Here is a 144,179-nt window from a genome sequence, read left to right on the forward strand (position 1 = left end):
GGAGATATATGGAAAATGTATAATATTGACTGTGCACACACTGCACAAAGGCAGAGTTAAGCAAATATTGTATTCCCATCATCATCGTATCATCAGTGACCATACTTCTGAGGTAACCAACATCCAGAATGCCATAAATTGCATACTAAATCTATGCAAACAGTGATAAGGTACACATAAGTGTGACTGAAGCATTTCTATCTAAGTCACTAAATCTGCTGTGTGTTTTGCAAGGTTCCAACTGTAGGGACAACTTGCACCGCAAGTAGATGAAAACATTAATATAGTAAACACTGGCAATTCTGAGGTGTTTCGTTGTATATGATTATAAAAATTCCACTCAAGAAGATCTTGCCTTTAGTAAATTACTTCCAACAAGAACAGCTGAAATCATTTTAGGCTAATTGACAAATTTATCATTGTAAACAATAATAACTTGGAAAATAAGTGTTGGACTGAACAATGTTTGGACTGAAGCAACAGCAGAGTCCTAGGCTATGTATGATTGTACTCTAGTATTAGCAGAGAAACACTATGGTAACTGTACCCTCTTTTGAATACCACTCTTCAAAATGTGTGTTTTATGAATCATATAAAATCTCATCTTTTACGTTCAATAATATGTACTGCTTTGGGCAAAGTATTATGATGTCATGAAGATTTCTTTTTACACTGAGAGGTGTGATAGCTATCTAAAAGAAAGATTTTGAAAGAACTTCGAAATGAAGAATTACGTCCTCCACGAATCAAAATATTTGACGTTTAAAGCCAGGTTTTGTGGTTTTAATTTAATTTTGTTAACATTTGTGGGTTATGTGACATACTCACTTTTTATGAGAGTTAAATCTGAAATTACAAAACACTTAATTTAATATGTTCAATGTTCATGGAAACGCTGAAACAACCACTTAAAAGCTTCATTTATGGACTCCTATTAACAATAATCAATAGAAATTTTAAATCATTATGCACTTTAACTAAATTCTATGAGTAATATGATGAAATAAGTACTTTGGTTGTGATCTCTGTAGCAAAGAACATCTTATTGCTAACATGAAACTTAAATTAATATTTTCCTCTGACCCATGCCCATAAATTATGGATTAACAACCACTATTGATGGAGAAAATCAAGTCAGTATTAATGTACTATAATTGAAGACATAAATTGATTCATTGATTGAATTTGACTATAATTCTACCTTAAAATGCATTTTGAGAAATTCTGTTTTCAAATTTTAAAATATTCATTTTACTGAAAAAGCAGTCAAATACTCCTTTTCTATACTCTACTCTACTCTACTCTACATGGATTATATTTATATATTTTTATCCTTTGTTTTTTTACTGCTAGAGTTCTAACTACCACAGATGTCATCTACAGTTAGTTTCTCTTTATGTGAATAATCTTTCAGTAAAGTTAACAAAAACAAGGAAGATGCCAAATATAAATAGGCAATGTTAGGTAATGCTAACATTGTCATACAAATAATTCCAAACAATGGAATGAGATCAAATGATAGGATTAGTCTATCATTTGACACTAGTTGGACCTCAGCTGCTTAGTGCAACTGTTTTGTAACACATTCAAACGATCTCACCTTTAAAAGCACTTATAAGCCCCATGCACAGTATAATTTCTGTATATATTCTGTAAGCCGCCTTGAGTTGCCATGGGTGAATAGGCAGCAAGATAAATTCAATAAATAAATAAATAAACTTTGTCTTGATTCTTGGAATAAGTGCAAGATCACTGTTTATTATCTGAAGGAAAGTGACTATAATTCCAAGCTCTCCTGATTTTCTGATCATTACCATAGAATCATAAGGTTGGAGGTTTTCTGTTCTTGGTAGATAACTAATTTCTTTTTCATCTCCCCACTTTTGAGTTTGACTAGGTTCACACAACATACAAAACCAAACTGCTTTGTTTGCAGCTTAGTGTAATGCATTAATCCAGCCAGAGTAATTTGTAAATCATGGACTATTGGATAGCATATTGAATCTAGCAATTATTTGGTAGATTCATTGTTATTTAAGCATGAGGATTACAATAATATTGACATTGCTAGCAAGAGGCTATCCTTCAGTTGTCACATCTTCATTCCCAAGATTGTGTCTTTATTACGTATGAATAGAAATACCTAGGAATATCCCAAGGGACTGAGTACCATTTACTACCAATGTCTTATGTTGTATTCATAACATTGATTTTGAAAAGTTATAAAATGACATTTACCTAGCCAAAACATGGCATCTTTCTTTAAATGCAGATAAGTGCAATTAATGTAATATGCAGCAGCTAAACAACAAAAAAATTAAAACTAAATAATAGGGAACTCAACAAGATATTTTTGATGGAAGTATACGAACGTTGAAAGCACACGAACAAATCATTATTTTATTCTGTTATTAAGAAATATTAACCTCAAACCTCCTCCAATGTGAATCTTAGTTATTTTGCCCTGAAGCAATTTCATATTTTTATAAAAGTTTAGCATTTTGGATCCAACCTCAGCCCTTCCAGTTGCATCACTCGGGACACTTTCAAACAAGGATATTTGTTCTGTATGAAGGATGGATTATTAGGAAAACCAATCGAGTGACAAACTACCCAACTAATACAAAGTAAGTAAAACTGATAGTTAAGATAGTTAGGCATAATGAAAAGGAAAATTTGCCCTATTTTTTTTATTTAAAACACTTGTTATTTTTAAACAGTTTTATTTAAAACACTCTTAATTTACAGTAACTGCAAGGTGACTTTATAAACAAATGTCTGTAAATTAATAATTAATTAAAAACAATTTATCATTGTCAAATATCAAATATGGATGTACACTACAGCCCCATAGTATTAATTTCCTAAAATCGTCCCTCTGCCCTTTAGATTAAGTTCCTAAACTGTTTTTAATGTTATTGTTAACAAAAGAACAAAACAAAATTAATTGAAACCACTGTGAAAGCAGATATATCATTTGTATAGATAGGTATTTGAGCACTCACAGATATGAATCCAGAAAGTCATCCTTCTGTATCATTTTCAATTAGAATAAACATTATTTTGTAGCAGTGTTGAGCCACAATCAGACATAAGTTTGCATATCTAGAATTTCTTCAAAGCAAAATGAAAATACTAGAACTAGGATTGCAAAGATCTGATCTAATGATACCAAGTCCTGTGTTTTATGATAAAAAAGCATTATTTCAGGAAAGGGCATGAAAATTTATCTTTAATATAACCAAGATCTTATTTTAGTATTTTTATTTAATGCTTCTAAATAATGCTTTCTTATAAGCTATTGGGCAACAGGTTGGACTATATGTAATAAAGGACTGTATGCACTAAATTGGGTGCAAAAAATAGATGTTTCAATCTCATAAATCAATTTGTTATTTTAGAAATTCTGCAAATTAGTTTTTGGACTATTGTAGAGAAGCTTTCATCTTCCTCTTGACAATGCCAAAATTTATGAGTTTTATTTAAAGATTAAAATGGAATGCTGATAACAACCTGAATTTGTACCCATATTGATGTATCTGCAATGCGTAAATATGAATTGTACAGAATTCTTAATAAAAGAACTAGTATATAAATGCAGCCTCTACTTGTTCTTAGGTACCATCTGTTATATTCATAAGCAATAAACAATCTGGACATTATGCTAAAAACTTTGATATAAAAATGTATGCAAAAGAATATAGATATATACAATGTATTTGAAATCTATCAGAAAAATGTATAGCGATAATAAAAATTGCTTATGAATTAATATTGAGAATTAACTTTTCAGAAATTGATATAAAGTTCCTAAACCACAATCCATTCTTGACTTTCTGTTTGGAATAAAACATCCCCTTCCAATGTATAAAAAACAGAACCAATGTAAGCTTCTGTTAAGAAAACGAAAGTAAAAAAAAATAACAATGATTAATGGACACTTTTGAAAGATTGGCAAATTTGTGAAGATGTGGAATTCTAAATAGAAACAAAAGGCTTTCCTCATGCAATTGTGAGCATCTAATGCATTTGGATGGATTTGGAAGCATCTCATTACATTTTCACTTTATAGGTAAATATCAATTCAAACAACAGAGAAGAAAATAAGCATTGCAGAAAACAAGGTTCTAAATTCAAAAAACCCACCTATCCCAAATCCAAAGTTTTATTAAATAACTTTTGTTCATTCAACATAGCATTATGTTCTATTTCCTTCCCCTTGTTCCACCACCCACCGGTCCCATTTACTCCACCATTATATATTTTGAAACATAAGGGGATTGTTTGGGGAAGGGGAGGGATACACCCCTCTTCCGTTGATATAAACCATTTGACAGCAAGAATAACTAACTGGATTTGATGTAAAATTTTCATTTAATCCTACTCATAAGAATAATGCCATAGTTTTATGGGAAAAAGACACTTTGTAAAAATGTGATGGGTCTCAAGTAATTACTCCAAAAGGAAAAGAACAAGTCTGTACAGACAGTTTTGCAGAAATCTATTTGTCCTTATTTGTTCTTATTTACATATTTGGATTAAGCATCATTCTTCATTGTAGCTTTATACATATATTCATACTTAAATTTTCACTGAAACTTACGAATATAAATGATTATCTCTTAAATATACATTTTAACTCATACAGTACTTTATGTTAAACATTCTTACACCATGAATTTACATATCAGGTTAGTGGTCAACCACTAAATATGGTCTGCAGAAAACGGAAAAATGTCCACAAACTCCTTAATGCTCATAGTTTGGAAAGAGTAACTCATAAATAAGAATTCAGAAGCATTTTGCACAAAAAAATAATGGCATTTATAGTTCTTGCAGAACTTTAAGAAAACTTTTTTCTACAACCAATTATGTTCAAGAATGGTGTGTGTATGAGAGAGAGAAAAAGAGAGAGAAACAGAGAGAGAGAGAGAGAGAGAGAGAGAGAGAGAGAGAGAGAGAGAGAGAGAGAGAGAGAATGAAGACAAAGCTAACTCCTCCTAATGTATATGTTCTATCTCAGCCAAGTATTACTCAGCCATCCAGAGATGACATTATGTGATCTTATTTTTAATATTTTATGCTCCCCAAATACACTTGATCAGTTGATTCATATTCGTTTATCATTTCTTTTGATCCAATTCCAATCACAAAAATATTCCAGAATGTTACTGTAATTGGATAATATGCAGTTCTTCCTTTAACAGAATTCTGCTCCAGATTAGATCAGAATCTGACTGAATTGGGATGTCACATGCAACAGAAAATAGTTCCTGCCTGATCATTTCAGGCCCTCTAAAGTGTGAGAGGGAATAGTTACAGTGGTATTTTACTAAATCAGATGGGTTTTGCAAACCATCTATTTCTATCACCATCGAGCTAGATTTATACATAAAGACACATTAAAATAACATGAACAGCAGATGCCTATTGAGGAAAAGGAAAGGGAAAAAAGTATGATTAGACTGACAGCAGTACATAGAAACTGGTGTTGCATAGTTGAAGAATTATGAATAAAAGGTTAAGATTGCCAATACTTTTTTATTTTTATCTGTACAATGGTTTAATTTTAGAGTTATTGAAAATTAACAACTTTTTACAAAAGGCCTCTTTGTGATCAATACAGTATAGTATGTTTAAAGTGCTTTCCTCTTCAATCCATCCAAGTCTATTGCTTTAATAGGTCTTTTAAGACTGCACCTGCACTAGCATCAGGTGCTACTGGCATTGGGGTGAAGGTGGGCAAGGCATCTGAAATGGATTTCATAAGCAGATGTCCAGATCCGCTAGTTCCAAGATTAGCTGGAGAGATGAGTGGGACTGCTGCTGATCGAGGTGCAAGGAATGGATTTATATCTGGTCTTCGACTGGTTCCTGAGCCTGTTGCATTTAATACAAAACAACGTAATACAGTTAATTATTCAATAACATACAAGACATTCTTCACAATAGTTTTGTTTTCAGTTTACAACTCCATATGCTGTTCTTTTATCCATTACACCACCAATTTAATCCTTTCTAAAGATTTAACATGCGGACATTAATAACATTATTATTTATTTAGTTTATATCTCACATTTCCATTTGAATATTAAGAATGGTATGCAAAATATAAAGAAATAAATCTACAATGATAACACATAAATTATAAATTTTACAGTAAATTAATTAAAAGCCTGGGAGAAAGAAAGAAAGAAGAAACACCTTTAAAGATTTTCCAAGCACTAAAAAAATATGATGGACAAAAACAATATGCATTTCATATACATATATTGTACAGGCAAATCATAATAAAGTAAATTTCCTTTTATTTTACAGCTATTTGAAGCATATAACTAAATGAAGTACAGAAAATAATGAATCATGAAAAAGTGAATTAACAACAAAAGTATCTTTAAAAATATAATCCTATAAAAATTTCACTATGAAAATGAATTGTAATTTTGTAATGCTGAGACCTGGTGAAAAATGTAGTTAATGTTAAATGCTTCTGGTTATTCTATCACTATGAAATCGATGAAAAATTGAATGTATAATGATGCTGATAGGTAACACGAGACTTACATTGGCCAACAATTTAATTTTGGACTTCTGTCTGAATCCTCGTTTGTCTAGACTTTTTGAAACTAATCATTTATGTTTCTGGAATCGGCATATTTTCATGTCAAAATTATTTATTACACAATGCCATTAAGAGATCCAAGACAATCAGAGGATTGTGTTGCATTCTCCCTGTCCATTTTCTGGCCCAAATGCCCTACCAATGAAACCAAGTCAGTTTCCAGTCTAAAAAGTGCAGCAACTTATTTATTGTCCCAAAGGTGCTTTTTGAAGAGGCAACTAGACTTTCCGGTTTTTCTTTGAAGACATTTCGCTTCTCATCCAAGAAGCTTATTCAGAGCTTCATATATTCGTACGTACCCAGGTTTACTACTGAGGCCTTTAGCTTTACTTTCTCTATAAAATCTGAACAAAAACTTTGTTTTCCTTAAAACAAACAGAATTCACAAACAGTCACAAATCTTTCATTCATAGAAATTGATATGAGAAATGTATTTGTGGCTGTCAATCTACTGTTATTATAAAAAGCAATCCAACAATTAAGGGATAGAGAGTATATGTCTGGTTCTATAAGGCAACAATCCAATTCCTAGAATAGAACTTGTCTTTTCAAAGATTTAGCCAGACAAGAAAACTGGGTGATCGCCAAGCAAAATAGGGCACTTTCACTATTGTACTAACAGCAACAAGAGAACAAAAGGAATATAAAACATAAATGACTGAAATACAAACTTTCAAGATAAGGTTTCAGACTGGAAATCTTTCACGTTTACTACAGTAATTTAAAGCCAACATTCACAAGTGCTAAACTTTAATAATTTAATAATTTTAATAATTTTATTTCTATACCGCCCTTCTCCCGAAGGACTCAGGGCGGTGTACAGCCTATTTAAAAACAGAATAAACATCAATTTAAAATAATTTAAAAGTATTAAATAAATTTGGCTTAATTTAAAACCCCAAAAATTTAAAACATCCAATTTAAAATTATGTTGCTAAACCAGCCTGGCGGAACAATAGGGTCTTGAGTGCGCAGCGAAATACCCGGAGGTCAGAAATCTTACGAATTTCCGGGGGCAGTTCATTCCACAGGGCTGGGGCTCCCACAGAGAAGGCCCTCCCCCTGGGTGTCGCCAGCCGACATGACTTGGCCGATGGCACCCTGAGGAGACCCTCTCTGTGGGAGCGGACTGGCCTGTGGGAGGCTATTGGTGGCAGAAGACGGTCTCGAAGGTACCCGGGTCCTATGCCATGGAGCGCTTTAAAGGTGGTGACCAACACCTTGAATCGCACCCGGAAGACCACTGGGAGCCAGTGCAGCTCGCGCAGGAGGGGTGTCAGATGGGCGCAATGGGTTGCACCCATAACCACCCGCGTGGCCGCATTCTGGACCAGTTGGAGCCTCCGAGTGCTCTTCAAGGGGAGCCCCATGTAGAGAGCATTGCAGTAGTCCAGCCGGGAGGTAACAAGGGCGTGAGTGACTGTGCGCAGGGCGTCCCGATCCAGAAAGGGCTGCAACTCTGCAGCAAGCAATGTTCTTTTTACAGGGACAAGCTTTTAATGTCACATTAAAAACCATATTCAATACCCCGTATATTATTTGGCTGCCTTTGAAATGCAGATCATAATTCATGATCCTGTAATACAAATAAAAATCAGAAAATTCATTTATAATCATTGATTTATTATGATGAGGTGATCACTGGTTCTATGAGCTGGTAACACACTAAGTGCAGGTAATAGAGCATTAAAAATTGCCATATTAGCATGTCTAAATCTACTCACCTTTCCCCTTATGCTCTGCAACCATTTAAATAAATACAGTCTTGAAAATCCAATATAATATTATAAAATTCAATGTAATATAGCATTTATGAAAATGGGAGACATTACCTGCCACATTGCTGGAAGGAGTAGTACTTCCTGTCATTCCTAAAGGCTTCATGTTATCAAGAGAAAGTTTTGGTGGGGGGAGAGTTGGGCGTGATTCTGTTTCAAGGAACTTCACAAAGAGTTCTGAGAAAGACTGAAAAGATGATCCCAATTAAAGTACTGCAAATCGTTCAGGAAAGACATGATGCGTTTCACTTATCAATTCAAGATGCGTTGATTAAGAATTTGACACCTTTATTAAAATTTTGACAACTTGGTAGCTAATTCCTAGGAATCAATCAAGTTCTTGGATCATATGAAGGCCAATGCCCAAAACAATATTCTTAATTTATCAAATTGTCTACCAGTATATTTACTTGAAAGGAAGGTAACTCGAGTTTATGATATTCGTCCTCTATTCAATACTTGATTCTGTTACCAGATTTTCAGTTAACCTATAAATGTCACCCCCTCTAAAAGTATATTATTATGGGAATAATATTTCAATTTAGTTCAGCATGATTCCAGAGCCTATGAACAGAAAATCAAAACCAGCTGAGATTCTTATTAATTACAATATCTTTGTCACTTCGTGTTTTTTTAAATAAAAATCAACAGACATGAAGAAGGAAGTTCTTGAGCAAAATCTTGAATGAATTGTATATAACAAAAAATTATCAACAATGTAAATATAAAATAAAAATATCAAAGTAAAGCTTCAACCCTTAAAGTCTGAGTAATGGCTCAAATATCAGCTTTTACGACATAAAATGTTCTACATTTTCTATAAAGGAATTACTTAACACACTTACCCTGTTGAAAATCGATTGTTGGCTTGGTCTGAGAGGTGTGTTGGGGACACTTTTGGATTCAGCAGCTCTTCCACCAAACCAACCAGTCACCCATTGTGTAACACCTTTGTGATCTTCAGTCAGTAACTACAAAGCAATTTAAATCAAAAGGAAAAGTTCAAATTGACTATTTTTCAAGTAAAGTATTAGACTTTTCTTTTTCATTACTGACAAGAAAAAACAATGCATGCTTAAAGAATGGAAATACATTGCTTTAGATTGCAAAATCTATTCTCCCATATGGAATACTTAGCTGTTGTTCTCCCATTCTTTATCAGGATCTACAGCTAGAAAGTAGAAGAACTTTTGTCTCAAAGGACTTTTTTTCTTCTCACTAATAATTAAATCAACGTGTGGCACCGGATTCATCAGGTTTAGCCCAGCATTTAAATAAGAATAATAATACATTATTGATATTTAAATAAATAAAACACAAAGAGAGATAAAAATTACCTGCTCCAGTTCATCCTTATTTATTCCTAGGATACTTCCCATTAGCTTTAGTACCTCATGACGCTTATTCTTTGGAGTATGGAAATGCCCAATAAAAAGATTTCTCATCAAGACTCTATTAAAATGAAGATAAAACAAATATAACTTAAAATGGCTTAAATCTGAGAAAAAAAGTTGGGGAAAGTATACAATATGTATTTTGCCATGATTGTGTATCTCTCCTAATGCTATTTTTAAATAACGAGGAATATAAATTATAATGTGGAGGAATCTTAAGAGGAGGGCAGGGAAGAGGAATGGAAAGGATTTCTAAATAAGAGATTAGAACGTGGATGTATCTGAAAGCAATTTTGACCCTGATAGGGAAACGAAGGATGAAGATTATGTGTTCTCCTATTCTGTGTCAAGCACAGAATGGAAGCAGTGCATATACTATTCTTGTATACTGTCGCCTATATGATGAATAGAATTCTTTATTGGCCAAGTGTGATTGGACACACAAGGAAATTGTCTTGGTGCATACGCACTTAGTGTACATAAAAGAAAAGATACATTCATCAAGAATGCACGTTATTTCAAAAGGAAATTGCTCATGTGCAATTGACTTTGTGATAGAAAAGCCTGCTTCATGTCATAAGATTATACTCTAACCCTAATTCATATTTTCTGTGCCACTGATAATATATTAGCCTGAGGAAAAATACATGAAGAAAAATGCAAGTTTATCCCACTTGCACAAAAATTAACGACTATCATGAAAAATATGAAGAACTTCCATGCACAGTTTTGCATATATTTACTTTTAACAAACCTCACATTTGCTATGAAAATTATGTAGGAACACAGCATCCTAGAAGTGATGATGTGTGCCCTGTGACTTCTCAATCATCTGAATACAGACGTCAGCACTGTGGTATTGCAGAATAACATGTAATCATGAGTACTAGTAATGACACCCAATTATTTTGCTGATTGATTTTTGTCAGTTGATCAAGTTTATGTAAAAGTAGTCATTACGGAAGAAAATAATGTATGTTCAAATAATCTGGTCCAGATTACAAAAAGTTAAACTAATATATTTAATGCTAAATAACTTTCCAAAAGAATGACCCTTAAAAGATCATGACAGGATCAGCATATGCCATTGATAAACCAGAAATCACAAAAGTTCTATTCTGAGCACCCACACAAGACTGCAGAAATAAAATACAGCTAATTTTAAAATCCTCTGTATTGATTAAAGCTGCAGTATTTTATTTCTTCTCAACTAATTAAACTATTTATAGTTAACTTTATTAAATTATTCTGTTAATAAAACATTACATTGAAGAAAAATGTCCTCTCTCTTCCTGTTTAAATTATTGTCATCCCTCCCATTAAGAGCACTTTAATTGGACATATTGAATAATGTATTTAATAGTGTATAATATTTAAAGACCATTTAAACATTAGTTCTGTTTTATTTTTACGAACTTGTGCTGGCTCTCAAATTAAAGAATTTATATTTACAAGTAAAATGTAATGTGGAAAAACAAATACTCACTTATCTACTTTTCCTTCAGTACTATTTATGAGGTTCATTAATTTATTTTGTGCATCCTCCAACATTTCTTGTTTGATTGCACCTAGAGAAATAAGTTACATTTATTGTATTAAGACATAATGAAAAAGAGATGCATTAGTTGAGTCTCCAGCAAGAAAAAGATCTTTAAAAATGAGGTATGCGCTAATAGGAATAAGTAAAAGCTATCATATACAAGCACATTTTACAATTTCTATTAATTGTTTTTATTATCTTAGATTTATTTTTGTGCTGTTTTTCACTGTTTAGAAACTGTCAGATTCTATCAAACAGCAGGATATACATTCAAGGTGTGAGATTGTGAAAACCATTCAGCTTTGGTTAAATTAACTAAAATTGAGAAAATTAAGTTCCCTCCATAAAAAAAATGTGATTCTGATTAAATACATTAGTGATGTTGAAATTGTCTTCTTTTCCATTCCATGTGCACTTCCAATCTCTTCCAGATGTTAACCAATGTCACAACTAGATATAACCCATTCCCTATCTAGTAGAGAATTGTCATTTGAGAAGATAGATTCAAAACACTGGCAAAGGTTGGCAGCATTAAATAAAACTGCATGAAACAAGAGCGAGGCTTTTTAACAATCTCATAAATTATAGAATAAAAAGTTCACAGATCTAACAAAGTCGTTAAAAAAAAATTGTAAAACCCATAACTATAAAGCTGATGTGGTCAAGGGTGACATACTGTATTTCATAAACAATATATTAAAATAGTGGCAAGAATGTGTCATTGGAAGACCAGGTTAAGGACAGGCTGCCATGGGGGAAAATCTATCCATGCCATTGCTAAAAGTCAAGTGACACATGATCAAAGAGATGAAGGGGATGTAGAGTCCCAACTGAGCTCCAAACAAGTCTAGTTGACAATACCGCTAGTGCAGCAGTATAAATAATGGATCTCTAGAGTAGTAATCACCCTGCCAACAAAAGTGCATATAATCAAGGCTATGTTTTCCCAGTTGCAATGTATGGCTGTGAAAGTTGGACTATAAGGAAGACTGAGAGCCAAAGAATTGAGGCCTTTGAACTATGGTGCTGGAGAAGACTTCTGCGAGTCCCTTGGATTGCAAGGCGATCAAACTGGTCAGTCCTAGAGGAGATCAATCCTGATTGCTCTTTAGAAGGCCAGATCCTGAAGATGAAACTCAAATACTTTGGCCACCTAATGAGAAAGAAGGACTCACTGGAGAAGAGCTGGGAACGATTGAGGGAAAAAGAAGAAGGGGACAACAGAGAATGAGATGGCTGGATAGTTTAAATGGACTCTGGGGATGGTAGAGGACAGGAAGCCCTGGAGGAACGTTGTCCATGGGGTCGCGATGGATTGGACACGACTTTGCGACTAACAACAACAAAGAGTAGTAAAATATTTAGATTTGTAGTTGACTCCTGTAAATTTTGGACAATACAATTCTATATATGCCATGTGCTTACCAGGTGAATTAATCTAATCAATAAGTATCTGCCTCCCTCAATTTATTCTATCACATGATGAAATTTAGAAATTGATACTTTATCAATGATGATAAACTAGACAGGACTAAATTTCAAAACTTCTGTTGACCCAGACACTTAAAATATTGTCTTTCAATTTGTTAACCATTTATGGAAATTCAAAAATCTAAATCTAGTATGTCTTTTGTTTTTCCACAATTGTAATATCTGGTGCCAAAAAAATCAATTTAAAAATCCTTCAGCAGTTCAGGCCAAGAAAACCTTGTCTAGGAATGTATCTGGCCACTATTCAACACGACATTATATGTTTTCTTGTGCAAATAATAGTCTTTGAATACAGTTTCCATTACTTGGGAAAAGAAAAAGAGTAGACTAGTTAAAGGTAAAATTTGATATATATTAACCTCCAATCATTGTCATGACCTTTAACTTGGCGAAACGGTGTGTCATAGGGTAACAATTTCTGAACCAAGTTACCTTAAAAGGGTTACAGAATATGTCCAAAATCCGGGACCCACAATTCCCAAAGGAATGAAATTTGGGAAAGTTGTGGCTGCTTCAGTGCTATTGGCTGTTGCTACGGTCATGAGATCTTCATTTTCAATGAATGATGGTACATATACCTGCCCTGGGATAATGTTGCAGGATCCAATATGAATTGGTCAGTGGGACCAAATATTTATTCTTCTAAACTCTGGGCTTGTGCTTGAGCTGATCATCAGGGAAATTCTCTCTCTCCAGAATATGTGCAAAGAGAACTGCCCTGTGCACATATTCTGGAGAGATAGAAGTTCCCTGATGATGGGCTCCAGCATGAGCCCGAAAGCTTGGAAGAATAAATATTTGGTCCTGGTGACCAACTGAGATTGGATCCTTCATTTCAATGTTCCTTGACAGTTTCCCAGCCAATCACCCAATCCCTTGCTCCCTCACTGCACAGTTTCTCGTGCAGTGGCTGTTGATCTCATGTGGCCATCCAGGAGCAGACACTTACCTGCCTGCTGGCAACTGTTTGTGTTAGGCTTAGGGAAGGGAAGGGAGATTTCTGATCATCCCTTCCAGATTCTCACAAAGAAACTCAATGGAGAAGTTGGCAGAAACCAGCAGTTTCTGCTCCCACTGTTTTTTGCCTGTTGTTGCTGACTATATCTCTGTTTAGGTAAGATAATATCTCTGAAACAATGCCCACTAGGGCATGGGTTCTCTAGTATATTTGAATAGCTGTGAAACTATCAACAAACAGGCTAGATGGAGTATTGTTCTTCCTTTGTCTATTACACAGTAATTTACTAAAGTATTTTTGCAAATTTCCTCCTCCTATACAATGCAAAGTTGTGGCATATCTCTGTGGGATAAGCTTGTCCTGTGCCCTGAATATTTGTGTATTCAAAAGGAGCTCTTGCCCTTTTCCTTAGACTTAAGGCCAATGACTTCCTTACAGAATAGAATAGCTCAACTGCATCGAGAACTGCCAGCCTCTGAGTTCAGGCACACGTTCTGCTTGCTGCTGCACGAAGTTGCTTCACTGACCATTTGCAGAAGACATAACATCATAATGTTACCTCCATTTCAATGTAATACTACTGTTGAGACAGGTCAAAGGTGCTTTAAACGTTCCTTCTTATTCCAACAAAAGGCAATATAAGATGTATGAAAGGGGAGCCTCATCACATCCATGTCAGTGAGCTGTTCATCTCCAACTGGCTTGGTAGGTCTGCTACAGAACTTTTCCTCCTGTCCAGCTGCTGGGCCATATATCTGTTCTGTGATATCGCTTTGAGAAGGAAATCCCAGCCACTTTATTTGCTTATTATATTGACATACTGATCTACAAATCTCAGAATAAGATTTGATACAGCAAAGAATATCCCATAACTTAAAATATATTGTGCGTGCCAATTACAAGAGGGCAATTCAAAGGTAAAACAATGGGTATGAAACACAGTGAAGCTTGGCTGCAGGATGTACTATGTGCTTTACGTGCTAATATCCCATTAAAGTACAAACTGAAAACACACAGCTGGAATTTAGGGCAATGTTTATGCAATTAAGCAATAAACATCACAGTTTCTCGGGCAGTGGCTGCTGATCTCATGTGGCCAAATCCCAAATTGCTCCACATCCCCAACTGCTTTACAGACCACAAACACTATTCTCACATCTAATGATCAAAGCAGCTGTGCATTATATGAGGGTAAGGTGAAATAGTATCTTGCTCGATATAATCCAGACATGGTTTTTACGCTTTGAACTGATTCTGATTACTATATAGCCCTCTGATTTTATTTACTTTTCTTAGTAGAGGTAATTGCCTTCTTTAAAGGACAATAAACAAACAAAACAGTTAATGTTTTTGAGAGCAAGTAATGATGAAAATACAGTCTTTTTATATTTCTCCTGAAAATATTCTCATTTTGGATTGACAGAATCGTCATTCAGGAAATGAGCATAATAATAAATGATTGCCATGAGAGGAGAGCTTTTAAGACATATTTATTTTATAAAAAATATTGCTATAAAGAGAATTTCGGTTACACTTTATTAAAATAGAAGTCCATATGAGTACATTTAAATTGTACTGTTAAGAAACAATCTCCATTTGACTTATGCAAAATAAGTTAGTCTGCACTGCTATTCTTACATATATATTTGCAATACTAAGATAAGCAGAATTGGCTTCATTATTAAAAAAAAAATGTTTCTCTTGGCAAATCTTTCTACCGTCTGGCCAAGATGTAAATAAAATATATTATGACAGCATTTATCAACACTTCAGTATATTTAGTCCAAAAATAAGAAGGCAAAGTTAAAGGCAAACGTGCAAGTGGATTCACTATATTTGTACAGCCGAGGGTCTGCTTGAAATGGTTGTATTTTAGTCTAGAACCGTGATGGCGAACCTATGTCACACGTGCCAGAGGTGGCACGCAGAACCCTCTCTGTGGGCACATGCACTGTCACCAGCTGCTCTTCCAGGTTCTGGTCTGTGCATGCACCCCGGCCAGCTGGTCCAGCATGCATGCACGCAGTGGCCAGCTGCTCTTCTGGGTTCCGGCGCACACATGCGCACCAGCCAGCTGGTCTTCGCTAATGTCTCATTCAATTAATAGGCCCCTTTCATTTACTTAACACTGGCAATAATGTGGAGGGCATCTTAGGGCATTGTGTGCACAAGAAGATGTGCCTGAATATAATTTAGACTTCAGTATTAATCAGCTTTCTAACTGACTAATGCTACAAGCTCTGAAATAACAGGCCTTAGCACGGTGGCCAGATGCTCTTCCCGGTTTCAGCGTGCACATGTGCGGCAGAACCCAGAAGAGAGCAGCTGTCCAGCGCGCATGCGCATGATGGAACCTAGTGGACATGCATGCAGCGGCCAGCTGCTCTCTTCTGGGTTCCGGCGCTGGCACTCCAGTTTTGGCACTCAGTACCGCAAAGTTTAGCCATGACTGGTCTAGAAGTATAGGTTTCTTCTTGTGGAAAGGAGATATTGATACATATTTCATTGTATCAATATAATACTTGTAATTGTTACTACATTTTAGCAACTGTGGACCACATTTGGCCCTACTCTCAGCTTCAAATCCAGTCGTTTAATGATGACAGATTCTGGAAAATAGAATTCAGAAACACATGGAAGGCAACATGCTGCCTACCCAACTCTAAATTAATGAAAGCACTTCATGTAGCAGGAGTCAATATTAATAGGGTCTTTTCAACTTCTGAAAAAGGTATGTATACCCTTTATGTATGTAGAATATATTTCCTGACAAGAGGAATCTAATGGGAGCAGGGATTATACAGCACTGTGGCACAAGTTTAATGAATCTCAACAAACCAAATGAACATATACCTGCAGCAATGTTCTTGGCTCTCATCTACCCAATGAAGAAATTAAATATTTGTATTTGGAGTAGATTAAAAAAAAAGTTGAAAACAGAGGCTTTACTTTTTGATGAAAGATTATTTATGAGAAATTGTTGGAATTTGATCAAATTATATTCCTCACAAAGCAAGTTTCCCATTCCCATTTTCTTACAAGGCAAAATGTCTTAATTTTAATGATCAATAGAATTTCTATGCAGTACAGAATTAAGAAAACTATTTTACCTTACTTGTTGTTTTGGAAGTTTTCTAATAAAAATTAACAACGTCCACAAAATATGTGTAATTTTCTAACGGTGTTCAGGGAAAAGTTAGCAATCAAAAAGAGTCTTTTAATTTTCTGTTAATGTATTCATCAAAATATATGGAAATAATTCAGTTGTACTTCCTCAAGATACATAAAGATCTTGACAGATTTGAACACTGGACCCTATCTAACAAAATGAAATTCAATGGTGAGAAAAGTAAGATTCTACATTTAGACAAGAAAAACCAAATACACAGAATAGGTGGTACTTGGCTCAATAATAATAACTGCAAGAGGAATCTTGGGAGTCCTAGAGAACAATCACTTAAATATGAGCCAGCAGTGTGCTGCACCTGTCAAAAAGGCCAACACAGCCTTAGGCTATATTAACAGAGGGATAGAATCAAGATCTTGAGAAGTGTTAATACCACTTTATAATGCCCTGGTAAGACTACACGTGGAATATTGTATCCAGTTTTGGTCGCCATGATATAAAAAAGATGTTGAGACTCTAGAACAAAGATGATTTGGGGACTGGAGCCTAAACCAATGAAGAATGGTTGCAGGAATTGGGTATGTCTAGTTAAATGAAAAGAAGGACTGGGTGACATAATAGCAGTATTCCAATATCTAAGGGGCTGCCACAGATGAGAGGGGGTCAACCTATTCTCCACAGTACTTGAAAGTAGAACAAGAAACAATGGAGGGAAAACTAATCAAGGAGAGAACTAAGGAGAATTTTCCTAACAGTGAGAACAATTAACCAGTGGAACAACTTGTCTTTAGAAGTTGTGGATGCTCCAACACTGGAGGTTTTTAAGAAGAGATTGGACAATCATTTGTCTGAAATGTTATAGGGTTTCCTGCTTCAGCAGGGGTTTCTATTAGAAGACCTCCAAAGTCCCTTCCAATTCTGTTGTTCTGTTAAGTTAAACTGTTAAAGTATGTCTTATTCTGATTCTAGAATTGCCTCACTGGAGTAAGAACAACATGGGGCATACTGTGGTCGTGATCAGTGAATCCACTACAATACCAATGAAGGAAGAAATAATTGTACAAACACAAAGGAGCTACTTGCTTACTTTTTCTTTTTCTTTTTACATTAATTGTAGAAATGACTTTTAAAGAGGAAGATTGAGTCACAGCTTTACACTGACATTTAATCTTAGTAAAATAGAAGATAATTTACATACTAGTGTTTTGCTTGCAAAATTTTTTAAATAATCTTGTTACCTTGTCTTTTAAATTCTTCAATTTGTTCTTCTTTCAGATCTAGTTGCTCTGTTAATCTTGATGCAGAACCTAGAGCTTCATTTGCTTCATCCAACCTTTCCTGTATGATGAGATGAATTGTTAAAGTAAGTTTACCACTGTTATCAGAGCAAACAAAAATATCTTTTATTTCCCTTGTGTGGATCACACATAAACACATATATTAATTTTATTAAAGTAAAACTTTTTATAGACAGTGAGTGCAAGAGAGCAGTGAGACATTTCTATCCTTCTCACAAATTCTTTCAGACACTTTTTACTCTTATCTTTCTAAATCTGTCATCTAGCATCTTGCTTCCTACAGTGATGCTTAAAAGTTTATGGGCCCTTTTGAATTGTCAATATTTCTGTATAAATACATAGATTAAAATAGAACTTTTTGGTTTGAATGAAAACTATTATGTTAACAAAAGGCAACACCACTTTCCAACATAATAAAGTTATTATGCTCATCTGTGAAGCATATTATATTTTGGGCCTAATTTCTGCCTCTGGACCAGGAAGCTTGCCACTATTAATGAAACTATGAATTCTGAATTGAACCAGCAAATTCTACAGGAAAATGTCAGAGTATTTGTCTGTGAACTGAAGCTCAAGAGAAAGTAGCTCATGCAGCAAGGGAACAACTCAAAACACGCAAACTGTATGATTCAAGAATGGCTAAAGCAGAAAAAAGTTAATATTTTGGAATGGCCACGTTAAAGCCCTAACCTTAATCCTATAGAAACGTTAGGGAAGGGCTCAAAGCAGACAGTTTATGCAAGGAAGCCCACCAACATCCCTGAGTTAAATTGCTCTGTAAGGAGAAATGGGCTCAAATTCCTTCAAACTGCTGTGCTGGACTGATCAACAGCTATTGGAAACATTTAGTTGCAGTTATTGCTGCCCAAGGGGGCCACAACAGTTACTGAAAGCAAAATCATACTTTTGCCACACACAAATATGTACATTTAGCTCATTTTCTTTCATAAATAAATGAACATGTATAATGCTTTTGGTTTATTTGTTTAATTGGGCTGACTTTATAAAGTGTTAAGACTTGTGTAGAGAACAGATCATGTTTTAGGTTGTATTTGTGCAGAAATATTGAAAATTCAAAAGGGCTCACTCATTTTAAGCACCACTGTACAACAACTGTTACTACTCCTTAAATTTTTTCTGGTTCTTTTTCTTTGCTGAGTCAGTTTGAATAAATAAGCTGGGCTAGAGAATCATCTCAACTTACTTGTAACAAAACCATTTTGTCTTGTAGCTGCTCTGCCTTCTTCTTCCATTCTGCAGTCTGCTTTTGGGCTTTTTGTAGCTCAGCTGAATACATGGCTTTCTCTTCTAAAGTTAAAATATGCTTATTTAGCTTTTTAAAACATTCATTATTAAAATCAGATATTGAGAGAACAGCTTGTTCAACAGATTTAGTGTCACCAGAATGGTATACAAGGCTTACCGTGAAGGCCCTTTTTTCCAGAATGAAGCCAGGGAAATCTGAAATAGGACATACCATAGCTGTCCTGGTGTGTGTGTGTGTGTGTGTGTGTGTGTGTGTGTGTGTGTGAGGGTGTGTGAGTGAGTGAGTGAGAGAGAGGGGGGGAAGGGACAGGGAAAGAGAAGGAAGGAAGGAAGGAAGGAAGGAAGGAAGGAAGGAAGGAAGGAAGGAAGGAAGGAAAAGAAAGAAAGAAAGAAAGGACTCTGAGGAGGAGGCTGGCTTTCTGCTGGAGTATTTTCTGAAGTACATTCCTAGCAAAAGATATTTTGGCCAAGAGTTAATCTTACATAGCTATATAAGGAATGGCACAAATACCAGATACCAATCCTACAAATGTTTCCAGGGAGAGTCAATAATGTCAAGGGGAGCCAAGCTGGCTGTGCCATCTTGTCAGCCAGAGATATGATTAAATCAAACAGATAATCCTAGCATCCTTACATTTTTTCACCATCAGCATGTATGAACTTTTTAGCCTTCCTAAACCAAGGAAGAATTTTGTAGCCAGCATGTCCAAGAGGGACCCTGTGGGAAAATAAGGTTGGTGTTTCAGGCCTAAGTTCTCACAGACTTCTCTGAGTGGAATGAGGTGTGTGGGTGGGGGTTAGGTGTTCTTGCCCCTATCAAGTGACATTTTCTTTCCTACAATCTTCACCCTCTACAGCAGGAGTCATGAGAAAGGTCCTAAAAGGTAAAGGACACACAGGAGGGAGTGGTATGATTTTTTTCCTTACTTCCTCTTTGCTTATTCCTCTGGCTACAGGGCCCAAGACTGGACATCCTGCTTTTCCAGTTTCTGTCAAGAGTGTGTGGATACAGGGCTGGACCTGCTCTGATATTAGGAACCTATTGTCTTCACTTCTTTACCTTCTCTTCTTTGGAGAAGAGAAAGTCATTGATGCTTCACAAGGGACTACAGGTAGTCCTCGACTTACAACTGGTAGCTTAGTGACCATTCAAGGTTATGATGGACCTCCCATGGCTATTTACAATCCAGATTTGAAGTTCCTCTAGCTGCCACACCCCCTGAGGTCATGTGATCGCATTTTGGGCAACTAGTCCTCATTTACAGGAAAACCTGGCCACATTTTTGCCAGCATTTACTTCCTTTTTCTGGCAAAAAAGCCTGTGACAGACAATGGATTCACTTAACAACCACTTAACCACTTAACAACCACAGTGGTTCATTTAATGCCTGCTGCAAAGAAGATAGCAAAACTGGTCATGTTCACATGATGCCTTGCTTAACAACTGGCATGACTTAAGACCATAATTCTGGTTTCAATTATGATAATAAGTCGTAGATTAATTGTATTGCCAGTTTGATGGCAAAGAGCCAGAAAGTTGTGGTGAAAAATTGGTGCCTTTGGCTTACATTTCCTCTGGTGCCAAAGCCATGAAACATTCCAGTACTGGTAAGAGGTACACATTTTTTTATTTATTTGACTATATGGTTCCCAAATCAGAAAGAGTCAAAGTAATTTGTAACATTTGATTTGGGAGCTTTGGTTTGATTGTATAGTTCTGAGGGAATCAGAGATAAGGGAATATGATGCTGCAAAACTTTAAGGAATTCCTGGACAGTGTATTTCTGCCTTTACTTTGTTAGTCATTGACCTGAAGTTACTCAAAAGGAAGCCCAGAATAAAGGAAATGGAAAAAACAAACAAAACAAAACAAGCAAAATCTGTAACGAAGGTGAACTGTCCAGATGGAGGTTTTGTAGAGTTCACAATGTGTCTAATCGCCCCTCACCCCCAAAAGAAAAAGGAAGGGTTGGAACTAGAGAAGATAGGTATCTCCTGCTACAGGAAGGAAGCTTCTCTAGTCCTACCCCCAGAGTGAATGGGGCGGAAACTTCCATTTTAAAATGCCCTTCAGAAAAAAATAGCAATAAAATAGTATTACATTTTTAGATTACAAGGAAAGACAATCATGGCTATGTATAGTTCAACTTACCCCGTTGAAATTGCTCTAGCACCATCTGCAGGTTTGTGAGGGATATGGCATACTGTTTAACTTGGTCTTGTGAAAGTGTTAGCTGAAGCATAGTCTCATCTCTTTGTGCGGTAACAAGGTTCAATTGTTCTTGCAGAGATTCCACCTGCATGCTTGCCTGATGGCTTCAAATAAAACATAAATACTTAAATACTAATTTTTATTTCCGATTTCTATTAACTTTTATTACACACATGGATTGTTAAAACTTTTGGGGAGGGGCCATTATACTCTGCCCAGAGTCGATTATGACTGGGCCAAGTAATATTTCTTGTATTCGTTACCGATACAAGAAACAGCAGTTACTGAGGAGACAAACTATTACCTGACATTTTCCGCTACAGTTGATGAAGACTGAAGCTTTTCCTCCAAATCACGGACTTTCTTTTTTAGCTTTGATTCCCGATCCTCAGCGGCTAAAGCTTCACGTGTGGAGGTATCTTCCCTTTCCAAAAGATGATTGCGTAACCTGTCTAGCTCTTGATTTAGTCGCTGCTCCTTCTCACGTAAATACTGCACCTGTATGTGGATTGAAGAAATATTCTTTCGGTTCCTTATGTTACTACCATCTATTCATCACTCACTACTTTCTTACATCCCTTATTTACCTCATTCTGTAGCGCGCTAGTCTCCATTTGTTTCTGTTTGAGGGCCAACATGACTTGGTCTCGCTCTTGCTGAAAGGCAACAGCTTTTTCATGCATTGACTTGGCTTCATTTAACAGCTGGTTTAATTCTCCTGTCTTTCCCTTTAACAAATAAAAATAACAAGCGGATTAAAGCTCTGGGATATCACGTCAAGACAAGCAGACTTTGTTTGTTTGAACATGCAGAAGATATAGTTCCAAAAAATGTGGCCACCCACCAATTTTATTTTCTGCTGTTGCCTATGAGGCTTATGTGGATTCCCAAAACATTCTTTTAAGTAAAATTGATTTGAGAGGCTGATGTTTTGCATTATGCCAGCTTCCAGTACATGTTAATTAATTAAAAGACCTTAAGAATATAAGCGTAGCCCTGTGAGGAGTTGTTGATCGTGATGATATTAAATAATATAGAGATAGTCCTCAACTTACAAGAGTTCATTTAGTGACTGTTCAAAGTTACAAAGGCACTGAAAACAGTGACTAATGACCATTTTTCACACTTATGACCGTTGCAGCATCCCCATGGTCATGTGATTTACATTTGGAGGCTTGATAGCTAGTTCATATTATTCATATGATGGTTGCAGTGCATGTGATCACTTTTTGCAACCTTCTGACAAGCAAAGACAATGGGGAAGCCAGATTCACTTAGCAACCATGTTACTAATTTAACAACTTCAGTGATTCACTTAACAAAATGCAGCAAGGAAAGTCGTAAAGTGGGGCAAAACTCACTTAACGAATTTCTCACTTAACAACATAAACGTTGGGCTCAATTGTGGTCATAAGTTGAGGACTACCTGTATTAAATTTATATGTTGCCTGACCATCAGATTCAATTAAGGCCCATCTAAATTTGCTATTTTGTTTCTATGGCCAGCCAGAAAATAATTGAAGTCAGGTGGCCATTCCGCTAGAGTTTATAGGCCTCATTTTCCTTACTTATGCTCTAATGGGGGAGAAAAAGCTGATTTCACTGTTCCAATTCAGCATAGGAAATGGGAATCGTACATCAGAGTTTAAATAACACGACATAATGGCAGTCACATTGCCTCTCCTATGATTTTGATGCAGAAGAATTCAAACTCATCGCATACCTGTTCTCTTTCTTTCAACATCTTTTCAAACGTAAGCGCTTTCTCCTTCATGGAATTATGTTCAAATTCCTTCTCCCTTAACATTATTGAAAACTGCATGTTAGTCTCTTGTAGTGCTCGGAATTCTGTTTCTTTTTCCTGGCTTTTTGCTGCTATTCTGTCATTTTCTTCCTTCAATTTACAAACATCCATTTCTAAGATCAGTGTTCTCTCTTTCAGGTTAGTGACGCTTTGCTTAAGCAACTCGTTTTCACTCTCTTTATTACTAAGATTTTCTCTTAGAGAAAGCAACTGGTCACCTTTTGATTTTATCAGCAGATCTTTTTCTTTGAGGGACATCTGTAAAATGTCAGATTTCTCCTTTAATTGCTTTAATTCCAAGCCAAATTCCTGTTGACACTTTCTTTCGACCTCTGACGATACAGCCATAGAATCAGACAGTCTCTGATTATTTTCTTGTAAAGTCTGGATTAGCAAATCCTTTTCCTGCAATGTTTTCTTCATGAATTCTAGTCCCTCATTTACTGATTTACACTCACTGTCAAACATCTGAGAAGAAGTATTACTGGGAACTTCTAATGGTTTTCCCTCAACAGAAGTTACCAATGATGGTGGTGTTACCATGTCAAGCTTTCCAAGAATTATATCCCGGGTATTATTAAGGTTTCCTATGCTCTGCTGAACTTGGGCTAATTCTTGAGTAAAGGTTTTTAACTTTTTCTCGTTTTGTTCATAGCCCTGTATTAAGCCACTGTACTCTACCTGCAGCTGGGAATTGTTTTCACTATCAACCGAAATTTGTATCTGAAGTTTTTGTAGTTCTTCTTGGAGATGGCCAGACTCATGTTGCATATTTTGAACAGTAGTCATTACTTGTTTCTTCCATTCTTCCATTTTCTTTACTTGCTGTTTCAGCGTGTCACGTTCCTGTAAAAGTTCCTCAAACTGATTACTATTAACTCCTTGTAACTCACTGCCTGAGTTTATATTGGAAGACTGGAGGACAGTTAATAAAGTTTGGCATTTCTGACTTAAAGCATCAATCTCAATATCTTTCTCTCGGATGATACGGGATAAGTTCTTTATAGTTTCTCGAGACATATCATGACTGCTATTTTCAAATTCGCTGGAGAGTTTTTGGTTTTCTTCTTGTAATTTTTTCATGGTTGATTCCTTAGCTGCAACAATATCCACTAATTTGTGATAGTCTGTTTTTAACTGACTGTTTTCTCTAGTTTTTTCACTAAGAACTGCTAACACTTGTTCCCTTTCCATGGCATAGGTCTGTAATTGCTGTTGAAGGAAAAGAACATCTTGCTTGTAAGATGGGGAGGAAACGGTTGCATGCAGTGCTTGTATTTCTAAGTTTTTTTCTTGAATGATCTGTGTAAGTTTGCCAACTTCATCTTTAGATAACTGGTCAATCTGTCTACTTAGCGAAACATTCTTTTCATTCAGAAGCTTGATTTCTCTTTCTCTCTCCTTAATGCCTTTTATCAGCCTTTCAATTTCAACTTTAGACAGGTCATGCTTCTCATTCCCATTTTCACCATTGAGTGTCTGAACTTTAGATTCCTGAAAAAGATCAGGAGGGTCTTGCTGAATTACCTTCCTCTGATTGTTTAATTGTGTCTTCATTTGTTCTACTGTTCTCTGTAGGCTTTTGATTTCTTCATCCTTCTCCATGCATACCTGCTTATGTACTATGTTCATTTGTTCATGCTGAAATTTGGATTCCTCGGTTTCCTTTTTGTATTCTTGTAGGGATAGCTGTAGTTGAGCCATTTTCAAGTTCTGATCCTCAAATGTCTTTTTGTTTAATTTCACCTGTTCTTCCAGACTATTTTTAAGTATAGTTACTTGTGTTATTTCTGCTTCAAGTTCTGTGATGATATCCAAGGTTTTGGGCTCAGCCAAAGGAGGGGACCTACTTTGTTGTTCTTTTAATCGCTCATTCTCTTCTTTCAAATGACTGGTCTCTTCTTTCATAGCTGAAAGACTTTTCTCCCTTTCCTCTAAATTCTGCTTCAGTGCCTCAATTCTTTTCATATTCTCAATATAATCTTCATGTTGCTGCTCTAACTCAAAAACTCTGATTTTAAAATTTTCAACAAATACTTCTTTCTCTTTTATGAGCTCTGTCAGTTGTTTTTGCCCAGCTAAGCTAGTGGTTAACAGCTCTTTAGTTTCTTCATGATCCATTTCCATCTGTTCAATGTTCCTTTTGAGATTTGCTATCTCAAAGTCTTTGCCTTGAGAAAGTTTTACTAATCGTTCATGTTCATATTGTAATGCAGTGGTATCCATGTTACGTGCATTTGATAAGTCCCCAATGGTCTGTTCATATTTATGAGCCTGCTCCAACAATCGTTTTTCAGACTGGTTTAATTCTCTTTCTAACTGTCCCTTCTCAAGTTTCAAAGCTTCCAGCATAGTATCTTTTTCAAAACCAATTTTACTCTTCTCACTATTAGCTATTTGCAGCTGCTGTTTAAGTTCCTCACATGCTAAATGAAGTCTTCCCTTTTCTGTTTGAAGATTCATGATTGATTTCTCTAAATCTGTATTTATTAGTTTATTTTTAGAAATTTGTTGCTTCAGGTCTGATATTTCTTCTTCTCTTTCAGTGACTGAATGATCTTGATAACTATCAGATTTCTGATGTATCTTGGTTAGTTCATTTTTGAGAAGAGAACATTCTTCTTCTCTTTCAGTTAGATTTTTCTTTAATTCTATAACTTCCTGTTCATTTTTGGAGCTATAATGTTGGGATGTTTTAAGCTGTTCTTTTAACTCTTTTATTTTATTTTCCTGGTGTTGGTTAGTCATGTGCAAATCATTAAGGGCAAGTGAGCATTGATTCAATGTTTCTTTCTGATTTTCCACCTCTTTGCTCATTTCCATTTTCTCTGCCTCCAACATAGATATTGTTTTTTCCCCAGATTTTACATCCAGTTTTAGTTGGCTGATAACTTCAGCAGCTTCTGCATTTTGTTTGGCTAGTTGTTCCTTCAACATAATCATATGCTAAAATAAAAAAAAATTTTTTTTTATTTATGACATACAAGTAAAGCTTTAAATCAAAATACTCTTATTTCACAATGTTTTCAAAGCATTGTATTTATGTTACTGTAAAGTACCAATATCAATACTCAAAGAAATATAATGTTTAATAAAATAAACTCTCTAGCAACACTGCATTTTACCATTTTTTTAAACCAGGAAAAATTGCCTCCTCACTAGCAGAAGACTGACCTTCAGGATTTCATTAATTCCCAATTCATGATACTGACATTTTGCTGGGTATCCATCTTGTTTGATCAGAGCAAGGGGAGGAAGCATTATTTCAAGAAAATCTGTTAGGGGTTATATGGTGGAGGAGACAAAGTCACAGCCAAAAATCGCTGGAGTTATCTTTTTGCTTTTCCACTTTCAAATGTATCTTTTCACCTTTTCCTTTTTTCTCTTTCCAGGGAAAAAGTAGATTATACCAGTTAAGAGATCTGAATTAGAGAGGGCTTTTGAAATATTTTTTTTAAAAAAAGTAGTTGACTGAGAAAGCCTAGAAACTCTTATAGTTTTGTTGCACAGATATTTAAACACAAAAGCACATCTTTTGTAAATTACACAATATTCCTGCCCCTCCCTTATATTTTTCACCTGGGTAGCTTCTTGGTTCTGCTTGTCCAGTTCTTCCAATTCCGCTATTAGAGTTTCTTTTTCAGCACTGCTTTCATTCAATTCATGCATGTGTTGTAGCTGATTTTCCAAGTTCTGTCCTTTCATAGTATTACCAGGTTGTAAACTTCCCATTTCTTTGTTAACTTCTCCCTTAATTTAGACACAAAAAAGATTTTAAATTTAATAGAATAAAATCAATTTGAACATAATTGTTTAGACTTAATTTTTTTCTGAAATAAAAAGAAAAGGGGTGATTACATTTTTAATTTTAGAAAGTTGCAAATGGACTCGGGTACAGATAAATTTGAAATAAGCTTTTGGAATTAATTATAAGAATCCTTTCTGCTGGAAAAACATGGTAGCAAGTGACTTTGAAGGTTAGACACTAGAGGGAAGTACAAGGAACAAAATATTATAATTAAAGGAGAAGAACATTCGATATACTGGAGAATATTTTTGAAAAATGGACCTTTAATGTTGGACATATTGAAGGTTATTTTTGAACAATAGATCCAGAAATGAATTCTAAGGGTGTCTGTAGAGATACGATGAGTTTAAAAGATGTTACAGAAGAGGAAAAAATTCTATTGGACAAGCCTGAAACTAATCTGAAAGTAGATTTAAAGATAACGAGCAACAAGAATGATATGAAAAAAGATACTACACAGAACACACAAAAGAAACTGGTTGATGTCTTAATAATTAAAAGGGATATTCAAATAACAAACCAAGAGAGTGACCTGATTAATTTTCCTATATTGGATTTACAAAAGAGAGATGTTAAAGTTTGAAGAATTTTGTGAGAAGAGATAAAGAGAAAAATGAAAAGATTTCAAATTTTAGACCATTATTTGAAAAGACTAAAGATCCAGATTGCTAAAAGTAAATGGAAGGAATATGAAGTTGGTTTATTTGGTTAAAATAGATATGTTATTATTTTTTGTAACCCTTAATGACTTTTGTTGATCAAGATTGAAATGATGAGGTTTTAAAGGATTTATTTATGGAATGGTAGTTTATGGAATGATGGAATATGGGAAGAAGATATCATTTGTTGCATTTTAAGAAAAGGTGATAGGTTACTAAAATTGTTTATATTTGTTCTGATGGAGAAAGTCTTTCTTTAGTTTCTTTTTTCTTCCATTTTACTTATTTTTTCTTTCTTTTCTATTTTTCTATTTTCTTTTTCTCTTTTGCACCTTCTTTTTTTTGTTATCATTATAGTTGTAATTTTTAATGAAATTACTATTAAAAAAAGAACTTTTGTGTGTTCTATAACTGATCATCTGAATTGCTTATCTTATTCCAAAACGAGTTAAGTTCAATTATTTGCCTGATGTTAGATTGGAAAAAAAAGTGTGTACCTTTGTGGAAAATGTAAGCCAATGACTTCTTAAATGATATGTGTATACTTAAAGGGGAAAAAAGGGGAGGGAAGAGGAAAAATATTGAGCTACAGAAACCAAGGTAAGGCACATCACTTGGAGTTGTTTATGTTTAATGATAGAACTAGCTCTGACATAAAATTGGGCTACATTTACTTTTGATATTTTTGTTATAATTGGTTGAACCATAATTGTCTTAATTTAATAAATCCTTTAAAAAGCTTATGTTGTTATAGTGTTTTATAAATTTTAGTATTATTTAAGTCCTTTTATAGAGCAGGGTTGTCAAACTCCTAGCCTGCGGGCTGGGTGTGTCATGTGCTGGCTACGTCCACGGTCGGTTTAGCAAAGGGAAAAAAAGTCTGGATACGTCACGTGACACAGTCGTGATGACGTGAATTTGAAACCCTTGCTTTATAGTGATCTAACTTCTCATAGCATTTACATTATTCATTGTAAAATTATTTGTAATTTTATAGGATTTTGATGTTTTTTAATTCCTGTACTCTGTAATTTTATATTAATAATATTCTTTTTATCTCATTTTAGTCTATCAATCTGGGAAAGATTGAGGGTAAAAGAAGAATGGGACGACAGAGAATGAGGTAGCTGGATAGAGTCATTGAAGCAGTAGGCATGAGCTTAAATGGACTCCAGAGGATGGTAGAGGATAGGAAAGTCTGGAGGAACATTGTCCATGGGGTCATGATGGGTCGGACATGACTTCGCAACTAACAACAAGTCTATCAATATGATTTTGTTTATTTCAGACTGAAGTGATTAGTTATATAGTTATATTATTAGTTTTGGAAGGCTACTGGCTCACAACTGTTGCTCTAACAATTATATAAGAACACTCTTTTTAGCTTTTCTAACATCTTAAAATATAACAAAAATCTAATTATACTTACAGCATAGCTTTTGCATGCTATATTCGACTATAGTCCATTTGCTGCTGAAATATTATACTTATTGGCAAACAACAAAATAAACATATAGTGCTTATTTTTATTTATCAAATGTATATAGCCACTCATCTCACATAAGGTGACGTTGGGCAGTGTACAATAAAACTAACAATTGAAATAAACTCTGTTAAAACAATTGAATTAATTAAACATAAATAACAACATGTTTGCATGGGAGTAGGACTTATAGTGTGGTCAAAGGGGTAATGCAAGAATTATAGACCAAAACTATAGATAATTAAAGCATGTATGTATATAGGTCTGTATGTGCATATGTATAGTTATTCATAAGAACAATAATAGGGTCAATTTTAAAAATATCTAGTATAAGATAGAAAACAACTGTCTTTATTCTAACCAAAACAGAACAGGGTTTCTTGATTTCAAAAACTTAATCTCATATAGCAAATATTTCTATGCAATAATAATACAATTTCAGGAACATTATTTGTTATTATTTTTATATTACCTTTTACATAGTTACCTGATTTAATGTTTTCAATTTTGTTATTTCACTTTCTGCATCTGTAAAAATGTAAGCAGGAAGTTCGTTGATAACAGAGAATTCAAGTTGTTAATATAAGATTTTTAAAGATTTTATTTATTTATGCCGCTCAACTGACTCTGAAAAGTGACTCTGAGCACCTTACAATTAAAATTATAAATATAACAGACATTATAAAGATTAACTACAAAGAGAAGAAGCAAAAAAATAAATAAAAGGAAGATCAATAAGGCAGTAGCATCTTCTCAGTTAATCCACTAGCCACTTCCAACTTGGAGCACTTCCATTAAGATCTCAGGATAACAAGCAGAGCCAGGTTTTATCTCCTTTCCAGAAAGCCAAAAGTATGGGAGCAGACTTCAACCCAGGCAGACCTCAAATATAAAGATATATTCATAAAGTGGAGGTTATGTACATCACTCTAGGAGCAGCTAAAAAAGGCCAGGCTGGTGGATTCTACACAAGCTATACCTTCCAAACACTCTTCATGGATAGCCCCACTTGCAGCGCCTTGCAATAATCCAAAAGACAGATGATTAAGGCATGAATGACTGAGTGCGGGTTCTCACGAACCAGGAAAAGGTGCAAGCAAGAGTCATAATTCCAGAAGGACTCCACAACTTTATCTAGAACGATAGATGATGAACTCCCAAATCCAAGAATCTCTACAGCCACTTTCTCTCTTACCAGGATTCAGCTGAAGCCCATTGTCTTCCACTCAGACCCCTACAAATTCCAGCACTATGAGGGCAACTACAGCATCACTTGGGTCACCCATGATGGAGATATACAGTTGAGCATAATCAGTGTATTGAAGATGGTGTCTGATGATCTCACCCAGTGCTTTCATGTAGATACTAAAAAGAAGCAGAGAGAGTGCCCATCCTGCAGCACCCCACAAAGGACAATCCCATGGACTAGACCTCTTACTCCCTATCAACACTGACTGGGACCAGCCTTGGAGGAAGGAGCTGGATCAGCACAAAACTGCACCCCTCAACTCCAAGTGCCGCAGCTGACCTAAAAGGATACTATGGTCAATGGTACTGAAAGCCACTCAAACATCAAGGAGATCCAGGATGGATGCACTACCCGTATCCCACTCTTGCTAGAGATAATCTATAATACAACCAATATTGTTTCTGTCCCAAACTAACCAAACTGGCCTGAAACCCGGCTGGAAGGGATCTAGATAATCCATTTCATCCAGGATCCTTTGGAGCTGCAATGTGACCACCTTTTCTACCACCTTCCCTAAAAAGGGAAGGTGAGAAACTAGATGAAAAATTGTCCAGATAGGTGGAGTCAAGTAATGGTTTCTTGAAATATACTGAGTAAAAGTACAGCAACAATTAAATATGACAAGTCCATTTATTATCATCTTTTGTATCATTTCAAAACAATTTGGGTTAGGAAGAAAGACAGCCAAAAGAACTGTTTTTCAATATTATAAGGTACAGTAATGCAAAGAGGCCAATGGGTTTGGTTTTTTTCTCCCCTTAAACTTCTTTTTCTAGAAAAGCTTGATTATCTCTTTTTAGGTATGAATGTTTTCCTCATATACAACACTTGGGCTAGGAATCAAAAAGCAGCATATGAATCAACCACTTTTCAGCTTTCTTCTTTGAGCAGCAACTTCTAATGAGAGGAAACCACGAAAGTAAAGTACCAAAATAAAACACTGCTAAATGAAGAAGCATTTTGTGCATAAATCTCCAATCTTTGTTTCATGGAAACAAAGTTCAGATGCTAAAATGCAATATATCATATGGTGAATTTGCAGTGTTTTCATACCAAGTAGTGCTTGTTGCAATCGTTCCACTTCAGCCTTCAACGATTCTTCTACAAAACTAGGGACTTCCTCTACTTTTACACCAGTCTGTTTTTCAGGAATAGATATTTGGGCTTTACTGCGTTCAGATTTTAGACTTTCGTATTCTTCTTTTACTTGATTTTTCTCTTTTTTTACAAATTCAAGTTCTTTCAAGAGAATGTCTTTCTCTTCTTCTGCTGAAGACAATTGTTGACTTAAACTTTCCACTTTATTTTGTAAGTTACTCAAGTTTGGTGATTTTGATCCATGTTGTAGATCTATTTCAGAAGATGCTTCAGTATTTCCACCAACTAAACAAGGAAACATAAATTTATATTAGAGCCCAGAAGCACTGTATAATAATGTTATAATTATTATATTGAGTACATAAATAAAAATAACAAAGTTAAAACATAAATAAAAATAATATTTTGTAAAATTAAATATTTCTTAATTTCGTCTGCATAAATATTAAAAATAAGTATTTTGCAAAGCTTTTTTGCAGCATTTCTACTGGTACTGTCAAATTTTATTTGTAGAAACTCATAGCCATGGTTTGGCTAAATTAGAATTTTCACTGCCAATGATAAGGAAGCCATGTACTTGATTGCTTACTGCACTGCAAAAATGTCTGGATTGTATATATTCTCATAGTTTTAAATTAAGTTTTATTTTTCATGACATATTGATTTAATGGATACTTTTCCATTAGTAGTTACAATGGATAGTAGTCATTATAAATACATCAGGCATTCTGTGTTTATGTAACATGAAGAGAGATGCGTTGCAAGGCCTTTCTGTCGGATTTGCAAATATTGCTAATACTTGAAACAGATATAATGTAACTATATGCCATGCATGCTTATCTTCATTACTTTTCATCTTTTGCATTGTAGAGAGAAACTATACAGAAAAATATATTGAATATCTTTAATAGTATAAAACTGAGAATACATGAATATGAAGAACTAGGAAGTACTAACATCATTAATGCCATAAGAAAACAATTACACCCTGAGGTTTAAGGAAGTTAGCTGAAGGGTCATCCAACTATTTTATCAATGTTTCACTTAATGTAAAAGTCTTATTTATGAATGAAATTTGTAAGGTTGCCAAACTTAAAAAAAAAGAGCAGGCATACAGTTTTTATATATCCAAGGATTTTAACTGGCCATACCATTTCACTAATTATAGCTAATGTTTCCTATTTCACAAATTTTATAGTTACAGTTTTTTTAAAAAGTATTGTACTGGTAAGCTAGAAGGGTTATGCCTACAAAGTATCATATTATCCATTATGGGTACTCAGCAATCCAGAATTTGTAAATTATATAAAGTACTGCTTGGAATATATTATACTTGAAATCTGGTACTCTTTTTACATGCTTAATATGGTAACAACTTTTTAAAAATCCTTTTGGAACTCTTAAGAACAAACAAAACCTTTCTGTAATTGATCCTCCAATTCTTCTATTCGTTCCTCATATTCACTTAGTTCTTCTCTATGACGTCGGCTTATCTCTGCTAATTTCTGATGGTGTGCATCTTGCAATACTGAAAGTTCATGCTGGTGCTCATCTATTTCTTGGCTCAACTTCTGTTTCAGTTCCTAAAATGTGTAATTAATGAAAAGCAAAGTTCATGACTTGACAGTTTAAAGTTCATTATGGTTTTTAATTTTAAATTTAAAGTTTAAAGTGCATTCTGGAGTACTTTATTCACTAACAATGCAAAATATCTGAAGACTGACTCACTTATAAAGGAAAACATGGAACTTTTAGAAAAAAATGTCCATGAATGATTCTGAGGTTATACCTTGTTTTCTTATTAAGGAGCCCTCAAAAGATACAATGCAAATAGTTGCTTTATTTCTAAGTATTTCAAGATGTATATTTATATTCATATTCAAGTGTTTTATTCAAAATAACTTCAAAAAGCATTCATAAATGTCTGTGCATTAGAGGATTATCCGAAATCTATACTAACTATAAGGAGTGATCTCACTTAGGAAAAGAGGTGGTGTTTTGTTTTGTTTTACCTTGATAATATTTTGCAGCTTGCAGATTTCATTTTGATCTGTATTATTTTCTCCTTGAGGCTTAGAAAACTAAATAAGATGGTGGAGAAAAAAGATTTAAAATGCTGAAAGTGGTTTAGGCTTTATAAATTTAAAAAATGGTGTGCAGCAGCAACATGGCAGGATCTTAAGAAAATTATTCTTGAACAGTGTTTAATAAATCAAAAGTTTCAAGCTATACAATGAGTGTGGCCTAGTGAACAGAACACCAGGACCCACCACAAGGATTAAACATGTGTTTTGTGTTACACAAATTGCATCTATGTTAGCTTCAATCAATAATTTAGGAGCTTCATAAGCTAAAGCTCAGCTCAATGTGCAGCAGTTTACAATTTGCCTTTTCTTCCCACCCTGCCCCATTAAACATACTGAAGCAATGCATTCCCAATGTAAACTTATGATTCATGTTTATACTGGAAAATGAAACTGTTACAGAAACATACACAGCTAACTATTCAGAATTCCTGATGTTAGGGAAAAAAAGCTGCAACATAGTTATCAATGTTGGTACAGGTAGTCCTCATCTTACAACCACAATTGAGCCCAAAATTTATGTCACTAAGTATGAAATTTGTTCAGTGAGTTTTGCCCCATATTACGACTTTTCTCACCACATTTGTTAAGTGAATCACTGCAGTTCTTAAATTAGTAATACAATTGTTAAGTGAACCAAGTTTTCCAGAAGGGGATCATATGACTCTGGGACACTGCAACCGTCATAAATGTGAGTCAGTTGTCAAGCAGCTGAATGTAAATCATGTGACCATGTGAATGCTGCTACTGTCATAAGTGTGAAAAATGGTCATGTCATTTTTTTTCAGTATCATTGTAACTTCAAATGGTCACTAAATCAACTGTTGTAAGTTGAGGACTACCTGTATATTTTTTATTCATTGCCACAAGGCCGTGGCCAGGGGGGCTTTTTATCAGGTTCGCCTGATACGCCAGTTGTGCCCCTTTCTGGATCGGGACTCCTTGTGCACAGTCACTCATGCCTTGGTTACGTCACGCCTGGACTACTGCAACGCTCTGGCCTCATTGTGGGCTGGATCCGGCCGCCGAGCCTTGAGTTTTATACCCAATATATGTAATCTATATTATGTTATTCAGAAAAGAGACGCACCTGTGCAATCTGCTTCCAGTGCTCAACTTCAGATTCGAGCCTAGAAATTTCACTGGACTGTCTGTTTATTTCTTGTTGAGACCAGATCACATCTCCAAAATCCATATCATCTCTATGAAAATCAGAAGAATGATGTCTAACAGGAACAAAAGAAGCTGATGTAGTGGCTGATGGAGAAACAACTGGTTTTAACTGTGATGACTGAGCAGCTGACTGCATTTTCTGTAGTTGCTCCTGTAAAGCATTCTGCCTGGTTTTAAGATGGCTGATTTCCACCTAGATCAAGACATGTACATTTCAGTAAAGAAAATGTTCAATCCAACATTAACTGCAACTTTTAATTTTAATTTCTTTTAAATATTGTTTAATTTAGCTAACAGCTACTAAAATTATCCTTATTTCATTAAGATATTTCATTAATTGTACCTTTTTCTCTTGTTTCATTGTATTAAGAAGAATCCCTTAAATTAAGCCCAACTTCTTTCAATTGCATGAACATGTCCTCATCATTTTTTGCCAACAACATAGCAGTGTTAGTCACTACACTCTTGAGACTTTTATTTCTGGCTTCCCAAGATAGGATTGGTTATCTACCATCTGAAAACTAACCAAGCCCACTTTAGCTTATCTTGTTCATAATAGAATAGAATAACAGTGTTGGAAGGGACCTTGTAGGTCTTCTAGTCCAACCCTCTGCTTAGGCAGGAAACCCTACACCACTTCAGAAAAATGGTTATCCAAACTCTTCTTAAAAACTTAAGAATATTGGAGCATTCACAACTTCTGGAGGCAAGTTGTTCCACTGATTAATTGTTCTAACTGTCATGAAATTTCTCCTTAGTTCTAGGCAGCTTTGGAAGCCATATTAAAAGTTTTTAACTGGAGTTGGGGCTTTCTGGAATGCTGGAACGCTGACGAGGTTGCTTCTCTCCTTAATTAGTTTCCACCCATTTCTTCTTGTCCTGCCCTCAGGTGCTTTGGAGAATAGCTTGACTCCCTCTTCTTTGTGGCAGCCCCTGAGATATTGGAAGACTGCTATCATGTCATCCCCAGACTTTCTTTTCATCAGACTAGACATACCCAGTTCCAGCAAACTTACAGCAATCTTATATGAATAAGATCAAGGCAAGGCTGCTGAATAGTACCACTTAAGTGATTATTTTTTATCAGAATCCTATAATAACCCCTCCATAAAATTAATTACCGTATTTTTCGGACTATAAGTCGCTCCGGACTATAAGACACACCTAGCTTTTGGGGAGGAAAACAAGGGGGAAAAAATCTGCCTCTGCCTCCCAGCAATTTGCTTCCTTGCAGCAAACAGCCTGGTCAGCTTCAGCACAGCCTGATTTAGCATGAGCAGCTGATTGGTGGTTGATCTGTCTCCCGGAATTCTGCCTATCAGCTGTTCCAGGCTGTGGGGATCACCACCGCCCATCCCTGCCATCGCCGCCTCCACGTGCTTCATTTTCGACCTCCACATGTTCCGTTTTTGGCCTGTTCCAGGTGGTAGGGATTGCCACCGCCTATCCCTGCCATCTGGAATGGGCCGAAAATGGGGTGTGCGGCGGCTGAAAACGGGATGCGAGGAGGCCAAAAATGGGGTACGTGGAGGCGGTGATAGGCAGTGGTGATGGGTGGTGACAGCGGCGATGGGCGGTGGAAATCCCCACAGCCTGGAACATATAGTATCTGTTCCCATTCATACCTTTCCAACAATGGTAAAAGCATTTATGTTCCTTTGACATAAGGAAACTTAAATTACATGTAATTATTTGTCAGAGAAGGAAAATTATTTTTTAATGTAATAAATGTATGTTTTAAAAATTTTACTAACTCAAGTGCTGAGTGTAAAATGCATACTTATGGGAATTTAGTATAATAGCATATCCAAACTGTTGGTATTTAAGACAAACATGGACAAAATACCTGTTTAATCATTCAAACACTTTGAACTTTTCAAGATAGAATGGATATCATTTGATCAAGGCTATGTAGCAGCAACTTGTCTTCTACTGGCCTCTTTTTTATTGTCATCTATTTTTTCAATCACCATGGTCTTCTCTAATGACTCTTGCCTTCACATTATATATTCACAATATTTAAGCTCTAGCTTTATTAAGCAGTCTGGTTTTACTTTACCAGCTACTGAATGATTTGTTCTTCCTGTGATCCAAGGAATTCTGCAAAAATCTCTCCAATACAATATCCTTCACAGGATAAAACAGACTCATACTCTTATGCATAGCGAAGCAGCACAGACTGATCTTAATTACATCTTTATGTTGTTGAACATATTCTATGTTGTACTGATTTCTACGTATCTATATACCATATTTCTAGGGTTCAATATCCAGAGAAATTTCAGCAATCTCCCTAAACTAATTCCAGACTTCATAAAGAACAGTAGCTATTCCTGTTTCAAAAAAAAAATCTATTACAAATGAACCATAAGCTTCCTTAAACATAAGTAGAGCAATATAAAGAATATCTTGTTATGCCAATTCTTAACGATTCAAGATAAAGTATGACTTGTCAAAAGGTTTGATGCCACATAACACACATCTAAAACAAACAGCCATGTTGCACGCCTGTCTTTACAAAATAGGTTGCCATCCTATTAAGTACATAAAGTCACAAATTAAATGTTGTTCAATTAGTTTGAGCCATTATTTACCTCTTTCTGCTGTAGCTGATTACGGTAATCTATAGATTTTTGCTTTATCTGAAGCTCTGCTACTTCGTTCTTTTCTTCAAGGTCATTACAAAACTTTTTCAACCTGTCGTTCTAGAGAAAAATGCATTGAAACATTAATAAACAAGAGCCTAAAATTAATTTAACCCAGAGTACATACTAGGTCTGACTCCCAAACACAAGAACAAAAATGTATTTTTTCCTATTTGCTTCTATTTGTTTTTCAGAAATAGCATCCTACCTCTGATCTCAGTGTGGAATGTAAGCTTTCTACATCTCTCAGACTATTGTCAGATACCGGAAAATCAACTGCAGCACCTGAAAAGAACAGGAAAGGAAAGAAGATGAAGATACTATATTCTCTCTCTCTTTCTCTCTCTCTCACACACACACATATGTACATACGTACATACGTATGTATATTCATACATACATTACAGCAACACAAGTACCAAACATGGGATTTCTATTTAATTCTAGGGAGATGAAAGTGCCTCACTTTGAATGATTTTTAATATCTTTTGTAGATAACGTTGATCAGATCTGCCTTTAGATTTCAACATTAAGCCAACAGTGGGATGTGGCTCCAAAAATGCAAATGCAAATGCACCAAAACAAATATAATTGTGGAATTCACAATAAGTAGTTATTCAACTGTATCTTTCTTTAATCAGATTCCCACCCTTGAGTCCTTCACTCTTTGAACAGAAATCAGAAAAAATGATAATAGGTTCAGACCAATCAATAAGAACGATTAGGGGACTAGAAACTAAGTTCTATGAAAAGATATTAAAAGAGATGAGCAAATTTAATCTAGACAAATATATCCAAATGGGGGATACAAATAGCACTGTTCAAATCCCAAAGATGTCATACATAAGGTCAAGAATTGTTCTTTCTCATTCCAAAGTTCCAACACAGAAACTTTACTATATATTACAAAATAACAGCCTAACAGTAAGAACAGTATGACAGTGGAACTAGATACTCAACAAAGTGCCAGGCTCCTCTTTCACAAATTCCTGTTCCTTTTGCTCCTTTTATTCAACAGAAGGCTAGACTGCAATCCATCTGGTATTCCTGCACTGAACAGATGTTAAGACTCAATAGCCTAAATGGCCCCTTCTAACTGTATGATTGAATGACTAAATCAGTCAGGGAAGACTGAACCCAAAAAATAATTAATATCTCCTTTAGATGAGGTGAAGTATATTCCATCCTGTTTTTAAAAAACAAATTATAAGTCTACTCTTGAAGAAACATTTCCTTACATCAGAAGATTGAGCAATTACCGTGTAAGTCAGTTTCAAGCATCCCATTTCACAAAAGCAACCAAGAATTTAGCAGCTTCACAACTTCAGGTGCATCTAGATAGTGTTTATCTGGACTAATGCAAATTGGGCTTTTAGCTGGCAAAACCACAGTGGCCAAAAATTGGAAGAGACCAGGTTACATACAATAGCAAAGAACTGAGATCTAACAGACTGTACAAACTATTGCATAATATCCATAATTTCACAGGCTCATCCAATGTAGATTTGAATCATCTATGTAAAGGGAAATATTAGACATTCAAGCTGGCTTTAGAAAAGACTGAGGAAGAAGATACATTATTGCCAAGGCATGCTGGATAAATGAGAAAGCCAAAAATCCTCCAAAGTAGTCAAAATATACTTCACTTACTACACAAAGGCTTTGAGTTGCATCAGCTCTGGGAATGTTCTTAAGAAATTCCAGAATATTATACTGTCTTCATGCCAAATCTATGTGCAGGATAGATAGCCACAAGCCAAATAGAACATGGCAAAACAGACTGGCTCTAGTTTGGTAAAGTGGTAAAGTAATAAGAAAGACTGTATACTCTCTCCTTATTTATTCAAGCTATATTCTGAATACAGGTAGTCCTTGTCTTAGGACCATTCAATTAGTGACTGTTCAAGTTACAACAACACTAAAAAAGGTGACTTATGACCAATCCTTGCACTTAAGATCATCACAGCATTGTAGTGGTCACCTGAACGTAATTTGGATGCTTAACAACCAGCAGGTATTTATGATGCTTGCAGTGTCCCAGGGTCACAAGATCACCATTTGCAACCTTCCCAGCTGGTTTCTGACAAGAAAAGTCAACAAGGAAGTTGCCAGGAGGTTGTAAGACACAGTCATGTGATGCCTTGCTTAGTGACCATGGCAAAAATGTTTATAAAATCAGATGCAATCATGTGATGCCTGACTTAATGACCGCCCTGCTTAACAACAAATGTTCTGGCCCCAATATTGGTCATATGGTGTGGACTACCTGTATAATGTATATTGAAGGGAGATGAACTGGAAAAAATGAGCATAGTTTTAAAACTGAAGAATAATCTGCTCCATGAGGTTAACATTTAGATAATTGCAAAGCCAACCAGTTATTGAGAGTTGGGTGGCATACAAGTTTAATTATTATTATTATTATTATTATTATTAACATGCAAATTATTTGCACGATCCAGTAATAAAATAGTGAAAAAATAGGACTGTGATTAATTAACAAGACCAAAGTAATGTCAATAGGTTCAGTAAACAGCCTTAGAACTGACAACAAAGACACAGAAATAGTGGATATTTTCTGTTTTAGGATCAGCTCTCTACAGTAAAGGAACCATCAGTCAAGGAATACACTATAAGCTAGCACTTAGCCGGGTATAAATGAAATGTATAGCATATGATTATATTTTCCAAATAAACTTTGGAAAAGATAATTAGATGCTATAACATGTCATTATCTATAAAGATTAGAATCATGCAAACAACGCCTTTTCTTTGATATTCCATGGATGTGAAAGATGGACCTTAGAAGAAGCAAAATAGAAAGAACACTGAACTTTGGTGTTGGAAAAAAACAAATAGCAATGAAAACAAACACATGGATCAGGGAATAAATCAGAATTCAGCTTTAAATGACCAAGTTCAAGCTGTAAGACTTTGGATGCATTATGCAAAGACCCACATCCCGATAAGTCCATAACATTGGGAAAAGAAGAAAGAAAGAGGCTAAAAGAGTAACCAGCAATAAGAAGGATGATTACAATAGCAATGAATACACCACTGAAAAACTTAAAAAGGCCAGACTAAAGACATGACCATCCTGAAGAAAGTCTATCTATATGTTTGCAAAGAGTGGAAACAAATTTAAGGTCACATAATCCATCAATTAATCATCAATTTAGCTACTGAGGTCCTTTCTACCCAATCTGCCAGATTAATTTCAAATCTGGAACTATAATGCCAATCATCTGGTCTGCTTCTTTGGTTTACAAATCTATCCAGACTGTTTTTCTTGTTCAACATTGTATTTGTGACACTCAAGAGTATAGAAAAACAACATCTGCCTACAGGGACAATTATAAAAATAAACCCAAAACTGGTAAGACTGAAGGCTATATAAGCCCTCCCAACCAACTTAATTTCTTCAGAAAATAAAGAACTTCTACATCAAATTATGATACTTTAGAGGTGACTTTATTAATACATGATTGTTGGGAAGGCCACTTCCATGCAAGAAAAGAATGAGTACTATACAAATAACGAGGTACAGGAAGAACCTCTTATTTTTTTAGTTTCAAGAAATTACTTTGCGATAATTTACTACTTTGTATACCTATGGCCTTTTCTTTGGATCCTAAAATAGAGAATAGAATCTATTTTATAACCTGTATACTATGTATATTAATTAGCAGCTTTTCTTAAAAGAAAGTAATCCATATGGAAGAAAACACTAATCTGTACAGGAATTATGGAATGCTGTTGTCTTGTATGAATGTAATACCGTAATAATATTTATAATACGGGTCTTGGACTTTGGCACTTTCTCTCTCTTCTATCCCATCTGTTGTTATACAGCTTGCTATCACTTCTAAATGAAGACAGTGCATTGCTTCTATCTTTGCATCATTAGCAATTAAATTATCTCCTAGAAACTCATCTACCACAGGTTTAATTTAAATCTGTACATCTCTTTATTCAAGCAACTCTCTGTATATTTGAATCAAAATTATTACACACTGTTAGTAGTTCTCTAAAACTACTTTGTGACATAATTTATGGAAAATTACAATCTAAAGAGCCTTTTGATACATTTCTCATGTTTTGTCCAGTACTGTCTTCTTACTCTATATTATAATGTTGCAAACCTTCCTCTCATAAGACATGCTTATTGTAACAGAATTATTCATAATAAGGATTTAAAGGACGAGCCTGAAGACATCTTAAATATTTTGATCAGCTGCACTATTTATTCCTTAGTTCAGATCAAATGAATGTTTTAGTACATGAACTAAATCTAAACTAAACTAAACTAAGTACATCTCCACCCCGGACCACCCCAATGATGCCCTTGAAGTGATGTCCCGGTGCCTGGAGGCCGTGCGGATCTGGATGGGGAGAAACAGACTCAGGCTCAACCCATCGAAGACCGAGTGGCTGTGGTTTCCGACATCCCGATATAGTCAGTTGGTGCCATCACTGACTATTGGGGGCGAGTCACTGGCCCCCACGGAGAGGGTTCACAACTTGGGTGTCTTCCTGGACTCACGGCTGTCTTTAGAAGAGCACATGACGGCCGTGGCCAGGGGGACTTTTTATCAGGTTCGCCTGATTCGCCAGTTGTGTCCCTTTCTGGATCGGGACTCGTTAAATATGGTCACTCATGCTCTCGTTACTTCCCGCTTGGACTACTGCAATGCTCTCTACATGGGGCTCCCCTTGAGGAGCACCCGGAGGCTCCAGCTGGTCCAGAATGCGGCCGCGTGGGTGGTTATGGGAGCGACGTGGCGCTCCCATGTGACCCCCCTCCTGCGCGAGCTGCACTGGCTCCCGGTGGTCTTCCGGGTGCGCTTCAAGGTTTTGGTTACCACCTTTAGAGCACTCCATGGCATCGGACCGGGGTATCTACGAGACCGCCTTCTGCTACCAATAGCCTCTCACCGACCAGTACGCTCCCATAGAGAGGGGCTCCTCAGGGTGCTGTCGGCCAAACAGTGTCGACTGGCGGCCCCCAGGGGGAGAGCCTTCTCTGTGGGGGCACCTACCATCTGGAACGAGCTCCCCCCAGAGATACGGAAGATCCCGGACCTGCGCACGTTTCGCCGTGCTCTCAAAACTTTTCTATTTCAGCAAGCTGGCCTGGCCTAACTCCCATTTTTTAAATTTTTTAAATTTTTTAATTTGTGATTTTATAAATTGGGTGTTTTAATCTGTGTTTCGTCCGAAATATTTAATAATTTTAAGGGATTTTTTAAATATTTGTATTATCTGTATTTTATCTTGGCTGTTCACCGCCCTGAGTCCTTCGGGAGTAGGGCGGTATAGAAATTTGATTAATAAATAAATAATAAATAAATAAATAAACTATAAAAATCTTTAATACGAATGTTATTAAAAAAAATTAGTTTCAAGAAACTACTTTGGGATAATTTACCATCTCATATACCTATAGCCTCTTCTTTGGATCCTAAAATAGAGAATAAAATATCTTACAAAAAGAAAGCCATCCATTTATAGTGCAAGCACACAAGACTTTTTTTAAAACAAGCTTCTCAAGATTCTATGATCCTTGAGCTCTGTATCCATGTTTTTTTAAAGGTAGCCTGCCCTAATCTGACATTTTCAGATAAATTAGGGCAGTAATTTTCAGAATTTCCAGTCAGCATGTAGGTGCTGGTCGAGTGCCTGCAGGCTATATGGCTCTGGATGGGAAGGAACTGGCCTTAGCTCAACTCTGGCAAGACAGAATGGCTCTGTCTGGGTTTTTGGCCCCCCAGGTCCAGATGATATTTCATCGCTGACTCTGGATGGGGTGGCATTGAATGGGTACGCAATTTGGGGGCCCTTCTAAACCCAACATTCTGCTCAAGGAGCAGGTGGCAACCGTGTGTGTATGTATGGGAAGGTTGTCTTTGTACAGATTCATCTGGTGTGCCAACTGCATCCTTTCCTGGACTGTGAGGCCTTGGCCACTTCCCATATGGATTACTACAACACCCTGTACATGTGGCTGCACTTGAAGACTACCCAGAAGCTACACCTGGTCTAGAAAATGGTGGTGTGAGGAGTGATCAGTGTCCATAGGTTTACCGATATGAGCCCTCTGTTGTGAGCTGCAATGACTCCCAGTTTCATTCCAGATTTAAAAGCTTATATGGCACAAGTTCAGGTTATCTGCAGGACTGCCATTTCCCTACCAGACCAGACAGGGTGTTCCTAGTCCCTTCCCTTGAATACTGCCATCTTATGGGTCTAGGAAGTATGCCTTTTCCATGGCAGTCTCTACCCTCCTAGCCTTCTTAAAGTACCTAAAACCGACTGCTGGGATATGATGAGGGGAATGAGAGGATTTATGGTTTTAATTCATATATGTATTATGTTGTTTTAATTATTGATCGGGAGACACCCAAAGTTTGATATAAGTCGAGTGGCTACAGTATATAAATATTTTAATTAAATAATGGAAGTTGCAGTTCCAAGTTCTTTGTAGTATACCAGGTGGGAGCTATTCTTTTGCTTGTTTGTTCACAAACATTCAGAGTTATTGGTTTAAGGGACAGAAGACAGAAAGGGTGAATTAAAGAAAAAACTTCCTAGGTTAAAAAAAAACCTGCCTTCCTCTCTTTCAGAAGTACCTAGTCCAAAAGATCTCCTCCTTGTTTTTCCCACGAGGGAAACATATGCCTCCATTCCCCACCTGGAGGACACAGGTTAATATTTACAGAGAGTATCTCCACAACCTCGTTGGAGAATTTTTTGGGGAAGAATCCCCGTCCCCAGTCCGAAAACCTGTCATATCCTGGCCTTCTGGGGCTTTGCCACTAACCCTAATACACACACACACACACACACACACACACACACACACACACACAATCCCCATCGCCGCCTTTTCTTACCTCCCACCTCTTCTGTCCCTTCTAACAGCATATCCTTGGTGAAGCTGGAGATATGCCCGGTCAGTGTCGACAAGCTGCCTCCGACCTGTCCCACCAGGGACTGGCCGAAACCCGCACCGAGGCCCCCAAGCCACGACGACATCCCAGTCAAGGCTCAACAACAGTCCTCGGGGAAAGAGAGAAAGCACGACAGTAACGATCAGCTGGGGTCTCCGACGCCGCTTTCCCCAACCCAAGTTCGGGTGCGTCCCTCGGTTTAGCCCCTTCAAGCAGAGCAGCAAACTACCGGGTGGTCTAAAAAAAGCTCTTATCGTAGGATTTCTACCGGCCTGCGATCCCGACCGGGGTTTCTCAATCAGCTGTAAGGCCTCCAGACCGAGCTGCCACCTCAACGGCCGCCATGACACCTCCAGCTCATCATAGAGCACGGCAGGGTAGAGCGTCCTGTTGGCGCTCGGGGGAATGCGTCTCAAGAAACAAAGGTCGACGGGACGCTGGAGGGTGGAAAGGTTGCGCGCTCTCAGCCTAAGGAAGACCGGAAAGGTAGCTTTAGTTTCACCTGGCTTTATCCCACTCCCCCCCCCAGTCCTTCCAAAAATGTGGGTGGCGCAGGACGCTTTTTGGAAATCCATTTTACCCGTGGCTAATTCCCAACTCGACATGCAACTGAATGCCTATTCTTTGAGGATAGATCTTAGACCTCCCCCCCCCCCGCCCCCGTAGACAGATATGAAATATTTCACAGGATTACGAGGTATCCAGAAATATTTGTGACTGCCCCTCCTTTGTGATTTCATCAGTATTTATGAACAGTAAGAGTACTTTTCATTCTGTTCCAGTACGATTAAAAAAAAAATACTGCTTAGTCTGTTTCCCAAATCTTTAGACGGTCATAAGTGCGAAGACCGATTGTAAGTCACTTTTTTCAGTGCCGTTATAAACTTTGAATGGTTGCTAAAACAATTGGAAAGTTATCCACGTCACTGGTTTGTTATTTGTGTACCCCTGGTAATTATTAAGATGTCAGTCAGTTTCATGTTTGTCCAATGTAGCATCTTTTTCTATATTGTTTTTGTAGCCTTGAACTTTGTAGTTTCAGTCTTGTCCAATAAAATTTGTTCCTCTTCCATCACATTTTAAAACAGTCTAGTTATAGAGGCAGACACACTTAATATTAACTTCTGGGTCCATTGTTCAAAAATATCCTTCAGTAGGTCCAATGTTAAAATAGTTTGCTCCATTCTTTATTAGTAAGTCAAATTTAAGTGTTTTTAGTTGTAATCTTTTTTTCAGGTTCCCTCTAGTGTCCAATATTCAAATCATATCATGTTTCTTTTCAAGAAACTTCAAAACAAAATAATTTTCTCACAGGAGTCTTATAATTAATTGAAAAAATCTTATTTCAAATCCAAAATCATAGTGCTAATCACCTTTTGCTGTTTATTTCAAAAGAATTTTCTTTAAAAAATAATTAAGCCCTTAAACTTGGATTTAAAATGTCTTTTGGTAAGAAATCTGGTGCTGTAGAACTTGTCGCTCCAAAGGTTCCTAATAGCTTAGTTAACAACCAATTTCTAAAAGTGGTTAGAAAAGCAAGCATGTGAACCCAGGGTCATTTGGAAAGCACCAACTTGGTTTGAGAGATGGCTATTCTCTCATTGCCAGAGCTCAAAACCTACTAGAGAGTACTGTCTTATGTTCTCCTCACAAGGAGCACTTCTGGGACTTCTTTTCGTCCAAAGAGGAATTATGAAGACCGTCTACTTGTTAGTTCTTCATTCTGCCATGGTTGTCAGTCTTCAGTTTGCCATTTCTTCCTTAGAAGTCCCCATTTGCATTTTTTTAAATTATGAAAATGCATAATTCAGCCAAGGTTCAAAAAGTTCAAATTTAAGGGAAACATTACTATTTGATTATTCAAACCAGATATGGTTAGAAACCTGATGAAGGTTCCTCTCTCAATTCTAGGTGGCTTACAATAAAAAGCAATCCATTTTTTTAAAAAAAACACCAAGCAATTGGTAATCGTAATAGGTGACTTGGCTCATATTTATACTTCCCTCCCCATGGAGCTGTGCTCTTCCTGGGCCAATGCCCAGGGGGATAACCAGGTTTCAAAATCCTTTCTGAAGCCAACAGGGTTAATTTATATAAGCTAATTTAGGCCATAATAATATAGTACATCATATTCCTGGGCCCTGTGGTCACAGTCCTTTTTGTTTGCTTGCTTGTTTGTTTTACATTGAGCTTGAATTTTTTTCTGTGTGATGCACTATTATTTTCAAAAAGTTCATAAAGGGGCCATTAGTTATCACAGAGCTGAAGGTAAGCTGGGCTTTGCTTTGCCCTCAGTGTATATCTTGTTCTTATTTATACAAAGGTAATTTTTGTATCTTACATATCACAACATATTTTCAATTTTATTATTACATTTTTATGCTGCTCATCTCCCCTATAAGGCAACTCTTGGCAGCTACAGATTATTAAGGGATTGGGACTATATCTGAAGCATGTATTTCCTCAAACACCAACGTTTGATGGAGAACAATGAACCAAACATTTTTGCCCTATGAAATATTATGCCCATCCCTCCCGGGGAGTGAGATTGACTCCATCTCTGATGTCCTTGCAGAAGTCCCCCAAAACCTGGCTGTGTCGATAAGCTTGGGGATCTTAAGGAAGTGGTGATTTAATGAGGTAGCTAAATTGCTTGTAACATCTAATCTTTTCTAGCAATTAAATATGTTATAATTATGAAATTAAAATATATTTTAATATTAATAATTAATAAATAAATAAATTCTAGAGCATTAATCTGGTTATAATGCCAAAGGAATAAAAAACCCTTAGAGGACATTATTAAAAAAGGCCTTGGCTATGAAGGAAATCCAGATTTCTTTCAGGTTTTCCACCAAAAGTGGATTCTATAACTTCAGTTTTAGGAATGTTCACCATTACAAATGGACAATTTTCAAGGCTGTCCATTAATGTAATCCCCAAGTAGAGAAATGTTCAAATTACTAAAAAACTCCCAAAATTTACTGCATTAACTTTATGTAAACTTTATGTAAATGTTTTACCACAAGTTGACACTTAAAGAAGGGTTCCACCTTTTTTAAGCACACACGTTAAATGGAAAAAATATATTTAAAATCTTTGCTTCATAATTGATATGGTATATATACTGTACATGTTTTGAAAAGATACTTTGCTTTGATGAAGAGATATATTTGAAAGAAATGGACCTAAATTCATCCAGATTCAACTTGTCCACAAGGACACAATTTATTGGAAAAGTACGAAAAAATAAAACTATGGTTTTTACAGACTAGTATGATTTCATTTCATGGCTTCTATACATCTTTTCATATATTTCTTTTCAAGTAGTAGCTTAAACACAATTAAAATGAATGCATGTAGCTTTATGTAACTAATGCTGTTTTTCACCCCAAAAGAACGTGCAGTAAATATGGTAATTTTTTGTTAATAAATAAATTAGGCAAATCTAAAATAGCTACCTTCAGTTTACTGACTGGCAAAGCTAGATACACTCTTATAGTATTTATCCTTGGACCAAATCGTAGTGCTTGTACTTCTGTAATAGTTTCACAGAAATCAACAGCATATGAAACATGAAAATAAGAGGCATTTGGCTTTCATATTTAACTCTCAAATAACTTTTGTAAACAGATATTATCAAAATCAATTTTAATATTGTGTTATTTTTATAGTACCATAATCTGTGTACATTTATTAATTATTCAGTAGCAAAGAATGACACATGAACATGGTGCAATATAATAATTTTAAAATAATTTGCAAAACCTAATCAATTTCACAAGATTGTTTTGTATATCTGGCAAGTATCCATAGATTTAATGAGTATATCATTTGTATCCAAAACTATAGCCTTAATATGTATATGTAAACAGAATGTGTGCTTAAAGCATTTTTTTAAAAAAAGAACTATTCTTAATACAAAATGCAAAATTCAGTCATCCTGCAATATTTGTTATGTAACATTTGACTGTCAGAATAAAGTAGCTTACAGAATTTGCTTCCCAGTTTCCCTTGAATAAACAGTAAGGTGCATGAATGAAGACCATTCATGAAAAGCTGCAAATCTGTTACAAGAAGACATTCATTAACATCTGATATAATACATACTCATACACATCCATTTATGTATATCCATTTTTTAACACATAAGTAACTGTGCAGGGTTCATTTCAGATGTTACTAATGCATATTAATAACGTGGCACGGAAATCATGGCATCAAAATCTTTTTTAACTTCCTCACTTCAAAATTAACATGGAATCTTGGAAAGGATATAGCTCAATGGCAGAGCACATGATACACATGTAGGAAATCCGGGTTTAATTCTAATTATCCTCCATTAAAAGCAATTCAGGTAGCAGATTCTTGCTTGAGACTGGAGAATCATTGCCAGAGTAGATAATTCTAACTTAAATGGACCAATAAGCTGATTCAGTACAATGTAATTTATGTCCAGCTTGATAGTATTAATACTTACAGAAATATCTAACAGAAGATAAAATATTAATACCAACTGAAATAAGAATTATAACAACATTTATCAACTATATCCAACACTTTTGACTTCAGTTAATTGGATTCTAGGTGTTGGCTGAATATATATACTAGATCAGTGCATCATAGCCAGTATTGGCCCAACATTTAGTAAAAAAATACTAAAGGCATTTTTAGAGCAAAACAAGGAAGAAATAAGTCTTGAGTCTGCAATTGGAGCGGGTTCCTCCTGTGTGCCCATCAAATCAGCTTTGGAAGATTGGAATGCGTGGAGGCAGATCTGGAGGAGCAGGAGAATAAAAGTAGGATGTTCCATTTTATGATGATGATTGTAATTCTCTAGCATTCTTCCAAAATAGGTTTGATGGTCAGCAAATCTCTTGCTATTCTTAAGTCAAAATGTTAACTGATTAAATTCTGGAATTAAGATGATGTACAGTAATGCATGTAATTCAAATATTTCTCAAAAGTGAAAGGTGATTTTTTTTTTATATTCAGTCCGTCAATCTGGAATCTTGGAAGTGCACTGTAAACATGATACTTAGAATGCCTTTGAGCATATATGTGAAACTACAAATTTTTAGATTTCACATAATCTTATTTAGCAAAATTCCAAGGCCTTGCTCTGCAATCAGGTGATGCTTGATCTTCCTGTTAAGAATACATCCTGCAAGAACAAGCCATCACAACTGAAAGAGCTGCTCCCCATTCAAAAATCTGCAGATCCCGTAAACTCAACCTGAACATCTATGGATCAGAAAAATATTGGATGAGATTTTATTGTATATTAATAACCCTTTTCTCACTGTTCTTCTGACTGAATAGAAATTACCCAGAAGGTCAACAGTCTAACCATAAACTAATGAGATTTTATTGTATAGTAACCAAATTGTTTTTTTTAATTCTGATCCTCAGTCTGAAATCTCACAACAGTATCTTGCTTTGGTACATCAATGAAATGAACCCTACCTTTATGCCACCCACACAGAATTAATACAAATGTATCGTTAAGATTAGAATAAATATAAGTATTTGTCATTTCTTTTCCTCTGTATTCAAGCTGTTTGTAACAGTTTCCAAGGACATATTCATAGCGGCTTGAAGCATATCATTTTCACTCATATTACCTCCTGAGAAGAAACAAGAAAATAAGATATATTAATTCTAGAAGATCAACAATTTAAAAAGACAGAAAAAGATCTAGTTCTGATGCTCATAGTTTACTAGTCCAAGACAGGACTGGGGAACTTCTTGCTGTCAGACAGGCCTATCCAGGAATTCGCAAAAGACCTATTAATCATTTTCTAATTGTGCAGTATAGGCAGTCAGATCCACTTTACCTATGTCTTTCTTTTTTTTTTAAAAAAAAAAAAATGAAGTTAAGAGTCAGAACATGATCTGACTGACTGATGTAAATTAATCCTCTGTGGTCTTCATTTACTTGGGAGCTAAATCTAGTTCTCCACTCTTGGTTTAGGAAATTGGTAAAGAGGATTGGCATCATTATTTACCACTCCCCCATCCCCAGTATTTATCCTTTTCCTTGGTAGATTCATAGAGAAGACTAGATTGCATTCAACTACAGATTCCTCTGAACAGGAAAACCTTTGGCTTAATATTAAAAATAAAAATAAATAAATTAGGAAGCCTTGAACCAAAGTTAACAGATGCCTATCTTTTTTTCCAGATATTTTGAGATGTGTCTGAATATTTAATTAACTTTTCCCAAATAGCATAACAGGTAGTCCTCAATTTACCACAATTGGGACTCAAACTTTCATCACTAAGTGAGGCAATTGTTAAGTGAATCACTGTAGACATTATATGAATTTGGCTTTCCCATTGACTTTGTCAGGATTGTTAAGTGAATCACTGAGAAGCTTATGTGAATCTGGAGTCCCCATTGACTTTGCTTGTCAGAAGCAAGCTTGAAAGGTCACAAATGGCAACCATGTGACCCTGGATGCTGTAACCCTTTTAAATATCTGCCAGTTGCTAAGCCTGAATTTTGATCATGTGATCATAGGGATACTGTGACAGCCATAAGTGAAAGGACCAGTCATAATTCACTATTTCCACACCATCATAACACTAACATTGATTCACTAACATTGACTGAATGGTTGTAAGTCAAGGACTACCTATAATATTTCAGTCATCATATGGACTGATACTGAATGTATCTGATTACCATACACTGAACTACCTATATAAGCATTGCACCAACTTGATGGCTTATAAATTTATTGGATGCAATACTATTATTTCTAAATACAATTTCCAATGGACATACTGGCTGGAAATGAAGACAGCTGTGGTTCAATAGACCAGAAGGACAGTAGCAAAATTGATGAAGGATGATTTAACAAGTAGAACTAGGTAGACCTCATGTAGATGATTTTACAAATACAATACAAGGGAAAAAGAAGAAATGTTTCATATCACTGTTTCAACTATTATAGCAAATACTACAGATAAGGAGACAAACATGGAGACAAATTTCATGTGTGTCTAATCACACTTGGCCAAATAAACTATTCTGTTTCTATTTCTATTCTACAGAGTTATAAGAAAAGGTTCCAAGTTAGAAAAATATAAAACCCTTAAACATTTAGCTTATACATTTACTGCAGAACTACCGTAAGGTTTCAGAAAAGTTGAAAACTAAACCAAACCAGAAAAAATAATAAAGCTGATATAAATTATGAAAGAAAAAGCAGCAAATATTTTATTTATTCTATTACATTTATAGTCTACCTTTCCTGTTGGGCTAAAAAAAACTAACCATATTACAATCAGTGAGAAATTGAATGAGGCTTTCTAGTCTGCCTTGTCATTTTAAGCACTACACCACAATGGCTCATGTTATTTATTTATTTCATTATTCATTCTTTGAATAAATACCAGAAAGCATTCTCCACACAAAATGTATTTGCTGCTTCTGGTAATTTGTTCCCAAGCCTTTTACACCTTTAAAGTTGAGTAAGAAGTGATGCTGAAAAAATGTTAGCCACTTCTGCATTTAACACAACATTGCAGTGATGATATTCAAGATGGCTAGTTCCAATGTGCATTCTGCACTAAGTGGAGTTCTCTAAAGTTAGTCTCATATATAATGCATTGTGAACTCCAGCCATAGATTTTCAACATATGGCAGATAAGTATCTATGGCATCCAAATAGGTTGGCTATTAAGGGTGAATTTTACCATGCCATTGAGACCATTAGACTTAGAACTGATTCTATGAGCACTCCCAAGTTACAAATGTAATCAAGAGGAGTGATCCAATTTAGAGTAGACTGAACAGATTCTTTTCCCAGTTTATTAGTCCTCATCTATTATCAAGTTCAAACATCAATTCAGAACAAGTACTACCATGCTTCTACTTGATGAAAAAGGACAGAACTGGGCATCATTCACACACTGGTACTTCATTGCTATTCTCTACATAACCTCTGTAAAGTAGATACTCAAACACAAAGAACAAAATGGAAGACATCCCCCCCCCGCCCCCCGGAACTGCCACAGGGCAGAGCAGCAGTGCTTTCTGAAACAAGTTGTCTAAATTTCAGAGAGCATTTCCCAAAGGATATGCTGACCAATGATACAGAAAGCTAATAAGATATTTGGTAAAATGTATTAAACAAAGTAAAATATATCCTTGGTTCATCATTTGAAAGAACAACTGGAAAAATGTGTTGAAATCTGGCAAATAAAAGCAGTACCTGTGTCATTAACTAGTGCGTGTGAATTTGTAGCTACTTCACCATGGAATTGTGGAATCTGAACTTGCTTTTGCAGCTGCTGCTGTCTAAAACAATCAAAGAGAGAAATATGCCACATTAATTTTTATTATATGTAGAAAAGCATTTAACTTTATTCCTTGCCTTTCTTCATCCAATTTAATTTTTCCTATTAAATAATGAATATTTGAAAAGTTCATAGTACAGGGAGCTGGATCGATGTATTTCAATTTTTGCACTACACACATTAACACACACGTATGTGTATGTATGTATCCATGCTTAAAATATTCAATTCTAAAAACTGATCAGATGGATGTAATATTTAAAGTATATCGATCCCAAAGAATTAGCCAATAAGCTTACTAACAATTGTTGACAAAACTCCACATTTTGGTCTTTTTTCCTAGATTCCATTTTTCTCCTAACACAGAATACACAACACAAAAATATTTTGGGATCAGACTATTGGGAATTACATCTAATTCCAAAGCCAGGAGATGACAAACCATCCTTGAAAAGGCTAAACCAGTGCATTCTCAGAGAAAAAAAAAAGAAAGAACAATGTTGCCAGGAGCACCTAAAAGTTCTCTGATCAGGATATGGAGTTTGGCACATTACTATGGTAGAATGTGCTTCTGGACAATAATTATAGTATAGTGATTATTATTAGAGGATATTAAGTTTGCCTGTTGGTGCATTTTCAGTTATTACCTTTCTTTGAATTAATTCAACATAAAAACTTTCTTCAAAATAAAAATGATAATCACAGATGCATGTACATAAAATAGATAAGGATTATAGGAGTACCAATTGCTAATGAATGTATTTTATCATTACATAATAAGAACAGGAGATGTATTTTGGTACCATATCCAAGTTAATTTTAGTCTAGAACAAGCCAAAAGAGAAATTGGATACAGTAATATGCTTGTGAAAGAAGCACTAAAAAGAATGATATCAAGAGGCAGGCAGTATAGCATTTTCAATTAAAAATAGTAACACTGCTGCCACTTTTGAGCAAGACGACATGAAGTTTGCCACTACTGCAGTAATCAATGAACACATAAATATGGCAATAGAGATCAATTATCAATTTGCTACTAGTTTATAATTTATACTGCCCTAAATAAAAAATACTTAAGTGATCATGATAAAACATCATACATTCATTTGCATTTCAAACTGGAACAATCATCTATATAACTGACCAATGAATTAGTTACGTAGGTAGCGTGATTTGCCCAAGTACGGAATCCTGCTATCTGCAGCCAGCATGGTGCCTCAGTCTTGCACTATAATATCAAGCCAAAAGAATCAAGATATTTGCAAAACTGAGTGAGTGGTTCAGGAGTTTAAGAACCAGTTAAACACTGGTATGAGTTAATTCAGGAAAAAACACACCTCTCAGCACTCGCCTAGTACTTTGGACTATAATTCTATGTTCTAACCAGCATAGTTGGTATTAGAAAAGATAGGAACTGTAATTCAAAATATCTGAAAAACATCAAGTAATAAAGTAATATCACTTAACAAAAGGCTTCTGGGGCTTGCCACCCACAAATTATGCTTTACACAGTTTACATTACTTTTCAAAATAGGCCTGTCTTCGACGCCGCAATTCTTCTGATGGGAGAGATTCAGTTTGACCTGTTGCAGATGAGTGTGGAATGTTCTGTGTGCAACAATCTGAGAAGCCACTTCGATGTTCTCCTAAAAGTCACACACACCCACTTATTGGGAAGGTTAAGTTAACCAGGATATTTACTATGTTTCGCATAAAATAACAAAAGCAATCTACAATACACATTTGTATAGTAATCATAGAAGAATTAAACAGTAATAACAAGAAACAATATAAAAATCTTTTTTTTAAAAAAAAAGCAACAAAAGCAAATGCCATCAATCATACTTTAAAACCTAGAACAAACCAAATCAAACCAAAAACATCCGCAGATTGGTTTCCTTCACAGCTGGCAATAAAAAGGCTGGTGCCAGTTAGACATGCTCAAGGGGGGACATTCCACAAACCAGGACAAAATCCTGGCTTTCATCCTGACTATAGAATAAATGGCAGCTCAAAAGGAACACTTTCACCTGTGATCTAATAATGCATGTACTAATAATCAGGTTTTTTTAATATTGCATTTCAAAACCAGGAGACTGAGAGGTCTAGTCCTGCCTTAGTAATGAAAGCCAACTGTGTAGTTTAATGCTGTCACTTTTAGTTCAACTCACTTATTTATAAAGATAAATTTTAAAAACAGTATTGGTATAATCCTACTTAGTAGCTGGACTACTAACTGAATGTTTCGTATCATCTTAAAGGAAGTCCTATTACATTGTAAATAGAAGTTGGATTTGGACATTATAACAGCATGGATAATAAATACCAATATATATATGTTAAATCTTGAGATTATCAATATATTTTACCTGATTATGATTAATATGAAATAGGGAAGGGCTGCTCAAAATTAAAATCAATAATAGCAGATTTGTATTTGCACAAACACATTTTCTAATTCAAAAATCCGATTTCCTTTGGGTGAGCAATAAAGCCAATTCTTACAAATCTAGTCTCAATGTGTTCATGTATGTTCTATCTTCTAAATGTATCTAGCTGCTAGTTCCATTTCAGCCAGACCAGTTCAATATGCAATGGATCCAGGCAGGCAGGACAATGCCACACAATGCCAATATATTGTGTATTTTTCTCCAGGTTGGATTCTGTATACTGGAGCAGAAAAATAATCTGGCAGAACAAAAACTATTCAGGTAAGGTACAGCAGTGAAACAGGTAGAGGCCTGACTTGGAAAGTGAGACTGAGAAACACCTTTGTTGAGTTTAGACAACATGAATCTAGAGTACTGTAGTGCATCAAGATTGTTAGGATTGCAAAAAACATTACAGTAGCCCTCCTTTAGTGACCACAATAAAGACCAGCAACTTAATTGTTAAGCAGTAGTTGCCAAGTTAAATTGTGACTGTGGTTGTGAAATTGCTTTAGTTTTGTTTGTTTTGCAGGCTTGTGAAGATCATAAATATAGCTAATGATCATCACCACTGTAACTTTGAACAGTTTGCTAAACAAGACGGCTTAGCAAACAAAGCAGTTGCTAAAAGATGACTACTTATATAATGATTATATTTCACAGTAAATGCCCTATAATTGGAATTTATAAGAAGGCAAGTCTAAAGCTAGGCCAGCAATTTTGGGAATTCTAGGCAATTAAAACTAAAGTGAAATAGTTGCACCTCTATCTTGGCATTTAGTATTTTTATTTGATATGCAATTATATCTAAGCATAGTACAAGGCCTGCTATCTGAGCAGTAACAATTCTGAGAAGTTGGCTGAGCTGAGTGTGTGTGTCTGGTCCAAATTTATCCAGTGTGCTTCCATAATTGAAACTGGATTAGAAACTAGCTCTCCCCATTTGTATATCAACACTTTAGTCACTCAATTCTCTTGGACTATACTATTTTAAACTGCCTTTATGCAGTAAAGAAAAGTGTCTGATGTTTTGGAGCGATGGATGGATGGATGAAAGAATTGAAGTGGTACTGTAGTTCTGAAAGACAGGTGCAACTATGGCTTAGCTCCTGAATTAATATGCCCTTAGGAAGACTTTTGCTAGGGTCAGGAATTTCAGCCTGCCATGAAGCAGATAAAGGCAGAGATAGTTAAATCTTTTAATAACTGCCTAAAACAGTCTTGAAATACTGTCACCTTGTAATAATATTAATGGGAGACACAATATTTTGAAATTATTATTCCTACCTTAGACTTCAAAATTTGGTTACTGAATTAAGAAAAAAAAGTAAGATTTTTTGTTTTTGCTCTGATGGGATGGAAAAAGCAAGAAGCTAATTTTGACACTTAACCACCCTTCTGCCACCAAAGCACTCTAATTGCAGAGATCTGAATTGTTCCTTATCATTCAACTTTCCTCATACTTTTCCATATGTTTGAAAGTAAAAAAGAAATACTTTCTTGCCAAATATTCTATTTGCTTTCTTCACCAACTTAGTATTAAATCATTCAAACTTGAGAATAAATCCTTGCATTTGGTCACTTCAGAAAAAATCCCACTCTGCTCTAAAGAATAAATTTCTTTGAAAAACTTAAATGACTCCAAAGCACCTCACTAGATGCAACACTGTTATTTATTAGAGTTGTGTAGTGTTTGAAAATGATTTGGAATAAATGCTTTTGACTTAGAGATTGTGCTAAGTCTAAATAAATTCTAACTCATTTTTAAAGTGTGCAAATCTTATCTATAAAGACATTTTAAAGGTATATAATGCTTCTGTGGGCAGAAAACTTGGTGTAAGGGTGACCTTGGCTCATTTTGGGCCAATTGCTGTCTCTCAGCAATAGAAAGTAAGTCATGGCAAACATGTCTAATGTCTGGCAGACAAAACTGCTGGTACTAGTCCTTGCATTCACCAGGAGTCAACACTGACTCAAAGGCACACACACAAAAAGCTTCAGTGTAGTTTTATTGGTTTGTTGTATTATGTTTGAATAAGATTAAGCATACAAAATATCAATTCATTTTTAAAATCAAAATATAATCTTTCACCTTGCATACTAAGTTGAATAGCCCTCCGGAGATCTGCTTCTTCATCCTCCATATCAATTTCCTGTCTGCTGAGTGCAAGTGCTTTTTGGAAATTTTCTTCATCTTCATCTAACATATTGCTATTATCAAAGGACTGGTTAACATCTAGTGCTTGTTCTAAGTCTGTTTTTTGCACCCTGGAAAAATTAAACAGAAAAAAACCATTCTTACTCTAAAGCCAAATTCTGCACTATGTCTAGATGAGTGGTAGAGAGAAGGATTTAGTTTTTAAAAGATACAGTGGGCAGAAAAAAGATGGCTATCAGTTTGTTCATGTTTGTTTGTTCGTGTCAGAAGTATCACAATTAAAATAAGGCATACCATATGACATAAAATTTAAAATATTAAATACAAGATTAATATATCTCCAAATTAAATAGATCTTATCCAAAAACTAGCAACATTAATTGCGTTGTTAAGCTACTGCCATGAGGTCCTCAAGTGTACATTGATCGGGACACAAAGGGCAGCTTTACATACTGTATGTGTTGTTGTCTCCATGTCACCACAATCACAAAGAATAGAAGCCAGAAGTCTCTGGATCTTGTACCCATGCAGAGTCTATTAATGAGGTCAGTGAATTTATATATAGCACCATTGACACTATCTTTATTTAAGATTCTGCTAATAGCTGCATTTGCACAGATAGCTATGAAGGTCTTTTTTAAAAGCCTTTTTTAAAAGACTTACTTTTAAAAAATTCCCAATTCTTAAGAAAATATACAGAAATGATGCAAAACTTATTTTGTATTTGGTATAACTCCTATTAGACATAGATAATATCTTTATTATAGGCAAAAACATATTTTGTAAACACAATAGTACCTTCTACCTTTTAGCTCCTATTTTCTTTGTTCATAATCAGGCCTCAAAAATACTTACACTGAATCCATTAAAATACAAGCGTTTATTTACCTTACCTCTGATCTCTTGATTGCAGTGTGTCTTCCCCAATTAATTTTGGCCTTTGCATTTGCTGCACCCGAATCATTTGCAGTAATTGATCAGCTTCACAATCAGGTAAGTCACCTTTTACAACAAATATTGAATAACCTGTGAAAGATAAAAGGATATGAACAGATTAGGAAGATAATCTAAAAATTAATATAAAATACAGGGGTTAGTGGCCAAGGCAGTAATGGAGAGAAAAATGTTCTTTATCAATAGTAGGCAATTTGGTTGTGCATTCTGCATTACTCAGTCAAACAACACAGGAAAAGTGTTTCCTTAGATGAATATTACAGCAATATTACAGCATTTAGCATCTGAAAATTAGCATTACCTTCCTGTTGTAGCTGAGCCAGAAAAAGTGCAAGGTAAGTATCAGATATTAGTTCTGGACCGGTCAAAAGAGAGTTCAAGTTGAACCACTGTTCAAAGAAAGAAAATTAACATGCAGTGTGATTATTAATAATATATTTTAATACATAGCAAAACATATACCTACTACCGGGATTAAAACAATTAAGTAAATATATGGTATATGCAATCAAAGATAAATAAAAGAACTATTTTGTATTACTACCCTGTTTCCCTGAAAATAAGACCTATACCGAAAATAAGCCCTAGCATGTTTTTCCATGTGCACCTAATTTAGGCCCTACCTCAAAATAAGCCCTACTTAAGAGCCTGCACAGTGGCCAGCCGCCCATTACAGCTGGTTGCTTGCAGTGCCGCGGCCACGAGATGAGGTGAAGGGTGGAGCTGCCCCACACACCTCGCACCAGCTTACTTCAGGGCCCCCGCAGCCAGGCCACCCTCATGGCCGCGGCACCAGCATGTCGCTTTGCCTCCTGCTCCTTTGTGGTCACGAGCAAGCAGAAGAAGTGGGCCTGCGGCCATGCAGGGTCCTGCTGGATGGGGCTGCTGGAGCTGCCATCGCGAGGCAAGGCAGGTATCTTGGCATGGGTGGCCTGGCTGTGCAGCCCTGAGGTAAGCCGGTGCAGAGCATATGGGGCAGCTCCATGCCCCCAGGTCTCACGATGGTGGCACTGGCACACTGTGCAGCCTTCTGCCCCGCCACAAGCAAGAAGAAGTAGTGGGCCTCTCATACATGGGGAAAAAAAATAAGATGCCCTCCAAAAATAAGTCCTAGTGTTTATTTTGCGGCCGAAAAGAAAATAAGACCTGGTCTTATTTTTGGGGAAACATGGATATGATATTATTTGTATAAATCTGATGGCCTGCAAACAGCTTGTCAGATACAAAACTCTTAGTGTCTTCTAGTCATTTTCAGATAGTATATACAAGTTAATGGATGCATTAACATTTAGTTATGGGGGAAAAAACAAGGCTGTAATCAAAGGAATGCCTTGAATACATAGCAGGAAACTTAATACATTGCAATTGCTGCTTTAGAAACATTTATTGTAATGCAAATGCCTGGTTTTAAATTAGAAAAACTGATGAATCAGAAACATCAAGGGAAAAAATCTGGCTACTCCTATCTAAACTACATATTGCTAAAACTTTCCTTTTTGTCTCTTTTAACCTTCAATTAGCAAAATGATGCGTCATAGGGCAACAATTTTTGAATCAAGGTATCTGAAATATGTTTTTAAATTAAAAAAATGTGTACAAAATCCAGGACCCATTACTCCCATGGATTTGAAATTTCAAATATCTTAAAATGCGGCTATTGCAGCAACACCACAGTCAGCTGCAGTCACGTGATTGTGATTTCCAATGCTCTCTGCCAGCTTCCCACAAAGACAGTGAGGAAACTGGCAGGAAGTTGGAAATCACTCTCGTTCCCACTGCTGTTCTGGCGACCCATGGTTGTTTTATATTTAGGTAAGTAAATATTCATAAAGGATGATCCAAAAGGTTGTAGGTTGTCTAATACACCTCTATTAGACATGAATGAACATGAACATTCACCTACAATACTGAATAGTAGGAACAAAGCAGCTCTGGGAAATAACATTTTGAATAGAGCCAAAATATTTCATCAATTGAATCTATCTACCTACCTACCTACCTACTTACAGTATCTATCTATCTATCTATCTATCATCTACCTACCTACCTACCTATGAATGCAGTGTTTGTCATTAGACAGGCACTAAATTTTGACAGAATTTATAGCAGATTCCAATGACAAACTTGACATCGATTTTAAAGAAGAAAAATAAAGAACTTTACCTGTTTCCCTAATTTTCGAACTGTAAACCAGTGCTCTTTATAATTACAAATAAAAGATCTTTCATTTCTGAAAATAAATCACAAAGTATTCAGAGAATTAAATATTTGAGCACAGAAATATTAATCAGTGTTACCATTTTTGCATTTAGAAACACCATACTGTAGTATTAAAGCTATCATTCGGATTATGTGAACTTTTCATCCACAGATAGTTCAGAATATTTAGTAATATTGTTTTGGAGATATATTTATCATTACATATGCTTGATAAATACAGACATACTGGTGATGTCATTAAGCAGATACCATTCAAAAGCAGCATTCTATAATGCTACGGATATTGAGATGTCATGAAGGCTCAGGGGACAAATGAACATGTAAGGCCTCAATAATATGAAACAGAAAATGCTGAGCGGATAAAACCAGAACTTGAAATAGTAATTTTCAAAAGGAGTTCTGAAGGAAAGTATAAGGGTTTTTTTTTTCCTTGCATAACCGTTACTATTTTTTAAATGGAAGCAGGGAGCTAAAAAATAAAGTCTTACATAGGTTCGATCCCGAGCCTCTGATACTCTGGGCTGTTGAAGAGGATTAGTTCTAAACCCCAAACTTTCAAGGCATTACTTATAACCTGTCAAAAAACAGCACTTTTCATGAGATAAATCAGTCAGTTATAAAATGTAAGCAATGCAACCATTTTAGAACTATAAAGACAAATATATTAACTAAATTCAGACACAGTCATACTCAGAACAGACCACTGAAATCAATGGAACTCCAGTAGTCAGGACTAAAATCACATTATTTTAATTGGTTTGCTCTGATTAAATCTGGACCCATCCTATTGTTTCCACTAAATTTGAGAGTGGGGGAACAACCATATTTCATTAAAAGAAAATCACTGGACTAAGTTAATTAAGAATTAACCTTCATGAATCTACATTGAGCAGGCCACATATAAAATACATTTAAGGGAGGATAACAAATATACAATTTGAAAACTAATTTGGTCTTTCAGAAAACCAAATGCATTTGCAGAGAAAATGATAGGAAGAAAAAAGAAACAATTTGATTTTTTCCCCCAAAAGTCACATTATACACCTGAGTTGTTATTATCAGCAGCTATATACAATCAATTTGCTCTGGAAGCATCAATTTTATTCTGACTGTCAGGTCATTATGTGTAGCTGGTAAGATATTTAAAACCTATTGGTCTAATTCTTTATATAGTGAAATCCCATTTTAGCTGACTATTTTAGGGAGGAAGTGTCCCTAATTCAGGAATATCTTTAAACACATAATACATTATTATACCGATAGGTGACATTTATGTGAATGCATGATTTATATCTTTACCCAAATTACGATGCAAATGCTGTAAATCACTGTAGAAATTTAGTTCTTTGTGAATGAGTCTGCTGTAATGAGATCTATAAACTATAGTTTTACTTAATACTATAAAATACATTTATTTTTTCAAGGACAAGATATTAACAACCATTTTAAAATGTCAGTAAAATAATTAAATATTGAGTAACTATCCCAAGGATGTTTTTTTCAAAAGGCAACTGGACTTTCTTTGTTCTTTCTTGAAGACATTTGACTTCTCATCCAAGAAGCTTCTTCAAGTTCTGACTGAATGGTGGAGAATGAAAGGATTTATATTCCTATAAATATTCTTGTATGATACCACTGATCTCCTGTTTACAACATAGTCCTATCAGCAATTCCAAGAAGGTTCCACATCCATTTGCACTATTAAGATCATCCTGAGGACACAGATAAACCTCCAAGTAGCCTCAACAACTCCTAGAGAAAGTGCTAACAACCAGATGATTGCAACGAATATAAATCCTTCCATTCTCCACCATTCACTCAGAACTAAAGAAGTTTCTTGGATAAGAAGTGAAACGTTTTCAAGGAAAAACAAAAGAAGTCCAGCTGCCTTTTGAAAAAGCACCTTTAGGACAACCATGACCCAGATGACTGAGAATCTCCATAGACATGTTGAGTGACTATTTTCATGAGAGGCATATTTCTGGACATCACTGAGTATGTCTCAGTATATTCTGCATATTTTGGACAAAGTAGTCCATTTGTTCTTAAATTTCTTGTTTGAAATACATTATTAATATAAAATTTGTTTGCCAACAATTGGGAAATTAAAGAGAGAAATTCACCCTGCTTCATATTTTGTAGAAGAGGAGAAAATAAACACAATCTATAGAAAAGTATAATGATAAATTGCAGATCAAGTCTGCCACCTTCAGTGATTTCAAACTTGAAACAAATATAGTCAACTTTGGATAAAGTTTACTTTGTTGTTACAAACTACTGTACTTTGCAGAGCATATATACTATGTAACGTACATGGCTCTGAAGTCTTTGTTCCTAGTTTACTTATTATTTACTTAGCCTAGTTATTACATACAACAATCTATCCCAAAGCAGCCTACTATAAGGACAAGATAAATACAGATATTCCTCAAAATATAACTATTTGTTTAGTGACCATTCAGTTATAATGGCAGTGAAAAAAGTGTCTTATAACTAGTGCTCACACTTACTGTGTTTCCCCGAAAATAAGACCCTGTTTTATATTTTTTGAACCATGAAATAAGCACTTGGCCTTACTGCCATGCACTCAAAAGCCTGATTGGGCTTATTATCAGGGTATGTCTTATTTTGTGGGAAACAGGGTACAACTGATGTAGTATCCTCATGTCACATGATCAAAATTTGGGCACTTGGCAACTGGCATATATTTAGGATGGCTGCAGTACCCTGGGGTTATGTGATCATCATATGTAACCTTCCCAGTCAATTTCTGACAAACTCAATGGGGGAAGCCAGACTTGCTTAATGAGTCACTTAACAACTGAAGTGATTTCTTTAACAAGGTAAAATTGGACATGACTCACTTAACAAATGCCTTGCTTGGCAATTGTCCCAATTGTGACTGTATGTTAAGGACAACCTGTAATTAATTATACAGGGATGTTGTAACAGTATGTGAGGATAAGCTTAGTTATGGGAGGGGGAAGAGATGCTGCCAAAGAGAAAGTAGAAGGTTTGTACTATTAGACTTACAAGATTCTGTTAATGTAATCTTACAATCAAGTAGAATTAGCTCATCTGGTCATGTTTCCTGTCCTGTTTATCTGGAAATGCTGACATCAATTTTGAGTAGAAACTGTGCATGTGTGTGTGAGCACATATTTGCACACAGAGAGAACTGGTTTTATCTAGAAAGCAAGTTTGCTGCAGTGATTAAGGCACCAGGTTAGAAACCAGAAGACTTAAGTTCTGATCCCACCGTAGGCTTGAAAGCCATCTGAGTGACTTTGGGCCAATCATTCTCTCTCAGCTCAACTCACTTTATAAGGTTCTTGTTATGAGGAAACTAAGAGAAGGGAGGAGTATTAAGTATGTTTGTTGCTTTGAGTTTTTCTATAAAAGTCATAAAGGCAGGATAAAAACTTCAATATCAATCTACCGCTGTCTATTTTACAGCTTGAGAAGTTGGTGAGGTTCCTTTCTGAGTGTCTCTCTCTCTGCCTATTATGCAGCTGCAAGCTATGCCCTCTCTTATTTGATCATACCCTAGCTGCATCTTTTCTCTCCATCTCCTGAAATTATTCCCACATGTTTATGTATGCAAACTTTTCACTTTGTAATGATTTATTTGGAAAATATAAATACTATACACATATACCTTATAAAAAGTACATTTCCACCATCCTTGATGTACAATACAGAGGAAGATTTTTATTAATTACATCATTATAGATAAATAAGCTCATCTGTTTGTCCAGAAAAAAACTTAATGCAAACTTTTTCTAAAATCCCAAAGGACAGCTTTACTGAGGCAGGGGGGAAAATCCAAATAATGTATTACCTTATCAGTTTGCCCTGGGAAAATCTGTCCCATCCTAACTTATGTAGAAAAATTATATAAATTATTAGAATGCTAATATTCTACTGAAAATCAGTGGGATGTAAAAGCATGGAAGCTATTTACAGAATTGCAATCACAATGTAGATTTGAAACATAAAGAACTCTCTGTAACCATGGATTTGCTCCTTGTACATTTTGGGATGCATTTACTTTAAGAAATGTATTCACTGAGCACAGCTGTTTCCTAAACAGCTTTAAAATAGGAGCCCAGGGTATTTCAATAAGCATTTTCAAATGTTGTATTCTAACAAAGTTTTCACAAATTATAGAGCAACTGCTTACTTGAATTGAGAAGAAACCACTATCATCCATGTTTCCTGAAGGTTGCTGTTCAACAAAGAATGCAAAGGAAAGAAGATTAATTTATGTGCTACAGAAACTTTTGGAAAATCATAGGTAGAGAATAAATTCAGTTAATCTTAGTAAATCTTAAACTTTATTCGCTCTAAAAATACTTTTAATGAACCATTCTGAAGGCATGAGAACAAAGGTAACATTCTTGGATTTACACGTTATGTCAATGAGAAACAGCAGATAAATTATGCAACACCAAGCAAATACAAGAATCTAGTGATTAGTACGGTAGCCTTTTTCATTTTGCTCTTTGTATTTAAAAGCAGCATGGGACAAAATAAATTCTGTACCTGAAGTTCTCCAGTTTTTAAAAAAATCTTTAAAAATGGTAAACAGAAGTTTCACTAAGAAATTGACTGTAATTCTAATACCGTGTTTCCCCAAAAATAAGACCCTGTCTTATATTTTTTTGAACTCCAAAATAAGTGCTTGGCCTTATTTTTGGGGAGGTCTTATTATTTTGGGGCGCATGGAGCAAGATGGGGCTCCTCTTACCGTCTTACCTGATTTCCAGCTCTGCATTGAAATATTTTCGGGAAGGGCTTATTTTCGGGGAGAGGCTTATTTTAGTGTATGCGCTCAAAAGCCCGATTGGGCTTATTATCAGGGGATGTCTTATTTTCGGGAAAACAAGGTACAGGTAGTTCTCATCTTACAACAGTTCGTTTAGTGACCATTCAAAGTTACAACGGCACTGAAAAAACTGACTTACATCTCAATAGTCATGTGACCAAAATTCAGATGCTTGGCAACTGACATATATATATATATATGATGGCTGCAATATCCTGGAGTCACTTGATCCACTTTTATGACCTTCTGACAAGAAAAGTCAATGGAGAAGCCAGATTCAGTCAACAATCGTGTTGCTAACTTAACAACTGTAATGATTCACTTAATAACAGTGGCAAGAAAGGTCGAAAATGGGACAAAACTTACTTAATAAATGTTTCACTTAGCAACAGAAATTTTGAACTTCATTGTGGTCATAAGTTACTACCTGTATATCTGGAAATGCTATTCTAGGAAGGAGAATAGATAACTTTACATTTCATCATTCTGAAATTCAGCTTCAATATAAGTTATTTCAGTAAGAAAATATGCAGAACAAAAACTGGCAAATAAATGTAAAACCACCTGAAGAGCTGTTACCTGTAAAAATGTTCTATATTCTTCGCTAGAAACTCCACCCTCTGCCATTCTTATTCTCTCTTCTTCATCTAACTGCTGTGCAATAGAAGACAGTTCCACAGGACTGAAATATTCCCCTTGCAGTAAGTTATTCAAACAATGCTGGGCACACAGAGAACCTTCTTGCTAAATTATGAAAAAAAAAAGGACAATATTGTATGATCTTTTCATGTTTATTGTTCAAAAACCAGAGCAAATATAATCCTTTTTTTTTAATTATTTTTTTTTATTTTTCAACATAATAATTCCATCTTCAATTAAACAGTGTGTCGTCCAGGGACAGATATCTTTGTAAAGTAATAATCAAAATTTACAGCAATATTCATTACTTTAAAATTAATTCTATAATATTAAAATGATAATATTAAACATAATCATAATATTTGTTTTTTTCTCTTAACATATCTTCATTTCACTAATCTTTTTCTTTTGTTTCCCTGTTTCTAACTTCTGATTTTATTATCTAACCATTGATTAAAATAAGTCCCATATCATATAATGTTCAGTTTGTTCTTTTTCCTTGATTGCTAGCATTAGTCTATTCATTTCTGCACATTCTAATATTTTCCTGATCACATTCTCATCTGTAGGCTCATTGTTTCCATTAAACTATTCAGCTAAAATTATGCCTATGCATGCATATGTACTTGTACACACAGTATTTATATATAAGTATGTACCCAAACAAGTCCAACTAGTTCTGCATGCAATTGCAGAAACACATTCATAATCTTTATCATTTAAGTTTCCTAAATTACATCTTTAATTTTCCAACATAGCTTTTTTATTGTTCCAGCACATTAAGCCATACATAATACTGACTATAACCTATTTTTATTACTTATTATCAAGAGAAAATATGCACATCAGTCAACTGTGATATATATCTGGTTTAGCACTAAATAACAATTCTAATGTAAAATTAATCATAAGAAAATCAAAAGCATGAATTTATAATATATAACATATATCTGTTTCTAAACATAAAAGTCGCATTTCTCCACGAGGACTGAAGTATAGGTATTAAGGTTGTACAAAGCAGAAGGACTTTAGTAGAAATCATGATCAACAACAGAATATTATTGACTATGATTTAAATTATTATAGTCTTTCTTTCTGATTAGTTTAAATCAATATGACTTAGACCAAACTTCTCCAGCATTAAATAACTCTTCAGTATCAATTGGTAAACAACATAGATGCCAAAGTGCTATTACACTCATATCCTGCTTGAAGGCATTTGGTAGCCCATTGAAGAAATGGGACTAAGCTTCTTAATACAGCTCTTTCTCGATTCTCCGACCTAAACATACCTAAAGAAAAGCATTTCTATACATTCCAGAGTAGCTAATTTTTTTTCCTTCATGCCAGAGGCACCCAACCCTCTGCGATGTTTTTAGGGACATACAGCTCTTGGGAGGGGCAAGCAATTAGCAAATTTATGTTATGCTTAAAAATGTTCTTCCTTAATAGCTAGATTAGTTGAATACCATTACTTAATGCTATTAAATCTCTGCCCTCTTTCCAAAACCTCAGAGAAAATCTGTTTGACAGGAAAATGACAATCCTATACCATTTCTGACAAGTGGCTGCCTTCAGAATCAATCTGAAATGTAACATTTTATCTTCCCCAAAAAATTTACATCTAGAGATGTCAATACTACACAAAACAAAGATTGAAAAGAAACCCAAACCATTCTCTTCCCCCAGCAGCAATTATTCAGGTTATACATAATGTTGATGTCAAGGAAAAAGGGATCATATTAATTAATGGCAGAGATGCCTGGGGCACACAGAGTTTCAAAACAACCAGTTCCATCAGTAAGGCAGGAAACAAAATCATGTACTGTGTATCATTCTGCGTGTATAAACACAAATAGCTGAAAGGAAACACCGAGTGTGTGTGTGTGTGTGTGTGTGTGTGTGTGTGTATGTATACACACACACAGGCAGCAGCAGCAGCTCATATAAAAGGTTAGTGTTTAGTAACACCAATTCATGTATTCTGGTCCTCCATGTTCAGCTCTCACTTCTTTGTCTTTTGCTCAATGATCCTGCCAGCATGGTTAAGGGGCGACGATGCTCCGAAAAGATTCACTAGTAAGCATGGGAGAGAAAACGCTTCCTTGCACCACCCAACTACAGGAATATACTTTACAAGCATCACCTTAAAGAGTAGGCGTCCGTTTTCAACAAACGTGACCGCTTCGACAGGCGACGGGAAAGGAAACAATGTTTCAAAAGCTCAGACCTTTATCGTAACAACCGTCACCACCACCACCATCCTCTCCTACCTATTTATTGGAAACCCTTCACCCGCCTTGCCTTTCTAGCTACCTCCGAATCACAAGAAATTGGGCTTTATTCTTATTCTTCCCCTCGGCAGCTTGAATACAAAAGTATAAAAGACTAAAAAGAGATTTTCGTAGCCTTTGAACGACCCAAGGAACCGAAACGGGAAAGTTTCGCTTGCCGGGCAAGTTCCCCGCGAGCCGCTTTTCTTTCCTCTCGCTTCGCCCTTTTTTTTAACCTCACACCCCACCTTCCGTAAGGGAAGGCAAGAGGCTCACTCACCCTCTCGTGAAAGATGGCCTCCATGTTTATGTGTCTCCCACCGCCACCATCGGCTCCACACCACATGATCCGACCCAGCCAATCAAACCACGCTCTGCTCCGTGACCTGCTGCAGCCAATCGCCGAGGCTACCTCTGCGTTCCGCCGAGCTCCCCTTGATGCGCCTCGATGAGCGCAACAAACGCCCCGTAGTAGTCCGTCGCAACGCTATGCGCGCCTCTTGCTGTCGTGCTCCGGCGTCGCCTGGGGTCGGGGAGAGGGGCAGCGGACAGCGCCGGGGGTGGGAGACCCCGCTCGGGCGGGCTCGCGTCGTACCAACAGCGGGGCATTTTCAAGAGGAAACGAGGATAGGAAGGGCAGCAATAGGAAAAGAACGCAGCTCTTATTTGCCTACTGCATTTGGGTCGGAATAATAACTGAGTTGGAAGGGACTTTGGAGGCCATCTAGTTCAACCCCCTGCACAAGCAGGAGATCCTATACCATTTCTGACAAGTGGCTGTCCGGTCTCTTCTTGAAAGCCTCCAGTGATGAAGCACCCATAACTTCTGAAGGCAAGCTGTTCCGTTGTTTGATTGTTGGAACCATCAACATTTGATCGCAATGGTTTGCTATCACTGCGATTTTATATTACCGGTTTTTCCGTTTTGATGTGCAGGGCTACCAAATCTGGGTTGCCAAATGTAGTTTTCTATTATTCTCTTTCAGTTTAACGGTCGCCAGAACTTTGGCAGCGAAGATATAGTAGCCCTAGATTTAAAGATCAAAATAATCTTTTTGTGAGGTGGTGCTCAGTTATAGTGTGATGAGTGCCCCTTTGGAAGACTTTAAAAGAACAGTTTAGAGGCAAATGAACAGACTACTTTTGGAAGAAAAGGACATCTGCCTAGCCAGCCAAATCAACTGTGACAATGAATGGAGTAATAGATGTCAGTTTGTCTGACATCCAAAACACACTTAAACTGTGATTTGTTTAGCTGATTTCAGTAATTATAATTGGTTGGATTTATAATGTGCCAAAGCCTAGCATGCTAAGTTTTCTATAAGCACATATTCAATATAGTATGTAAGTAACAGACACCAAATATTTTAAAGAACTAAATATTACAGTCACCATAAAATATAACACCCCCCTAAAGGTAGTATCAATAATATTTTGTAAAAAAAAATAATAATACGTGTTTTAAATCTATTTCAGGGTACTTTTATTTAAATGCACAAAAAGATCAATTGTCAAGGAAGAAATTCCAGAAGAATTTATGGAGAAAATATACATAATTATATCTGATCCCTACCAACTACAATCCTATAGTTTACAGGGTGTAACTATATCTTCTGAAGCTGACTGAAAGGTTCAAGCTCAGAGAGACTAACAGTTTCTCAGGAACACACTGTACCAACCTTAATACTATATCACCCTTACTTCAAATTGTATGTTTGAATGACGTTATGTAGTTGGGGCTACATACTTTTTTAGTAATCCTATGCTGAACAAAGGTAATACTAGATTCTATTTTCATTATGGAACAATCACTTATTCAAACTGTAGGGAAATCAACTCTCATTTGATGCATTATTTCCATATGACATCTTCACCAGGTTTTAATTCCCTATAAAAAAAAAATATTACAATTTTAAAAATAAAGTATGACAAATTGGAACATTATACATTTTAAAATAGGCTTAAATAATTAGCTTTAAAGATGGAAAGCAAAGATAGAGTGGACAGGTATTCTCTAAATACAATTATATGCATAATTAGCTTCTTGCAAATGTTTGTGAATAGTTTCTCCCATTTGGTATTTATTTTTTTAATCCCACTTTTATTATTTTTTTAAGGCAGAAAATATACCCAACACACCCTCTTTCTCCTATTTTCCACAACAAAAATTTTTGAGGTGGGTTGAGCTGAGACAGTGATTGGCCCAAAGACACCCAGCCAGTTTTCATGCCTAAAGACAGGACTAGAACTCAGTCTCTCAGTTTCTAGCCTGAGTTCCCCATGTTGTCTACATCCAGAAAAATGGATGTATACATCCAAAAAATGACTGTTTTGAATTTTCCTGCTGCAAAACTTATTTCACCCCCTTCCATCCACAGCTGCACATATGTGAAACAAAATGAGGATATAAATGGATAGGGAAAACTAAGTCTTCCTCCATTCAATGTACAGAGCTTTGCTTTCAGCTGGCTCACATTTCCCCCAAATTATAGCAATAGGAATAGCATTTAGATAGCCACCAAAAAGATGGATTGCAATGTATCCAAGATGCTACTGCTGATATAATTGGGGCAGCTGATTCTCTCAACTGTGTAACAGAGAGAACAAGTTAAGTCACCTATTATTTTTACTAACTGAGGGATGTTCTGTAAACATATTCCAAGGCTAAGCAAGGATTGAAGGGTAAGAGGAAGAAAAACGTTTAAAGCACTAAACAATCTGATATAAAAGTTGAAACTGTTAAGGAAATCTGCAGCATTTGCAAATAGGGTAAGAGGCGATGACACTTTATTTTAAATTCTAGAATTGGTGAAAAAATAAGGCAAATCTTTCTTTACAGATAAATTTAAAGTCAATAGGATAAAACAAGCAAAGGAAGTTACGGAAGCAATGGCAAAGGGAACATCCTAATAAGCTTTAGCACAGTAATCAAGAGGTGAAATAAGTCTATTAAACACAGATATTCACAATAGTTATTGAAATATAGGTACTCAACAAAAATTAGTAACAATGAAAAAGAAAGGAAGGAAAGTCAAGTATAGAAGAACAAGAAGAAAATGAGGTACAGTAAATTTGTCATTTTCTAAAGCCCAAGATAGCCATGAGTAAAACAAAGGGAATGAGAGAGGCATATTTTTGGAACTAAAGTAACATAAAATAACAAAATATAACAAAGAAAGATACTATATAGGAATATGACATTTTCAGAATCTTGTACTTGGTTCTAAACTTTTAGGATGAGGGTAAATATACCGCTCAAAAAAATAAAGGGAACACAAGCAGAAGACATCCGAGATCTGAATGAATGAAATAGCCTTATTAAATACTTTGTTCTTTACATACAGTTGTTTATACACTGCTCAAACAACTAAAGGGAACACAAAACTACTGTATGTAACAAACAAAGTATTTAATAAAGCTATTTCATTCATTCACATCTCGGATGTCTTCTGCTTGTGTTCCCTTTATTTTTTTGAGCAGTGTACTATTATTAGGCTTAGAAATAAAGCCATGATGCAGAGATTCATTTTCATAATCGTGGTATCAGTGCTCAGAAATACTACTCTACCGAATTCCAAGGGTGTCTTACTGCAACTATTGATAACAAACTTCTTTGTAAAGGTTGGAAATAAGTTTTTCCCACCAATCATCTTTCTACATGTATTTTAATTTAGTACTATTTTTTATTCTTTTAATTATATATTATGTATGTAACTGCTATTTCTATTATGAACTTTTTCATCTGCCTTGGTATAAATCAGTAAGGATAAATATTACTCAGGTATGTCTAGGAACACAATAACCATATTTGATATTACCGGTATGTATAGCTTCAAACCATATTTGGAGCAATACTATACATAACATATTACAATATAAATTCTTTAAAGGAAGAATTTAATAATTGTGATCTTTTACACGCATCAATAAAAATGCAGTAGCAGCTATATTTACCAATACTTTTCTCAAGTATACTTTTCAGAAGCAATTTCATCATCCAGAAAGAATAAGGTGCTTGTAAAAAATCAATTAAAATAATTAACCTTTGATATAATTTGCTCTTGTTTCTGAACATTGCCAGTTTCTCATCATTCCTCTTGTCAAAGTACCACCCCACCAAGAATCCTATTGGACACAATGCAATGGGCCAGTGATCTCGTACCAAGTGAATAATATTCATGGTAGTTACTATGAAGAAAAAGGACAAAGAAAGGATTACAAGTAACAACATATTTCCACATGAGCATCATTGCTTATAATAAAAAATGAGAACTATTTGGCTGCATGTTCATTGTTATTGTGAAACAAGTCCTATTGGATTGATGTGAATTATGGAGGAAACATAATATTTTATGTGGACAATATTTTATTTTAACTTAAAATTTTGCCTGTAGCATAGATGGTGGTATAGAAGTATCCACAAATGCTGGCATTTGTAAAATGATGAAACATGTATGGGGATGTCACAATGCAAGCTTTCCCCTTACATATGATACAAATACACAAGGAGCCAAGTTTGTATCAAATGTATCCATCATTTGCCAGGCTTGCCCCATACATACTTCCTTGTAATAGTGGAACAAGTCAAAGGAATTGCACTTGATAAAAAATTAATGTAATTGAAATGTGCAAATCCTGTGCACAAATCCCAAAACTTTGTAATCCCAAATACATAAATATTTTGATGTTGTTTACTATATTCCATTTTGTAAATTTACTGTCATTTACTATAGTATAATACAGATTATTGAAAAGCCCAAAACAGATGGTGATGATGATGATACCGTAATAACAACAACCACACTTTGTTGTGGCATTAAAAAGAATTGCCAACCTGCCCTTCAAACAGAACTGCAAACATTTCACTTAACAACTTGCCTCATCCAATTAAAAAAAAACTTCTAAAAAATCTGGGAGCTACAAAAACAAAAGGCCACTTTCCATCAGTTTTATTCAGTGTTTTGGTATTATGTTTTAACTGTATTCATCCAGAATTGTAGTTATATGGAGAGGGGGATTTGTGATGGGTGGGTATATAAATCTAATCAATCAGCTTTATTTCTAAGAATCTACAGGCTCCACATGTATTCTTAGAAAGTTTTTTTTTTTAAAGGATGGCTTGCAGCCTAATGCTTTGCTTGAAAGTGTGACATTGGCCAGGACAGGGCAATATATCTGATTTATTACTGGAATTCCTTTTCTATTGCAGAGTTGTATTGCATTCTGAAATGGGTATTTAATTTCCAGTCTGCTCCAGATGCAAGCAAGATGTCTTAACTCCTTTCTCACGGGAGAAACTTATACTAGGAAGAAGTCCCCTTCCCCAATGTATTTTGCCCAGAATATGATTGTACGCCCTGAGCAACCAACCCAGGAATGCATCTTATTTGGGCATAGATGATACTAAGCTACACATGCATCCAGTCTGAATTAGTGGTTGAAAAAATAATGTGATAGAAGCCCCAGATCTTGCACAGTGTGTATGGCTTCGTACATGACACGTCCACTATTGGCAAACCAATGTGGCCTCCAGTCTCCCCTCATCAATCCCTCTCTGACTCTTCCCCCTGCATTCACCACAACACTAATCTTACCGGTCCAGACGACCTAGGCCTCATCCAGGGTCAACTAAACCCAAAACGACCTCACAGTTTACCGATGAGGCTTCGGAAAGCTAGGTATCCGGGAGGAACCATTAAGACGAGCAGGAAAGGAAGGGCGGATAAAGCTATTTTACTTCACGCATCCCCTTGGGGGGGGTCAATGTATTTTTTTTTTGTTTCCTTAAAGCATGGTTAGAAATTCAATTCAGGTGGATGATATATTTATGCCTCACGATAGCATTCCCCCCCCCTCTTAACTGCGTAGGTAGTACAATCCAGATTTCTCTTTCCTCCCGGCGGCTCCACCTCTTCCAACGAACTTGCCGGTTTCTTACCCCAAAATGGCGGCGGCGGTGGTAGTCGGAGGCAGGGCTGGGGGTGACTGACTGGGCACGTGCGGGTTTTTCTTTTCTCCTTTCCCTTTCCCAATAAATGTGGGTGCCCGGAGGTAACCAGGGGTGCTAAACAGGTAAGAACGAAGTAAGTGTATCGGAGGGCAGCCGCTTAAGGGATACTTGGATTTCCCCTAGTGCGGCTCAGTCCTCAATGAACACGGCTCATGACTCCCCGCTTTCCTTCCCAAGAAGAATTAAGGCGACGGGTACAACAGCTGGACTCGAGCTTGTGAAAGGAAGACTTCCCTGCAATTTAAGACATCGAGAATTTCGGGCTGTTGGGCAGGATCCGTGAATCCTGCCTATCAGGATTTAGAGATCTAAATCTTTAGATTTAGATTTAGGCCTCCTCTCAAAAGACCAACAAGAGTGCCTGTAATAAAAGGCTGTATCTGTCAAACCAGTACCTGTCCTGAGTAAATGGAGTAGTTTCTCCTTTGTGTACAACCTCAGTTTAATGTAATTTTGCTCGAGCCACCCGGGTTTCAATGAATGAGTTTGTTAGTTTCTTTATTTTTTACTCCTTGAGATGGAATGGCTTCAATATAATTTCATTTTTAACTTTTGGTTGGTTATTTTGCATACCTTTGGCTGACTTCTCTAATGCCACTGCAATGGATGAAAGCCAATTTGATTTTGTAAAATTAGAGAGAGCTCCAAAGTATCAGCTACATGCTTTGGACGAACTTTATCTTCTGGTACAAAAATATAATGGATGATTTTGGGCCAGTCACATACACTCAACCCAACCCACCTTTGTAGGATGGTTGTTGGGAGGAGAGGGAATAGGAGGAAGGAGTTCTATGTATATTTGCTGCCTTGAGTTACTGTACTTAAAAAAAATAAAGATGAGATTAAAAAATCTAATAAGGTTAGCAGTTATAGCTATTAATAAATAAAAATGTAGATAGCTACCATAAATGTCAAAATTAAGTAAAAATATGTTTAACAAAATTATATGAGAGTAGAGAAACACATATAGTAATAGGTAGGGCAAGGCTGTCAAACTTGCAGCCTGGATGCGTCACAGCTGGCCACACCCACACCCGATTTAGCAAGGGGAAAAAAGTCACAGTACGTCACGTGACGACACAAGTTTGACACTCCTGGGGTAGGGTTATATTGAAACACTGAAAATTAGTTCTCAGGCTATATCAAAATGGAGCAGTGCAGACCCTGATAAATCTGAGCCTTGTTCATATGTTGAATCACACTTTATAGTTACAACCAGCAGTTAATACCTGGCAGTAAGTGCTGAATTCTTTGTTTTCTGAGGGGTGTGTGTGTGCGTGTGTGTGCCTTGCCCTTCTGGTAACCCTGTTTCTCATCTTGAGGAAAAGTGATACAATTGTTCTAAGAAAGAAAGCATTTGATTTTATCTCTAACCTCACAATTTAAACCAATCACATTGAAGTCTTGATTATCATAGATTGATTCATTGATTTTGGGAAATTTTCAGTTTGCTTGTGTTGATCATTGGGGCCTTATATCTATGAAACATGCTGAAATAATATAATATTAAGTATCTCTAAATATTCACAGCTGTATATGAAAACTGTAACAAAAAGGATTTTAAAACAGAATTTATTTCTTATAGTAACTATTTTGAGTGAGAACATTTGGGGAAGAAAAAAATGACATCAATTATCAAGCTAACAACCCTCTCAGGGGTTCAGGAAGAATCCGCTCTCTGCTACTTACTTCAGGTAGATGAGTTTCGCTTTTTGTTGGATTGTGGCTGGGATGAGAATTTTTCTATGGACATCATTGATTCCCTGAGGAAGTAAGTAGAATCTGACTCAGTTAAAGTGCTGAACCCTTGAAAAATGTACTGCAATGCTTTTTTGTTATAGCATATTTATATAACATAAAGCACTTTTGTTTAAATTATTAAAGTTTTGGTACAAAATTATTTGTATCAAGAATTTTTTTTCTTACTATATATTTGCTAAGCATAGGTAGAATAGTTCTACTTTATATTGACTTTTGAATTGCTTTACTTAATAACATAAAATGTTCATGAAGACAGGGACAACAATTGCAGAATCAATCTGCAAAGAATAGTCTGTGCTACTTTTTAGGTTGGAATTACATTTATTTTCTTATAAATGCAAGAAAAGTGTTGCGATGATGGAACAGTTTATTGTACTTCTCAAATACAGAAACAATGCCATTTGATCAGAGTTCCCAGTGTGGAGATTTTGCATGTATTTGATAAGGGTAGATCTACAGAGTAAGATTTTCATTAGCTTTGGTTTCTTGAATGTATACTCTAATAATGTAATACATGTAGACTTTGCATTTCTTTGCATAATCTTTAGTCTTGGATGACAGAATCAGCAAAATTTATTAAAAGATAAGTGTTTTGAACATTGTTCTCCAAATTCAATTTCATCACTACAACTACTAGAAGTTTTTTGCAGTAGTCCTTTTAAATGAAACATGGAAGCAAAAGCTTGATTTCTAAGTGTTTTTCTATGTTGACTGATTTCTTCAATTCACGAATGCTTTTAGTGCAGTTGAATATCCTGTTATAGACAGCTAGTGCAATTTTGCTGATATTCCCTTTTGTTTGAATATATTGTTCTCAGTCTAAAGCATATTGGGAGAGCAGGACATTAGAGACTACCAAGATAACATCTTTCTATTGAAAGCATTTTCCCATCTATTGAAGGGAGCATTTTCTGGAAGAGCTTTTTTCATTGGAAATTCCTCCTTAAAAATAGATACAAATTTTATTTTAGATTAAAAGTATCAGTTCTCAAATGATATACACTATACTGTCATTGAAGTAGGTGTTTTTTAAATAGTGAAATTGAGTGTTTTATCCCCTTGTTCTTGTTTTGTAGACATGTTCACCAGGTTGATGCAGTACTTCTTTCACATCCTGATCCTCTGCACTTGGGTGCTCTCCCATATGCAGTAGGAAAGATGGGGTTGAACTGTGCTATTTATGCAACTATTCCTGTATACAAAATGGGTCAGATGTTCATGTATGACCTCTATCAGGTAAAGCTCATGTCTCAGTTTTTTGAGAGGTATGATTTTAAACTTTTCCCCAATGCGGCTAATTTTAACTGAGAATATTTTCTTTTTCTTTTCTTTTGACTAGTCACGCCATAATACCGAAGATTTCACCTTGTTCACTTTGGATGATGTGGATGCAGCTTTTGATAAAATACAACAACTAAAATTTTCTCAGATTGTCAATTTGAAAGGTGAAAAAGAACACTCTTAAAGTCAGTGTTATGTCCTGTTGTTTGGGATTTCTGTTTCTTTTTTCTGAAATCTAAATTTTCCAGTTTTAAACTTAGCAAGTGGTTATACAATTGCATGATGTCAAGCTAACTGAAGTACATAATATTCCTTTTTTTAAAAAATTATCCTTTCCTTGTCTCTGATCCCAGATTTGATATTGATTTGTGACTACATAGTCCAAACCACTACTTAATCTAAAAATGCTAAAATCCTGAAATGTTTAGATATATAAAAAAAAATCAAGGGGAAAGGCCATAAGAGGTGCAGTCCAAAATCATGTTCCATGAATGCATGGAAGATCAACTAATAACAAGATGGGAGAGGGAGTAGCTATAACAACTCTTGATATAAGGCTGTGTGAGGCCTTAGAATCATTGGACATCAGGGGGTGAATCAGTGATGGGTAAGAGAAAACATACGGGAGTAAGGAATGAAGAATTGCTAGAATCCTGATCAGAAGTACCCCATGTGGCCACATTTTATTGCAGAATTTTATTTTATTTTCTTAATATCAGGAGACAGATTGTTCCATGAGCCTGTTCATTATTTTCATAATACTTGTATGAAAGGTTTTCCTTTCCATTTTTCTTTAGAAGTAGGTTCTGTTGTTATGAATTGCATTAGCAAAAAAATAAATTAGAAAAAATAATATTTTAATACATTGTATTAGTAGGAAGAATTGAAGCCAAGTTATGTCGTGGTGGGAGGGGGTGTTGCATTATCTATTATGTAATTAGAGTGTGTATATAAAATTATTTTTTTTCTTTAGGTAAAGGGCATGGTTTGTCAATCACTCCACTACCAGCAGGCCACATGATAGGAGGTACAATATGGAAAATAGTTAAAGATGGAGAAGAGGAAATTGTTTATGCAGTTGATTTCAACCACAAGAGGGAGATGTATGTACACAGATGTTATTACTTTCCTATTACAGCTTCTTAACATTTCTGGTGTCTAAAGACACTCGGTCCTGGATGGTTTTGTGAGTGAAAATAGTCTTTTAAAATCAAGATTGTATTTCTGGTGATTTAGTGAACATGCAAATAAAATTGTCTTGGCAGTAGTGTGAAAGTAGTTGGCATAGCTCGGGGAGAACTTCCCATGTTAGTTTGAGGCTGTGATATTTTTGGAACTTGCACACCTGGTTTGTCTTAGTTGCAAGTGGAAAAATCAATGAGTTGAAATCAGTACTACAGAGGACCCTTATTTACTTATTCTTCCATACTTCATAATCTTAAGAATCCTGTATATGTGCCAGGGTTTGCACATGCAGAAATTAAATTTGAGGGTAAGGAAATCTGAAGTAATTCCTGTTTTTAAAATTACTAGACAATGTTTAAAATGCATTAAGAAATGCATAATGTTCCTCAATCAAAGATATCCTCCTACATTCTGCAATGCCATTGTTCAGTTGTCAGTTTCAAAATAAATTCTGATCTGAAGGAGAAAAGATGCTTCACATGAGGAGTCTCCTGCAGGACCTGTCAACAAATTCATAAATCATCAAAGTGTTTTCCTAGCATTGTGTGGTGAACCTTACTTCCAGTATGATTCCATGAAAAGAAACGTGGTTTATCAAGTTTCTTATATGTGGTTTTTCCTTCTGAAACAGAAGTGCTGCACAGCTCTACTAAGTAATTAAAGATGGTTTCTTTAACTCTGCTTTTAAAATATGCTATCTAATTGGGAGAGGGAAAATAAGTTTCCTAATGTTTAATTTTAATTTTTAAAAAGGCAATAAATTTAGAAATGTGTTACAGTGACATCCATGTTCTAATTATAGAAGTGTTGTCTCTGCTTTAATTATAGAAGTAGATTCCATATTTTACCTACGGAGCTGTCTATAATGTCAACAGTGGTAGATCAGATTTTATTTATAGGATAATGCATTGTTTTATATTCATTTCTTTAGGATGTCATTACACCTTTATTTTGAGAATTGACAAATGTTACAAAAGTGAAACTAATTTGAAATCTGACATGGAAGAAAATGCTAAATTTAAATTATTCTTAATTATGACATGTTTTGAAATCTGTTTATAACATTTGTTCCTTTTTTAAGAATGAACTTTAAAACATTTTTCCCCCAATAAATTGGTTCTTCTATAGGCTTTTCCTTCTTTGCTTTGTTTTTTACATTATATTCTCATTGTTAAGGAAATACTCATGAGCTCAGATATTTGCAGCATATAGAATACCATTAGTTTTTACTTGCAGCACAGGATATGGTAAATAATACATCAACCAAACTAAAGCGACAAGAACCGTAGCCTTCTAGTGACTTTTTAGTAACTCTATTTCCTTGCACCAATCCACTTTACCTGTTTTTTTTCCATTTCCTTCCACTATTTTAATTCTGGCTGTACACCACCCTGAGTCCTTTGGAAGAATGGGCGGTATATAAATAAAATTATTATTATTTATTTATTTATTTTTAAATTGCAGCAGAGAAATTTGACTTTTTTATATCCGTAATTTTTATAGCACCATGTACATTTGTATATAAATGTATTTACATTTATAAATACAGTTAAATTTATGATTGCAATTAAATTGTGTTCTAAAAAAACTTATGTTTTTGAAAATTAGAGAATCTTTTATTTTCAGCAAGTTTCAATTGTCATATTTGTGTAATTATACACTGAAATTGATATCACTTCTTTTTCAGTCATTTAAATGGATGTTCCTTGGAAATGTTAAGTAGACCTTCTTTGCTCATCACTGATTCGTTCAATGCTACTTATGTACAGCCAAGGCGGAAACAAAGAGATGAGCAACTGCTAAGTATGTGTTTTGTGACACAAATGAAATAACAATTTAGTGTGGGATTCAGAATGGAATGGTTTTTGTTCTGGACAAGGATTTCATCCTCTCGTTTATATAATGTTCATGAATGTACAGGACGATCTTTGGATAAGATCAGTAATGACCTAGAAAATTGAAATAATTTCAGTTTTAATTTAAAAGGGGACTCTGTATGCATATTTTAAGTGAAACATGACTGATTTTATTTCATAAATTAATTTTAATGGAAATATATTTCTGATGGATACTCAGAATATATTTTTGTTTTTTGGGATGTTGTTACTTGAAAAGGTGCCTCTCCTCACATGAATATTACTTTAGCTATGAAAAGCCATTCTTTTCTTGGCATTAAAATAAAATTTTAAGTATGCTAAGGACTTTTCTTTGACAACCTTAATATTAAGTATGGAATCATGTAGTTTTGTGTCTTAAAGCTTCAGAAATCTATAAAACAAGACTGTTTCTCCAGAACCATAAAAAGAGTTTTTTTAGTAATTTAACTTGAGGTAAAGAGGGATGCAGTGGCTCAGTTGCTAAGACACTGAGCTTGCCAATCAGAAGGTCGGCAGTTCAGCGGTTCAGTGCTGCATAATGGGGTGAGCTCTTGTTACTTGTCCCAGCTTCTGCCAACCTAGCAGTTCGAAAGCATATAAAAAATGCAAGTAGAAAAATAGGGACCACCTTTGGTGGGAAGATAACAGCGTTCCGTGCGCTTTTGCGCCTTTGGCGTTTAGTCATGCCAGCCACATGATACATCTTCGGACAGCGCTGGCTCTTTGGCTTTGAAACGGAGATGAGCACTGCCCCTTAGAGTTGGGAACAACTAGCACATATGTGCAAGGGGAACCTTTACCTTTACCTTTAAAGTACTAAATGGTAACCTCAGTTATCATTTAGTTGACATGTGTTGTATGGGTAGTGATTTTTAGTTAGATACTGTCTGTTGCATGATTTTTTTCCATAAATTATTTTAAAAGGTTTTGTAGTTGGGTCATTTATGTTAAGGCACCAAATTGCTACTGATCACATGTGGATTAGAAGTTATTCTGTTTGGTTTTTCCTCTAATTATTAACATGAAAATTCTGTATATATAAGGGTTTCAATATTGTAATTTACTTGTTGTCTTTTTATTTCTAGCAAATATTTTGGAAACATTGAGGGGTGATGGAAATGTCCTAATAGCTGTGGACACTGCAGGGAGAGTTTTGGAACTTGCCCAACTGCTTGATCAAATATGGAGGACAAAAGACGCTGGTTTAGGCGTTTATTCCTTGGCACTTTTAAACAATGTCAGCTACAACGTTGTGGAGTTCTCAAAATCTCAGGTTTGTTTTGTCAGGTTATTTATAATGAAATTCACTGTTGTAAAGCAGTTATTTTAACCTTATGTATCAAGTGACATAACATCTAATAAGATTTTAGATATTATAAGGTATGGACCATATAAAGCATGCTTAGCAAAACGACCCAATTGTCCTTCCAAATCACTGTCTAAAATGTTGGTGGAAATTTGTTGTCACTTAGTATTAAAAAGGGCAACTGACCTGTACTACTCTCTCAATATACAGGTGGAATGGATGAGTGACAAGCTAATGAGGTGCTTTGAAGATAAGAGAAACAATCCTTTCCAGTTTCGTCATCTGTCTCTTTGTCATGGACTTGCAGATTTGGCTCGTGTTCCTAGTCCCAAAGTTGTTCTTGCTAGCCAGCCAGATCTGGACTGTGGATTTTCAAGGGATCTCTTTATACAATGGTGTCAGGATCCCAAAAACTCTATTATTTTGACATACAGAACAACTCCTGGAACACTAGCACGGTTTTTAATAGATAATGCTTCTGAAAAAGTTATAGACATAGAGGTAAGCAAATGCAGTACTTTTTAATAAAAATATTGCATCTTTAAGCTAATGTAAGAATAGCAACACAATGATCTTGCGCAAGGGTTTGCCTTGACTCAAAGCAGAGCAAAGCAATAAAAGAACTGCTAGATAGCCACCCCTAAATCCATGCAGGCATTACAGTATTTTGAATTTTGTTAGTGAACAATTAATTTTAAGAAATATGCACATTTGGGCCAGTGCATATGCAATGCAAATTTTTGTGCAGGGGTTTTTGGTGAATTATATAAATCATGTTCACACTTTGAAGAAAACAAAAATGATAAAGTTGCTGATCAGTTAGCTGTGAAGAGGCATAAGCATTTCATACTAACTGTGGCTATATAATATATATGTATTTGCTTGAGATTTAAAGTGTAGAAAAATAGTCACACATACATATAAAAATGCCTGAGTTTCTTGAAAAATTTTCCATTGATGTTAAGCGGTCTGTTTTGTGCAAAGCAAAATAATGCCAAAATAATTTTAGAAGTCATTGCATACTTTATTGCAGATAGAACTTTTATTCAATATGTACTATTGAATATTGCCGTTGTTTACCACCGTCGTTACTTAAGGATTCATTGTAAAATCTGAACATGTAAGGTAGGTGAATATAAGAGTTACTAATGTATACTTTTCCTTTAGCTCAGGAAACGTGTAAAACTTGAAGGAAAAGAACTTGAGGAATACCTGGAAAAAGAAAAAATCAAAAAGGAGGCAGCAAAAAAGTTAGAACAGTCAAAAGAGTGAGTATTTATCTGCCTTCAAGACTCCTATACATTAACATAGACCCTTGTTCATTAATGCACATTCTTAATGGATCCTCCAAAACATCCAGTTTGGAATACTTGTTTCAGGATTACTTAAGATTTGCTTGTGCTTTTCTGACTTCCAAGTCAGTGTTAACTCCTGGCAATTGCCTGGACTAGTCCTTGCAACTTTCTTGGAATATTTTCAGAATTGCCTTACTAGATCTGAGATACAATAATTGATCCGAGATATACCGGTGGCCTTTTGCCTAAGACGGGACTAGAACTCCCAGTATTCCAGTTTCATTACACTAGTAAAGCAATTTGAATTACAATGTAAATAGCCCAGTTGAAAACATATTTGAAATGGATTTATTGACTGCCCCAGAAGGGAGCAGCATATGGACAGTCTTGGATGGTTTAGACAGCTAAACCAGATTGGCCTTGGTTAGAATTCACAGGGGAACCACTTAGGAATTCCATATTTGTGAACTTGATTTGGAAGCTGAAAAAAAGATTCTGCATGAAGGTAATTTCCATAACATTGCCAAGGAAACCGGACAGATACTTCCATGAAAGTCATCAGGAACTGATTTCAGCTTAAAGGAGGCTTTACTTTTACTTTGACTTTAATGAAATTTACCTTTAAATATGGTTTATGATCTGCAAGTTAAAAGTAAATACCCCCTTAGCAGAAATATAGTAATTTGTGGTTTGTTAGCTTCAAAATTAATAGCTATGTAGAATATATTTTGCAAGTTTATTTTACCTTTATAGCAAAGAATTGAGGTGCCAATGAATTAATCAGAATATAAATATTTTGTTGATTTGCTTCATATTTATAATTATTCTGGACTCCTGCTTTAGAGCAGATATAGATTCCAGTGATGAGAGTGATGCTGAAGAGGATATTGATCAACCATCTGTTCATAAGACCAAACATGATCTCATGATGAAAGGTGAAGGGAATCGAAAAGGAAGCTTCTTCAAACAAGCCAAAAAATCTTATCCTATGTTTCCTGCTCCAGAGGAGAGAATTAAATGGGATGAATATGGAGAGATTATCAAGTAAGTGGGAGATGAGGGAATCCCTATTCTAATATTCTTACATTTTGGTATATACTGACTTACTGTCTTCATGTAGAATGCACATTTTTTCAAATACATTTTTATCTCAAATGAAATAATTCTCTGAAAAGAACATGCTACATTTAAATGTATGTATCGAACCTTGATAATTCACCAAATAATGAACACCTTTGATGGAACACATTATTTGGCTCTTTTACAATTCTTTTTGCTGCCATAGGACAGGGAAGCTGTCTAAAGCAGATTTAGAGAAAAGGAAGCAAGCAGCTCTGAGGGGAAATGCCATTTTGCAGGTAGAATTCTGGATGTATTGAGATGCCCACATTTGGATGAATACCTTTTAGTAACATATTATTAATCTATGTTATATATAGTAAATGAAGAGTATATATAATACTTTCATTTCTAAAAGTGCCACAGGTTTTCTTGACAATCTGCCTGAATATAAAATTAATAATGTTCCTGTATTTAGACCTGAGGATTTCCTCGTTCCAGAACTTCAGGCAACAGAAGAAGAAAAGAACAAATTAGAATCTGGCCTTACAAATGGAGAAGAACCTATGGATCAAGATTTATCAGATGTTCCTACTAAATGCATTTCAGCAATGGAATCAATGGAAATAAAGTGAGTACATGTAGATTTGTTGAAGGTGGTATTAGCATAGAGCAGTGATGGCTAACCTTTTTGCCGTTGTGTGCCAAAAGCGGGGGGAGTGTGGGGGGTCACACGTGCGTGTGCCCACACCCATAATTCAATGTGTCCCATCCCCCCGCGCATGTGCGTGCGACCCCCTGCACTCACCCTGCTTTTTGCATGTGATGGCCCGGTGGGCCCGGTAGGCCCATTTTTTTGCTCTCCCCAGGCTTCAGAGCGTTTCTAGGAACCTGGGGAAGGCGAAAACGCCCCCCCCCCCCCCCGAGGCCCTCCAGAGGCCGGAAACAGACCGTTTCCCATGCACCAGAGCTGAGCTAGGGCAACGCTCACGTGCCCACCAATATGGCTCCGCGTGCCACCTGTGGCACACATGCCATAGGTTCGCCATCAAGGGCATAGAGTGTGATGTGTATTAATCTATTGCAATCTCTTTCACCCTACTTGAGCCTGCCTCATATCTCTTATGGGTGTATCGAAATGATCCTTAGTTTTTAATATTGTGAAAATGTTCACTTCTGCATTTACTGTTTATTTTTCTATAACCTATATCTAGCTTGAGGTTATGATCACAATAGAGACCGGAAAATTAATTGTTGAGCGATGCAATTGTTAAATGAGACATTGCATAATCACAATTTGTGAAGAAAAAAGTTGTTCAGCAGATTCAAAATAGTTTTTTCTTCTAACTAAATACTGTGAGATGGACTGTGTGATATTATATAAAATAAAATTCTAGCTGACAATCTATAGAATACAAAGCAGAACACAAAACATTAGAAGTAAGCGTCTTGGAGAATATTGGAAAATAAAGATACTAACATATATATTGATCAAATAAATTGCAATGAGTCTTGCATTAGATTGATTAGATAATAGGGGAGAAATTCATTTATTTCATTTGATTTATAAGTTTGTTTAATTGCAAGTAAATTAATGCTGAGTACAGTAAATTTAAAATATCACAGGAACAAGCCCAGTGGATAAAAGTAACTACCAAAAATGGGGGTTGTAAAAGGTGATCTGCGTTGCTGGAATTAAAAACAGGTTTTCAAACTTTTGCAACCCTATTTCCCCCTTCAGCTAAGATAAAGATACATTGGAACATGATATTAAATTTTTAAGAGTAGATGAGAATGGGCCAATCTGTATGTAGAGAAGAAGAGTTTACAATATGTTAAAAGTATCCCTGCCCCCAAATACAAATGAATAAATTTGCCAATATTGTAAAAAGTATGCTGGTTTATAGTAAGAACACATCAAGACAATATTTGTGTGTCTATAACGTGTGTAACAAAGGAGAATGATGTACAGATGATGTTTAATAAAAGTATATTGCAAAACTTTCAAAGAAGCATGAAATTGTAGTAATGAGACACTTGAAATCTGTTGGCATCAGTTGGGAGACAAACAACTGAGAATAATCTTTCTACAGAATTACTGTTTTGTTTGGCTGATAATTTTCTACTGAAGTGTGTCTAAAAATGTACAAGAGAATAATATGTCTTTGCTTTAATACTAACCAATAGGCTGTACTAACATGAGAACATTGCAGGCACATGATCACATAATGAGTGCAAGTATCAGGAATTTTACATCTATAGATTGGATAAAAACAAAACAAAAATTCCAGAAGGTGGCAGTGATAAACCTCTTCTGTGCTGTTGCCAAGGAAACTTAATGGATGCATCTATGCAGTTATTGGGAGTCACATTCCTTTTTATGACATATCTACCTTGAACCTCCATTGCTACTTTGAAAAGATCCTTTTGAAGCTCTTCTGTATGACAGTTAATGAATATACACAAAACTTAAATTGCTGATCTTCATAACTAAATAATTGATAAAAATATTTAATACAGAAGAGTTCAATTTCTTACATTGTAAAAACACTATTTTCTATTTCTACACTGTTTCTAAGGTAGTGTTGATCTATAAAAACAGTTGACCTTTTATTTCTTGATGACTAATTTTCACAGGCTTAAGTATATTTTTTTAAATATGTAGATCACTTCATCTTGATTGCAACCCTCAAATTTCTAATTAGTTAACGATACAAGTTTTCACTTCGCAAAAAAACATTGTTAACAATGCAGAATATGCACATTTTAAAAAATGGAACTGCTGCCTTTTGTTATTAAATGTAAAACGTTCAGCATTTTGCAGTTCTTAAATAACACCATCTGTCTTAATAGTTAAAGGTTGCATTATTATTAAAACATTTGCAAATCATAATGACGTTATAGTTACAAAATGTAAGATTACAGTTTAGTATGCTTGAATGACAGCTACGTCGTGACATGTTTATATTCAGCTCAGCCAGTAAAGATTAGATTTTGTTTTTCTTCATCTCTATTTTTTTTTCTCTATCTTATTTTTAGAGCTCGAGTTACATACATAGATTATGAAGGCCGCTCAGATGGAGACTCCATTAAAAAAATTATTAATCAGATGAAGCCACGGCAATTGATTATTGTCCATGGACCTCCTGAGGCCAGTCAAGATCTCACTGAATCTTGTAGAGCTTTTGGGGGGAAAGACATTAAAGTTTACATGCCCAAACTGCATGAAACCGTAGATGCAACCAGTGAGACTCACATATATCAAGTAAGACTTGCATGTTTGTATGACAAGATATACTTAGCACAATTCAGCCATTTCCAAGTATTTATAAAAGGACTAACACTTGCAAGATGTACTTTAGAACATGCAACAGTATATACAAACCACTTTTTTGAATTGTTAAAGCAGCCACATCTTTTTCCAGGCTTGTAGATATGCTTTGGCGCTTGCTCCTGACTATTTCTATGTGCATGGAGGCACATAGTTGCTCTCAGCTGTATCCTATGGCTCTGGTGGATATGCATGTGGAGGCACCTAGCAACACCTTCCAGAACTACTATACTAAATATAAGCTTGGAACAATATGCCACTGTTTTAATGATTAAAAAAGTGATTTGGACATGCTCCTACATGTTACAAAGAACCTACTTCAAAGGATTTGTATGCAAGAGAAAGCAAAGTAAGCCCAGTAGTCTGATCATGAATTTGTATTGTTGAGCTGCCTCAAAATGCATTTCTAGGGCATTTTAAAGTTCTGGTATTAAGTTTTGAAGGATCTGTGGGCTCATTTCTTGAGAGACTGCAGTCATTCTGTCAGCCTGCCCTACTTTTGAGATTTGCATTTGAAGCCTCGTTATATGGCCATCCGCGAACATTTGTGACTAGCCACAGGAAGATATTTGGGGGGCGGAGGGGGGCAGAGGAGGGAATGGTACCATATCTATATTTTGGCCTGATAGGAAATGTCACACCTCCTCACTGGCTCCTTTTAAAAAGAACCTTGAAAGGCTTGTTTGTTTTTAAGTGTTTCCTTAAAAATGATTGTGATGGGTTGGTAGAGCTTTTATATTCCAATAGTAAGATATGATTTTTGCTGCATATATTTATGTCATTTAACTGTATTACTATGTTAGCTATATTAATATTATAGAATTTTTTACCGTACTTATTAGCAATTGTTATTTATATCATGTACTTCAGTGGTCTACTATAATTTAAAGAATATATTTTGGATATATTTTTATTATAAAAGAAAGGTTTATAATTAATAAATAAATTAATTACTTAATTAATTAATTAATACTTTTTAGTTGGTTATAAGGTGATAAACATTTGTCCATCCATAGCAAGGTTAATTTTACAATTAGCAATATTTCCTTTTTTATTGCTTTTGTTAAGTGTGCTCTTTCCCCAAGGCTGATACTTTCCTGTTTGAAACTCCAACAAGATAATTCGCTACAAGGTCTTCCTATTGTTTAGCCTTGCACTTAGTCATTGCATCATTCCTTCGGTTTTAACTTGGAGTATTATAGGAATTAATTGTGATTGATAGAGTAATTTCTGGCTTTCTGAACTATAAAGACTCGGGCAATTGTGTTCTTTCAATAAATTACATAATTTGCCAAATCATTGCTTAGTGCAGTATGTAGTAAGCTTGGTCTGCTACAGGACATAAATGGCTCTCTGGCTCCAGTAAGTGAATGGTTATTTGCTAAACCATTGCACTCCTTAACAATAAATGGCAAAAATAAAAACAATGTCTTGATAGTGTGATTTCACTGTCTTTCACACTGTCTTCTTTGGCTATTGATGTATTGCAAGCAGTGCTGCTGAGAATGTAAATTCTTTCTCATTTGTTTATTTCAGTTTTTTTTAAATTCTGTTTTAGGTTAGGTTAAAAGACTCCTTAGTCAGTTCCCTTCAGTTTTGTAAAGCTAAAGATGCAGAACTTGCATGGATAGATGGAGTTCTGGACATGCGAGTATCAAAAGTAGACACAGGGGTAATTTTGGAAGAAGGGGAACTGAGAGATGACGGTGAGGACACTGAAATGCAAGTAGATGCACCCTCTTCAGATTCCAGTGCTGTGGCACAGCAAAAGGCCATTAAAAGTCTCTTTGGTGATGATGACAAAGAAATCTGTGAGGAGAGTGAAATTATTCCTACTTTGGAGCCCTTACCACCCAATGAGGTAAGATTTAAAAGTGAACTTTTATTGCTTTGGGAACATGGTCTTGTATATAAAGAAATTATTGAAATAAATTTCATGACAGGAACCCAGGTTCTTAGTTGGTTATTTTTTAATTGTAGATCTGTGACCGTTAAAATAAAAGCAGTTCCTTGTGTAATAAAAAAAAATGAAGAGCTACTGTCTTTCATGTACATATGAAATACTAAAAAGTAGCATTTTCTCTGTATCAGGATTTTTTTCTTTTCTAAATGAAAGCTGAGCTTTTTTAAAAAAAGAAATCACTAAGCCTCAAATGTGTCAGATCTCTGAATCAAATGAAATGAGTTATTTCGATACAAGAAGGGCAGCAAATAAATTTAATAAATAAATAATGACTTTATCAATTACCATGCCACTTCTAAGAGCATGTTTGTTAAAGATTTTGAAATTGCTTATGCTATATAGCCCTGAGCAGAATTGAGGCTTTTAATAAATTCTACCATGATGTACAATATATAGGCCATTTTTTTCCCTATGAAACATATGGCCTTGTACAAATGTGTATGAATTTTGTGATACAAAACTGGAATAACTTTACCAGTGGGATGCTTCAGGTATTTGAAATATATTGAAATTTTATTTTGGCTTGTATCCTCTTGACAAAAGGTTCCTGGACATCAGTCGGTCTTCATGAATGAGCCAAGATTGTCTGATTTTAAGCAAGTTCTGTTGCGAGAAGGAGTTCAAGCTGAATTTGTGGGAGGAGTTCTAGTGTGTAATAACTTGGTTGCTGTTCGCAGGGTAAGTATATAGGGAATGTATGTGTGTGTACATTTAATGTATCAATTGTAGGAAATCTTTCAAAAAAGTAAATAACTGGATATGTTTTTTGTTACAGACTGAAACTGGACGTATTGGATTGGAAGGTTGTCTCTGTGAAGATTTCTATAAAATTAGAGACCTTTTATATGAACAGTATGCTATTGTCTAAGGAGAAGTGTAAATATATATATGGACTTGTTTTATTTTTATCAGATTCTTTTACAGAATGCATAAGAATAATTAGCCATTACTAAACCTTTCTAGTTGATGATCCAATGTTGATACAGTCCGAGAAAGTTTACTTTATATAAATATCCTGTATATTTTGCTGGTTATATTTTTCATAATAATACAACTTTTCATGTTGTAGCTTTTCAACTTGCAGATAGATCGTTTTACAGAACTTTTTGAGATCTCATCTTGACAAATTTGCATTTAGTCTCTGTTGAAAACAGTGGGATTTGGCATGATTAACATTTCCATTATTTTCAGTGGGAAGTAAAGGTAATTAAGTTAGCATGAATGTAACCTATTAAGGTTATGTTTAAAAAATATAAAAGAATTATATGTTAAAAATGTCCCTGATTTGCAACTAAATTGTTTATGTCCATCCTTTGATTTTTGTAGCAAATTGTACATTTTTGTTTTGATAAAAGCAAAGTGAATATTCATTGAGAATCAATCTGTTTCTTCAGAGTAGTTCCTCTCTCACAATCCTCTAAAGCTCTATTCCTTAACTGATTTTTCTTAATAATTTCTCTATTTAGAACAATATAAAAGAAGCAGAAAAAAAGGCAAAGAGTTCCTAATGGAGCAAAATTCCTACAGGTATATAATGAAAGTGGTCTTATTACCACAGCAAAAAGCTAGTACAATGACTTTAAAATACAGCTATTACTGTTTCCAAAATATATACTGGTACTTACTAAAATGACATATTTTATAAGGTACCTACAGTCAGGTTCAGAAATATTGGGACATCGACACAATTCTAACATCTTTGGCTCTATACACCACCACAATGGAGTTGGAATGAAACAAACACAATGTGCGTTAACTGCAGACTGTCAGCTTTAATTTGAGGGTATGTACATCCAACTCAGGTGAACAGTGTAGGACTTACAGCAGTTTGTATATGTGCTTCCCACTTGTTAAGGGACCAAAAGTAATGGGACAATTGGCTTCTCAGCTGTTCCATGGCCAGGTGTGTGATATTCCCTCATTACCCCAATTACAATGTGCAGATAAAAGGCCCAGAGTTCATTTCAAGTGTGCTATTTGCATTTGGAATCTGTTGCTGTCAACTCTCAAGATGAGATCCAAAGAGCTGTCACTATCAGTGAAGCAAGCCATCATTAGGCTGAAGAAACAAAACAAACCCATCAGAGAGATAGCAGGAACATTAGGCATGGCCAAAACAACTGTTTGAAACATTCTCAAAAAGAAGGAATGCACCGGTGAGCTCAGCAACACCAAAAGACCTGGGAGACCACGGAAAACAAGTGTGGTGGATGACCGAAGAATTCTTTCTCTGGTGAAGAAAACACCCTTCACAACAGTTGGCCAGATCAAGAACACTCTCCAGAAGGTAGGTGTATGTGTGTCAAAGTCAACAATCAAGAGAAGACTTCACCAGAGTGAATACAGAGGGTTCACCACAAGATGTAAACCGTTGGTGAGCCTCAAAAACAGGAAGGCCAGATTAGAGTTTGCCAAACAACATCTAACAAAGCCTTCACAGTTCTGGAACAAGATCTTATGGACAGATGAGACCAAGATCAACTTGTACCAGAGTGATGGGAAGAGTATGGAGAAGGAAAGGAATTGCTCATGATCCTAAGCATACCACCTCATCAGTATTTATTTATTTATTTATTTGTTTAAATTTCTATACCGCCCTTCTCCAAATAGGACTCAGGGCGGTGCACGGCCTAAGTAAAAACAAAGCATACAAAATTTAAAAAACAGTATTAAAATAATTAGATATTCTGGTCGTAAATTAAAACAACCCAATTTAAAACCAATTTAAAATTTAGCTCAAGCCAGCCCAGCTAGTTGAAATAAATAAGTTTTCAGGGCCCGACGAAAAATCCGGAGGTCTGTTATTATACGTAACTCCGGGGAAAGGTTATTCCAGAGGGTGGGTGCCGTCACAGAGAAGGCTCTCCCCCTGGGGGTCGCCAGCCGACATTGTCTGGCGGACGGCACCCTGAGGAGGCCCACTCTGTGCGAGCGTACTGGCCGGTGGGAGGCTATTGGTGGCAGTAGGCGGTCTCGTAAGTACCCCGGCCCTAAGCCATGGAGCGCTTTAAAGGTGGTCACCAACACCTTGAAGCGCACCCAGAAGACCACCGGGAGCCAGTGCAGCTCGCGCAGGAGAGGTGTCACATGGGAGCGCCTCGTCGCCCCCATAATCCCCCGCGCGGCCGCATTCTGGACCAGCTGGAGCCTCCGGGTGCACCCCAGGGGGAGCCCCATGTAGAGAGCGTTGCAGTAGTCCAGGCGGGAAGTGACTAGTGCCTGAGTGACTGTGCGTAGAGAGTCCCGATCTAGAAACGGGCGCAACTGGCGTATCAGGCGAACCTGATAAAAAGCCCCCCTGGCCACGGCCGTCAAATGGTCTTCTAGAGACAGCCGTGCGTCCAGGAGGACGCCCAAGTTACGAGCCCTCTCTGTGGGGGCGAGTGATTCGCCCCCAATAGCCAGCGATGTCGTCAGCTGGCTATATCGGGACGCTGGAAGCCACAGCCACTCGGTCTTGGAGGGGTTGAGTCGGAGCCTGTTTCTCCCCATCCAGGCCCGCACGGCCTCCAGGCACTGGGACATCACTTCAAGGGCATCATTGGGGTGGCCTGGGGTGGAGATGTACAGCTGGGTGTCATCAGCGTACTGATGGAACTCCACCCCGAAGCCACGGATGATCTCACCCAGCGGCTTTACATAAATGTTGAACAGAAGGGGCGAGAGGACCGACCCTTGTGGCACCCCACAAGCAAGGTGCCTCGGGGTCGACTGCTGCCCCCCCCGTCAACACAGATTGCGACCGGTCAGAGAGGTAGGAGGAGAACCACCGCAGAACGGTGCCCCCCACCCCCAACCCCGCCAACCGGTGCAACATGATACCATGGTCGATGGTATCAAAAGCCGCTGAGAGGTCTAACAGGACCAGGATAGAGGAGCAACCCCTATCCCGAGCCCTCCAGAGATCATCTACCAACGCGACCAATGCCGTTTCCGTGCTGTGCCCAGGTCGGAAGCCGGACTGGAGCGGGTCTAGATAGACAGTTTCATCCAGGTACCGGGGAAGCTGTTGTGCTACCACACTCTCAACAACCTTCGCAACAAAGCGAAGGTTGGAGACTGGACGATAGTTAGCCAAAACAGCCGGATCCAGAGAGGGCTTCTTGAGGAGGGGCCTCACAACCGCTTCTTTCAAAGCGGCCGGCAGGACCCCCTCACTCAAAGAAGCGTTAACAATCTTCTGGAGCCAGCCTCGTGTCACCTCCCGGGAAGCCAGTACCAACCAGGAGGGACACGGGTCCAATAAACATGTGGTCGCGTTCAGCCGTCCCAGGACCCTGTCCATGTCCTCGGGAGCCACAGGATCGAACTCCCCCCAGATAACACTCTCAAGACCTGCCTCAGTCATCCCGTCCGGACATACCCAGTCAGAGGCCAGCCCTTCCCGAATCTGAGCGATTTTGTCATACAGATACTGCACAAAGTCCTCAGCTTGGCTCTGCAAGGGGTCATCCCGCGCTTCCAGATGGAGGAGGGAGCGGGTCACCCTAAACAGGGCGGCCGGGCGATTATCTGATGACGCGATAAGAGCGGCAAAATAGCTAGATTTTGCCGCTTTTATTGCCACTAGGTAGGTCTTAATATGAGACCTCACCAGTGTTCGGTCGGATTCGGAGCGGCTGGTCCTCCAACTACTCTCCAGGCGTCTTTTCCTGCGCTTCATCTCCCTAAGCTCCTCGGAGAACCAAGGAGCTAGGTGAGTTCGGTGCCGGGTCAGAGGCCGCAAAGGCACAACACGGTCCAAGGCCCCGGCAGCCGCACTATCCCAGGCGGCCACCAGGTCCTCAGCCGAGTCGTGAGCCAGAGTCTCAGGAAATGGCCCAAGCTCCATCTGGAACCTATCAGGGTCCATCAGGCGCCTGGGGCGGAACCACCTGGTCGGTCCCGCCTCCCTGCGGCGGGGTGCAGCGGTTAGAAAGTCCAGTCGAAGGAGCGAGTGGTCAGACCATGACAAGGGTTCGATGACTATATCCCCTGTATCAAGGCCACTCGACCACTGACCAGAGACAAAAACTAAGTCCAGAGTGTGTCCACCCATGTGAGTGGGGTCATGAATTAACTGAGTAAGGTCCATGGCCGTCATGGAAGCCATGAACTCCCAAGCCACCTCAGACATTTCGCCGACAGATGGCAGGTTGAAATCCCCCATGACTAGAAGTCTGGGGGTACCAACCGCCACCTCAGCTATGACGTTGAGCAGCTCAAGCAGGGCCGTTGCCACACGGCAGGGAGCCAGGTACGTGATCAACAAGCCCATCTGTACTCCACGACCCCATCTCACAAAAAGGGACTCACATCCGGCTATCTGTGGAACAGTGGTCTCCCTCGGATCAAGACTTTCCTTTATAATAACCGCCACCCCCCCCACCCCTGCCCTGAGCTCTCGGCTGATGGAATGCTCGGAAACCTGGTGGGCACATATCCACGAGGGGAACCCCCCCTCATGGCCCAACCAGGTCTCCGTAATACCTGCCAGGTCCGCTCCCCCCTCCTGAATAAGATCGCAAATGAGGGGGGCTTTATTTACCACGGACCTGGCATTGCACGACAGCAGCCGAAGGCTCGGGCCCTGAGAGTCTGAACAGCCTGGGATACGAGAAGGGCTATGGGGACCGGGGCGCGCCACCGCTCGAAGATAGCGAGTGCGCGCCCCCACCACATGATGCGGCCCCCTGCTCCCGCCATATCTGCCCCTCCCACTCAACACATTGATAGAAAAGCCCTCGACAGAATGGACTCTAATGTCCCTCTTACCCCCGGAATCCGCACCCTCCGTGGCCCCACTAACAGCTGGGCCGGACCCCTCCCCCCGTGGGTTAACCCCCAAACCCACACAACCCTCCCACCCCTTAAAATCCCTTAAAAATCTATCAAAAAGTTTCCCTAAAAAACCCCTCAATCCCCTTTTTGCAGCATGCCACCTCTCGGGGTGCCAAAGCCCGTCATAAAGGTAGGCCCTTGATAAAGTAGAGGGCCACACCTGCGAGAGGGGGGAGTCTCGCAGAATAAGAAGTTCTGTTGGTGAATACATCTAATCAATCAGTTAATTAATTAAGCTGGGGGAAGTCCACGGCCTGGGGGTAATCCAGATAGTCCAAGGTCTGGGGAGGGACATTCAATCAATTCCAAGTCAATAAATTCAATAAATCCCACTGCTCTCTCACAGCAGTGGATGGAGTCTTAAGCCACTTTGAGGCCAGATGTTAACACCAGCTGCCCTCTCACGAAAGCTGGGAAGGGCCAAAAACCGCAGTCATCGTCCGGCTCCATACAAGGCTTGAAATCTGAGATATCTCACTCACGAATCAGGAGGCAAATCAGGGGGCTGTAGATGTCCATGGGAGGCAAATATCATCCTATTGTTCAGAGGAACCTCCAGATAATAAGTGGCCTCACAGAGGCTAACAGACCACGTGGGGCATAAGAGCTTGGCCCCAGGTCTTTTCCAACCGTCAGAACCAGCAATGTTTTTAGCTCGCCCCCATCCACATAAGGGAGGGGGGGGAAACCTCTGGGAGAGCCAGGAAGAGGCCCCCTCCAAGTAAGCCTCCCATCTAAGTTGTAATAGCAGTTCCAAAGAAACTGACATTAATAGTATATTGTGGTCAGAGGCTCCTCGCGCTCCCGAGCAAGTTCCTCCTCCTTTTCGCCCCCTCTGGTGCCATCCCTCACAGCCGCTCGTCCCAGTATTGTAGCAAGTGCCAGCCCGACGATCCCAGCTCTCGAAAAATCTCCATCCATCGCTGGGAAGCCCCTGCCGTCCCCTCGGAGCTCCGGGGAGAAACTGCATCGCCGACGCCGCCACCGCCCACTCCACCGGTCCGGCAGCTGCGGGGAGACGCCGAAGCCGCTCTCCCTGCTCATAAAACTGCAGCGCAGCCGCCTCCGTCTCCTCCCGGCCATCGCGTTCTGGAAAGCTGCCAGCTCTCAAAAAGACAGCATCCGATTGGTGGGAAGCTCCCCTCGCCAGACATGGGGCAAAATTAGCTGGTCCGGCCCCCGAAAACCCCCAAAAGCCGGGGAATCTCCCCCAGGTATCACCGCCGCTCAGCTAGGAGCGGCCATCTTGGACATGCGCAAGAGGATAAAGCGTGGTGGTAGTGTCATGGTGTGGGCATGTATGGCTGCCAATGGAACTGGTTCTCTTGTATTTATTGATGATGTGACTGCTGACAAAAGCAGCAGGATGAATTCTGAAGTGTTTCGGGCAATATTATCTGCTCATATTCAGCCAAATCCTGCAGAACTCATTGGACGGCGCTTCACAGTGCAGATGGACAATGACCCAAAGCATACTGCAAAAGCAACCAAAGAGTTTTTGAAGGGACAGAAGTGGAATGTTATGCAATGGCCAAGTCAATCACCTGACCTGAATCCCATTGAGCATGCATTTCACTTGCTGAAGACAAAACTGAAGGGAAAATGCCCCAAGAACAAGCAGGAACTGAAGACAGTTGCAGTAGAGGCCTGGCAGAGCATCACCAGGGATGAAACCCAGCGTCTGGTGATGTCTATGTGTTCCAGACTTCAGGCTGTGATTGACTGCAAAGGATTTGCAACCAAGTATTAAGAAGGGAAAGTTTGATTTATGATTATTATTCTGTCCCATTACTTTTGGTCCCTTAACAAGTGGGAGGCACATATGCAAACTGCTGTAAGTCCTACACCGTTCACCTGAGTTGGATGTACATACCCTCAAATTAAAGCTGACAGTCTGCAGTTAACACACATTGTGTTTGTTTCATTCCAACTCCATTGTGGTGGTGTATAGAGCCAAAGATGTTAGAATTGTGTCGATGTTCCAATATTTCTGGACCTGACTGTATGTTAACAGATAGCTGCTTCCATTAGCAGAAGAACAGCTTCCAATATAGGGGGGAATAATCACAAATCCAACAAGGTTTTTATATTTGCTTGGAAGTCTGTGAGAAACCCTTTGCTAATGTTAGAATGAGACTTCACTGAACAACTAATGTAGTTTTGTCTTCCTGTAGTTCTTGGAATCCATGTCATAGAATTCAATGTTTCAAAAGTATTCATATCATTTTAGCCATTTTTGACAAAAGATTGCCAGATTTAAAAATGCTGATTGTTTAAACATTTTATGGAAAAGTCTTTGTCATGGTTCCAAGTAACACCCCCCAACGAAAGAAGACTCTGAGGCTAGAAATTCCTCAAAATTCCATTTTATTAGAGATGTCATATTGGCACATCTGGGAAAACGGGAATCTGAAAGCTTCCAGGTTTTTACCCACCCAAAAGAAAGTCAAATTCCTGCCCCACCACCCACATGTCCATCACATGGTCCAATCAATGCACCATCTCAACTGGAGATGCCTCCCAGTCACACCACTCCAAGCGCAGGGCAGGATGTCCTTGACTCTCAGAGAAAAGAACGTTATGGCTAGATATCTCCCCAAGTCCATATAATCCCCCCTCCCAGTTTCCCACAGCACTAAATGTGGCAGCCCTGAAGATCCAATGTAAAAGATGGCTTCCAGGACTGATAGTCTTTTTATAATGCTACTATCAAGCATTGTACATTAGGCTTATCAAATTTCTTGTTTCTGATCAGATTGCATTTCACAATGCTTCAAGAGTATAATGGCTTATTTAATTATATTAATAGAATAAATATCAGTAAAAATTATACCTTTATAGCATATGCTTGGTTCTTAAATTTATTTCCCCTTTTTTTGGTAATATTTAACTCTGCTGTCAAATCTGGTATAGTATCTTTATCAGGATCCATCTGAAAATAATTCCAGTTCAGTTATACTGTTGTATTGGAAACCCCTGCAGTCTTTCTCATTGTTTCCATCGCATCCCTTAAAATACTTTGTTCTTTAAAATTAGAATTAAATCCTGAATAAAAGTCAATGCTGAATTAATATATCCTGAACATTATAGGAACATAGTTTCTGATAGCTAAATTGAAGCATACATACATTCACAGGCACACACTGATAAAATATGTTCTCCAAAGATACTACATGTTTCTTTATTTTCAGTTGTAAAAAAAGTTTTTAAATATATGGTAAGTTGTTAAATATAGATTGGGAAATGATGCATGGTAGAACAAACAAGTTTTACATTTAGTACTGAATTTCAATTAGTTTTGGAAGTTTGCTTCAAGGATTTTCTGACAATTGAAAAGTGACTCTAGACAGCAAAACGTATTAATGCTGAAATCCCACCTTCAGTTATTTGCATAAAAGTCCACAAATAAGCTGATACAATATTGCTTCTTTGAATAATTCTGAAACAAAATTTAGTTCTTCAGACCATCTCTTCTGGTATTGGTAAAGGTGTGCTTGGTATCCCAATTCAAGACAGAATTCAGTGCTTCTTGCTGGAGTGAAGTTGCTTGTTTCCTGCTTTAATCTCTGCAAGTGCTAAGTAGATTTCCTGATCTCAGTTTTAATCAGCTACTTATGCAGGTTAAGAAATGTTATTAGCTTGAGCTACTTTTACATTTGTAGTTGCAGAAGGAGGAAATCTTTTTTGACTGAAAGGAAGGTATCCTGCAATCAATTTCCAGTACATTGATTTTTCATGTAATTTTAACATTGATGTTGGAAATAGCTTAATGCATGTAATAGAGAGAACATGAACACATGAAATTCTTTCTATATCCCTTATACAAAGAGTATAAGCCTGAGACTCCAGTACGATATATGCCTCTAAAAACTTTGGTATGATTCTCTCCAAAACTTACACAAATTACAATTTTTAAAACAATAGAAGGGGAAAGTTAAATATGTGAGATGAGAGTCCTCTTACCAGCAAAATTTTAATTTTAATTAAATATAAATGTAAATTTGTGTGATGAGAAACTAGAGAAGCAATGACTATATTTTATTTCAGATTAGATTTATAATATTCAGATTTAGAACTTATCAGAACTCTAATTTAAATAGAAAATATAATTAATACTGGAGGTACAGGTATCTGTTTTATAGAAAAAGTTAATTATTGCAGACTGTCCTAGTTTGGCTTGAGCAAAAAAACTTGGACAGAGATGTTCCATCAGCTTAAGTAAGTATAGTGCAGGAAGCTGTTCTATGACAACTATTTTTGTAGTTCATATAATCTTTGATATTCTATGGATATTAAAGTTTTTTTTTTATATTCTGTTGACAAAATCAACTTTTCCTTGGGGCAATATATAGAAGATTAAATTCATATAACTAAGTTTAACTGCAGCTTTTTGTGAACTATGAGGATTTTAAATAGCACAGAGCTCTTATACTTGCAAGAGATGAAAAGCTGAATTCCAGAAAATCATATTAATTTAAGCTTAATTCTTGAAAATCCACCAAAATATTTTATAATCTTTTATTCCAGCTTCTCACTAGACTTGTGTACGAAGATTTCTTCTTCCTATCTTCTTCCCAACCAGAGTCGCTTTGCAAAGTAAAATGTGCCGCATATAAATTTAATAAATAAAGTTATCCCTGCAGTTACTTTTCTTCTGCATTTAGCACTGTCTATTATTGAGAAGACTAGTTTAGAATTAATGTCAGAATGTGAAAATCATTTAATTCTGCAGATGATTTTGATAGTAAAGATTTGAATGCCTGGCACTATTGATATTGTGGCTCCTATTTTCTGATTCCCTTTTTCAAAAGTGTCCAGGTTTGCAATACTTTACAAGCTTGTCAATTTTTCCTCTATCTAAAATCTTTGGTCCCCTCTAGTGTCCAGTTTTTGAAACCTTGACATTGCATAACTTTGTTTTGTGTTAAAAAAAAACAAACCTCACAAAAACAAACAAAATCTATTTCCCATGAGAAGTTGTTTATAACTATTTCCAAAATCGTATTCCAGAAGTTTCAGTATTTCAAATTTATTTGCTTAGTCCATTTAAAATTTTCTAACATCAAAATCTTATTTAGCTTTTTGCCGTTTATTTCAGATCCTTTACATTCTTAGCCTTATGATTTTGAATTCTCATTTCTCAGTGACTTTAAAATATGTCTCCTGGGATATGATTTGACTAACAGAAGAAAGTGGAAGTATTGCTTCTTATAATTGAAGTACTAATATTAATATAGCCTAACATAGCATTAACTTCTTTAGCAACTGCCCTGTACTGGCAATTCAGATTTGAGTTATAATACATTGAAATACTTAGGTCCCCTTGTCCATGTATCATTCCCAATAGAGACCATATATTATAATGATGCCCACTTTTTAAGGATAAAAATACAAGGACTACATTCATCCTTACTGAATACTTGAAGGGATATTTTTTCTTAAAGCACTCCTGTCTGTCTCTTAATCCTCTTTATTTCCTAGGTGCCTGGCTTCTAAAAGAACAACATCTGAATAATTGTATTTCTATTGTGAAGCAATATCATTAAAGACTTCTTTGTGTTATTGCCTTTATAATTTATTTTCATGTTAGAAATATGTGTAGGAGACTGAAATGTGTCCAGATAATCTGCTTCTTCCAAAATTGTTCAGTACTTGGGATCCATCAACAACTTATTTAGGAGGAAGCAAGCTAAGGCCTCCTTAAGAGATAAAGGAAGAACCCTTTCACTTAAAGAAGAATTCACCACCATTGGAGCCCCTTCACATGATATTCCCTATCCCCTATTGATGAAATGGCTGAGGATGCAATTCTAAATTAAACATTGTAGTTTTAACAGGGTTAATAGCCTAGGACAGGGCTGACAAACTCCCAACCTGCGGGCCAGATGCATCACGCACTGGCCACACCTACGCCCGGTTTAGTGAAGGGGGGGAAGTCCAAATAAGTCACGTGACACTGCCATGACAATGTGAGTTTGACACCTCTGGCCGAGGAGATTGATTTTTCTAAGAGTTTAAGGGTATTTGTATAAGTTCCTTTTTCAGTTTAAAAGTGAAAACAGTCCAGTAAGACACACGTTACCAGTAACAACCAGTCTTTAGAATTAAATAATTTCCATTATGTTGTACCTGGCATTTAGGTGCATGATACATTTTTTTCCTAAATGTATTTTATCTTTATTTAACAGTATCATATAACTAGACAACAATCCCTATTCAATAATCTGGGCTTTGCAAGCTATTATGAAACATCATTTGTGAGAACTGAACACACTGAATATCCTTGGAGCTTGTTCTCACATCAAATATTTTGTTAGGTTTGCAGCTTTCATTTATTCATTCAGACAGTTTTGTAAAAATGAATAGTAATGCACACTTCTCTCAACTTGTCTGATTAATAATTTCTTGTACATCACCCTTTGCAACCAACAGCTATGTTTTAGAGGATGTTTGATAGAAGGGATGAGGACTGCTTTCTCCAAGGTCAGTATGGCGGGTCAGGTAAATTAATAATGCATAAACAAGTTCTACAATCTTGATTTCTAATTCACAAAATCTTCCTGCATCAAGCAAACATTTTCCAATGAGTTCCATCTCAGATTCTTTCGTTTTGCAACTTTAGAGGTAAATTGCAGAGTCCTGAATATGAAAATTATTTTGACCAGCTTGTATAGAGCTACAGATACTTTATATTTTTAAAACAAATTTATTAACCTCAAGGGATGGTTCTTCCTCTATAATCCCAGAAATGTTAGTAATGAACATAGTTTCAATGTTCATTGTCTCAAACAAATTGCTACCCAAGGCAAAGAATTCGAAGCCTAGTGGCAAACCAGGAGAATCAGCAGTGGAGGAAGCCAGCATAGCTACTGAACTGTTCTGCTTCCCAAACCAGGCACCCTCTCTTCTACCTTCTCAGAACAAAGTCCTCTAACTGAAAAACAAGAGGAATTGAAACAAAGAATAACTGAGCATTTAGAATAGCACACACATGATAGAATAAGATGGTCAACATTGAATTTAGTTCAAAAAAACAACAACACAAGTCTTAAAAGATTCTAATATTGTAATAGCAAAAATAAGAACTAGTTCACTGCAAGAAACCAACCAACTGATGTGCACCACAGCTGTAGTTACAACTGAAGATCTTGGATGCAAGATCAACAAATAAGAAAAAAACAAAAACAAAAACCAAACACTGCGCCACCAGAATGGAAGATCAAGTTGGAAAATAAGATCAGAGCAAGAAAGCTAGAACAGATGAAGGAAAAGAATCGGAAGAACAAGACCAAAAATGCTTGATTAAAAAATATCACCTAAGGTCAAGGAAGCACTGGAAATGATAAAGCAGCAAATGACAGCTATAGCCAAGAAAATCAACAGATACAAAGGTGAATTGTACACTACAAGCAATTTCAGTCCAGTCAGAAATGTTACTACAATTTGTCAATGAAGAGACTCCAATGAACCAGCTAACACCTGCAAAGAAGAAATTGCAGTTCTGGGCATAGAAATATAACAAGAATACAAAAGGTGGAGAAGAAAAGAACTGGCAACAATGCAGAAATGTGGAGAAAATGGCAAGAAAGACCCAGAATTGGTGATCGCCAATTGAAGATGAACTGCATGGTTTTGGTTGAAACATCTGACTGATCTACACTGCATTGCCAAGCAATTTAACAACATACTACAAGGAGGTGAAATTAAAGATTGGTTAATCTTGGGCAAAACATATCTGATAAGGATCCAACAAAAAAGGGGCAGCACTAATTACCTGCTTACCAACAACTTGGGGAGAACAGGGCTAAGTTTAATTTAGGTTTCTGAACACACTGTAACATCTGTTATCAAACTTCATTCTAGAGTTCATTTGCCACTGATTTTCTTATAGAATAACCAGGTTTAAATGAATCTCAGGATGTCCTGGGGCACAGATCAAAAACGCAATGAATATATGAGGCTATGAAGTTACAGAACTTTGTTAATAGGATATGAAATAATAAAGAATCTCTAGAAAACACATCTGTATTTGAAAATGGTTCTTCCTATCGCAGACTGCAACCTCAGAATGTGTAATCAGCAATTAGCGAATTAATTAACTAGCTAGTATCCTTGTCACAGTCAATAATGATTATGTAAACTTGGTTGGAAAAGTTATAAAATGTGATTTTCTCTATTGGAGTGGTAATTTATATGAAGTGTGAAATTTCTTGGCATATGTTCATCTTTGTTTTAATCATACTAATGCATGATTAAGCAAGCATGAAACAGTCATCATCCAGAACAGCTTATAATTAGCTTCACCTTGGTTAGCAATTTCTTCTCCATATCAGCTGTTTAAAAACAAAACAACTTGTGATGATACCGAAGAAATAGGGTCAGACTGCAGTCTAACATGCACACTAATATCAACATTTCCTGTTTTTATGTTATATGTTTCATTGATTGTAGATTCTGTACTGTGTTGAGGCAGATTAGATAGATAGATAGATAGATAGATAGATAGATAAATAGATAGATAGATAGATAGATAGATAGATAGATAGACAGATAGGCAAGCAGGCAGGCAGGCAGGCACACCCACACATATATACTGTATATAGAGAGCATTTTTAAAATTAATGTCATAATTACTCTAGATAATGTTGCAGTGTTAATGCTCCTCATAGAGAAGCTTCAGGACTTAATTGCTTCTAGTTACATCTCAGACAGTGTTTGTGGAGCATATTTGTCTGAGTTTTCTTTGGAACTCTCTGACAGGTCGCAGTCTGTGTTGGCAGGGGGGCAGAGGTCGACCTCGAGGTGCCTTGCTTGCGGGGTGCCGCAAGGGTCGGTCCTCTCGCCGCTCCTGTTCAACATTTATGTGAAGCCGCTGGGTGAGATCATCCGTGGTTTTGGGGTGCGATGCCATCTGTACGCTGATGACACTCAGCTGTACATTTCCACCCCAGACCACCCCAATGATGCCCTTGAAGTGATGTCCCAGTGTCTGGAGGCTGTGCGGGTCTGGATGGGGAGGAACAGGCTTCGGCTCAACCCTTCCAAGACCGAGTGGCTGTGGATGCTGGCGTCCCGGTATAGCCAGCTGGTGCCATCGCTGGCTATTGGGGGCGAGTCACTGACCCTCACAGAGGGGGCTCGCAACTTGGGCGTCCTCCTGGACACACGACTGTCTTTAGAAGAGCATATGACGGCCGTGGCCAGGGGGGCTTTTTATCAGGTTCGCCTGATACGCCAGTTGCGCCCCTTTCTGGATCGGGACTCCTTGTGCACAGTCACTCATGCCTTGGTTACGTCACACCTGGACTACTGTAACACTCTCTACATGGGGCTCCCCCTGAGGAGCACCCGGAGGCTCCAGCTGGTGCAGAATGCGGCTGCACGGGTGATTATGGGAGCGACGTGGTGCTCCCACGTAACACCTCTCCTGCGCAAGCTGCATTGGCTCCCAGTGGTCTTCCGGGTGCGCTTTAAGGTGTTGGTTCTCATCTTTAAAGCGCTCCATGGCTTAGGGCCAGGGTATTTGCGAGACCGCCTGCTGCTACCGATAACCTCCCACCGGCCAATACGCTCTCACAGAGAGGGCCTCCTCGGGGTGCCGTCGGTCAGGCAATGTCGGCTGGCGGCCCCCAGGGGGTGAGCCTTCTCTGTGAAGGCACCCGCCCTGTGGAATGAGCTGCCTCCTGGAATACGATTGATCCCGGACCTCCGGACCTTCCGTAAAGCCCTGAAGACGTTTTTATTTCATCAAGCCAGCCTAGCCTAAATGGTTTTTAATTGGGATTTTAAATTTTATGGATTTGGGGTTTTAAATTGGGTAGCCAGTGATTTAATTCTTTTAATTATCTTAACTTTTGTATTTGTATGTTTTTTAATTTTGGCTGTTCACCGCCCTGAGTCCCTTCTGGGAGAAGGGCGGTATACAAATTAAATTAATAATAATAAATTAATAATAATAATAACTAAGAAACTTGGAACTTCTTTGTGTAGATCAGGGGTGTCCAACCTTGACAACTTTAAGACTTGGCTGGCTTAAAGCTGATTTGCAAAATATCCACACACACATGCACACAAACACTTCTAGCAGTGAAGCAGAGATTCTTCACATTGCATCAAAGACCCCATCAGCTGTTTTTCATCTGGCAACACATGCACAGTCTTTTCCTAGCACTTTTCGTGGACTACCAAAATCTACTGGAATTTCCAGTTGTAACCTTACAAAGTTGCAAAATATTTTGCAGCCACTCCTGCAAGCCAATCTTGACTTTTGTTGATTACCTTGAATTGTTTTAAGAAAACAGTGTGAAATCAGTTCATTCTGGCTTCTTCCATTGGCTTCCCAAGCTAGCCCATAATCTTCAGTTTCCTTGCGCCCTCCTTGTATACTAACCTGGTCCAATCCTAATTAGTTTTTCTGACCAGCCAAGAACGAAGTTCTCTTGCCTGCTCTGAACTCGGTGCAAAGCAACATTATGATACCATATTTCTCATAGACAACAGTTTCCTTTATTTTACCACTGCCATTTTGCCTTATTTCTTATAAATGTCCCTATGCTGCTTCAGTCAAAAGTGATTTGCAACATAACATAAAAGACATATAATACATTACAATAAGTCAAAATTAATAACTATTAAGCATATGACGATGGCACATTAGTCAGGAGACTACAGTATTCATACAGAGTAGTAGTTTGGCTAATTAAGACTGCTAGTCTGTTTGGTTCATACACGATATCCAGAAGTGCACATAACTCTGTACTCCAAATATCTACCAGCATTAAACAGCATCATCCAGGGTTTTTCCCTTCACTGATGCTGCCTCATCTTCAGGAGTCACATTCAGGCAGGTCCAGCATTGGTTGAATTCGTACTTCCACACAAAGTGCCGCCATTTTCTCACCAAAAAACAAGAATTAATTATAATTATAATTACAATTGTAATAAAAATTAAGAACAGGAATAAACACTGTTAACATAAATTATTGTGGCATGTAAACAAATTGTCTTCATTTATTCTTCCACTCTCTTGATATCATTTAAATGGCATGAATAGGGTACACACATATAGAAATGTAATAGACCACTTGGGAGAAGCACAAGTAAATAAGCACAAGAATGGAATGGCTGTTTTGTATGTTTCTGGATTTCTCTATGGCACTGCTTGCTTTCTGGATACGTTGTTTGTATACCTAGAAGGGCTGTGATAGTGGCTAGGAGCAGATTCTGCCTTGTCTTTTTTGTGCAGCTAAGAAGTAGAAAAGAGATGAAGCTGAAATGAGGCAGCATGATTACAGAGACACTTATAGCTTTCTAGATGAGAAATACCAAAGAGCAAAGAGATGAGACTGCTATTCAGTATTTACCTCTTTTCATCCATATAACAGTTTTCCATTCAAAATTGTGTTAAAAAGGCATCAAAACATGGCTGTGGTTTTGCTTGGGGCTCACAGAGGAGCACACAGCCATGGGGTGGGTTAGTGCCCTGAAAACTCTCATGTTTTAATTAATTCCTTGCCTCTTTTAAATTTTTTCTTTTAAAATTTTATATAGCAATAGCACTTGGACTTATATACCATTTCACAGTGCTTTACAGCCCTTTTTAAGCGGTTTACAGAGTCAGCATATTGCCCCCAACAATCTGGGGCCTTATTTTACTGATCTCAGAAGAATGGAAAGCTGAGTCAACCTTGAGCAAGTGAAAATCGAACTACTGGCAGGTGGCAGAATTAGCCTGCAATACTGCATTCTAATCATTGCACCATCACTGCACCACGTTGTTTTTATGCTTTTAATATTTTAATGTACACTGCCCAGACTCCCTCTATGAGGGAGATTGGTGGTTCTTAAATATGATAAATAAATAAAATCCTTTGCCAAGTAAATTTAATCTTGGATGTAATTAGAGTAGCATTTCACAGCTTCATACAGTGACTCCCATGCTTTCTGCCATCCTGTTTGGGTCTTGCATTTCCACTACCACCTCAAGGGATGAGTAATCTAGTAGCGTCTTTCCACATTTGTCAGCTGTATCCATTTGGAGGCCAGAAGGACATCAAAAATATGTGTGACTCCTAAGAAAGGGGATTTCAGTTAAATATGAGTAGGGTCTTCGTGGTATCATGGGGCTGTTAGACATTCAGATCAGGGATGGGTTCTACTTACCTTTACTACTGGTTCGCAACGGGAAGCTTCAGCGCAGGCGCAGATCGCCGATGATGACATCTGGGGTGATAGGTGAGGCCTCCCGCCGGTTTTACTACCGGTTCTTGCGAACTAGTCCAAAACGGGGGCAACCCACCACTGATTCAGATGTATAAATGGAATGTAATAATTTGTATCACTAGAAACATAGAATGAAATATTAAAACTGAAAGTTTGTAAGAGGAAAGTCTAACTTGTTGCACTAGGAGGCATCATAAAGACACTCTTGTGCCAATTGGCCTCATTTCTGGATCTTTCTCTTGAGTTCTTAGCATTTATGTATGAGGTGAGCAATATTGGGGCATCCCTTATTTGAAGTAAGTGTAGAATCACTGAACAATTTGGCAATTACTAGATATTTCTTTTAGACCTGGATTTCTCAGGATCTTTTCAGATAAGAAATAAAATGCTTTTATGAGGCCACCTAAGGAATTGGTACCTGACAGTTGAATCTCTTGGTATGTAATGAGGTAGTTTACCAAACCAAAACATATAGTAATTATGTTTCAGGGCATCCTGTGCTGTGTTATACTGTAAATACATACTTCAAGTAAGCAATTTTCATGTTATCACAGGATGCACTGAACAATTAACACGTAACTCATAATTCAGTTAATATATGTACGGTACATACATATACTAATATTAATTATTTTTTGTCCTTTATTCCTGTATAACAGGCAGTTGTGACCATTTCTTCACTATTGACTTAGGGTGTCATCATTGCATTACCAATCTTTGTTGAAATGATATGAATCCTGTCCTTATCAATGTTATTTTGATACAACAACAATTGGATATTTTAGAAGGCTCTGTAAATTGCTAGTGGAAAAAGGTACCTGAACTTAATTCCTCCTAGAGATTCCTTCTAGCTCTTATGGCAGTTAAGTTAAAATTAGTCAAATGTGCTAGTCAAGTCTGAGTAAACCAATGTGATGTTTAGTTAACTTTTCTTTCTGCAAATTTATTAATTCACAATGACCAAGGCTAGCTCCTAGATTTGAGGAGGCCTTGAATAAAATGTTCCCTGACAGGTTACTGGTTGGTTGGTGAGGTGTGATGGTCTTGGTTGATAGCATACCTATGCTAGCTCTGCAAGTAAGCCAGAGGCAGACTATAACTTTGTGGGGGAGGGAGAAGCAAAACAATTGAATTAGAACTTTCTAATTGTATAATGTCTCTTTCAGCCATCTTGTAGTTCTGATTCATCTTTTAACTGTGATCAATGTTCAGTGGTTGATATTATGAAATAATTGATCCAAAAAACAGCTCATACTTTTTTCAAGTATCCAAAATAATGACAGAATATTAATTACTAGAAAACTCCATGGTTGCCATTAAAGAATTCAGACACTTTTGAAATAAACGTTGCACGTTGTACTTGATATTATGCTGCTATACAACAGTAATAAAAGAACAGTTATGTAATTTACTCTCCACCAAGCACTAAACATGATAAAGCCAGCTGGTAATTATTCTTTGTTTCAAATTGAATGTGGGAAGATCTGAATTATCAGGAGGTTTGTGTGGAACTGAATGTTCTGCCCCTCATCAAATGCTCAAAACAACAAAGATTCACACTTTACCTTGAAAGCCAAATTCAGCACTTTTTTTTTTTTTAATTTTGATTTATATGCCGCCCTTCTCTGGAGACTCAGGGCGGCTTACAATGCGTTAAGCAATAACCTTCATACTTTTGTATATTTATACAAAGTCATCTTATTGCCCCCACAAACTGGGTCCTCATTTCACCTACCTTAGAAAGGATGGAAGGCTGAGTCAACCTTGAGCCTTGGAGAGATTCGAACCAGCAGTAAATTGCAGGCAGCTGTGTTAATAACAGGGTGCGTAGACCACTGTACTATCAAGCACTTAGAACTTTCCCCCTTTTTTCAGCACTACAGGCCTGATTTACTATACTAGCAAGGAGAACTAACACCTACAGCTGTTTTTCAAATCACAGGGAAAACTTAACGATCACATGCTCTATTTTTTTAGGAAGCTTTTTCTATAATGTTTCAAAATGCAAAGGTCCTTCATCTTCAAAAGATTTAAAAGACCTAAAAAGAGAGAGAGAAATCTAAGAAATATAATCCTACACTCTCCAGTATAACGATATACTGGAATCCTACTATGTTACCTTCCATATGACTTCAATTTCAAAAAAATGTTTGGATATATTCAGAAGAGAATGGGAGCTCACATTTATAGTGCCCTTGAAATGATTGTGTATTATTAAAAGCACACAAAACTTGTGAATGTAGAAGTAACTTTGCTTTAAGTCAAAGGCAGCAAAATTTGACTTGGAAATAAGCTATGTGTGAAATATATATGGGGACTTGATGCAATAGCTCATTAAATGCTTTCCCCCCCATCACGCTATTCCCAACTAGAATCAACTTTAAGAGCTAAGCGGAGTCTTCAGAAATGCAAGTACATTTCTTCTCTGGTCACTGTAAGTCACACACTTGGCTCTCACAATGGCAGTAAGGTTGGTAGATTATTTTAAGTTTTGATCTAGTTGATCAGTCCTAAAAGGAAAGTGGAAGAATTATACAGAAAAGCATTATTCAGCCCTTCTAGATGGGATGCATGTTTGGCTCCATCTGCAAATATAATAGGAAGAATACCTTATAGTAGGCGGTAGGGCAACATTTTGTGAATGGGGCTGCACCTAACATTTTTTGGGGGGAGAGATGGCTGTAATGGGCAGAGCAATGATACAAAACATGTACAGTCATGTCATATATAAAAGGATGGGGGGGAAGGGTCCCCCCTTTTTTTATGAGGTTGAGAGAGGATTCATTTGTTTATAAAACCATGATAGGTTTGATAACTTACCCTTCAGTTTCTGTGTGTTTTCCATTTAAACTGGTGAGAAAATGAGCTGCTGATCTTACCAGCTCTAATGGAGAGCTCTAAACTCCAAAGAATGGCTTTCAAAGGACACATACATACCTATGTCCCCTCCCCTGCCATAGAGATATAATAACCTTTCACAACATTTTATAAGGTCCAAATAGATACATTTTGGATCTTAAAATATATGAGGATGTATTGCTAGTGTATTCTCCAGTACATACATATCTTGAGGGATTCCAAAAGTCACGACACTGTTACATTAGGGGTAAGAAGCCATTTCCCCCAATTTTTCAGTAACCAAGGGGACAGTCGCTGAGATACACAGATAGTAGGAGGATAAAAATATTGAATTAATTTGGGGAAAAAACACCATCTGGTTTTGTAATGAGTTTAGTGAATCAAATACACACACACACATACACACTTTAAAATTCTCTTCTCATCCCCATAGGTAGTATATGTCTTCTTCAACTTTGGCCTGGGAGTTTGAGGGTATCTTAGTTGTTCCTAACATTGTTCTTCAATGAGAGCTAGGATGTTGTTCCTGGGATCTATTGGAGCCACTCTCACAGCTTAGAAGCCTCAAGTATTCCTGCCACTAGCGGGATTACTTTGGTTTTTATTTTCCGCTTCCTCTCTAGTTCCTCCTTCAGCTCCTGGTATTTCTCCAGCTTTTCATGCTGTTGTTATCACTTTGTACCACTACATTTATGATCACTGCATTTTTCTGCTTCTTGTCAACTACCATGATGTGTGGTTGACTGCTAGTACCTACCTGTCCATCTGGATCTGAAAGTTCCTCAGGATCGTAGTTCTGTTATTCTCCGCAACCGTCTATGGAATCTTCCATCTGGACGTGGAAGGATCTATCCTATACACTTTGCAGTTGTTCCTTTACATAATATCAGCTCCTTGGTTGTACTGTTCAGCAACTGCTGTTCCTGCCTGCATCTTGTATTCTGCTATTATGTGTCAAAATTTCTCTGAGGCCTCTTCTTCTTCCCAGGGTCCTCTATCTTTGTGTGTGTGTGTGTGTGTGTGTGTGTGTGTATCTCCAAAGAAATAGCGAAAGAATAACTATGAATATGATAAACCACATTGTATGTTCCTTTAGCTAACATCTAGTGATGCCATGTCACTTAAAAATCTAAAGATTATAAAATCTCTGAAAATGTAAAATGTCAACATCTTTAATTAAATATGTAGTTCTTATCAGACTTCCAGAAGTGATAGAATTGTAAAAGAAGGTGACAGAAAGTAATGTATAGATCTCAAATATAATGAATATGCTCTCTCAATAAAACATGAATTGTTAAATGTTTGACTATTTTAGGAATATTTTAGCATTTGGAGAAAGAGACTCATGGACAGCTAACTAAAAAACACTATCTGTCAATCATGAGACGTTAATATGAAATAAGGAATTAAATTAGCAAGTGTAACAAGGAATTAATGCATGAACCATTTCAACTATCTGAAAAAGAAAGCTCATTTCCTCTTGTTTATGTCTTGATATGCTAAGCAGCTATTTTTATATGCTGTGATGTAGAAATTAATTAGTGATTGGGTTATGTGAATGGTATTCTATGCTAATCTGTTTTAGTGATGTTCGGGTGCTATTTTAGCCTATTTTAACCTAAAATAGATATGTAATTTCTTTTTTTAATAAAAGAAAGGCATTTTGCTTCAGAGAATTATTTAAAGAAAAATACTGTGCATCTAAGATCTCAGGAGACACATGGAGTCATTTCATTAAGCAATATTATCCAAAACACAGACAAAGGGGCAGAAGTAGTAAACAAAATAATTGAAAGGTAGGTGATTAAAAAAAAGAAAAGAAATATGTCTAGTTTTCTCCAATATAATCCACTATATCTTTCTATTCCTTATCTTGGCTTCCATCAAATCCATTTGTTTTTTAAATTTCTCATTTCTCTCTTTTTGAAGCTCTCATCAGCTCCATCCAACCATAATTTTCTTGGTCTTCCTCTCCTTCTCTAATCAGATCCGATAACTAATAAATTGACAGCTAAAACAGAGTCATGTTAAAAGCTTTTTGAATACAGAGCAATAACTCCCAAATTCAAATCTATTTTCAGACTTTGAGACAGAACAATATTAGAATTGGGCTGTTTCAAATCATCTGCTAAGCATAATATTAACAATACATTCACATATTTTGAAGATGGGCCCAGTCACATCTTTTGTTAAGCAAAACATCCTGAGCATCCAAGGTGTTTATGCAGTTTGGTTTCCTTTGGATGTAGTCATTGGAGGCTTATTATAATACCTATTCTAAATTTACAACTACACCCTACCCAGATATCAGATTAATTTATCAAGGCAATGCCCCCTATTCAACAGTTTCTGCCTCTATGTGCATCCTGAACATGTGCTATTTTCTCAGATAAGTGAATCTAATTTTATATAAATCTATCCAGGTGCACTTTTGAAGTTTAGGCATGGGGTTTCAATATTTAGAAAAGAATGCATTACCTGACAGGTGCCAGCACTAGTTTATCAAGAATGCTTTGCTTTCTGGAATGCTAGCTTCCCATCTAATTTTTCATAAATTAATCTCAGAAGTATAAATTCAGGTGGGGCAATGAGCTCAGCAGGTATCAAGGGAATTTCCTTTGGGTTTTTATGAACTAAGTCCCATGTATACATTCTTGGGCACATTCTGCAGAAGATTATATGTATGATGTTTTCATTTCAATCCTTACTATTCTTGTAAATGCTACTGGACGTTTATGTCCATCTGTTCCTTTAAACCAGCAGTACTGTGCCTGCCAGATGAACTTCAGCATGAGAATTATTAATCAAGCATAAATTCAAAACAGCAGCTGAGACCACTGTTATTGGTTCTGTTTATTTATAATGCTAAGTCAGGATTATTAAAATCCTGCCACCTGGCATTCTGTCACATGACCTCCCAGATATATAAACTGTAGTTTGGGGTGATAAGTCTGGGAAAAGAATCAGATAGGAGGTTTTCACACAAGGAGAAAAATTTCATTGAAGGTTTGGTTGTTTGTTTGATTAATTATATGCCATCAAATCATTCAACTCCTAACAGCTATTTAGATTTTCTTCATGACAATGTATCCCTAACCTGTTTTTTTCAGGTCTTCCAATGGTCCCAGACATTGCCACTGGGATAAATCCATTCTCTTGACTGTTGGTCATCCTCCCCTCTTTTCTACTACCTTTTTCAGGATTCTCTATGGAGTTGGTCTTCGCATAATGGAAAAAAGGAAGTAGAAAATGGACTAAGGCTCTAAGTCTCTTAATCACTGTGCTACATTTTTAACTGCAGTGCAGACTGCAGATGACATAAATCTGTGGGCAATTCAAATTTTTAATTTGAGAGGCAAAACAGTCTATTAAAAATTTAAAGAAGGATCATCTGACATGTCATTCAGAATCCATCTGAATATGTTAGCTGGACAAATGTCCAAATATGGCCTACATGAGAGATGAGCAATGGATGATCTTTTAGATGTTTTTGAACTCTGGCAAAAACCCTGGAATGCCTAGTCAGTGGTGAGAAATAAAGGAAGTTACAGTACAACAACAGTGGAAGATGACATATTGCCCACCTTGGCTTGGGATACGCTTGGTCTAAAACTGTGTGCCAGAAGTTTCTCAAAACTTTTCATCCTCATGGGCAAAGAGATTGGAATGATTCAGGAGAATTATTGGAAAAAACCTTACTCCCTTACCATAGCAAGGTTTGAATTAGAGGAAGATTTATTTGGGAATAAATTTTCATGATCAGAAGTAAATTTCCCACTAGTAATTTATAGTGTCTTCTAGAGTCATCAAACTGTTGTTTTCACAAAATAAAAATAACGAGACAGATTTTATATCACTTCACTAATACTTGGTGATGCTCTGGAGATGTTATAAATCACTATTGGGAATATGGCTAGAGACTGCCAACTGTATGTAATGGCAACTTGTAAGCATGACCAAGGAATGTAGAATCACAAAGTTTCATTAATTAGGTTTCATGTCTGGAAGAAAACAATGGTGAGGTTACTGTATTTTAGAATGAAGGCAAGCATATCCTGTTCTTAATTTATTAGTTGGTACATTAAGATAATGTTGATTGATTCTCTTTCTCATAAATGCATTAATGAGTGGATGAATGCCTTGCTTAAGTGATAAAGCTAGATTTTTTTATCTTGCTAAAGTTTAGTTAATGTTGTGTTTTAAACATGCCCTATTTGCGGAACATCTAGTTTTAATATCCCTGAGAGTCATGGCTGACTTCTTCCCAACCTGATGCCAACCAGATTTTGATTTCTTTAATCATCTATTGACCATTCTAAGTGGAGCTGTGATCAAAAATTTTTGAAGGTATAAGAGTGGAAAAACTGGGCTACAGGCAAAACAGAGATAGAAAAGTATATTCCCTTACCACTAAAATCTTATTATATTAATGAAATGAACAGGATCAGAAAGAAGAGCTGTCCCATATTACTCTGTATTGATTGGACCCTACATTAGTATTGTGCCCAGTTCTTAGCATTAAGCTTTAAAAAGAATTCTGAAAAATGGAATGTATGTGCAACCACCTTGAGTTGATCAAATTGTCTGTCCGTCTGTCTATCTACTGTGTTTTCCCCAAAATAAGACCCAACCAGAAAATAAGCCCTAGCATGATTTTTCAGGATGCTTGTAACATAAGCCCTACCCCAAAATAAGTCCCAGTTAACATGTCAGCCCTTGGTGGGGAGGCCAACACAGGAGATGGCGAGCACGCATGGGCCAATGGTGTCCAGCACCAGCTGCAGACTGCCAACCCCTTGGCTGGCACACTCTGGGCCTGCGCAACCCATGCAGCACAGGTGAGTCCAAGTGCTGCGATTGCTGGCTCAGCCCTCCAAATAGCAGGCAGAGGTAGACGTGCGGGGGGAAGCATGCAATCTGGCCCGACAGATATACTACATAGCCACCTGCCCCATCGCAGCCATGCGCAAGCAAAGACAGATGGTGGGATGGGCAGGAGGCTGAGCAGCACGTCTGCAGGCTGGATTGCATGCTTCTCCTGCGCATCTGCCTCTGCCTCCTATGTGGAGGGCTGGCCCACCAATTGCAGTGCTTGGACTCACCTATGCTGCATGGGCTGCTCAGCCCCAGAGTGTGCTGGCCAAAGAGCTGGCAGGCAACAGCTGCTGGACACCATCAGCCTCTGTGCACCCACTGCCTCTTGTGTGCAGGCCACAGGGTAGGGCGCCCAGCTGGACTGAGCCAGAGCCACGGCAGTGGGAGCCGGTCCCTTGCCATTACCCTGATACCGTGTTTCCCTGAAAATAAGCCGTAATGCATGTTTTGGAGCAAAATATATATTTTGGGTCTTATTTTTGGGAAAACATGTTATCTATCATCTAACTATCATACTAATATTAATACTAATAATCATACTACACAGCAACATTGAGAGGCTTTACTTACCAAGGAGCATAAGTGGGCATGGAGTGTTGCAAGTGGTGATGATGATGATGTTCGACCATCGTTGTTCTGCCCCAGCTACGGACCCCAAAGAACGCAGCACACACAAAGTCCATACACACCTTAGTTTACTAATTAAGGACTACTAATGAGTTTTCTTAGTTGTTGTTCGAACACAAGTACAGTTTAAATCAGTCTTTTCTGAACAAGGGCTGTTAATTTAACTTCATTAACAGCCAACAAGAATCCAAAGAATAATAACTCAATTCTGAAGCACAGTATTTCAGATAACCGTAATCTTACTGTGGTTGGCAGAATGCCCAGAAGCAATTTGCAGGAAAACTGACAAGAAAGGAGCAAGAGCCGATCAGACGTTTCTGGAATCAAGACATAAAGGAATATGAACAAAGTTGTTTCCTGCAAATTGCCTCAGTCATCATCTTTCCTTAAATAGGCTAGGGGAGTGGCCAATTAGTCCCAAGCCTTATTCTCAAGAAGACCTTCTCCTGAGGAGCCACTCCTGCCTTTTGGCAGCTCTGCGTGCTCGTGCATCAAGAAGAGGCTCCTCCTCTTCTTCCTCTTCACTTATGGGAGGTTCTGAAGGCCCTGGCTGAATCCCCGCCTCTGGCATCACATCTTCTCCAGCCTCCCCATTGTCTGACTCGAGTGCCAGCTGCACAGGCTGCTGGCGCATCACCACACCCGCCTCCTTGCTGTCGGAATCAGCTACTAACTGCACAGGCCACTGATGGGCCACAACAATCGTGTTCGAAGAGGACCTTGACATCTGATGGGTTGTGGGCTGTCCACGGTGTGTTCTCAGGTGGTTGGTAAGGTCTATACAGGCACTTGAAGCAATGACTTGGCAATAGCTAAGATTATATCATTATAATTATATATACATGTGTGTATACATTCACATATATAATATTAATAAATAATTTATCTATACCTATCTATAAAAATTATATTATTATAATGATATAAGATCCAGGGGGTTGGACTAAAAGACTTCCAAAGTCCCTTCTAGCCCTATGATTCTATTCCATTCTAAGAGCAGGAAAGTTGAATAAAGAGATAGAAGCTAATTCTGGTTGCACAAGACCAAGCCTTAAGAATAAATGCATACAAAGCCACACTTGAGAAGACAGCAACAGACAGCAAATGCTGTCTCTGAAAAGAAGCTTAAAAAACAGTGGACCATATAGTTATTTGCTGCAAGAAGATTGACTACAAACAATGACTGTCAGGGTACCAAGTAACACCCCCAACGAAAGAAGACTCAGAGGCTTGAAATTCCTCAAAGTTCCATTTTATTAGAGATGTCATATTGGCACATCTGGAAAAACCCAAATCTGAAAGTTTCCAGGTTTCCCCCACCCAAAGGAAAGTCTAAGTCCCTGCCCAGCACCCACAAGTTCATCATACAGTCCAATCAAAGCACCATCCCAACTGGAGATGTCTCCCAGCCACACCCCTCCAGGTGCAGGGCAAGATGTCCTTGACTCTCTGAGAAAGGAATGTTATTATGACTATATATCACTCCTGCTCCATACAATCCCCCCTCCCAGTTTCCCACAGCAGAAAATGTGGCAGGCCTGAAGGTCCAATGCAAAAGATGGCTTCCAGGCCTGACAATGGCATGACAAAGTAGCAACAATGGTGCCTTGGAATTTCTGCAAGAAATATCACTTTCCTGCAAGCAAGAACTGGTGGGACCACAAAGCAAAATAATAGAAAATGAAGAAGCTGAAGTGCTCTGGACTTTAGAATTCAGTGATAATGCTGTGTTGAGATGGGAAGCCATACAAATCATTCAAACAAAATTGCAAATAAATAAAACGCAACAAGGATTATCAGCAGTTTGGAAACTGAATTAGTAAATTTAACAATGAGACAAAAATGATAAAAGAAGGATATGTACTGTATCTATCTAAAGAGATGTGCATACATGAATCTTCTCTCTTTGCTAGAGTGCAGGGCACACAGGATAACAAATTTAAATTACGGATTCTGATCAATAGTTAGGAGAAGCTTCCTCAGATTAAGATCCTCCTCTACAGTTCTTCTCTGCCCCTGCATTTAAAATATGTTGGCAATTTATGTTTTGAGACCATGAGTTTATTAAATTAATGTGCAATTCTGCCCTCAGTAATATCAAGGAAGAAATATCTAGTTCAGCCTTGGCTGATCTAAAAAAAAACAAAAAACAAACTAAGCAGCCTCACACATAAGTATGTACTAGAAAATCCAAGGATCTATGAAAGTTGAAAAAGCATCCTAAAAAAAGCAGTGAAACTTACTGTTGCCAAAACCCCAAAGGGACATGTCCACATACTCACCAAGAGCTAAACTGGATTAGAGGGAGTCTTTAACTTTCCAGAAAATAACCCAAAATTTATTCTATGGTAAAATGTCAGGGACCCCAACTGCAGTGGTTGTTTAGGTCATTTTCCTCTCCTGTTACTATTGACATAGGCAGGAGGCTAAAGAAAATGCCAGCTCTGTTTTTAATTATAATGCACTGGTATAGCACCATGTAGCCCAAGAATTTCTGTCTAAACCCTGTTGCTGGGAAACTTCCATTTATTTCCAAAGGGATTGCTTGTTGATTAATTTGATTAAATAACTCTCTCCATGCCTTGTGGTTTATAGATTTTAATTTTTAATAGTATTTTTAAACTTTGTTTTGTATTTTTTTTGTCATGAGGGGGTTTATACTGTATGTTATTTTATTTTATTGTTGTACGCCACCCAGAGTCGCTCCTGATGATATGGGCAGCCATATGAAATTGATTAAATAAATATGTGAATTAAGAGGGTTGAGGCACAGTGTTGCCCAATAAATATTTCCCAATTGGAACATCTAATTTTGCCAGGACAAGTTTGTGGAGTTACCCCATAATACGGCAAAATTGTTCTCCATGTGCACAGAGATATTCTTTCTTTTAAATACATGAAACATATATGTCACTGAGTTAGAATCAATGGATGTTGTATAGCAGCTGTGCCTGATAGATCAATTCCTAAATTTTAACTTAAAAGAGTGTGAAATCTGAAATATTGTTTATTAATTAATATTCAGTTTCTAAGCCATGGATGTATACCTACTGCAGAAGATGCATTTTCCAATCTGGAATATCAATGTTAGAGTATTTGGAAAGATTGCCTAATTCCCTGACATTATTTGGTGGGAATAATTTTCAGAGCCTCTGGTTGCCCAATGAAGAGATAATGGGATGTACATAAAAATGCCTCTTCCTTCTACTGAAGATAACACACAGGATACATAGTCTTCAAAAACAGCCTCATTACAGCTTTAATGAAGAAGCCGGAACTACTTGGTCTCCTAGGCAAGCAGCATGCCTGATTACGCATTGACCCAAGACACAGTCTCTCAAGTAAATAACACAGTGTTTGGAGCACACCTAATGAGCATTTACCACAGAATAGGCGGCCCTGCCAACTGAAGATAGATTATAAAATAAAATTATAACCTGTGCTCCCATACATTCAAAGGGACAGGAGACAGAAGCCCCACAAGAGAACGCTGACAGGTGTGTGTATTTGGGTGGGTGGGTTCAGAGGTGGGTTTCAGCAGGTTCTGACCAATTCTGGAGAATTGGTAGCGGAGAACCGGTAAATGCCACCGCTGACTGGCCCGCCCCCATCTATTCTCTGCCTCCTGAGTCCCAGCTGATTGGGAGGAAATGGGGATTTTGCAGTAACCTTCCCCTGGAGTGGGGTGGGAATAGAGACTTTACAGTATCCTTCCCTTGCCATGCCCATCAAGCCACGCCTACCAAGCCATGCCACGCCCACCAAGCCACGCCCACAGAACCTGTAGTAAAAAGATTTGAAACCCACCACTGGGTGGGTTGTTAAATAAATAGGCAGATCACATTCAGTAAGAGTGCTGGACTCATAGCACACCAGTATCAGTTGGTGGTGGCTCCAAGCCCTAACATAATCTTCACTAACCATGTCAGCTGGGAAAACTGAGAACTACCTTCCCAGCAATTCGGGAAAGTGTTAGGATAGGCTTCCCAGGGAGGAGGCAGCATATTTCAAAGAAGGGCCCGAAACAAGAGATTGTGTAGTCTTCAACTAATAAGGTTCATCCTAGAACCTCCCAGGTTATATTTATTAGGTTAGAAGGTTATACCTGTAGTCAGGTGAGATTCTGTCCATTAGGTTTAAGCAATAAAGGAGAAGACTCAATTGGATGTTTGGGCTTCGGCCAGACAGCCTCCTCTTGCAGCCTGTATTACAGAATTTAATATCAATATTTTCCCTCTTTTCTCCCCCCTCTATGTTTAGTTTATTTTAATCTCTGTATGTAGTTTCTTACTGTAGTATCACTGATGCATAACTCTTTGTTTGAAAGGCAAAGTTGACAAAGTCTTCTGGTAAAAAGAAGACAAAATATTGCTATATATGCCAAGAAGTGGACTGTACTATCTTATCATTGTTGCAGGATGGTTTTCTTTGTATCTCCATCTGCTCTTTGAATTCCTCTCCTCCCAGAAATTAATGAGGTGTATACAGTACTGTGGTATGTTTCAGTTGACACTTGAAGTGTGTTCTCCCTTGCATGTCTGCAGGATGAACAGTTCTGCTTTGATTTTGCTTTCCTTCCCCTTTCCCCAGATTTTGAAAGAATGTGGTTTTATATTGTAGCAAACTTTGTTTTATTTATTTATGTAGTTTATACTGTCCAGTTAAAAATTATTTCTGAAACTTTTCAAGGGTTAAAATAAAAATAGATTACAAATAGATTAAAACCAACTAGCAAGAAGAAATTCAGTATACAGCATATGCCTGGCAGCACAATTATCAAGCAATTCCATAACATCAACACCCAAATGACCATTCAGACAAGGCTTGATTAGTTGTTTGATTAAAGATTTATAGTGCACCCATAGCATGTAACTACAATTCAGCCACATACATCAAATAATCTCTTCCTCCCTCCCTCCCTCCAAAATAATACTTCAATAAAACCGTATAATATGATCCACAGGCCAATATATCAACAACATAAATCCGGGGCTTAACAACTGTTCAGGAACATCTATAGGTAGTCCTCCACTTAAAAGCATTCATTTAGTGACCATTCAAAGTCACTGAAAAAAGTGACTTACAATAAATCCTCACATTTAACAACCATTGGAGCATCCCCATGATCACATGATCAACATTCAGTTGCCTGGCAACTGACATGTATTTGTGAAGTTCAGCATCCCTAATCATGTGATCACCATTTGTGACCTTCCCAGGAGACTTTTGACAAGCAAAGTCAGTAGGGGAAGCTGGATCTGCTTAATGGTCACAATTCTCTTAACAACTCTAGTGATTCGCCTAACAACTGTGGGAAAAAAGGTTGTAAAATTGTAAGCAACCACTTGCTTAGCCCAATGCTTAGGATAAAGTCAAGCTTTTAAAACTGTATGCAAGGCCAACCATTCCTAACAGAAGAAGCATCATTCCTAGATCCCATCATGTTGCCCCAAAGAGGGTCCTGGACCATACCCATCCTTAGAGGGCATGGAGGAGGGATAGAAATAACTGGAGACAGGCAATCCTACAAATAACCTGATCCTGTGTCAGAATGGGGCTTTGTAGATGATAACCATCACCTTGAATTGCACCTAGAAGCCCAATAAGAATTATTGCAACATTGGGCATAATTATACAGTTAGTCCATATTGGAACAAGACCCTGAAACCCTCTCTCTGTATGTACATAAACAAGTGTTTCTACCATGTATTCTTATATACTTTGAGCCGTGGTGACGCAGTGGTTAGAGTGCAGTACTGCAGGCTACTTCTGCTGACTGCCGGTTGTCTGAAATTTGGCAGTTCAAATCTCACCAGGCTCAAGGTTGATTCAGCCTTCCATCCTTCCGAGGTGGGTAAAATGAAGACCCAGACTGTTAGGGGCAATATGCAGTATATAAGTCTAAGTGTTGTTGCTATTGCTATGCTTTATTGTAATGTGTTTCAAAATGTGACTGTAAAGGAAATTATACAGAAATGTTAAACGAATAATTTTTCCTCAGGTGTGTTACCAAATAGCTCAATATCTTTTTATACACCGTCCTGATGACAAAATGCCTTGTGAAATTACTAAATCTGAGGAGGTCTGGAAAAGAAGATATTTTTCAGTACCTGGTTCCAATAGTGGGTTCCACTTACCTTTGCTACCAGTTCAGAATTGTGAGTGCGCATGTGCGCGCATGAGCAAAACAAGCGTGCAGCACTTCTGCGCATGTGCAGAACCTTCTACGCATGCGCAGAGCATCCATGATGACATCCGGGTGGGTGAGCAAAGCCTCCTGCCGCCGCCACTACCAGTTCTCCCGAACCGGGGTGAACCAGTAGAAACCCACCATTGCCTGGTACCCAATGCTTTTGTAAAAATTCTGTCCTGTCTTCCTCACCCTCCCTAGAAAAAAAGCTGTATTCAGAAGGCAGAAAGTGAAATCTGTTAGTTGCCTTTCTCCCATTGTTTCCTTTCCTCTTACTAGGCAATGTTGAGAACAGACAGTAGTCTGGAGAGACAAAAATAATATCAAAACTGTTGTGGTCACCACAATATTTTGTACTTTCTCTGTACATTTAAAAGAAAAGAAAATTGAATGCTATGCATCAGTGTTTTACTTGGTTCACTTGTCTACATTCTCAGAAGACATCTCTGAACATTTATGAGTCTAGCAATTTCCGGGGAAACAAAAATATGTATATAGTATCTCAGACATCTATTAAGCTTCTATAAATTACAGAAGTCCAGCTGTACTATTTCTATTCCAGAAACAAATGGCAATTTGAAGTCCCTAAGCAGTTTTAACTAATAACCCGCCTACATGTGGTGACAACAGCTTTAAGGCTACAATTATTTTGGATATTTCATGAGGGTAAGATTGACAGAAGTCAATGAGGCTTAGGAAACATAAAGATTAGTGAAAGGCATAGTGATTAAAGTTTATGCCTTTAAATCTCTCTTGGCCCAAACTACTACACAAATTATTATGGGAAAATGTGAGGAGGGAATAGTACTTGCAATACCTTGAGCTTCTGAACAAAAAGTGGAATATAAATCTATGAAATAGACAAGTACATTTTAAAACCTCATGGTGACTATATGAACAAACACCATCCTAACTTATACTTTTCATCACATTTCAAAAGTCTTTCCAGTGATTTTATCTGCCATCTTCATTTCTACTAATGAGCTTCACTAGAGATACACTAAGCATGCAAGATAACCTTACTCTGTCTTCTGCCCATATTTTTCAGTTTGTATTTTTACTTTCATAATATGCTTTCCCACATCTTCTTTACTTTTAGCTAACAAAATGGTACTGCCCATATACCGTATATCTTAGACTGATACCATTTTGACTGCTATTTTAATTCTGGGGTACTGTATTGGGTTTTTCAATCTTGCCATTTTTATAATTTACTTCTTATATAAATTGAATAGCGATATGCAATCTTATCTCACCCTCTTTTTCATTCCAAACCATTCTGCTCCTTCAAGTTAAGTTCTTCCTGTAGCTTCTATTCCTGGCAAACATTCCTCAGTACAATAGCCCATGAATCTTTATATGTTTCACATTATGATGTGTTCTACACAAAGTCAACAGACGAAAGATAATCTCTTGTTTTCTCTTGCTTTCTCTATTATCCATCCTATACCAGCTATCTGATCTCATGTCTCTCTCCCTTTTCTGAAACTTGCCTATTTGTTGACAAAAAGGGATTAGGAATTCTGATCTAAATATAGAAATACATTGCTATCTGGAGAGACAAGTTATGTGGTATTGCTTGAAATCTAATTATTTGGATTTTTTTCTGATCTAAATTGTTTTTTCTGGTTTTAAATGTGAACTTTATTATTAGGCAACAAAAAAGTCCAGCCTGAAAGAGCCAGAAAAAAAAAATGTATTATTGGAAAATATGAGAAAGGATCATGGAATAGAATGTAATTCTATTGGCAGGTGCATGGTCATGTTTTATATTTGTATGTCCATATAACTGATGAACTCATAAGGCCGCTTTTCTTGTATAATTTATTTATTTATTGGTTCGATTTATATGCTGCCCTTCTCCAGAGACTCAGGGTGGCTTACAATGCGTTAAGCAGTAGCCTTCATACTTTTGTATATACCTGTTTAGTAGGGCTTTCAGGCCCCCCAAGTGGTGTTCTTTTTTATATAAAGTTAGCTTATTGCCCCCACAAACCAGGCACATTTACCTACCTCGAAAGGATGGAAGGCTGAGTCAACCTTGAGCCTGGTGAGATTTGAACTCGCAGTAATTGCAGGCATCTGGTGTTACTTAACAGCACTTTAATCTGCTGTGCCACCAAGGTAAGAATTAATGGTAAGAATTAATTAAAAATAGGGACAAAAAAAACAAAAGCACCTTTCTTCTTGGGCACCAGACCATAGAGCCTCCAGCTCACACCCCAGCCTAGCCCAAAGGCAGGGTGGGAAAAGGCAGGATTTTACAGTTTTCTGAAAGGCTAAAAAGATAGCTATTTTAAGGTGTGAGCCAATGTTTCTCAACCTTGGCAGCTAGAAGAGGTGTGGACTTCAACTCCCAGAATTCCCCAGCCAGCATGGGAGTTGAAGTCCATACCTCTTCAAGATGCCAAGGTTGAGAAACACTGGTGTAAGCTAGAACTCATTTATTAGCATGTAGCAACTGTGATCTAAATTTTAGTCAAGGGGCTCTAAATAGAAATTCTCATCCCAGGAATCAAAGGTCAATATTGTCTTTAGCTGTTTGCCTTTAGGATTATTTTTCTCAAATGAAGAAGGGAATTGATTGGCTTCCCAGTTTTGGTTGTGGCACGTGTGTTCTGTTTCTTGATGGGGATGGCAAAAATCCCACCAAATTTGCACTTTTAATAACAAAAAAAAAATTGCTGTCATTTCTGTATCATCTTGTGACCTTGTGCATATTGCCGTGGGTTTTACTACTCACCAAAATGATCCAGGAATTAGGTTCTGGAACATTTTAGACCTTTCTAGCATCTCTAAGGTATACATAAGGTAAGAAATATTTGTGAATCTTTTGTGGTTTTAGAAAGTATTAAGGCAACAGCTTTCTGAGTGTAAACATGTTATTTGCTTAAATCCTGTGCACAATGTTTTCCTGATTTTCCCAAATTCCTTTGGCAACATGGGCTATTTCATTTATAGACATCTGATTTGATTTGTCACAGAATTATCAGTTTTCCCCTGAGAAGCCAGTGGCAAGAAAAAGTGGATTCAGCTTTAACTGCTTGAATCATTGTGTGGAGAAGCTCTTTGACTAAATATTAGTAAGAACTTCTTGATAAAACAAGCAATTTGACATTGGAATGGATTATCTTGAAAAGTTATAGATTGTAAAAGGGTTTTAACAGAGCTGGACGACTCCTTCCCAAGGATACTTCAATAATTATTTTCATTGATGGCAATAAACTGGACTAAGAGGCTTTTGAGGTTGTCTCAAATTCGGCAAAATCATAAAGCCAAACCTGCTCACCTTTCTTCAATGCCTGAAAATGTCTTTTTGATCTGCACCAGAATAGAATAGAATTCTTTATTGGCCAAGTTTGATTGGGCATACAGAGAAAGTTATGAAATATTTGCATTTGATGAGGAGGGGACATTCTGAAGCTGGAGTATTGCAATCTAAGTTGTCCTTACCAGGGAAGAGAGGAACACCAGTAAATTGCAAGCAATGTAAAAGAACTTTATAAGTGCTAATTAAACCTTCTGTGACTTTCCCACTGTTTTGTGCTTCTAATGAAACTGCAGTTCCCCAGTCAGCAGTAACCTAACTTCAGAGAAAGGGGCACTCAGAGAACAGCCCACAGCTATAGATTTAACGCATTGGCAGAGATTAGGGGAAAAAAGTCTCACTACTTTTAGAAGAGTTCCCAAGACCTAGGCAATTGAAGCCCAGTACAGTTTCTTATTACTGCACATTATTCCCTTTTCCCATTCAATTGCTTTTCTTAAATGTTTTAATAAGCAAAAAATTTCATTGAAAAATCTTTTATTCTCAATTGCCAATTGACTCTATAATCTCAGCCTGTTACTTTGCTGGCTGCCACATTCAAACACCTTCTCTTGATTTTCTAAACTTGCTGATAATCCCACTAATTGATTTCTGAAACAACCTCTAATGAGCTGGGAAGACATTTTACTAGAGGTGCTATCCAAGCAAGCAGTGCCTATAGCAACGTAGAAATAATTGACATTAGAACAACATCACCATTTCCTCGAAATCTTTTCTGCAAAATTATTTCCTTTATCAAGTGCCCATTCCTGTTTAGTCAGCGCTAAGCATCTGCAGTCTTTCATGACCATGAGGTTTCAACATGATTCAGGTCAGTACGGGAATACAGTCAGAAACTTTTCTAGGCGTATCGTTTCACAAGAGTTTCTGTTGCCACTGCAAGACCAACCAAAGCACTGTTAGGCCATTTAAACAATGACTTAAAATATTCAAACACAAAATATAGTGTGAAAAATGGCATCTTCTCCCACTTGAATGATCTGTTAAAAAAAAATAGTCAAAGGAGATCTAAGGGTACAGAGGAGGAAAAAACTAACTGGCAGTGGTTGAATTTATTAAACATTGCAACAATAGGCATAAAGCACATGTTATTCTAGAACAGGGGTGTCAAACTCAAGGCTTGGGGGCCAGATTCGGCCTGCGGGGGTACTTAGATCTGGCCCATGGGGCTGCCCTGGAAATAGCGAATGACTGGCCTGCGGTGCTTCTGCCACTGAAAATGGGCTCCCAAGCTCCATTTTCAGCTGTTACAGCCTCCTGCAACCCTCTGCTAGTGAAAACGGAGCTTGGGAGGGCCGCATGAGCTCCATTTTCTCTGGCAGAAGGTTTCAGGAGGCTGTGGCATCTGAAAACGGAGCTCGGGAGCCCATTTTCACTGGCAGAGCGCTCAGTCCACCACAGGCACCCCTGACATGAGTGACATCGAGTTGGCCACGTCCACCCTGGCCACACTCACCCCGGCCCCTCGAGGTCAAACACAACCCTGATGCAGCCCTCAATGGAATCGAGTTTGACACCCCTGTTCTAGAACAATGGATAAAGCGAATAACTTTGCTTCTTCATGTGCATGAATATGAAGCTTTTCCTATTTCCACAAGAAAAAGGGTTAGAAGCAGCATATTGTACTTCTAAAATGAATATAAAACATTGTGGAAATAAGAGCCCCTTTCACTGGATGAAGGAGTGCGGTGGCAAGGGTTATTAAAATAGAATTGCCATTCACGAAGTGTGTGACACATTTTGCAAGATAATAGCTAACATGTTTCTGGAACGAGAGGCAGAAATTGATAGTATTGTTGTCCCAAAATTTAGGCTTCAATATTCGCATTTTAAAAGTGGACAAAGGTGATCAAGCATATTAAAGCTTGAAGTTTGAAACCCATGCAAACCTTTTAAAGAACTTTACATTCGTTGCTGGAACCAAAGATAATGGAGATCAACCTGCATTTCTCTATGTAGTTCCTAGGTTAGGTGCACATAGGGATTATGCTGCAATAATAGCAACATATTATTAAGCCACAAATACTAGGTGGACTGAGTGAGTTCATTCATTGTTTCTTTGGATATGACCCATGCAGTGACTGTCATAAGTCCCATAGCAGCTGGTGAAAAGAATGACACATGGAGGCTGGAGGTCCCTGTTGGCCATATTCTTAGGACAACTACTGGACATATTGTTTGTTGAGGCAGATACATAAAAAGATAAGACAGAGACAAAATGTTGCACTATGACTTTTGAACTATGATTTCTAAGGTATGCACTACGAACATGCATAGCTTAGAAAAATAATGTCTATTTCATGAAATTTTAAAAAAATATGTGGCATGCTAAACACTATTCATTTCTAATTATTATCCCAAAGGTGCTTTTTCAGAAGGCAACTGGACTTTCTTATTTTTCCTTTTGAAGATGTTTCACTTCTCATCCAAGAAGCTTCTTCAGCTCTGACTGGATGATGGGGCCTGGAAGGATTTATATTCCTTGCAGACAGCTGGTCATTTGCATCCTTTTAGAGGGTTGTTGAAGCACTTGGAGGTTTTTTCCATGTCCTCAGGGTCACCTGAGTAGTGCTAATGGCTACTGTAGTCTGCAACATATAGTTTTTATTCATTATTTTTATTTATTTATTTATTTATTTATTTATTTATTTATTTATTTATTTATTTATTTATTTATTTATTTATTTATTAAATTTTTATACCGCCCTCTCTCCCGAAGGACTATTGTCAATTCATTATTGACAGACATTTTGGATTGAATATAAGTTGTGAAAAAATATGTGTGTAAGTGAAGTCTCTGTGGACCCCTAACAATACAGTCTCCTTCTTGAGTCTGAGGCTTGGCACAGAAAATAATTTTATATAAATGAGGAAAAAAAACCTGTAATAGATATATCCTAAGAGAGTTTAGAGCAGGGGTGTTAAACTTGATTTCATTAAGGGCTGCATCAGGGTTGTGTTTGACTTTGGAGAGCTGTGTGTGTATATGAAGGGTGGCTGGGGGTGGGCATGGCCATGGTTTGTGTGACAAGAGACTCATGTCGGGGCACCTGTGGTGGCCAAGTGCTAAAACAGGACTTCCCTGAGGCCCTCACTCTCATTATAATCTCCTTCCTTCCTTCCTTCCTTCCTTCCTTCCTTCCTTCCTTCCTTCCTCCCTCCCTCCCTCCCTCCCTCCCTCCCTCCCTCCCTCCTTCCTTCTTTTTCTTTTTCTTTTTCTTTTTCCTTCCCTCTTCATTCCTTGCTCTCTTCCCATCTTTCCTTCTTTTTCTTTGTCTTTCCTCTTTCCCTTTCTCCTTTCCTGTCCCTTCTTGCATGCTCTAAATACAAAAGGGGAAACATTTCTCCTTTTGTTTTGTTTTTAGTTTGTTTTGATAGCCCTCTGCCAGTGAAAACAGGCCCCCCATCAGCTCCGTTTTCACTAGCAGAGGCACTGCGGGCCGATCCTTTGCTTTTCCAAGCTGGCCCCATGGACCAGATCTAAGCACCCCGTGGGTCAGATATTGCCCACAGGCCTTGAGTTTGATACCCCTGGGTTAGATTGTGGCTATTCTGAACCTTGTTCCCTCTCTCCCATCCAGCTAAGGACTGTGCAGTCTCTTAATCTGGATTTTTCTTTGGCATCTACTGCCACATCTCCAAGAATCCGTGGTGCTGCCAAGATTCCCCCCCCCCATTCCTTCCCCAGGTTCATGTTCTATCACATTCTACCAGGATTGTGAATACTCCAGTTGGAAGTGGTGTGTGTAGGGCTACTGCAAGTATATATTGCAAGTTGTGCACTACAAAAAGGCACCGTGACATGGGTGTGTGTGCCAAACAATGGGTACAGTAGTAGCCCAGTGCTGCATTGCAGAGCACCAACTCAGAGGAAGAAGCCCATCTATTTACAACTCCAGGTGCACCTGGAGGTGTAAAAGTAAAAAGAGAAGGAAGCACCTGGCAGCTGCAGCTGACATACAACATAACTTGAAACTTGGGTGGCAAAAAAACATTTGCACAAAGGTCCTTACAGGTCAGTGGTAATCCTGGGCAGAAGGCAGAAGAGATATAATTTGAAGCTCTCTGCCCAGCAAGTTGCACAATTTCTCCTAATAAAAAAAATGTGTCTTATGCTTTTATTTATTTGTTTGTTTGTTTTCTTGTTTTCTAATATTTATTTATTTATTTATTTTCTTATTTTTTAAATTCTATTTACTAACTGACTGACTAACTGACTTATTTATTTACTCATTTACTTATTTATTTATTAGTCGCCCATAGGTTAACTCTAGGTGGCTTACAGTTACATCTTAGTTACAACAAAAATGTTAAAACCATACATTAAAATCAAAGACATATGGGGGAGGTCAAGGTCAGAGTGTGGGGGAGAGGTGGCATCTGTTATTACTCAATCAACCATACCCATTGCGCTGATCCCCCATTGGCACCCCAAGCCGACTGGCACAGCCACGTCCTTAGACCCTCACAAAAAGATAGGAGGGTTAAGGCCAACCTCACAAGGGGGGGGGGAGGCAAGATCTTCCAGAGGGCAGGAGCAAACAGCAGAGAAGGCCCTCCTCCTGGACCCCGCCAGCCAGAATAATCGGGCTGACCGGATCTGCAGCATACCTCCTCTGCCGGCCCAGTGAGGTGAGATGGTCCCTCAAGTATACAATGACATAAAGAAATTCAACAGATATAAGCCCTTACAACATCAATGATTTTTTTAAATAAAAAGCCAGTCAAGGTAGGACTGAATTTTTGCATCACACATTACAGTTAAAGTAAGGTGACCAGATTTTAACATTGGTAAAGAGGGACATTGTGGGTGTGGCTTATTTTGTGGGCATGGCTAGCTGGTCATGTGACTGGGTGGGCGTGGCTAGCTGGTCATGTGACCGGGTGGCCATGGCTATGTGTATAGGGTAAGGTGAACAGATTTTAACATTGGTAAGAGGGACACCATTGTGGGCGTGGTTTATTGTGTGGGCGTGGCTTGGAGGCCATGTGACTGGGTGGGCGTGGCTAGCTGGTCATGTGACCGGGTGGCCATGGCTATGTGTATAGGGACTACTCAGAGGGCTGGAAAGTCATTTCTGACAGGTCCTCACACTTTTGACTGGTCCTCACACTTATGACCATCCTCACATTTATGCCCGTGCAGCATTCTTAACAACCATGTCACTCATTTCACAACTGCTTCTCTTCACCATGGTGACAAGATAGGGCAAAAAACGTAAAATGTGAGGACAGTCGTAAGTTCGAGGACTGGTCAAAAGTGTGAGGACCAGTCAAAAATAACTTTTTCAGCCCTCTGAGTAGTCCATGTGCACAAAAGGACTAATCAGAGGGCTGAAAAAAGTCATTTCTGACAGGTCCTCACACTTTTGACTGGTCCTCACAGTTATGACCATCCTCACATTTATGCCCGTGCAGCATTCTTAACAACCATGTCACTCATTTCACAACTGCTTCTCTTCACCATGATGACAAGATAGGGCAAAAATGTAAAATGTGAGGACAGTCGTAAGTTCGAGGACTGGTCAAAAGTGTGAGGACCAGTCAAAAATAACTTTTTCAGCCCTCTGAGTAGTCCATATGCATAAAAGGATACAGTAATAGAGAGGGATGAAGGAAGGGAAGGGAAATTAGAGTAGGAGTGACGGTAAGAGAGGGAGGAAGAGAGGAGGAGAAGGAGAAAGGAAGAGGAAATAGGGAGGAGAAGAAGAGGGTGGGGGGAAGAGAAAGTAAGAAGGAAAGAAAAGAGAGGTGGTAGGTTTGAGGAGAAAGATTGCTGTACAATAAAAAAGATGAAAGGGAAGAAAGCCAACCCCAAACAAATATAAAGATATTAAGATAAAGAATGAATTGTTAAACTTTAAAGAATAAAAGAGAACAAATATGAATAAATAGCAATAATTAGAAACACACATACAAACATACAATGTATTTTCTTTGAACAGAATATTTGGCTGGTTCACAAATTTAAACAGTGTTTAGTCATTTCAATTAAATTTACAATTTCTATATTTCCTTTTTGCCATATTTATTCCTCATCTATTTTTTTAAAAAAACAATATTACCCTTCATCCTCATCTCTAATCTTAATCAAATTCAATTTTTCCCTTCTATTCTATATTATACCCCTTCCCATTGTCATCTATTTTTATATCCATCCTCACATTGGTTAATTATGTAATTATGTAATACAGTTGTTTAATACAAATTCAACATTTTAATATAAATCAATTAGTTATATAACTATCTTTTTTGTATATTAATCAATATGAACATGAATATTCCAATTATTTCCATGCCATCCAATTTCTTACAAATCAATTAATTATACTTACCAATAATAATAAACCAAATAATTTCCCCCATATATTCCTCCAAACCACAACTTAACCATTTCTGCTTTCAACATAGTATACAATTAATAGTATCTCAATTATTACAATTCCCTAGTTAAAAAGAGCTTTTTTTTCTTTTGTGTTTTAAAATCTTGAACTCTCCTCTTTTGCCCTAAATAATTTCCCATTGTTTGCACCTACCTTTTTTGGTGAGGAAAAGGAAAATAAATCTGCTGCCTAATTTTCCAACATTGCAAGCAAACAGCAAAGCCAACAGCCTGTTTTACTTTCAGTTTCGTTTTGAGCTTGGTTTGCACAAAGAGAAAAAAAAAACTGCTGAGCAATTTAGCAAGAGCAGAGCCCTGCGCAAATCAGCTGAGAGGGGGAAGCCGAGCTAATCAACGTAGGGCGGCCTTTGAAGCCCCACGGCAAGAGTTTAAACAGGTTTTTTCCCTCTAGCCATCAGCGGGGACACAGGAGGCAGAATGAAAAATTGGGACTTTTTTAAAACGCCGCAGGACGCGGGACAAATTGCTCAAAAGCGGGACTGTCCCGCCAAAAGCGGGACGTCTGGTCACCTTAAGTTAAAGGAAGGCCTGCAAATGTTTTGGTTTACCCTCATATTTTTTATTTTCCTAAAATTCTTTACCATTTGGAACTGTTGTTAAGCTGGGGGAAACCCCCCCCCCCCCACGCAAAACAGCTCTCTTCCTCTCTAGGTGCTTGTTTGTCTGTGCACATCAATGGATGTGCTTAAAGCTCCTTTGGTGAAACTACAGGCTCTGTGCTAATTAGCTGACTGCTATATAAAGGAGAAGCAGTTTACCTGGGTATCCGTGTTGCTCCCTCTGAGGCTGAAGTTCATGTTGGAAATGTCTCAGTTGAATCTTTCTTTCTCCATTTCAGTTTTAAGTACCTTTTCAAAAGGAAGCTGAAAAATGGGGAAAATAAAATTTACCAACCTGCGCAAGTACATTTACTGTGTTACATGTTCATTTGCTGACCACACTGACATTGCTTTCATTATTTATTGGTTATATTGTTTTATTCTACAGAGTAGGGAGGATTCATCATCTAAAAAACCCTATGAATTCAATTGGGTTAATAGGAATAGCACTTAGACTTATATACTGCTTCACAGTGCTTTACAGCCCTCTCTAAGCAGTTTAAAGAGCCAGCATATTGCCCCCAACCATCTGGGTCCTCATTTTACCCATCTCAGAAGGATGGAAGCAGGGGTGAAATCTACTTACCTTCCTTACCGGTTTGGAAGCATACGTGCCATGAGCACACACCTGTGCATGCGCAAAACCTTCTGTGCATGCGCAGAAGGTAAAAAAACATTACTTCCTGGTTAAAACCAGGAAGTAATGAAACCTGGGTGGCGATCACTACCGGATCGCCGAACCACAGGGAAAAATTGCTACCGGATCTGGCAATCCAGTCCGATCCGAGAGCATTTCACCCCTGGATGGAAGGCTGAGTCAACCTTGAACCTGATGAGATTTGAACTGCTAAATTGCAGGCAGCCGGCAGGCAGCAGAAGTAACCTGCAGTACTGCACTCTAACCACTGCACCACCGCCATAATTGATATATCATGACAATTATTTTCAGTGTGGAGAGAAGTTTGCTAGAACTATAGGCACAGCATTTTATCTCAAAGGCCCTGCATTTATGATGAGATTCCCTTCCCCCCAAATAAAGATTAACCAGAAAAGGGAAATGAGCCGACATAAAAATCCTGTACACCCAGTTTCTCTACTTTTTTGGCTAGGAATGCCAAGTCATACTGAAACTAATTCTAGAGAGTCCTGCAAAGCAAGATAGTTCTGACTCTGGTTAGGACCAAGTCATAACATTAAATTTTTATTTTTATTAAATTAAAATGCATATAATGCATTAATGATTGCTTATTCAAATTAATTGCCTATAAAAGTAGACACCCCAGTTTTGTACGCCATCTGATCTGTTATAAGTGCACAAACCTTTATGTTGTGTTGGAGGCACGCCCTTCTGTACACATAGATATACACAAGTACACATACACATCTGGATTTCAATTTTCAAAACTCTCAGTATGGTTGGGGTTAGAGCATTCTGTGAGTTGAAATCTACACCTCAGAAGTGTACCCAGACAGAGGAAGGCAGAATTAGAATGATTAATTGGGGTTGATAGGCCTGGATTCAAATAACTCCCTAGTCAATGAAACCTTAGTTGCCCTTCCAGTTTTGCAAGGCAGAAGTCTGTATATTGCAGAAGAAGAACTGCTACTGTTGTCCATCTGATTAGTCATGAATTTTAGCACAAAGTTTGAGAATCTAAGCATATGACTTATGTGGAAGTAGGACATGATTGATTGCATCAAACTATTTATCTATCAATTCATTTATTCATTCTTAAATTTTATTATGGCCCAAACTCCAGAAGTTATGTATTTGGCTATTTACTACCCTCCTCCTTTAAATCCAGTAGAAGGAAATTAATTTGAAATTAAAGAACAGACCCTTTTAGATATGACTAATTGTATTTTAAAGTTAAAAGCTAGGGTTGTCTTCCAGCTTTCCTTAAAAGCTGTTGTTTTCTGATTCGAGTCCTATTAAGTCCTTGAGAACATAATTTCAGTGAAGCTGAACTATCAGTTTTCCCTTGCTATAAAGTTTCCATGGACTTTAGGCATGAAGTAACAGCTGTTCCCTATTTCTCTGATTATTAGAACATTGGAGCTATGACTGTACCATAAGGGAAAAAGAGAAAAAAGGGAAGGCTCTGTGTCAGGTCAAAGGAGATGATGTGGAAAGAGGTCTCTGAAGACATCACATGTGCCAACACGTGGGAAAGAAAAAGAAAAGGACATGGATGAATGAACAGGAAAGAATCCACGAAAGAAAAAGGCAGTCATTAGGAAATCAGTCTTCCTTTCCTTCATGGAATGGAAAGATAAAAAACCAGAGGACAAATCATTCAGATCTTGTGATGGTCATTGTATCATCCAGCCCTGTTGCCACCCATTGAAATCCAGACTGGATTTTCTGGATTGGCTTAGAAACGGTTAGGAGAAGCATGGGAGGACAGGCAGTTTAGAGTGCAATAAGAATTGCCCTACCTATCACAAAAGCTCTTCAGTGATTGAGGATCCACAGTCCAAAGAAAACCCTGTAAATGAAGGATGGGCATTAGAAAGGCAAGAGTAACATCACTGCTTTGAGCTGACAGCACCTATTCCAGATGGAGCAAGCTGAGAGCACTGTACACTGCCCTGAGTCCTTCGGGAGAAGGGCGGTATAGAAATAAAATAATAATAATAATAATAATAATAATAATAATAATAATAATAAGTTAATCTTTAGTGAGATTCACAGCCTTTGAGGCTGGTTAATAGCTCAGCAGCTCGAGTCCTAACCAAGGACCTAGGAACTGTTAAGGTATCGTCGGACGATGTAAGCTGTTCCAAGTAAGGTGGTTTTTTGTAGAGTCAAAATGTTCAAGTCCGGCAAATTTAGAATTTCTAAATAGCGGGGTAGCCCTTTGGGTACTGCTCCAAGGGCTCCAATTACAATCGGGACAACACACAATTTCTTTTCCCACAGTCGCTCAACTTCAATTTGCAAGTCCCGGTACTTTGTGATTTTTTCTTGCTGCTTATCTTCAATCCGTGCATCACCAGGTATTGCAATGTCAATGAACCATACTTTTTTTCTTTTCAACTATTGTTATGTCAGGTGTGTTGTGGACCAAGTGCCTGTCAGTCTGAATCCTAAAGTCCCACAAGATCTTGAGTTTCTCATTCTCTAAAACTTTCTCAACCTGATGTTCCCAGTGGTTTTTGCTGTACTCAAATCCAAACTTCTGGCACAATTTCCAGTGAATGATCTTAGCAACACGGTCATGGCGTTGTAGGTAGTCAGTTTGTGAAATTTTGCTGCATCCGCTGATCAGGTGGTCGACTGTCTCATCTTTCTCATTGCAGAGGCGACATTTGCTGTTGGTGGTAACATGTTGAATTTTTGCCTTCATGCAGTTTGTGGCTAGGGCTTGTTCTTGAGCTGCCAAAATAAAGCTTTCTGTTTCTTTTTTCAGTACTACTGATCTTAACCAGTTCCAAGTTAGTTTCTGATCAGCTTTGCCTTCAATACTTTTCAAGTGTTGGCCATGCAGAGCTTTGCTTTTCCAATTTTCAGCTCGCTGCTCAATTACTTCTTTCTTATATACTGCTTTTGTTTTAATTGTCTTTAAAAAGCCTCCTTTATTTACTTCCTTAATCATTGGTTCTTCACTTTTCTGGATGTAATCATTCAAGCTGCGTTTTTCTTCTTCCATAGTCTGCTTTACTTGTAGAGTCCTCGACCACCCTCTGCTCTTGGTAAATATAATCGGTCAACATCACTTTTAGAGTGCAAGGCATGATTCATTGTCATAAGCTTCCTTGTTTTTCTGTCCAAATTGTCTAACTCCATCTGGGTCCAGTCAATTATTCCTGCAGAGTATCTAATCACAGGTATAGCCCAGGTATTTATGGCTTTTATGATGTTTCCTCCACTCAATTTGGACATTAATATCTTACGAATTCGCCGAATGTACTTGGCTGAAGTTGATTCCTTGACTTTATTATGCATTAAGGCAGAGGCTTCTAAAATCCCCAAGTACTTGTAGCCTTCTTCTGATTTTACTGCCTTTATCATTTCTTCATTCTCTAGTTCTATTCCATCCTCTTCTATGATCTTGCCTGCTTTGGTTGCTATTGTTGCACATTGTCAATTCCAAACTGCATACCGATGTCTTGGCTGAATTCTTTTGTGTTTTCAATTAATAAATTCAGTTCAGCTTTTGTTTTACCAAACAGCTTCAAATCATCCATGTATATCAAGTGCGAGATTTTCAGTCCTTTCTTTGCAAGTTCGTATCCACAGTTCATCTTCTTCAAAATGATTGTCAGTGATAGCATTGAGAGTATAAAAAGTAGGGGTGAAAGGGAATCACCCTGGAAAATGCCTCGTTTAATTTCAACTTCACCCAGTTCTTCTTCATTAGCCATAAGTTTCGTTTTCCAGAGGTTCATTGAAGATTCCATGAATTTTTGTATCTTGCTGCTGATGCCTAAGATTTTCAGGCATTTCTTGATCCAGCTATGGGGAACTGAATCAAACACTTTCTTATAGTCTATCCAAGCCATGAACAGGTTGGTTCGTCTTTTCTTTGAGTTCTTTAGGATTAGCTTGTCAATCAGCAATTGATCCTTTGTTCCTCTTGAGTTTTTGCAGCATCCTTTCTGTTCTACAGGAAGCAAGTTATTTCTTTCCAGGTTTATTATTATAATAATAATAATAATAATAATAATAATAATAATAATAATAATAATAATAATATCCCTGATTGATTGAACTGACCACTTTCCATTTGCTCCTATTCTAGCATGCCCATTTCCCACATCAATAGATCTGTACCAGTTTATCCAACTAACAAGATCCCTTAAATGTTCACCTTTTTTAAAAAATGTAGAATGAGATTTTTAGCTATGTGTACTTAACAGTTATAATGTCTGTTTTGCTCCATTCCTCTTTAACTTGTTCAGTTCTTGTCGTACATGTCCTCTTTTTTGTCAGCTTTATAATGCTTCAGCTAGGCATGTTATCTTAGTAAGTCCAGTGGTCCTTTGAAGAGGTGATGAACTGGAATTCCATGTAGTTATTACAGGTAATCCTTGCTTAGGAACCACTCAGTCAGTGGTCTTTCAAAGTTAGGATGATGCATTAACAGAATAAAAGATTTGGAAGGGACCTTGGAGGTCTTCTAGTCCAACCCCTGCTCAAGCAGGAAACCCTATACCATTTCAGACAAATGGTTGTCTAATCTTTTTTTAAAAACTTCTAGCGATGGAGCCCCCACAGCATCTGGAGACAAGCCGTTCCACCTGTTAATTCTTCTCATTGTCAGGAAAATTCTCATTAGGTTGGATCTCTTTTTAATAAGTTTCCATCTGTTGCTTCTTGTTCTGCTTTCAATGTTTTGGAGACTAGGTTGAATTGCTCTTCTTTGTGACAGCCCCTTGGAAGACTGCTATCATGTCATCCCCAAGCCATTTTCTTCATTAGAGTAGACATATCCAATTCCTGCAACCATTCTTCATATGTTTTAGCCTCCAGTCCCTTAATCATCTTTGTTGCTCTAGACCCATGATGGTGAACCTATGGCACACATTCCACAGGTGGCACGTGGAGCCATATCATGGGCACACGAGCATTGCCCTAGCTCATCTCCGGTGTGCACACCAGCCAGCTGATTTTTGGACCTCCTGGGCCCACTGGAAGTCGGAAACAGGCTGTTTCTGGCCTCCAGAGGGCCTCCGGGGGGCCTCTGGGGAGCTGGGGAAGGCTGTTTTTTCGCCCTCCCCAGGCTCCTAGAAAGACTCTGGAGCCTGGGGAGGGCGAAAAAACAGGCCTACTGGGCCCGCTGGGCCATCATGTACCAAGCGGGGGGAGCGCAGGGAGGTTGCGTGCAGGGGAGCGGGGTGCAATGAATTATGGGTGTGGGCACACACACGACCCCCTACTTTTGGCACGTGATGCCAAAAAGGTTAGCCATCACTGCTCTAGACTCTCAACATCTTTTTTGCACTATCCAAATGTGGTCTCGCTGAATAAAGAAACTTATTCAGAGTTGAAGCCATTGCAATGTCCCTATGGTGATGTGATTTGGGTGTTTGGCAACCAGCACACAATTATGAAGGCTGCAAAATCCCACTGTCATTAGATCAGTGATTAGATATTTGTGATCTTCACTGCCAGCTTCCAACAAGGAAAGTCAATGAGGAAATCAGCAGGAAAGTTGCAAGTTGTGGTCATGTAATATTACACTTAACAACCATGTGTGATTTACTTAATGACTACAACTGGAACTGCCTGAACTGCCATTGGGACAGTCACATGATGTTGTGTTTTACAACATAATTTTTTAGCAACAAAGTTGCCTATTCCAATTATTGTTCTTAAGTGATGACTAATTTTACCAGGGGTGTCAAACTCAAGGCCCATGGGCCAGATGTGGCCTGCGGGGTGCTTAGATCTGGCCCACGGGTCCACCCTGGAAACAATGAAGGATTGGCCCATGGTGCCTCTGCCAACGAAAATGGAACTTGGGAGGGCCAGTTTTCACTGGCAGAGCACTGCAGGAGGCCATCACAGCTGAAAACAGAGCCTGGGAGAGGTGCCTCCAACACAAACAATGTCAAGCTGGCCACACCCACCTTGGCCACGCCCACCTGGCCCCTGAGGTCAAATACAATCCTGATGCGGCCCTCAATGAAATCGACACCCCTGAACTATACTGTAGCTACAAAGCACACACTATAATTGGGCAAGACAGGTGGCGGATACCACAGAATAATGAAAGACCGAGAATAGATCTATGGAAAATGTCTACCATGTTAATGAATTGCATTAATTGGAACCTAAGAGAGAGGAAAAAAACTCAGAGCCTTTCTTTCCCTGCCTTCTTTAGACAAGAATTTCAACTCCCATTGGGCAGTTTGCTGTGCAACCACTTAGGTAATAGCAGAGTAACTGATAGGGATGCAGGTGTTAAGTCTTCTGCCTGGGGACCAACTCATTCTTTAATGCAGTGGCAACCATCCAAACCAAGAACAATAAACTATGTTTCACAATTCAGAAGATTTGCAAAGTGCATCAGGGACATTTAAAAAAAATAACAATAAAATAATATTATTTTTATCTGTACCACCATCAAACAACATCATCCGTCTATTTCAGGTCCTTGAGACGGACATGATACTCTAGGTGGATAAAAATACTGAATCCAGTCTAAAAATTTGGTTGACTCTGCAATCAACTATAATAATAGCAACAAAAGTATACTACTACTACTACTACTACTACTACTACTACTACTACTACTAATAATAATAATAATAATAATAATAATAATAATACCACATCAAACAAGGAAAAATAGTGAAAACTGAAGGAATCAAGATGCCCCACGAAAATAACATTAAGAGTCTTGATGAAGATGATTACTACAAAGATTAGAGGTGAATACATCAAGAGAGTAAAGAAGATCTTAAAGTCCAAACTCAATGGAGGAAAAACCATCAAGGCAATCAACACTTAGACAATTCCAGTCATTAGGCACAGTTGGAATAGTGAACTGGATTCAAGCAGAACTAAAAGCAATGGATAGGAAGACCAGAAAAAATAATTACGATGAATCATGCCCTTCATCCTTGCAGTGATATTGACAGACTCAACCTTCCAAGGCAAATAGGTAGGCATGAAATGTTGCAAGTACATCAGATGGTTGAAGAAGAAAAAAGGGCTTTGGAAGAATATCTGAAGGACAATGAAGAAAATGCACTGAAGTTAGTATGTCAAGAAGGGCTACTGACTACTGGAGAGACCAAACTGGCCTACAAGAAAGATAAATAAATAAATAAATAAATAAATAAATAAATAAATAAATAAATAAATAAATAATTTTATTTCTATACCGCCCTTCTCCCGAAGGACTCAGGGCGGTGTACAGCCAATTTAAAAACACAACACACAACAATAATTAAAAATTAAAATAATTACATAGATTTGGCCGATTTAAAACCCCAAACATTTAAAATACCCCAATTAAATTATTAAGTTGATAGCCCTGCCTGGCGGAATAACAGGGTCTTCAGTGCGCAACGAAACACTCGGAGGTCGGAGATCTTGCGTATTTCCGGGGGCAGTTCATTCCACAGGGCTGGGGCTCCCACAGAGAAGGCCCTCCCCCTGGGTGTCGCCAGCCGACATAACTTGGCTGATGGCACCCTGAGGAGACCCTCTCTGTGGGAGCGGACTGGTCGGTGGGAGGCTATTGGTGGCAGAAGACGGTCTCGAAGGTACCCGGGTCCTATGCCATGGAGCGCTTTAAAGGTGGTAACCAACACCTTGAATCGCACCCGGAAGACCACTGGGAGCCAGTGCAGCTCGCGCAGGAGGGGTGTCACGCGGGCACAACGAGTTGCGCCCATAACCACCCGCGCGGCCGCATTCTGGACCAGTTGGAGCCTCCGAGTGCTCTTCAAGGGGAGCCCCATGTAGAGAGCATTACAATAGTCCAGCCGGGAGGTGACAAGGGCATGAGTGACCGTGCGCTTTGATCAAATGCAGAACAGAATGGAAGCAAGAGAAGACAAAGCACTACATGACCAGTACATTAAAAAAAATAGCAAGGAAAGCAGAAAATAACAAGACCTGGCAATGGCTAAGGGCAGGAAATTTGAAGAAAGGGATCAAGAGACTAATTCTGGCTGCACAAGACCAAGCCTTAAGGACAAATGCATACAAAGCCAGAATTGAGAAGACCGCAACAGACAGTAAATACTGTCTACACAAAGAAACTGAAGAAACAGTGGACCACCTGGTAAGTTGCTGCAAGAAGATTGCCCAAACTGACTACAAGCAGCGGCATGACAAAGTAGCAACATTAGTGCATTGGAAGATCTGCAAGAAATATCATTTGTCTGCAAGCAAGAACTGGTGGGACCATAAAATAGAAAAAGTCATAGAAAATGAAGAAGTTAAATTGCTCTAGGACTTTAGAATTCAAACAGAGAGGCACCATCCTGTGATGATATCTGTAACACCATCAAACATCCAGATCTGCCTATCCCAGGTCCTTGGTAAGGACTCAATAGGTAGACAAAAATGCCAAATCCAGTCTGAATATCTGGTTGACTGTGCGATAATCAGTAACAATACTCTTTGTGTTATGAGATAACTCCTTCAGCAAGGAGAAACTGCTTTTTCATTTTTGTGCAAGCTATTTGTGAAGTGTATTATGGGTAGTGTGCAGGGCAAACAATATTCATTTGTGATAAATGAATCCATTAATGCTCCATTAATTAAAACTATATTAAAGATCTAATAATGCTAGTTACATAAACCAGTTTTTTGATTTGGGTAAATATATGTGTTTGTCCTATGTAGGCATGTTTTATAATTCCTGTCTTGATTCTCAGGTATATCACTAGGCAAACCAAAGAATGAATGTTGTCCAGGATGTGGGAGTTCCTACACTGAAACTATTTGATCTACTTTGAGCAAATATAATTGTCATGCTTGGAATATTAAGAACAAGGAATCAATCAGTCAGAAAGCTATAAAATAAGGGCTTCATTGGTTCTTAGAGTTTGAGGAAATGCCATAGTAGCAATTATTCGGTGCTTTATGTAAATTGCCCAGCAACTGGACAGAGCCAGGGGGGTTCTAATAAATAAAAAGCAACATTTAAGCATTTCCAGGTTAGTGTTTACATTTCTTTAGAATCTGGCAGTATTTTGATGAGATCTAGAGGTGGTGTTAGACACCACAGGAGCAACAGTTTTAAAAATGCAAGGGACTGCAAACTTTACATAGCAGTTTCAGCGTCTCTGAGAATGATGCCAGTGAGAATGTGAGCCCTTGGGAGAGCTATGTTTGTTGTTAACATCAAAAGGTAAAGGATGAACCTTTGACTCATTCAAATAGCAGTAATGATAAGAGGAACTCTACAAGCACAAGGGAAGCGAACCCATTTCAAGGCAGAAGGCAAGAAAACTGTTGCTGAGAATATTATACAGATACAATTAAAATGTTTAGGTTGGCACTTTCCGGTGGCGATGTTGTGGCAGTGCAGAGGAAAGAGGACGGTCTCCATCCTTCAACTCTAATTTTTTTTCATGATTGGGGACCCTTTGGGGCACGGAGAGCCTGGAGAGCCACGCGAAATAAAGGGGACGCCTGGAGGGTAGCGAGGTGAAAGGCGATCACCAGCTGCAACAAAAGGAAACCCCTTAAACCTGGTGTGAAAGCATCTGCCGGGGTGGGCATGGCCAGGGTGGGTGTGGCCAGCTTGACATCACTTGTGTCGGGGACGCCTTTGTGGTGGCCTGAGTGCTTTGCCAGAGAAAATGAGCTCCCGAGCTCTGTTTTCAGCTGCAATGGCCTCCTGCCACCCAGTGCCAGTGAAAATGGAGCTCCGGGGGGGGGGGGGGGGCTCCGAGCTCCGTTTTCACTGGCAGAGGCAGCAGGAGGCTATTGCAGCCAAAAACAGAGCCTGCCTAGCTCTGTTTTCGCTGGCAGAGGCACTGCAGGCCGGTTCTTTGCTGTTCCTAGGGCAGCCCCACAGGTCAGATCTAAGCACCCCATAGGCCAGATCCGGCCCCCAGGCCTTGAGGTTTATATAAGTTTGGGTGCCAGCTGATAAGAGCCCCAGAAGATTCTTCCTCTTTTCGTCCATCTTCGTTGTCAAGTTCCTACGTGGTCTTCCTGTTTATTTGCAATATGGATTTTCCTCTCTAAAAACTGGGTTTCTTTCATGCCCTCTAACATTATAGAGAGAAAAAGACCCAAGTGGCCTTCATAATAAACTATTGAGAAACTGCCTCTGTCTGAACCTGCATTTGAACGTGTGTTGTAATTTTCATGATGTAGTTACAGTATCGTATTGCTTGTACTTCTCTTGTTGCTGTGAAGTGAAAATGGGGATAATCGAAGCAATGCTTTTATCCAAGGATGCTCAAGTAAAATGCAATTATGATAGGCTGCCATCGGTCAGGTTGAATCTCTGGGCACATCTTAGGAGTTCCAACTTGTCTATCTAACTAAGGGATCCTTTTGCCAAAGACTTCTCCCTTCAGGTCAGGACTGAGAAAAAAAATGGAAAGGTGGATACCTTGGATCAGAGATCTTCAAACTTGGCAGCTTTAAGACTTGTGGACTTCAACTCCCAGAATTCTCCAGCCAGCTATGCTATCCACAAGCCTTAAAGCTGCCAAGTTTGAAGACCTCTGACTTGGATCTTGTTATTCAAAACCCAGAAGTAACAACAACAAGAACAAGAACAACAACCACTACCACTACCAAACAAAATCGGAGAAATTGTGTAGCAATAAAATAAAGGTTTTAATGAGAAATTCCTTTGTTCACACAATTCTGTGAGTATAAAAAGAAAGGATGTTGGGAAATGGGGAATACATGGAAGAAAAGCAAGGGCAAAAATTACCCGGAGAATTTTCTATAGGAAATCAATACAGAGCTTGAATTTCAGCACATGTTCAAATTCTCACAGAGAATTGCACGCTGCTTAGATAGCGTGAAAGCCTGTAGCTAAACAGGCTTTCTTTTCTTCCTAAATTTTACATAATATAATAATGTACGCACTGTAATATGGGAGATAAGTAGAAAGCAACTTCTTTAGGGAGAATGATATAAATCCAGAAATGTGATTTTTTAAATGTTTACTTGGTTTAAATACCTTGAAGCACATCTTTGCGTTAACACCCTATTCCTATTTTGGCATTTCATAACATGTAGAAATCATACAATATTTTCCGATGAGCACAGCTATGCCTCCACACATATGGCGTAAACAAATAAA

At 37.4% G+C, this 144,179-nt stretch overlaps 4 protein-coding genes and 1 long non-coding RNA gene across 12 annotated transcripts; 2 read left to right on the forward strand and 3 right to left on the reverse strand.

Annotated features, from left to right (window-relative positions):
* Positions 1 to 4,355: 4,355 nt before the first annotated feature.
* On the reverse strand, positions 4,356 to 44,724 carry TRIP11 (thyroid hormone receptor interactor 11). The gene is made up of 20 exons (XM_070941361.1): positions 44,583 to 44,724; positions 37,898 to 37,974; positions 37,639 to 37,749; positions 34,962 to 35,237; positions 33,800 to 33,868; positions 33,205 to 33,370; positions 31,743 to 32,072; positions 29,928 to 29,968; positions 27,070 to 27,240; positions 23,410 to 26,436; positions 22,274 to 22,414; positions 21,991 to 22,184; positions 21,627 to 21,790; positions 19,413 to 19,516; positions 18,149 to 18,248; positions 11,281 to 11,362; positions 9,738 to 9,852; positions 9,246 to 9,371; positions 8,455 to 8,587; positions 4,356 to 5,880 (listed from the first exon to the last, which is right to left on the reverse strand). Exons 1-20 carry the CDS (start codon positions 44,722 to 44,724, stop codon positions 5,669 to 5,671), a joined length of 5,781 nt encoding a protein of 1,926 aa, XP_070797462.1. The 3' UTR covers positions 4,356 to 5,668.
* Positions 44,725 to 45,039: 315 nt separating this feature from the next.
* On the forward strand, positions 45,040 to 65,182 carry LOC139315282 (uncharacterized). The gene is made up of 4 exons (XR_011600254.1): positions 45,040 to 45,125; positions 55,602 to 55,657; positions 58,447 to 58,526; positions 64,878 to 65,182. It is a non-coding gene; the product is annotated as an uncharacterized lncRNA (long non-coding RNA).
* On the reverse strand, positions 47,839 to 68,794 carry ATXN3 (ataxin 3). Of its 7 annotated transcripts, XM_070941373.1 has the most exons (12): positions 68,728 to 68,794; positions 66,115 to 66,279; positions 64,891 to 64,935; positions 61,196 to 61,281; positions 60,651 to 60,717; positions 58,789 to 58,876; positions 58,427 to 58,559; positions 57,468 to 57,643; positions 54,469 to 54,592; positions 52,862 to 52,947; positions 50,106 to 50,266; positions 47,839 to 49,416 (listed from the first exon to the last, which is right to left on the reverse strand). In XM_070941373.1, the coding sequence occupies exons 1-11, from the start codon at positions 68,791 to 68,793 to the stop codon at positions 50,172 to 50,174; spliced, it is 1,131 nt and encodes a 376-aa protein (XP_070797474.1). In that variant the 5' UTR covers position 68,794; the 3' UTR covers positions 47,839 to 49,416; positions 50,106 to 50,171. The 7 variants fall into 7 exon arrangements, with proteins under 7 accessions (XP_070797474.1, XP_070797501.1, XP_070797528.1 ...); XM_070941391.1 differs by lacking the exons at positions 47,839 to 49,416; positions 50,106 to 50,266; positions 54,469 to 54,592 and adding exons at positions 54,091 to 54,174; positions 54,284 to 54,376 and having other exon boundaries at positions 52,861 to 52,947; XM_070941400.1 differs by lacking the exons at positions 61,196 to 61,281; positions 68,728 to 68,794 and having other exon boundaries at positions 66,115 to 66,203.
* Positions 68,795 to 69,906: 1,112 nt separating this feature from the next.
* Positions 69,907 to 74,151, reverse strand: NDUFB1 (NADH:ubiquinone oxidoreductase subunit B1). Its single transcript, XM_070931504.1, has 3 exons — positions 74,042 to 74,151; positions 72,491 to 72,635; positions 69,907 to 70,335 (listed from the first exon to the last, which is right to left on the reverse strand). Exons 2-3 carry the CDS (start codon positions 72,625 to 72,627, stop codon positions 70,299 to 70,301), a joined length of 174 nt encoding a protein of 57 aa, XP_070787605.1. The 5' UTR covers positions 72,628 to 72,635; positions 74,042 to 74,151; the 3' UTR covers positions 69,907 to 70,298.
* Positions 74,152 to 74,411: 260 nt separating this feature from the next.
* CPSF2 (cleavage and polyadenylation specific factor 2) lies at positions 74,412 to 90,885 on the forward strand. Of its 2 annotated transcripts, XM_070931505.1 has the most exons (15): positions 74,412 to 74,519; positions 76,043 to 76,228; positions 77,295 to 77,454; positions 77,558 to 77,663; positions 78,473 to 78,602; positions 80,372 to 80,487; positions 81,647 to 81,834; positions 82,078 to 82,368; positions 83,035 to 83,135; positions 84,006 to 84,206; positions 84,700 to 84,852; positions 87,261 to 87,486; positions 89,111 to 89,413; positions 90,059 to 90,193; positions 90,291 to 90,885. In XM_070931505.1, exons 2-15 carry the CDS (start codon positions 76,080 to 76,082, stop codon positions 90,381 to 90,383), a joined length of 2,352 nt encoding a protein of 783 aa, XP_070787606.1. In that variant the 5' UTR covers positions 74,412 to 74,519; positions 76,043 to 76,079; the 3' UTR covers positions 90,384 to 90,885. The 2 variants fall into 2 exon arrangements, with proteins under 2 accessions (XP_070787606.1, XP_070787608.1); XM_070931507.1 differs by lacking the exon at positions 74,412 to 74,519 and having other exon boundaries at positions 76,065 to 76,151.
* The last annotated feature ends 53,294 nt before the right edge of the window (positions 90,886 to 144,179 follow it).

The sequence above is a fragment of the Pituophis catenifer genome, unplaced genomic scaffold (genome assembly GCF_029215685.1).
Source record: "Pituophis catenifer annectens isolate HBS135680 unplaced genomic scaffold, rPitCat1.0.hap2 SCAF_1, whole genome shotgun sequence".
Classification (NCBI taxonomy): Eukaryota; Metazoa; Chordata; class Lepidosauria; order Squamata; family Colubridae; genus Pituophis; species Pituophis catenifer.

Coding starts and splice junctions, on each gene's coding strand:
- TRIP11 (XM_070941361.1), bottom strand. CDS start 44,724: ATGTCGTCGTGGCTTGGGGGCCTCGGTGCGGGTTTCGGCCAGTCCCTG. Junction 33,371..33,799: donor AGCTGCAAAATATTATCAAG/GTAAAACAAAAC, acceptor TACACATTTTAG/GAACTGAAACAGAAGTTGAG. Junction 11,363..18,148: donor TGAAGAATTTAAAAGACAAG/GTAACAAGATTA, acceptor TTATTTCTCTAG/GTGCAATCAAACAAGAAATG.
- ATXN3 (XM_070941373.1), bottom strand. CDS start 68,793: ATGTGGTGTGGAGCCGATGGTGGCGGTGGGAGACACATAAACATGGAG. Junction 61,282..64,890: donor GTGGTTTCTTCTCAATTCAA/GTAAGCAGTTGC, acceptor GTTTTTTGACAG/GTTATAAGTAATGCCTTGAA. Junction 60,718..61,195: donor AGGCTCGGGATCGAACCTAT/GTAAGACTTTAT, acceptor ATTTATTTTCAG/AAATGAAAGATCTTTTATTT.
- NDUFB1 (XM_070931504.1), bottom strand. CDS start 72,627: ATGAATATTATTCACTTGGTACGAGATCACTGGCCCATTGCATTGTGT. Junction 70,336..72,490: donor AAGAGCAAATTATATCAAAG/GTTAATTATTTT, acceptor TTTTTTTTATAG/GGAATTAAAACCTGGTGAAG.
- CPSF2 (XM_070931505.1), top strand. CDS start 76,080: ATGACATCAATTATCAAGCTAACAACCCTCTCAGGGGTTCAGGAAGAA. Junction 77,664..78,472: donor TCAGATTGTCAATTTGAAAG/GTGAAAAAGAAC, acceptor TTTTTTCTTTAG/GTAAAGGGCATGGTTTGTCA. Junction 87,487..89,110: donor GTGAGACTCACATATATCAA/GTAAGACTTGCA, acceptor ATTCTGTTTTAG/GTTAGGTTAAAAGACTCCTT.